The 119,072-nt window shown below is 36.6% G+C and overlaps 12 protein-coding genes and 1 pseudogene across 18 annotated transcripts; 10 read left to right on the top strand and 3 right to left on the bottom strand.

Annotated features, from left to right (window-relative positions):
• Positions 1-6,091: 6,091 nt before the first annotated feature.
• Positions 6,092-6,811, top strand: LOC125220694 (classical arabinogalactan protein 9-like). Its single transcript, XM_048122843.1, has one exon. It carries the CDS (start codon positions 6,092-6,094, stop codon positions 6,809-6,811), a length of 720 nt encoding a protein of 239 aa, XP_047978800.1.
• Positions 6,812-11,140: 4,329 nt separating this feature from the next.
• On the bottom strand, positions 11,141-12,580 carry LOC125220695 (putative late blight resistance protein homolog R1A-10). The gene is made up of 2 exons (XM_048122844.1): positions 11,661-12,580; positions 11,141-11,612 (listed from the first exon to the last, which is right to left on the bottom strand). Exons 1-2 carry the CDS (start codon positions 12,578-12,580, stop codon positions 11,141-11,143), a joined length of 1,392 nt encoding a protein of 463 aa, XP_047978801.1.
• Positions 12,581-31,569: 18,989 nt separating this feature from the next.
• On the top strand, positions 31,570-34,081 carry LOC125220696 (putative late blight resistance protein homolog R1B-16). The gene is made up of 2 exons (XM_048122847.1): positions 31,570-31,641; positions 32,432-34,081. The coding sequence occupies exons 1-2, from the start codon at positions 31,570-31,572 to the stop codon at positions 34,079-34,081; spliced, it is 1,722 nt and encodes a 573-aa protein (XP_047978804.1).
• Positions 33,703-38,049, top strand: LOC125220963. 2 transcript variants are annotated; one of them, XM_048123089.1, is made up of 8 exons: positions 33,703-34,647; positions 34,814-35,114; positions 36,211-36,514; positions 36,916-37,017; positions 37,100-37,139; positions 37,211-37,408; positions 37,512-37,624; positions 37,766-38,049. In XM_048123089.1, the coding sequence occupies exons 3-8, from the start codon at positions 36,511-36,513 to the stop codon at positions 37,909-37,911; spliced, it is 603 nt and encodes a 200-aa protein (XP_047979046.1). In that variant the 5' UTR covers positions 33,703-34,647; positions 34,814-35,114; positions 36,211-36,510; the 3' UTR covers positions 37,912-38,049. The 2 variants fall into 2 exon arrangements, with proteins under 2 accessions (XP_047979046.1, XP_047979047.1); XM_048123090.1 differs by lacking the exons at positions 33,703-34,647; positions 37,100-37,139 and having other exon boundaries at positions 34,805-35,114; positions 37,189-37,408.
• A 2,182-nt stretch (positions 38,050-40,231) lies between these two features.
• Positions 40,232-40,705, top strand: LOC125220697 (putative late blight resistance protein homolog R1A-3). The gene has a single exon (XM_048122848.1). It carries the CDS (start codon positions 40,232-40,234, stop codon positions 40,703-40,705), a length of 474 nt encoding a protein of 157 aa, XP_047978805.1.
• Positions 40,706-45,243: 4,538 nt separating this feature from the next.
• On the top strand, positions 45,244-48,836 carry LOC125220698 (annotated as a pseudogene).
• Positions 48,837-49,174: 338 nt separating this feature from the next.
• Positions 49,175-50,991, top strand: LOC125218057 (transmembrane protein 50 homolog). The gene is made up of 4 exons (XM_048119654.1): positions 49,175-49,512; positions 49,580-49,667; positions 50,459-50,611; positions 50,719-50,991. Exons 1-4 carry the CDS (start codon positions 49,380-49,382, stop codon positions 50,753-50,755), a joined length of 411 nt encoding a protein of 136 aa, XP_047975611.1. The 5' UTR covers positions 49,175-49,379; the 3' UTR covers positions 50,756-50,991.
• A 2,238-nt stretch (positions 50,992-53,229) lies between these two features.
• On the top strand, positions 53,230-57,384 carry LOC125222999 (mitogen-activated protein kinase kinase kinase 1-like). Of its 2 annotated transcripts, none has more exons than XR_007176645.1 (9): positions 53,230-54,480; positions 54,865-54,949; positions 55,076-55,138; positions 55,281-55,438; positions 55,768-55,840; positions 55,981-56,040; positions 56,337-56,441; positions 56,579-56,669; positions 56,737-56,877. XR_007176645.1 is itself a non-coding variant. In XM_048125940.1 (9 exons), exons 1-8 carry the CDS (start codon positions 53,513-53,515, stop codon positions 56,932-56,934), a joined length of 1,710 nt encoding a protein of 569 aa, XP_047981897.1. In that variant the 5' UTR covers positions 53,234-53,512; the 3' UTR covers positions 56,935-56,942; positions 57,149-57,384. The 2 variants fall into 2 exon arrangements, 1 of the variants encoding a protein (XP_047981897.1); XM_048125940.1 differs by lacking the exon at positions 56,579-56,669 and adding an exon at positions 57,149-57,384 and having other exon boundaries at positions 53,234-54,480; positions 56,737-56,942.
• Positions 57,385-59,019: 1,635 nt separating this feature from the next.
• LOC125185579 lies at positions 59,020-62,492 on the top strand. Of its 4 annotated transcripts, XM_048082135.1 has the most exons (3): positions 59,021-59,357; positions 60,710-60,777; positions 61,241-62,492. In XM_048082135.1, exon 3 carries the CDS (start codon positions 61,275-61,277, stop codon positions 62,244-62,246), a length of 972 nt encoding a protein of 323 aa, XP_047938092.1. In that variant the 5' UTR covers positions 59,021-59,357; positions 60,710-60,777; positions 61,241-61,274; the 3' UTR covers positions 62,247-62,492. The 4 variants fall into 4 exon arrangements, with proteins under 4 accessions (XP_047938094.1, XP_047938092.1, XP_047938091.1 ...); XM_048082137.1 differs by lacking the exon at positions 60,710-60,777 and having other exon boundaries at positions 59,020-59,357; positions 61,245-62,492; XM_048082134.1 differs by lacking the exon at positions 60,710-60,777 and having other exon boundaries at positions 59,023-59,357.
• Positions 62,493-64,125: 1,633 nt separating this feature from the next.
• Positions 64,126-68,466, top strand: LOC125223366 (mitogen-activated protein kinase homolog MMK1-like). The gene is made up of 6 exons (XM_048126488.1): positions 64,126-64,393; positions 64,472-64,601; positions 66,367-66,504; positions 67,321-67,653; positions 67,817-67,997; positions 68,079-68,466. Exons 1-6 carry the CDS (start codon positions 64,179-64,181, stop codon positions 68,252-68,254), a joined length of 1,173 nt encoding a protein of 390 aa, XP_047982445.1. The 5' UTR covers positions 64,126-64,178; the 3' UTR covers positions 68,255-68,466.
• Positions 68,467-69,553: 1,087 nt separating this feature from the next.
• On the top strand, positions 69,554-70,176 carry LOC125223534 (probable calcium-binding protein CML29). Its single transcript, XM_048126721.1, has one exon. The coding sequence runs from the start codon at positions 69,592-69,594 to the stop codon at positions 70,048-70,050; it is 459 nt and encodes a 152-aa protein (XP_047982678.1). The 5' UTR covers positions 69,554-69,591; the 3' UTR covers positions 70,051-70,176.
• Positions 70,177-78,687: 8,511 nt separating this feature from the next.
• Positions 78,688-82,809, bottom strand: LOC125222923 (phosphatidylinositol 4-phosphate 5-kinase 1-like). Its single transcript, XM_048125814.1, has 8 exons — positions 81,358-82,809; positions 81,101-81,265; positions 80,780-80,945; positions 80,510-80,620; positions 80,225-80,418; positions 80,007-80,137; positions 79,841-79,934; positions 78,688-79,413 (listed from the first exon to the last, which is right to left on the bottom strand). The coding sequence occupies exons 1-8, from the start codon at positions 82,539-82,541 to the stop codon at positions 79,104-79,106; spliced, it is 2,355 nt and encodes a 784-aa protein (XP_047981771.1). The 5' UTR covers positions 82,542-82,809; the 3' UTR covers positions 78,688-79,103.
• An 8,714-nt stretch (positions 82,810-91,523) lies between these two features.
• LOC125222921 (oxysterol-binding protein-related protein 1C-like) lies at positions 91,524-97,123 on the bottom strand. Of its 2 annotated transcripts, none has more exons than XM_048125812.1 (10): positions 96,310-97,123; positions 95,504-95,860; positions 94,611-94,707; positions 93,849-94,291; positions 93,424-93,579; positions 93,049-93,216; positions 92,830-92,970; positions 92,368-92,589; positions 91,953-92,066; positions 91,524-91,870 (listed from the first exon to the last, which is right to left on the bottom strand). In XM_048125812.1, exons 1-10 carry the CDS (start codon positions 96,817-96,819, stop codon positions 91,706-91,708), a joined length of 2,373 nt encoding a protein of 790 aa, XP_047981769.1. In that variant the 5' UTR covers positions 96,820-97,123; the 3' UTR covers positions 91,524-91,705. The 2 variants fall into 2 exon arrangements, with proteins under 2 accessions (XP_047981769.1, XP_047981770.1); XM_048125813.1 differs by having other exon boundaries at positions 95,504-95,846; positions 96,310-96,422.
• Positions 97,124-119,072: the final 21,949 nt, after the last annotated feature.

Raw genomic sequence — 119,072 nt, forward strand, 5'->3', positions numbered from 1 at the left:
CGTCTTCGATTCCGAGGAAGAGATCGTTGAAATCAATGCTATCGAGCAGAATGACGCCTAAGAAATCGGGGAACTCGGCAGCGTCGATCGAGAAGCCTTCCATTTCGCCTTCCATATCGGAAGGCGAAATGTCAACATCTTGTCAACAACTTGTATATAGATTTTATGGCTCTGCACATCATCATCGTCATCATCAATATTGAGAGTGCTGCTTTTCACTCTATTCCTTACAAGATCAAGATGTTTTCCTCTCTCTCTCTCACTCTTTCTCTCAAATAGATCAATATGTTTCTTTCAGGAACCAAGAAGCTATGGAAATCTTAGCTCAAGAGGCAAACAGAGAGAGAGATTAGATATGGTAAGATATCAAGACCAATAAAAAATCAGCAGAATTAAGTAAGACAGCAACTCCATCAAGAACAATTTCAGCTCAAGAATAAGAAAAACAATCCACCAAAAAAATCCCTCATTGAAAAGAAAGGAAACATTTGCTAGAAAAACAGAACACATTCAACCATCACTATAAACAAGAAAAAAGAACATTTTATTCTGGAAAAAAATCGAATCTTAATAATTAGATTAGAGAGACAATTCACTCTAAACTTTCACACGCATAAACGCACACACCTTCTGAATCAATTCATCAAACACCTGGAGAATCCGATCGAGCTCCACCACCTCTGCCGCCCCCTTGCGCTGCTGGTGGCTCCAAAACGGCACAAACGCTCTCTTCACCTACTGCAGCACGGAGAAGAGCTCCGGCGGCACGCCCTGCGGCGGCTGCTGCTGCTTCGTGATCCACCACGGCGACAACTCCTCCCTCGAAGCCTTCCTCCTCTCCAACGGCTTCACCGTCCCCCCTTAGCTCGATCCCCTCAAATTTGCCATGGAAATCCTCACCGACCTCCAACCACTGGAACAGCCGGAGCAGTAGCCGGAAAAATCAATCGAATCCATCTCTCCTCCTCCAATTGAACACAAAATCAGATCTGGAAGCTCGAGAATCCACGAAATCACACTCCTATCCTTCCGATTCTGGAAATTGATTTACAGAACGAAGCAATTGCTCGTCAGCAACACATTGCAAGCCATAGGAGTCGGAATCGTGCTCGGCACGATCTACATCAACATCGGATTAGACAAATCGGGGATCGAGAAGCGATTAGGTCTCTTCGTGTACACACTCACCTTCCTCCTCTCCTCCACCACCGAAACCCTCCCGATCTTCATCAACGAGCGACCAATCCTCCTCCGAGAAGCCTCCAGCGGCGTCTACCGCCTCTCTTCCTACCAATCCGTCTTTCAGATTTTCCTCTTCATTCGTCATTTAGATCAGCGAGATTTTGAATGTTTACGTTTTGAATTTTGAAGATCAGCGAGATTTTGCAGATGAAGATTTGAAGATTTTGGAAGAGAGATTTTAGAGAAATTTTAGAAATTGGTTTGAAATCAGTTTGGATGTTTCACGCTTTTTTTATTAAAGAAATTACAATTTTACCCCCTTGTTGACATAATGTTGTATTTGTTGACATTTTGTTTAGCTTGTGGATTAGTGGCCCATATTGCATCTCATTTCTCAATTTAGCTAAATAATCTCAACCTAACAAGACCCTATATATATATATATATAAGTCCATATTTCTACTATAATTCCATAAACTATCAAGATGTCTTCATCCCGAGAAGGTCGTATTGATAAGGGAAAAGGAAAGTCCAAGAGGCCAAGTCGAAAATCCGTTATTGATGAGATTTCTCAAAGGAACGTGGATATGTGGCAGGTTAATATTTATTATCTACTAATATTATTAATTATGAATTACATTACATTATTGTTCATAATGTTATTTGATATTTACACTACAAATATTATTTTGTAGAATCGAGAAGAGCAAGATATGGCCAATGCTATTGCTCTCTCCCGCTCTCAATCCCAAGGCGGACGTGGATATGGTGGCGATGCTTATGTTGGTAGTGGTAGTGGTGCTCCCGGTCCCGGTGCCTATTCTCAACAAATTCCAACCCCGGTGAATCTTGATGACGACGATGATGATGATGACAAGGAGGAGGAGGAGGCGGAAGAGGAACAACAACAAGAAATGCCACCCCCACCACCACCAAGGAGTCGTCGTGGTCGTGGTCGTGGTCGTGGACACCCTCCTCAACCTCCTAAACCAATTGAAAGGACTTTAACCTCAGATATCATGGTCAAACATTTCAAGAAGGTACGAGATAGTACCGATCCGAACACTTTTAATGTGTATTGCAACTATTGTGAAAACGTATACACATTACGAAAGAGTGGAGGATATGGTACATTTACCCGTCACATGGAGAAAGCGCATCCGGTCGAGTTTGGTATCGCTCCAACCCAAACTCAACTCAACTTTCAACATGGAGTCGGGACCGGGAGTGGGACGGGTTCATCCCAAACATCAGGTATGTGTAGCAATACTCTTTTAAAATATGATCACAAAAATGCTCTTAATGTGATATCTAGATTTGTTGTGATGAAACATTTTCCGTTCAATGCTTTTGATAACGATGCTTTTGAGTCGAGTATGCGACAAGTTTATAATGCCGCTGCAAGAAAATTGAGTCGAACTTCTATGACTCGAGCTGTTGTTAGACAATGCATGGAAAAGAAGGCGCAATTAGGTACGTTTATTATTAACTTGGGTCATAAAGTTTCGATTTGCTCTGATGTGTGGACTGATTGTTTTTGCAAAAATTCATATATGGGCATCAGTGTGCATTTCATTGATCACAGTTGGACTTTGAACAAACGTTTGATTGCATTTCGGGAATTTCCCGCACCACACACTGCACAAGCAATTGCTCAATTGATCATTCAAGTTTTGAATGAATTTCAATTGATCAATAAAATTTTTTCTGTTGGTTTTGATAATGCAAGTGCTAACACTGCTAGTATAGATGATCTCATCAGTGCATGTTCTCCTGTTATTGATGGCAAATATTTTCATGTGCGATGTATTGCTCATATTTTGAATTTGTGTGTTCAAGATGCGATCGATTTGTGGCAAAAGTATGTTGATCCTATTAGAACTGCTGTTAAATTGATTCATAACAAAGCTCCTATTGGTAGAGCTTGGAAGAAATATTTTCATAGCAAGCAGTGTAGGTACACCAATTTTCGTTTGGATGTTTCAACTCGTTGGAACTCGACGTACGATATGTTGGAGTCGACCTTGAACCACATTGAGTATTTATGTGATTTTTTTAGAACTTTCCCGCATGTTCCTTTTGATTTGCTTTTGATACCCTCTTGTTGGGACCACAACATGGATTTGTTTCGATTACTCCAAGCTTTCAAAAATGTCACTGTTGAGTTATCCGGTGTTTATTATCCTACTTTTGTGCGCGTTTTGGAGCATTGCATGTATGTGGCAATTGGTTTTAAGACATGTGTGAAAAATACTCAATTCATTGAGTTGAAGGCTATTTTGTTTTATATGGTTGAAAAATGGTTGAAATATTTTGCGCGTATTCCAAATGTGTTTTTGATTGCAAAATGCTTGGATCCAAAGTGGAAGTTGCATGGTGTGCATAAAATTTTAGACATGTACTATGGTTGTTTGCACGATTTGGATTTTTCTCAACTTCGCGAAATGGGCTTGACAAGAGGAGAAGGCTTCGAACTAAATCTTCCGAATGTTGAAGAAATCAAACTAAGGTTAGATAGTGCGCTTCGTGCTCTCTACGGGGAATATGAAATGCGATATAACACCATTCACCAGGTACGTGCTCCTCCTAGTCCTTCGACATTTGATTTTGGTGGTGGGAATTATAGCAATGTCATGATTGATCCCCACGTAGTATCACAATTGCAAGATCTATACGGTGCTACAACCAATAGGACTAGAGCTACTAGTGAGTTAGATATATATTTGGAATCACGCTCTATTTTTCAAGATGCAGGTCCTCCTACTCAACAAATTGACGTCCTTGATTGGTGGGGAACACATGACAAAGAGTTTCCGATATTCTCGATAATGGCTAAGGAGATTTTTGTCGTTCCCGCTTACACCGTCACCGTGGAGCAAGCTTTTAGTGTCGGCGGTTGTGTCCTAGACTACAAAAGGAGCAATCTCTCCGCCAAAAACATGGAAGCCACTATGTTACTTGATGATTGGGCAAAGGCGGACATGAGAGCACAAGAGCCGGATTTCGACTTCTAGAGAGTGATGGTGAAGAGGTTTCCACCGATGACGAGGTCGGAAGCGAGGGCGCTCAACAATATCAATGACCGGGGGCGGTGAACGGCAAGCACGGACGGCCAAAAAGGTAAGCAAGGTAAGAAAACTACGTGGGCTTTGATTCCTCAATAAAATTGTGGATACGTAGGCAACTCAACTTAAATTTGAAAAGTTTAACTTTGAAAGTTTAAGTTGAGCTCAAGCCCTTTTCAATTTTTTCCTTTTTCCCCTCATTTCATGGTTTTTTTTATTTATGTTCCGACGACACTTGTAAATTATATCACATTGTTGTAATATTGTATATGTATTGACAATTGTATTATTGTAATGTGTCCGTTACAACTCAAATTCAATAAAATTGATATGATTTTCACCTTATTCGTCTTATTTCAATTTAAATTATCCATTGTCTTGTTCCAATTTATTGTATAAATCCAAAATTCCAAATTACATAGCAAAAAAATAATAATAATAAGAAAACCGCCGGAACCGCCAAACCGAACCGGAACCACGAGGAACTGTACGAAAACCGGCGGTTCGGAACCGGAACCGAAACCGCCGGTTTTTGAACCGGAACCGGAACCGTCAAATAGCCTCATGGTTTGGTTCCGGTTCCACATTTCTCGAAACCGGAACCGGCGGTTCCGAACCGTGGGCATGTCTGTCCTTAAGTACACATGGCCAACCACTGTAATTAATCGGCATCTTATTATGCCTACAACAATAATTCCTCTAATTCTTCAACTCCAAGAAACTGTGCATATGATACGATCTCATATCATATCTTTAGAAATCACAATTATTTAGTTATATTTTGATTTACCGTATCTTTTCTATATTTGTTTAGATATTTGTTTATAGTATTCTAGTCTTATAAATAGGAGATATTGTATTCATTCATTCAACCAATTAATGAATTATTATTTCTCCCCAAAATAACGTATGTTTTCCAATCCTAATTTGGATTCCCTCAGCCGATCCTGATTGGACACCGGAGTATTCTATCAGTTGCCTAGTTATTGCGTTGCCCGACGGGAGGAACCCGCGCACAACTTGAAACTATTATTTCCACCGACCCGACGAAGGGCGCCGGAACACTTTTCGATCGCCGCAAACACGCTGCAGATCGCAGTTAAGGAGAAGGTCTTTAACATCTGGTGCTTTCATCCAGTACTCATGAAGCGTTACAACAACAATTTCAACAACAACGGTAAGTCGGTTTGGCGGTTTGGGGTTCATCCCGACCTGATACGTTTTCGAATGGTTCATCGCGCAGCTACCAACCGTCGTTCCGTCGCGATTGTAGAGGAGGCAGCCGGTCCTTTCGACGACATGGAATTGGAGAATCGTCCGCACGACGACTTACAACCTAGCGACTCGGTTAATCTTAAATTGGATCGTTTGATGGATAGGTTTGATAAGTTGGATTCTTGGTGTGAAGAGACAGACCGCAGGTTCGAAAATCTTGATCTGATGGTCACGCGAGGGAACGATGAATTTTACGACGACGATGAGCTAGAGGAATCGGAGTATAACGATCAGCGTCGTTGGCAAACTGGGGACAATCTCGTCACTAGACGGGCGGTTTTGATAATCCGCAATTTAACCGTTCCACCTCTTGTTGGGAACCACCGCCCTGCCGTGCATCGGGAGGTTATTCAACTTATGATCAACCACGACCCCCTACCTGCTGGGACTATCGTGTGCAGCAAGGATACCAAGCATATGATCGACAACACTCCACATCAGGTCCATTAAAATTTAATGATCGGATTTCTGAATTTGCAACTATTGGTGACGGAGAGAGTGAATCTATATATTATCCTGATGATTATTGGTTATCTAATGAATATGAAGAAGATGTTGATGTTAGCTATATGCGATGGTTTCTGGCCAATGAACTTGCCAACCCAAGGGACATTGTGAAGGGAAAAGGACAGGGGAAGGGGAGCGTTCCAGCCACTAAATCAAGACTTCGTCTTGGGCAGCAGGAGCATTGCACGTCGCCTCACTTTGATGATTCCCGCCAGCCCTTGCGTCTCAATCTCCCGAGCTCAATGAAACAGGATTGGGAAAGGAATCCTCGACGCCTCTCGCGCCCTTATCTCCATCGTGACCCATCTAGCAGCTCACCACCTACTGTCACTGTTGTCCCGCCAGCACCACCACAATACTCGTCATCATGCTTGAGCATGACGGACCACAGTCGTTCAGCCTCAACACTGCTTGCGGCAGCTGCTATCCCGTCTTTGAATTTGCCCCAACCAGCAACCGTTGTCGCAAAGCAGCCCCACCAAGACTACCAACCGCCACCAACGCTGCCCAGATCAGATCGCCAGCCACAGCAGCCGAGTCCTCCACTGCCCTTGGAGCTGCTGCCCTACTCCACTCCAGGACCTTCCCAGCCATTGCAACCGCTACCGGAGACAGCTCCATTGTTGGACTCTAATTGTCTTCCACAAGCTGATGTCCCGAGCTTAAGGACAAAGGAGAGGCAAACGGATCTGCAAAATGTTGATAAGTATGGTTCGATAAATAACGTTGTGCCTTGTTCTCATGATGTTGTGGGAGAGAAGAACATTGTTGAAGATAAATGAAAATAAAATAAGATGGGACCGAAGGGTTTAGTGGGGAATAAAGATGAGGAAGACAGTGATATATTTAGGATGATCAAAGTAATCATTTTGTGCGCATTCGATCCTGGTATATGTGTCAGTTTTAGCAAACGAAACTATGGATTTCTTGCTATGGAAAAATTGGATTTACGTGAGAGCGAGAAAGAACGGCGCCACTAGAAGGATTTATCAAGTGCTTGTTTGCCGCGGCAAAAACCTTTCGCATCGAGCTACACGTGCTTGCCAAACATATTGTCTTCACTAATGCTCGGAAATCTAATGGGGATGATGAAAGGAAACGCTCAGCCACTCGGTGTGTTTGATCCAGGAGGAGATAATTCGCCAAGCTTCTTCTTTCAACTCTTCGTGGCTTCGTGGTTTCCACCTCGAGGACAAGGTGGATTTTAACCGTGGGGGAGTTGATACGATCTCATATCATATCTTTAGAAATCACAATTATTTAGTTATATTTTGATTTACCGGATCTTTTCTATATTTGTTTAGATATTTGTTTCTAGTATTCTAGTCTTATAAATAGGAGATATTGTATTCATTCATTCATTCAACCAATTAATGAATTATTATTTCTCCCCAAAATAACTTTTTCCAATCCTAATTTGGATTCCCTCTGCCGATCCTGATTGGACGCCGGAGTATTCTATCAGCCGCCTAGTTATTGCGTTGCCCGACGGGAGGAACCCGCGCACAACTCGAAACTATTATTTCCGCCGACCCGACGAAGGGCGTCGGAACACTTTTCGATCGCCGCAAACACGCTGCAGTTAAGGAGAAGGTCCTTAACAGCATAGCATCGCCACATTCAACTCGAGACAAGTGCAACGATACGCAGCCTCATTCAATCAGTCTCAGCAAGACCATCACTGCCATCCCCTCTCTTTGAATATTTGAGAATAATTAAAATTTTGCATTCACTAGTCATTTTATTTTTTTTCATAATAGGAGCAATAAAGTTGGGTACTTAGCCTAAAACTACACATTTATACTATAAGAAAAAAGCCCAAACCCACTTACTAACAGGTACAATCTCTTTAATATAATGCACTTCAACAAATTTATGATCCACTGAAAAATAAGTACTAGAACATCATATAGTAAATTTCATATTTTTAAAATTTAGATTATACTACTATCTATTTATGATAAAAATTCAAAATTCTAAAATCCATTTATTAGGATAATCTGCCTGTAAATTTCAATATGCTTACTAAATTCAAATTTTACATATCGACTTTCAAATCTACTCTACATCTAAATATTGATCTATTGAATTTGTTCTAATTTTCCAACAAAACTATTAGTTTGTGTAATCAATCAAGATTTTGACAATAACATAGCTTGATAACTTATTTACGAGATATTAGGGCATCCACAATGGGGTGGACTATACGACGCCCTAAGCCCTGCCCTATGCACCGCCACATCAGCATTTTATCCTCCGCCCCTTCCACCTGCAATGGGGCGGACTATAGCTCGCCCTAAGCCCCGCCCTAAGCATTTTATTTATTATTTGAATATTTAAACACTACAAAAATTCATTAATCCTATTTTTATGTTTGCAAATATATCAATTAGCAAGAATAAAAATATAAAAACACCACAAATTAAAGGCATATCCTATTGTCAGTATTTATTTTTTATTTTTTATATTTTATGCTTGCAAATATGAAAATCGTTGGAATTCATTATTGAAATGAAGTAAAAAAAAATTGGTGATATATATAGAAGAAAATACAAAAAAAAAAATTTAAAAATGAAAAATGTGTGCATAGTCTGCGGACGATGCATAGTCCGCAGACTAAGGAGTGAGCTTAGAGCGGGGTGCTGCAATGGCGGACTATGCGACGGATGCAATAGTCCGCCCCATTATCGATGGCCTTATAGGCATCAACCAAGACGACATATAATAATGCTCCATATCTTACTGTTGAATATTGCAATATCTATCCCATGACAATAGAGAATTCAAGAACAACACAAGATCAGACCATTCGGAAGAATATAAAAACCTCCAAATTGGCTTAAGTTAAAAGTATGTTTTGAAGAAAAAAAATACTCCTATTAAAAAACATGTGTATTTTTTTTATTAATAATTATTAAAATCCTTATTTCAAACTTCACCATTCATTTTTATAGAATTAATCTTGATACGAATCCGAGTAGCGCTAAACCAAGGAAAGTGAAGAGAAGAGGTGACAAATAGTCAAGCCGCTGAGGTCAGATTCGAGCAAAGATTCGCCTATCCATATGATGTCCAAATGCTTTTTCAAAGACCATCATTGTCTTCTCCATCGAAAGAGCTTCGCGTGAGTACCTTGCACGCCTCAATCGGAGCTCGGATGAGAAAGTTATGGTCGTTTTACAAAAGCCGCGCAGTCGAACGAGCAAAACGCCCGACCACATAGAGTTTGCCCGGCCTGGAGAGGAAAAACGCCCGGGTCGGGCGTTTTTGTGCTACTTGCGATTTTTGCTCCTTTTTCCTCTTTTATTTTGTACTTTTAACCTCTACTATAAATACCCATGTCTAGGGTTTTTGTCATTAGACTTGGAACATGGTTGAAGAACAAAGACTCCATTTGTGAGCACCCATCTTCATTTGAAGATTTATCAAAATCCCTTGTGGTTGCATTCCAATCTATTGTCGGGCTTAGGTTGAATGTTAAGGTATGCAATTCTAGTTCTTGTGTTGCTAGTTTTGTGGAGCCATTAGATTTTTGCTTTGGTGAAAGTTGCCTTGGGTTGTCTTCATTGTTTTGTTTTGTAGAAGGTCCATAGGTTCCAAGCATCTATCTAAATCATAACACCTCCATCGTCTTCCTTTTCCACCATTTTTATTGTTTCATTTCTTGTTGGGTTGTTGAAATATTTACAAGAGCAAGTCTGGGGCAAACATATGTGTCTTGAATCGCTAAGATTCACATTAAATCTCCAATTTGAAAAGTGTATGCATGAATGTGCGATGAAAATCACACAATGCATACGACTTAGCATCCAAATCCTTCAAGTTAAAGAAATGGTTAAATACCTTTTGGAAGTGCGATCACTGATTGAGGGTATTTGAGATACTCATCTAGTTTGAGATCGTAGTTGTCATAGTCAGATTGCTGCTCTTCCACATTCCTCTCTGCTGAGGCCACTAACGATTCTCTGCAAAATGTAACTCAATTAATTGGAATGTTGGGATTTCTCCGATGCCGCTTGGTATTTCCTCCTGGTATATGCAGCCAGATACAGAGAGGTGGCAGAGTCTAGGGAAATTGGTCTCATCGGCTATCCACCGCACAAGATTCAAACTATTAAGATATAAAAAGTGCAGTGAGGGGAACTCATCTCCATCTGCTAACTCCCGCTCTTCATCACATGTCTCCTCCCCGCTTTTAAAACTGCAGGCAAGTAATCTGAGCACTTCCAGCTTATGTAGTGCACACAGAGTCCTCCACGCTCCCAAAATCATTGCACATCCACGGAGAACAAGATTTCTAATATTACTCGGACATATAACTCTGAAACAACAACAGAAATCATCTGGAGAGTATATAGCTCCAACATAAAAGCATATTAGTGTTTCGAGCTTGTGAAGATGGCAAAGATCAATTGTCGTGGATGTAATTCAGTTTCCATCATAAATTGTCAACGTTTTGATATTTGGAATGCTTTTGAAGAAACCATCCCAAGTTGTTCTCTCCTCTTCATGTAGATCCAATGAAATACTACTTTGCAACTTCTTTAGGACACTATAGTTCATTTCCTCATCTTTTAACAACTCCATTTTGCCCACCTTTAGATATCTTAACTCAGAGAGCTTCCATAGCTCAACTGGTTCATCAAACTCGCAATAACAAATCAAGGTTTGCAAATTCCACAATCTTGATATTCATCTAGGTATACAAGAACTGCACGTGACACCTAAGAAGCGTAGGTTGACAAGTTCAAATATTACCGTTGGGAAACTATCATAATTTACATTCATTAAGTCCAATACCCTTAGCAATCTTGCCGCAGAAATTGCACCAGATAGAAACTCAGCCTGAAAAAAGCAATGCATATAATAGATCGAGTTAGTGACATTGACTGTGTTGAATCTTTAAAATATTCCTTTACGTCTGATGTATGAAAATTCATGCGGCGAGAATTAGAGAATGTGAACTTGTTGGGAGCATTCAGAAACATGTCTTCAGCAGATTTCCTGATGCATATATCCCTCAACACATCATGCATGTAGTAACTCTTTGGTTTTCCATATTTGTTGTATTCTCTAACCATAAATAGATTTCTCTCTACTAGAGACTTTAGCTAATCCTCCGCCTCTTCCTCCAAACTTCTTTCCCCATTTGATTTTACAAATCCTTCTGCAATCCACATATATACAAGTCTGGAGCCTCTAATCTCAAAGTTTTCAGGGAAAGCTCCCATGTATAAGAAGCATGGTTTCAAGTGATTCGGCAAGTGGTTATAACTTAAAGACAATATACTATAGCATTGCTCATCTGATCCAGAAATTGCTGCTATTACAATTTCCCCAATTTTCCTCCAAACATCTTCAGATCTTTCCATCTTAGATAGCAGCCCCCCAATCACACTTATGGCTAGAGGAAGCCCACCGCAACCCTTGGCAATCTTTCGACCAATCTCTTGTAATACAAGAGGGAACTCCTTTTCTCCAAACACGAGTTGGTGAAGTAGATTCCAACTTTTAGAATCGCTAAGCAACCGCACCTGATGCTGCGGACTTGAAGAGCTAGCATAGTTCGCCACATCGGATTCCCTAGTGGTAATCAGATTCTACTTCCATTGTTGTTGTCTGGGAAAGTACATCTTTATCTCATCCCAGAATCTTGTACTCCATATATCATCTAATACAATCAAGTACTTACTACCGAACAAGCTCTTATACAACAAATCTTTTAACTCATCAGTAGGTTGATCACATTCTTTTCCAGTTATGCAACGAAGAAGGCTTTTGAGAACTTGTCGCATATTGTAATCTTGTGAGACCGTGGTCCAAGCACGATATGCATAGTGATCAACAATCAATGGATCTTCATAAAGCTTTCGAGAGAGAGTGGTTTTACCTACTCCACCCATACCAACGATGGGGACGATCTCCCGCTTCTTCTTCATACGGGTCAGCCGATCCTTGAGCTGCATCAGATCTTCATCAATTCCCACCACCACAGCATTCTTGGAACTGGATGAACTGCCAGACGGCATCTTCCTATCCTCCATCTCCAGTACGAGCTTCAGTTGCTCCATAGCAGAATGAAGCTCTTGCGGCATCTTCCTATCCTCCATCTCCACGAGCTTCAATTGTTCCATAGCAGAATCAAGTTCTCGAAGCATCTTCGTATCCTCCATCTCCACCAGCTTCTCCGCTTGCTTCATAACAGAATCAAGTTGTCGTGTTACTTTCTTCAGACGCGGTTTGGAAAGAGTGAATCTGACGCAATTAGATCCAGAGAGCATGTGACGAACCATGTGGGATTCAAGGATGTCTTCAGCTTGATGTGCTACTTCTCTTATTTGGCTGTCTAGTTTGGTGAATGAAGATTTACGATCAAGGAGCTTCTGAAGAGAAGTAGCTTTATGAAGGAGGGATTGGAGTTGTGGATTGTTTTCATCAACAATCCACCGTGATTGGTGAGGATCAAGGTGTTGGAAAGATGAATTGAGAATTCCTAAGTATGTGGGGAAGAGAAAATATGGAGTCCCAACTTGTTGGGAAGAGAACAACATTTATAATGTAGAGTTCCAATAGGTATAGTTCCTAGGTATATTTATATCTAGAGTCCTATAAATACTTATGTACTCCATGTATCAACAATAATTCAAACTAAATACAATGTAGTCGATAAAGATTTTAGTGTCTTTTATTTTCCGCATTTTACTTTTCAACATGGTATCAGAGCAGCTAACGATCCTTCGTTAGTTTGTTCAAAAAAAAAAAAAAAAAAAGGGTTGCACCAAGGCTATTCTGCTTGAAAGATTTTCACCCCATATTTTTCTTCAAGAAATCGAGAGAGAGAAGAAAACAATTCCAAGCTCCTATCAAGTTTTGGGAGAAACAGGACTGCCAAGACGAAGAACGTTGGGCAGCGGCTGCCCGAACTGATCCGGACAGCAGCAACGAGGTGACCTCAGAGAGCTCCAGCAGCGGCTGCTTAGCTCCGGCCGACGGCGAACAGGGATGGATGACAGCGCAGACCGCAAGCAACGGCGACGCCCGAACAGCAGCTACGTGATGATGGCCTCTCTTGTCAAAGCTGTGATGCAGCCAACGGAGAAATACTAGATTATGGTCGATTGGCTGCTGGTGGAGAGCGTCAATCAGGATATGAGATCTAAAAGAGAAAGGTAAGAAGACTCCGAAAGGGAAGATGCCGGACAACCATAACAGGTCATTCAGTTTCTCCACAGAGGAGATGATGGCTCCAAATATGGAGTTAATGAATTGTCCGGCCGAGGGGGAGAGGAAGTTTGCGACCGAACAACACCTCTCCAAAACAGTAAAACGGCGGTAGGAGAACAAATGAAGGAAAAAGAGATAGGAAAAAGCTACGGATGAAATACCATAGCAAGATCTTACAGAAACGGTGTCACGACGACAGCAGCAGAAACCACGTCTGGGGCTGGCGTTGGCGGCGCTATAAACAACGAGGCGCTTGGCTGAACCGAGATGACGACAGTGGGTTCTCGGTGGCTGAGTTTCAAACGGGAATCGATGGCGAAACCTGACCATGGTGAGGCAACAGCAAAATCCAGCGACAACAGAGACGGCGACAGGGTGTAGCAGCGGCGCTGATGGCGAGGATGCTAGGCGAAGGCAGTACGGCGCCGACTCTGTTCCTGCAGCCGCGGTGGCGAGGGCAGCTGCGGCGCCACTGGCGATCAAGGAGATCGTCGTCGATCCTCCTAAATCCGGCGAACTCCGCATCAAAATCATCTGCACTTCTCTATGCAAGCCATCAATAAAAAAAAAAAATTGTTCTACTCAACTACGGGAAGTTGAAAAGTGAGATTAAGTCCGTAGATTCTCAAGATTCATTTAGTGATGGAGTTGAAGTTCTTGTGACTGGCTATTTAATGATGGAGAAGATGCACCACCACCGCCGCCAGCCTCTGCGTGGTGAGGGGGAGAGAGTTAGTGTTGCCACACAGCCGCTGTAAAGGTCATGGTGCCGGAGAAGATCGATATGATGACCGCAGGAATGGCGGTGAATACTCTATAGCATCTAGTTGCTTCGACCGAAGAGAGTCTTAGAAGAAAGCTAATTATTGATGGAATCGAGAAGTAAGGCCATAATAGCTGCTAGAAGAATTCCGAGAAGAGGCTGAAAGGTAAGCAATGGCAGAGGAAAAACTGTTCGGCAGAACGGAAGAATTACACTGCCGGGCGATTCCAGCATTTGTAAGAAAGAGTAATTTGGGCTACTGTTATTGGGCCAAGAAGAAGAAAAAAAAAATGAAAAAAAGAGGGGCTCATGTATTGAGCTGGGAATGAAACTGGCTCATGGTTTGAGTTGGGAATGAAATTGGCTCATGGTTTGAGCTGAAATGGACCGAGAATGGTCTGGAATTAACTCCTCGACATGAGTCAAAACTGTCAGAATGGCTCCTAATGGCACGAGCTAAAACTGCCGAAGATGTCTCCTATGGCATGAGCTAAAACTGCCAAAGAAGGCTCCTTGATACGAGCTAAAACTGTCAACCAAAAAATGAAGAAACTCCTTGACAAGAGTCAAAACTGTTTGAAAAATCGAAGATGGCTCCTAATGGCACGAGCTAAAACTGCCGAAGATGGCTCCTATGGCATGAGCTAAAACTGCTGAAGAAGACTCCTTGACACGAGTTAAAACTGCCAACCAAAAATTGAAGAGCTCTATGACACGAGTTAAAATTGTCAACAAAAAATTGAAGGAGCTCCTTGATAAGAGTCTAAACTTTCAATGAAAAGTGAAGAACTCCTGAATACGAGTATAAACTATTTATCAAAATGAAGATCGTGCAAGTTAAGTGTCGAAAAACTCGATACTTAACTTGAGGGGGAGTGTTGGAAAGATGAATTGAGAATTCCTAAGTATGTGGAGAAGAGAAAATATGGAGTCCCAACTTGTTGGGAAGAGAACAACATTTATAATGTAGAGTTCCAATAGGTATAGTTCCTAGGTATATTTATATCTAGAGTCCTATAAATACTTATGTACTCCATGTATCAACAATAATTCAAACTAAATACAATGTAGTCGATAAAGATTTTAGTGTCTTTTATTTTCCGCATTTTACTTTTCAACACAAGGATTCCTTCAAGAATGGTGATGAGTGGTTGGAGATTGTAAGCCATTTTTTTCAGATCACTTCTCGCTCAGAAAACAAAGCTCGTTGCAAATTGCAATCTCACAAAAACAAGATGATTGAATCTAAAACAACTCAACTGCTCATTGTTGACTTGAGCAAATAATATAAAATTGTTTTATGATAAAAATAATGTGTAGTTGGCTATTATAATTTTATTAAGGTAATTGTAGTTTGCCGGGAATCTGTCTAAGATGACAACTCAGTTGTAGCTAACATGTTCATCAATTCAAACCTCTCATAGTTGACCTTGAGAGAATAATATTATCTCCATCAATTGAAACTGTTACTGAATTTGATAGTACTAATATAGTATTGTGTAGTTGGATAGTATAATTTTATTAAGATGGTTGTACTTAAACCTTGATTCTATCCAAGATTTGCATGATTTTAGTAGGGAAATCAATTATGATCTGTAAAACTAACATGCTAGTGTTCTGATTTATGTTGCTCATATCTCAAAAATATGAATTTGAATTGTAACATCAACGGCTCTTTCATCACCCTTTTTTTTGTTACTGCTATATCATTGAGGCATTACACAAATCAACATCATAAGTAAACGCAATCTGTCTCTTTAAAGCTATAGTCTTCAATCTTCTCATCCTTAACTCATAGATGGGCCCATCTGATTCTTCATCATAAGTCCTGGCCCTCTTCTTTGGTGCCTGATACAATACATTATAATTACAACATCACTGATTATTAGCATCAGCATTAATATTAGCATTAACAGGGCTAATTAATATCATTACTACTGACCATTATCATCAGTTTTTAACAGACCATTATCAAACTTTGACCTTAGTTTTGATATAAAATTTGGATACATTTTAATCCTACCCAATAGGCCAATACTAAGGGAAAGGCCCAAGCCCAATTACGAACATGTACAATTTCTTGAAAGTAGTGCACTTCAACAAATCTATGATCTACTCGAAATAAGTAGTAAATTTCATGTTTTTAAAATTTAAATTATACTAGACTTACTATCTATTTATAATAAAAAAATTCAAAATTCTAAAATCCACTTATTAGGATAACTTGTCTGTAAATTTCTATATGTTCACTAAATTCAAATTTTGGAAATCAACTTACAAATCCTCTACATGTAAATATTGATCTATTAATTTGTTCTAATTTTGCAACAAAATTATTGGCTTGATAATAATATTGCAATCAATCAATGTTTTGACAATCACATGGCCTGATAACATATTTTCTAAATAAATAAAATAATCAATAATTGGTTTTTAGTTAGTTATTAATTATTATTATTATAATAATAACAATTATAAATAATATAATAATAACATAATTAGTGCTATTATAATTATATTTTTTTGGTTTTTATTACATTGAAATTAAGTATAATTCATATTTATTATTATCAATTAAATAAAATTGAATAATAATAATAATAATAATAATAATAATAATAATACAGATGTATAAAATTATATTCCACTCCATTAAATACCTAAAATGAATACCTAAGAAAAGTTAAATCCTAGAAAGTTGTAGTACAATTTTTCTTGTTTTCAGGATTCTGATTAGTTTCTTAAAAATCAAAACAAACAAAGAAATTTAAAAATGAAGGAATAGAGTACCTTCTCAAATAAAATCCTAGCAATTCATTCTTATGGAATTAATGAAAAGTATATGCATGAATGTGTGATCAAAATGACAGTGCTGCATACAACTTAGCATTCAAAACCTTCAAGTTAAAGAAATGGTTAATTACCTTTTGGAAGTGCGATCGATCACGGCTCAGTCCCTTACTATGCGAAGTTTGAGATCGTCGTTTCCATTTTCAGATTGCTCCTCCTCAATCCTTTCTGTTGAGGCCGCTGCGGATTCTCTGCACCCTTCTAAATCGATTAATTGGAGTGTTGGGATTTCTCCAATGCCGCTAGGGATTTCCTCTAGATTAGAGAAGAAACGTATATGGAGGTGGCGGAGTCTAGGGAAGTTGGTCTCATCGGCTATCCAACGCATAATCCTCAAATCTTCAAGATGTAGAACCTGCAATGAGCGGAACACATCTCCATCTCCTAATTCCCAGTCCCACTCTTCATCATATGTCTCCTCCTCGCTTTCAAGCTCATCTCCATTTGTTGCCTCCCTCTCTTCATCACATGTCTCCTCCTTGCTTTTAAAACTGCAGCTACCTATCTTGAGCATTTCCAGCTTATGTAGTGCACACAGAGTCCTCCATGCTCCAGAATTAATACCACATTCATACAAAAGTAGTTTTCTAAGAATGCTAGGAAATATAATTCTGAAACGATGACTCAAACCGTGTTGAAACTGTATGCATGTTAAGTGTTCGATCTTGTGAAGGTGGCTAAGATCAATTAGCGCGGGTGTAGTTCGGAGGCAATCTAGAATGGACAACTTTTTTATATTTGGAATGCTTTTGAGAAAACCATCCCAAGTTCTTGCCTCCTCTTTACGTAGATTCACTGAAATCCTTTGCAGCTTCTTCAGAACTCTATAGTTCATTTTCTCATCTTTTAACAACTCAATTCTGTTCACATAGAGATGTCTTAACTCGGAGAGCTTCCATAGCTCAGCTGGCTCATCAAACCAGCTATAGCAAATCAAGGTTTGCAAATTCCACAATTTTGATATTCCTCTCGGTATTGTTAGTATGCCTTGAACTTGTATAGGATTAGGTTTCCTAATTGTGATAGGATTATGTTTCCTAGGCCCAGTCTGTCTAATGTGTGCCTATATATATGGGAGTAAAGCACGTAATTCTGTGAACTGAGATCCAATCTGTATCTGAAAACCACAGTCATAATACAATTTGTTCTCCGTTCTTGCCCGTGGACGTAGCCAACACAACGTTGGTGAACCACGTAAATTCTATGTCTATTTATGTTCTTTTGTTTCTCGATTCACAATTGCCCTATTTGTCATAACAAACTGGTATCTAGAGCCTTGGTTTTTGAACTAGGATTTTGAATTCCACTGCGAGGGATTTGTCTGGTAAATCGAGATGTCTGCTCTGAACGTGAAGGTTGACAAATTCACCGGGAGAAATAGTTTTGGTTTATGGCAGATCAAGATGCGATCTCTGCTTTTGTGGGAGCCGCTCAAAACAAAGAAGGCTACGGAGGATGATAAGGAGTGGACAACCTTAGATGAAAAGGCCCACTCGACCATCATGTTGAGCCTGTCTGACGATGTTATCATCGAAGTTGCGGATCAGGAGACGGCTGCTGCTCTTTGGGCGAAGTTGGAGAGTCTATACATGACGAAGTCTCTAACCAACAAGTTGCTTTTGAAGCACGTTTGTTTCGGTTACGCATGCGGGAAGGTACGCCCCTTCGGGATCATCTGGAAAATTTGAATAAAATTTTGCTAGATTTGCGTAATGTTGAAGTTAAAGTAGAAGACGAGGATGTTGCTTTAATTTTGCTTGTGTTTTTGCCTGAATCTTATGAAAATTTTGTTGAGTCTGTTATGACTGGCAAGGAAACTCTTTTGTTGGAGGATGTTCGATCTGCTCTCCACATCAGAGAGGATCGTCAACAGGGCAACGATTTCAGCCACAAAAGATCTGCCATCGGGATTATCTGTTACGGGTAAAGGGCAGAAGAAATTCGGACAGAAGAAGCAGAACTCAAAAGGTTCAAAAGGTCCTAAAGGCCCTAAGCCAGATGACATCTGCAGATATTGTAAAGAACCAGGGCATTGGAAGGCTGACTGTCCAAGGATAAAGAAGAAATTGGGGTATGGTTTTGAGGATATGATGGCATATGCATTGCAGGTTGCCAATGAGGTCGAAGATAAGCCTTCGGCAGATAAACCACTTACCTACAAGGAAACTGTTTCGAGCAGTGAGCGTGTCAGGTGGCTTGCTGCAATGGAAGAAGAGATAGAATCACTTTTGAAGAACCTAACTTGGGAATTGGTTCCACGGCCTAAGGGGGGAAAGATTGTCACTTGCAAATGGATTTTCAAGAAGAAGGAAGGCACTACACCAGATGAGGGCATTAGATACAAGGCTTGTCTAGTTGCAAGAGGGTTCACGCAGAAGGAGGGGGTTGATTTTCTCACCAGTGGTCAGACACACTTCCATCAGAGTGTTACTTGTGATAGTTGCACATTATGATTTGGAGCTTGAGCAACTAGATGTTAAGACGGCTTTTCTACACGGATTGCTTGAGGAGGATATCTACATGACTCAGCCAGAGGGATTTGTGGTTCCGGGCAAGGAGGATTATGTGTGCAAGTTGAAGAAGTCCTTGTATGGACTAAAGCAGTCTCCGAGGCAGTGGTATAAGAGGTTTGACAATTACATGATCAAGCTGGGATTCAGCAGGAGTCTGTATGATTGTTGTGTCTATCACAACAAAGCTGATGATGGTTCTTTGGTCTATCTTGTTCTATATGTGGATGATATGCTCATAGCTGTGAAGTCGAAGTCTGAAATACAGAAGTTGAAAGCTCATCTTAGTGTTGAGTTTGATTTGAAGGATTTGGGTGTTGCGAAGAAAATTCTGGGCATGGAGATTTCTAGAGATAGAGAAAAGAATAAGTTTTCTATGTCACAGAAGAGCTACATTGAGAAGATTTTGTCAAGATTTGGCATGTCTGCATCTAAGGCTATTGATACTCCAAGTGCCACAAACATTCATTTGTCATCTGATCTTGCACCGAAATTCAAAGTTGAGGAGGAGTACATGTTTCGAGTCCCGTACTCTAATGCAGTAGGGAGTTTGATGTACGCCATGGTCTGTACTAGGCCAGATATAGCGCATGTTGTCAGCATTGTTAGCAGGTTCATGGGAAATCCTGGAAAGGAGCACTGGCAGGCTGTGAAGAGGATCTTTCGTTACTTGAGAGGTACGTCTGATATTGGTCTCATTTATGGAGGTGATACTCACTGTTTAGTGACTGGTTATTCTGATTCTGACTACGCTGGAGATGTCGATAGTAGAAGATCTATGACCGGTTATGTTTTCACTCTTAGTGGTTTTGTTGTTAGTTGGAAAGCAACTTTGCAGGCTGCAGTTACTTTGTCTACTACTGAAGCAGAGTATATGGCGTTGACAGAAGCTGCTAAAGAGGGAATATGGTTGCAAGGGCTAGTTGGTGATCTTGGTTTACATCAAGATCAAGCTGTTGTGTTCTGTGACAGTCAGAGCGCTATTTGTTTAGCCAAGGATCAAGTCCATCATGAGAGGACTAAGCATATTGATGTGACGTATCATTTTCTAAGAGATGAGAAGAGAATTGAGGTGAAGAAAGTAGGTACTGCTGATAATCCTGCTGATATGTTCACCAAGTCGGTCCCGCAGAGCAAGTTCCAACATTGTTTGGACTTGCTTAATGGCATGAGCTGTTAGTTGCCCATGGAGGGAAAATCTGAGGCAAGAATGGAGAAGTTTGTTCGTCTGGTATTATGATGATGCGTCTGCAAGGGAGAATTCAAGTCAAGGTGGAGATTTGTTAGTATGCCTTGAATTTGTATAGGATTAGGTTTCCTAATTGGGATAGGATTATGTTTCCTAGGCCCAGTCTGTCTAATGTGTGCCTATATATATGGGATTAAAGCACATAATTATGTGATCTGAGATCCAATTTGTATCTGAAAACCGCAGTCATAATACAATTTGTTCTCTGTTCTTGCCCGTGGACGTAGCCAACACAACATTGGTGAACCACGTAAATTATGTGTCTATTTATGTTCTTTTGTTTCTCGATTCACAATTGTCCTATTTGTCATAACAGGTATATTGAAATTGCAGTGGATACATAAGAAGCATAGGTTGACAAGTTCAAATATTTCGGTTGGGAAACTAGAGAAACCCATATCCATTAAATTCAACACCTTTAGCAATCTTGCCGCCAAAAATGCACCTGATAGAAACTCAACACAATCAAGACCAATGCATATAATAGATCGAGATAGTGACATTGACTCTATTGAATCATTAACATCTTCCAATTCGTCTGATGTGTGAAAACTCATGCGACGTGGATTAGAGAATGTGAACTTGTTGTGACCATTTAGAAACTTGTCTTCGTCACATTTCCTAATGCATACATCCCTCAGCATATCATGCATGTTGTATCTCTTTGATTCCCCATACATATAGTATTCTCTAACCAAAAATAGATTTCTATCTACTAGAGACTTTAGCCAATCCCGTGCCTCTTCTTCCAAACTGCTTTCCCCGTTTGATTTTACAAATCCTTCTACAATCCACATCTGTACAAATATGTAGCCTTCAATCTCGTAGTCTTCAGGGTAAGCACCCATGTATAAGAAACATGGTTTTAAGTGATTCGGCAAGTGGTTATAACTTAAACACAATATACAATAGCATTGCTCGCCTGATTTGGAAACTGTTGTTATTACATTGTTCCCAATTTTGTCCCAAGCATCTTTGGACCTTTCGGTCATGGATAGTATCCCGCCAATTAGACCGATGGTTAGAGGAAGCCCACCATAGTCGCTAGCAATCTTTGTCCAATGCCTAGCAATTCAGGAGGACAATCTTCTACTCCAAAAACATGGTTTCAAGTGATTTGGCAAGTGGTTATAACTTAAAGACAATATACTATAGCATTGTTCACCTGATCTAGAAATTGCTGCTATTACATTGTCCCCAGTTTTCCTCCCAACATCTTCCGATCTTTCCATCTTAGATAGCAGTCCTGCAATCACACGGATGGCTAGAGGAAGCCCACCGCAATCCTCGGCGATCTTTCGACCAATCTCCTATAATACAAGAGGGCACTCCTCTTCTCCAAACACAAGTTGGCGGAGCAGATTCCAACTTTCAGACTCGCTAAGTAGTTGCACTTGATGTTGGGATCTCGAAGAGTCAGCATAGTTAGCCACATCAGATTCCATAGTGGTGATCACAAAGCGACTCCCATTGTTGTTATCTGGGAAATACAACCTCATCTCATCCCATAATTTCGTATTCCATATATCATCTAATACAATCAAGTACTTTCTACCATACAAGCTCTTATACAATATATCTTTTAACTCATCAAAAGGTTGTTTACATGTGATTAACTGTCGATTTAAAAGAGACATGTGATGAAGAGTGGGAATTGGCAGATGGAGATGAGTTCCCCTCACTGCAGGTTCAATATCTTGAACATTTAAAGATTGTGCGTTGGATAGCCGATGAGACTATTTAGACTAAACAGACTAAAAAATACTAATAAGAATAATATCAAACTGCTCTCATCCAGATGAGAGCAGTTGTGTACACTTACTAACAGTTTGATCTTATTCTTACATTTGAAGATTGAACATTTCCCTAGACTCCGCCACCTCCGTTTATTGTACTGCGGTGATCTAAAGGAAATCCCAAGCAACATTGGAGAAATCCCAACACTCCAATTAATCGAGGTACAATATTGCAGGGAATCTGTAGTGGCCTCAGCAGAAAGGATTGTGGAGAAGATATCTGAAAATGGAAACGACCATCTCAAACGTCGCATCGTAAAATATGACTGAGTCGTGATCGCACTTCCAAAAGGTGATTAACCATGTCTTTAACTTGGAGATTTTGAATGCTAAGTTGTACTACTTTGCAGCACTGTGATTTTCATTCGTACACTTTTCAAATCCGAGATTAATTCCATAAAAATGAATGCTGAAGTTTTAAATAAGGATTTTTCAGTTTGTAGAGTTATAATTAGGAGCGAGAAATTAATTATTAGTTTTATCGATTTTATTAATTTATGGAATATTTACTATATTAACAATAATGTACATGGCACAAACTCGGATAATTTGCGTCGAACGTCGCGGGAGTTGTTGCCCGACGATCAATCCGGCGTCAAATTTAGGGATAAAAGGTAGTCGTCGGAGCTTTGCCGATCGATCAAACCAGAAATGATACGATAAAAGCGTAAAGATAAAATAAAAGGATAATTGATATTTCTTGAATGCATTAGAAGAATACAATATCTCCTATTTATAAGACTACCCTAACTTAGAGAACAAGAAAATAAAGATCCTAATAATATATGGAAAATATATGCTAAATAAATACTAAACTAAATAATAGAGATATGAGATATTCATAGAGATATTATCGTATCAATTCCCCCACAGTTGAAATCCACCTTGTCCTCAAGGTGGAAACCACGACACAACAAAGAGCGCCGCGAACAAAAACTTTGGCAAGCTATTCCCTCCTGGATCAAACGCACACCGAATAGGGAAGCATCGCCCTTCATCATCCCCATCAAAAATCATCAAGGGAGGACCAATGTGATTTTCTAAATTTAGCACTAAAATGGATAGGTTGTCAACACGTCCAAGAACACTCAAACATGGCGTATCATTGCACGGCGGGATCAACCGTGAATCACCATCAAGCAATATTGGTTGATGATTCATTCTTGCAATATCAGCACCCTTGGAGATGACAAAATCGCTAGGAACATCTTCACAATTATTTGTCTTGTCCGTGACGAAGTTCGTATCGGCTGATGCAATATTCTCACTTACCTTGCTCTGGTTGCCAATAGTGTCAGCATATTTCCACATCTTATCAGAGCCATTTCTCGCAAATCCACTATCTACCTCCTTCACAATTAACTCCATGGATGCCTCAACATTACTCGGGGTAAAGGAACCCTCAACACTAGAATGAATAGCCTCATTCACTTGTGCAATCACATCCGGGAATTCTGAATCTAATTGCATATCATTGGCTACGTGCAAAACCTCCTCACCGTTCAACAATACATCTTCCTCCACATTTTCATCTCGATTAAGTAATGGCTCAAATACAATATCATCATAATGAATTTGACGAGATTGTACTGATTCATCAATATCATCGATGAATAACTCGACAGAGCCCTACCTGATATCGGAGTTGCACGGTGGAGAGATCGCAGCTGATGGCGTTGTCGCTGAGCGGGGGCTCGGTGGATGCAAAGGAAAGCACTGCGGTGGCGGCTGCTGGTCGAGCAAATGCTCATGGTAGTGATGGTGCTACTGCCAGTAAGCTTCCGCTGGTTGCACCGGCTGCTGGTATTGAAAGAGTTGATGGTACTCCTGCCCGTAGGTATGGTGCTGGTGCGGATCCATAGGTTGTTCGTAGCAATAGGAAGCCTGATGGTGGTGATTCGTCGGATTCCAATAGGAGGGAGGAGAGTGTTGCGGTGAGTATTCCGGTGGTGACGCAACATAAGACATGCCCGGATCGGGTGGGCGCAACCCCCACGATTGTTTGGTGGGAAACTGCTTCCACCCCAAGTAACCGTGCTGTCGCGGCTGCATCTCAGGCTCATGGGCAGTTGGTGGCGGTGGCCAGCCGGTGTTGGTAACTCCGGAATCAAACCTCGCATATGGCGGTTGTTCGTATGTTGTTGTCAGTGGCTGATGGTGGTTGTAAGGCAACTGGCGGCGTACCTCGATTGGAAGGTGTCGTGGTTCTCTATTGCAAACTGGTTATATAGTGGAGCAGGTTGGTTGTATGTAGGTGGCGGCTGGTAGCAGGAGATCTGGAATTGCGGCTGTGAGGCGGCGTACAGTAGAGGTGGGTCAGGTTCCGGGCGCAATGGAGGGAGCGTGGATGCTGCCCTACGCTCATGCTCAAGCAATCGGGACTCGATTTTGGACAACCTAGTGAGAATATTCTCCCACGTTGCTGCTGTTGAATTCAATTGCAAGCCTTCAGATGCTTGCATATCTCCGACCATGAAGGAAGATTGACTTCAGCCATGAGTTCGAAAATGAAAGCACCAATTGTTAAGGATGAAGTTCCTTAACTCGGATAATTCGCGTTGAATGTCGCGGGAGCTGTTGCCCGACGATCAATCCGGCGTCAAATTTAGGGATAAAATGTAGTAGTCGGAGCTTTGTCGGTCGATCAAACCAGAAATGATACGATAAAAGCGTAAAGATAAAATAAAAGGTAGTGCCCTCTATCTATGCCATACTGACCAAGCGATATCAACTATCATGCAATGCAATGTCATTCCACGCTTGAAACACATGTAGAAAGTGTTCTACTTTAAGGCTTTGAACCTTACCATTTATGGGCTTTTATGCAAGTGGTAGTGCTTCACATTTCCATCATACTCAACTTCATTCAATCAAAACCACAAGTTCTTGAAAAGATTTTTCAAAACAAAGCAAGTCGTTTTTTTTTTTTTTTGCTACGATTCAATAGGGGATCATTACCAAATCATGCATCAAGACTTGGAAAAAAGATAAAACACAAAACTTTACAAAAATGGCACAATACAACACGACCAAACAACAAAACAAACCCCCTCCTAACACTTAGACCATACTTGCCCTCAAGCAAGTTTGGTTAAAATATTGGAAAAGGAAACACATCACATAAAACTTAGAAAACCAAGTAGACCACCTCCTCACACTTGGGCATTGCTTGCTCGAGAGCAAGTAGACCAGATGTTTAGAAAATGATTACTAACAAAACATAACAATCACGAAGGCCGGCAAGGCCACAAAGCATGCATCAAGGCCGACAAGGCCACAATACAGAAAAAACAAGGCCGACAAGGCCACAATTACAAAAACTTCAAAATAAACACATACATCACACACACAACACATATATACAACAAATAAAAGAGAGAGTTGGATAGAAATCACCTCCCCCGCACAAGGCGAGGGGTACGGGCTGATGTGGCAGGTGGTAGCGGAGCTAGTGCAATTGCCTCCTTGTATTTCGATCCCAGGCTCATGTGCTGGCTTGGCGGCTCCTTCGGTTACTTTACCCACCGCAGCATCCAGACTGCCTTGTTCAACAAACTGGGCAGGATACATGTGTGCTTCCAAAAAGACATCATTAAATCTTGCTTCCCAATCCTTCCAAGAAGACGCATTCAACTTTCTTTTAGGATCCCTGTAGAGTTTGGAACCCTTCTCTGAACTCATGTAAAACATGCAAACATCGGGGCTTATACACAACATGTCGTTGGCCGAAGTCCAACCAGTCACCTCCTTATGCCTCTTCAAAGCTTTGATTAGCTTGTTTTCTTGACTGTTGTATAGGCTACTATTGATGATCATACGAATGGACTCATTTTTTTCAAAATATTTGAGCTTGGAAGGAAATGCATTTGTCTCCAATTTAGGTAGATGGATCTCCAATGGTAGCAACTCTTCCTCCACTCTTGGACTAGGCAGGTCATTCTGACTGTGCAGTTCTTTAGGATCGGGCAGTTTACACATCTCAGATGGGTTTGTGTGATTCCTCTTCTTGCACCAAGTCATTATTTCAGCCTCTATCTCCTCATCACTAAGCCCTTGAGTGTCAAAGAACATGCATTCACTAAGTCCTTCGAGCTCAACATGTTCTTCAATGGAGGGCAATGAATACATATCTTGCAAAAACTCGGCTTCAAGAAAGTCGGGGCCTTTCAACTCTTTGATCAACTTCTCACCTTGGACATTTTCCAACTCACTGTTGATGATAGCAGGGAGAGTGGTATCCAAACTTGAGGTTGTCGGGCGGCTTCAACAACAATTTTGGTGGCCGAACATCCAACGGCACCAATTCTTCCTCTGCCCTCAGACTGGGCAGTTCGCTTGGATTAGGCAGCTTGCTGGCAGACTTTGCATGCTCCAATTTGTTGCACTACTTCATGATAGCCTCGTCTGATCTCAAAGGTATGGGTGTAGGCCCATCGGGTTGAATGATAATATTTTCTTCAATCTCCTCATCGCAATCCTCTTCATCTTCAAACCAAGCAATCCCCTTACTTGGGCAGTGTGTTGCACTGGGTAATCTGGGCCCCTGTTCCAATGTTTCCCCCGGTCCGCTGTTTGAGTTGTTGTTGAATGAATCTTTCAACTCTTTCCCGCACCTAAAAGTAATCTTATTAAGGGTCTCCTTCCTTTGCGGTTGCACTTGAGCCGGAATTTCTCCACCATTCCCACGCATATCACTAATGGAAGACGCCAATTGTGTCATTTGGCGTTCAAGATGATCAACACTAATCATTTGCTCAAGTTGTATGTCTTGCATCTCATGCACCACATTGTAATTGTCCATCAAGTTTCTTTGCATGAGTTGTTGGGATGTGATTAGGTTCTCCATCATTTTTTCTAAGCACTTTGGTGGCATTGGTGGATGATTTGATTGATATTGGTCGAATTCTTGTGGCTGGAAATACGGAGGGAAACCACTTTGATCTGGAAGCCAATAAACATGATTTTCATCTGACCCTTGGAAAGCTTGGTGATATACTTGTGGTGGTGGACCTTGATATTGTTGGTTTGGATCGGTCCATACAAAATTAGAGTGATCATCCCATCCAAGATCGTATGGGTCTGTGAAATGATCCATGCTGCCCCCTTTAATGGCGCACCACTCTCGTCATTGCCTCTTGAATCGATTTCCTCGTCGGTTCACTCCGAACCTTTTGGCTCTTCAAACTGGGCATTCTGTTTAATTGGGCAACTAGATGAACTGCCCTCGCCAGAGAACCCAATACCCGCTTATTTTCTCAAACGGGCTTCCTCCCGCAGCCTCTTCGCCATCTTCTCAATTTCAATATTGAACAGAAAATTTGGAGAAGAGAACCTGCTCATAAACTAAAAATAAAAAGAAAGAAAAAAAACAGCAAACCAAAAAAAACAAGTAAAGAGCTATATACAATTAGTGTAGAAAAACATAACAAGACAACAACACCGTTCCCCGGCAACGGCGCCATTTGAAAGGAACGGATTTTGCACGTGTGTCGTTTGCACGTGTCCCTTCCTATTCAACAAGATTTATAAGTTCCCACTTTCCAAAATACTATTAGTTAGCATATGGCAAGTTAGGGTGTCGAACCCACGAGGAACGGTAGCATCCGTTATGTATTTTCACACTTAAGAAAGGTTTTGGCGATGCCGTCACGCTCTAAATTGGGGGTGGGAACTGAACTACGAAATATAAAATAACACTTATAAAGCTAAGATTGAGAACTAAACATGCAAATAAAATACAATAAGAAGAAAACAATTAAACTGGGACGCAGAGTTGGCAATCTAATAAACTGGGCAACTTGGCAGAGAAATTAACACTTGGCGAGAATAAGAACATTTCGAAAATGAAAACAAAGCAGCAACTTGCATGAGCATTCCTAAGATTAGAAAGAAAAAGGAACTAAGTTAAAAGGCTAAGGAAGATAAACTAAGTGTTGGCTCCTAAAAGAAAGCTAGAAAACTAATTGACTCCTAAAAGCTTAACTAAATAAGGTTAAGTGTATAGTGTTTAAGAAAGTTAAGTGGCTGCCAAAAGTGAAAAGAAAGCATGTACTTGTTGTCTCCTAAACCCTATTACCCATGGTGTAAAATCAACGGATAAAAGCCTACAACTAATGGTTCTTCCACTTGACTCCTAAAAGCTGATCATGGTTCCTATTACTACACTAGAGGCACGAAAATGGATAAAAGCCTACAAGTAATTTAAGAGAGATAATATTATAGATAAGACTCTTCTCTACATTATTTTCTCTCTTACTTTACTTTTTATCTACTTTAATTATTTATAATTATTTTTTTAAAACGAGTGTGCAAAATGAAATGCCTCTATTATTATGGAACGGAGGGAGTATAAAATAACACTTAAAAGCTAAGATTGAGAACTAAACATGCAAATAAAATACAATAAGAAGAAAACAATTAAACTGGGACGCAGAGTTGGCAATCTGATAAACTGGGCAACTTGGCAGAGAAATTAACACTCGGCGAAAATAAGAACATTTCGGAAATGAAAACAAAGCAGCAACTTGCATGAGCATTCCTAAGATTAGAAAGCAAAAGGAACTAAGTTAAAAGGCTAAGGAAGATAAACTAAGTGTTGGCTCCTAAAAGAAAGGTAGAAAACTAGGATAGTGACCCTTAAAAGGCGGTCTAAAAGTAAATTATGTTGGAACATTTTAATATGGTCCAACATAATAGTCTAAAGATTGTATAATATTTATGGCTATTTATTGATTGACACGATTACGTGATCTACTAAGGTTATATAATTTATAGGGTCAAACGATTATCTATAAAAGTATGAGGACTATTGTGCAGATACTACTTTGGATAACTTTAATTTTGTTATGGGTGAAATTATAGTTATAATAAAGTTAGGGACTTATTCCTAAATACATGGTTATGGTCCCCAAGTGCAACTCTATAAATAGGTCAATAGATTCTCATTCCTATTGATCAGACGTAATATCAAGACTCTACAGATTACAGAGAATCTGTGAGAGAGTGTTGTCACTTGGAAGACTAATTTCCATACTTCAGAATCATCAATAACATCATGAATCCGAATCCATGTACGCTTCCGCTTTATGTTTATCAATCGTATTCGACATGTGTGATTTATGTGATGATTTATGTGAATCATTAATTTGATTCCAACAAACTAAATTAATTTGATTCCAACAAACTAAACTAATTGACTCCTAAAAGCTTAACTAAATGAGGTTGAGTGCAGTGTTTAAGAAAGTTAAATGGCTGCCAAAAGTGAAAAGAAAGCATGTACTTGTTGTCTCCTAAACCCTATTACCCATGATGTAAAACCAATGGATAAAAGCCTACAACTAATGGTTCTTCCACTTGACTCCTAAAAGCTGATCATGGTTCATAATTCTACACTAGAGGCACGAAAATAAGAGTAAATTAAAAACTAAATGGCTGCTACACAACTAACCAAGCAAGAGAAACACCAAATCATCAATTAAACTACCTAAACGTGCATTGAAAACTCCAAATTAAAAACTGAAACTTAAAGACTTATTGAAGAAGATAAAGAAAACTTCATAGCACATAAACATGCTGAAAGAACACTCAAGAACCGAGCTCATCAAACTTATGCAAAATCATACAAAAATCACACCCGACGAGGTGCCGAAAACACACAACACATGGCTGGTTTTTTTGAGACTTTTCTAACTCCTTCTCCACGTTTTTTAACCATAAACTAACTAAGAAAATGCTTGAGAAACTGATTTTAAAAGCTTGAAAGAAGTTTTAACTAAACAAGAACATAGCAAATACTAGAACTAGTCCACAAGCTAAAAACCGAAAATAAACAAGAACTAAACTTTAAAACACACTGAATACACAAACACTTAGAGAAATTACTACTTGAAATAAGCTTTAAAAACAATTCCAACAACAACAACAACTAAGGCTAACAAATGTACAAAAGAACTCCACAAGTTAAGAACAAGCAACTAGAGAAAATAAACACTACTACTAAATTACTACTACTTCAACCCATGATGAACAATGATCTTGGCAACCTTGAATTTGAAATCTCTCTTCTTAAGGAAGAGAGAAAAGTTTTCTAGAGAGAGAAATAAACTAAAACTAAACTAAAGAAAGTGATAGAGTGACTAGTGGTTAGTTCAAGTCTTTTTAATACATATATCCAATAAAAGATATTCCCCTTCTTTTTTTACTCTCCAAGGGCAAATATGGGAGTGTGTAGCAAGTGGGATACATCCTGGATAAGTGTGTGGCAGTGGCTTTAGTCATTTTCCCGTCAGGTTCAAACTGGCCAGTCCAACAGCTTTGGCAGTTTGGGTCTTCTTTGCCTTCTTCCTTCACTTTTTTCCATTCCTTGTCATTTTTCCCTATTTCTTGGATGTTTTCCTCTTCGTGCCTTCATTAAGCAACTTCCGAACTTAATGATCGATTCCCTGTGAAAAAACATCTTTTTCATGCAAATATTCAACATATAGTGCAAATAGTGATCAATTCCGAGTGACGAAAACTAGCCTATCAAGCAACTAGACAATGTTAGTGCTAAAAATATTATTTCAAAGTTAGTATTAGTAATATGATACTATATACTAGCATCAACTCAATCCATAATAAGCCCCCTGGATGGGTGAGTATGATTCTTTATCCATGGGGTAGTTTTTGTGGATTAAAAGTTGGTACACCTGAAATTATACATCAATGTATAGGTCATAATCAAGCAATCTGATTTCTTAAGCCTTCTTAGTTGCATAATCCGAAAAGAAAAATGTGATCATCATAAGCATATCACACACTACAAAAAAAAGGGTGGTGAAAGAGCCGTTGATATTACAATTAAAAATCTATATTTTTGAGATATGAGCAATATGAAGAACATCAGATCAGTAGCATGTTTCTTATACATATCATAATTGATTCCCCTACTAAAATAATGCAAATCTACGATAGATTCAAAGCTTAGTACAACCATCTTAATAAAATTATATCCAACTACACAATACTACTATGTTACTATCAAATACAGAATAAGATTTATATTATTTGCTCAAACCTCAAGGTAATCAATCATCTTGTTTTTGTGCGATTGCATTTTGCAACAAGCTTTCCTTCCTCTGTTTTTCTAGCAAGAAGAGATCTGATAAAAATGGGTAGCCATTTCGACAGGGTTGTAGGCCTCAAAGGAGTACAGCCAAGAGCAGCAGATACCACTGCCACGGTACGTTGTTACCATTAATTATGAATTTTCCTTATACGAATTCGGATCAGGGACAATTCAAAAGAGCAGAACTATACTCTGCTCTTCTGTGCTCGGCATGTGCCTTCCTCTCATCTCCAAACTTCGAATTCCAGGGCCCTCCGATGCAGATGATATACAGTGGTTTGCCATGTATATTGAACACAATCAAATTATTCCAAATCTATTTATATGAGTTTGATTATTGTGAATTTTAGGGTGCGTAAGATTAATGTATCTTTGATTATTTGGATGAAAACAGAATTCCTTGCATATTATGAATGCAGTATAAGTCAAGTTGAAGTCAATAGCATTCATAAAAATGACAGGAGACAGAATTATTTGCCCAGGGTCCATAATGAGCTGGCTGTCACTAATGTCATTTGAAGATCAACTTATCTATCTGCATTTGCGATTTGCGACGATGAGCTTTACTTTCTTTGTTTTTTGACATCTGAAAAAAAAATGTCTTACAATCTTCAACCACTCATCACAATTTTTGAAGGAATCCTTGATCCTGACCAAACACGGTGGATTGTTGAGGAAAACAATCCACAACTCCAATCCCTCCTTGATAAAGCTACTTCTCTTCAGCAACTCCTTGATAATGTAGGAAAACATGGAACATGTGGGAAATTGGAAAAGGCTAGGCCTTTGGCCTTTCATTTGGTGTAACCTTCAAATACATTATGAGTTGTCTTAATGCCTAGACCTTTGAGGTGGCCTCCAATATACATTATGAGTTGTCTTAATGTCTTAGTGATGTCTTCAGCTCGATGGAGTTTTGGGAGGCGAGAACCGAGCAATGCAATGCTCCTATATGCGAACTAGAATGCTTGAGAGCTTAGAGAGAAGAGATGATAAATCTTCAATCACTAAAATAGACAGCCAAATCAGAGCAGTAGCACATCGAGCTGAAGACATCATTGAGTCCTACATGGTTGATCAAATGCTCACCGGATCTAATTGCGTCATATTCACTTTATCCCAACCAGATCTGCATCAAGTAATACAAGATCTTGATTCTCTTATAAAGCAAGCGGAGAAGCTCGTGGAGATGGAGGATGAGAAGATGCTTCGAGAACCTGATTCTTCTGTGGAACAACTGAAGTTCGTGGAGGATAAGAAGATGCTCGTGGTGGGAATTGATGGAGATCTGATGCAGCTCAAGGATCGGCTGACCCGTTTGGAGAAGAAGCTGGAGATCGTCCCCATCGTTGGTATGGGTGGAGTAGGTAAAACCACTCTCGCTCGAAAGCTTTATGAAGATCCTTTAATTGTTGATCACTTTGCATATCGTGCTTGGACAACTGTCTCACAAGATTACAATATGCGGCAAATTCTCTCAAGCCTTCTTCGTTGCATAACTGGAAACGAATGTGATCAACCTTCTGACAAGTTAAAAGATATGTTATATAAGAGCTTATTCGGTAGAAAATACTTGATTGTGTTAGATAATATATGGAGCACCAAATTCTGGGATGAGATGAGGATGTACTTCCCAAATACCAACAACGCTAGTCGCATTGTGATCACCACTAGGGAATCTGATGTGGCGAACTATGCTAACTCTTCGAGTCTGCAACATCAGGTGCGGTTGCTTAGCGAGTCTGAAAGTTGGAATCTGCTTCACCAACTTGTGTTTGGAGAAGAGGGGTGCCCTCTTGTTTTACAAGAGATTGGTCGAAATATCTCCATGGACTGCGGTGGGCTTCCTCTAGCTATAAGTGTGATTGGAGGGCTGCTATCTACGATCAAAAGGTCAGAAGATGCTTGGGGGAATAATGTAATAGTAGCAATTTCCGAATCAGATGAGCGATGCTATAGTATATTGCCTTTAAGTTATAACCACTTGTCAAATCACTTGAAACCATGCTTCTTATACATGGGAGCTTTCCCTGAAGACTACATGATTAAAGGCTCCAAACTTGTACGTTTGTGGGTGGCAGAAGGATTTGTAAAATCAAATAGGGGAAGAAGTTTGGAGGAAGATGCAAAGGACTGGCTAAGGTCTCTAGTCGAGAGAAATCTATTTTTGGTAAGTGAATACAAGATGAACTCAAAACCAAAGAGTTACAGCATGCATGATATGTTGAGGGATATATGCATCAGGAAATCTGCTCAAGACATGTTTCTAAACGGTCCCAACAAGTTCACAACCTCTAATCCACGCCGCCTAAGTTTACACAACTCAGACGAATTGGAAGATGTTAATGATTCAACAGAGTCAATGTCACTAACTCGATCAGTTATATTCTTTGGTTTTTGGAAGGCAGAGTTTCCATCTGGTGCATTTTCGGCGGCAAGATTGCTAAGGGTGTTGGACTTAATGAATATGCATTGCGATAGTTTCCCAACTGAAATATTTGAACTTGTCAACCTACGCTTTTTACGTGTCTGGTTCCTTTCAAGAATACCGTGAGGAATATCAAGATTGTGGAATTTGCAAACCTTGATTGCTCCTAATTCCAAGTTTGATGAGCCAGTTGAGCTATGGAAGCTCTCTGAGTTAAGAAATGTCGAGGTGTGAGGAATTGAGTTGTTAAAAGATGCGGAATGGAACTATAGTGTCATGAAGAAGCTGCAAAAGATTTCATTTGATTTTTCTGAAGTGGAGGCAACAACTTGGGATGGTTTCCTCAAAAGAATTCCAAATATTAAAGAGTTGTCAGTTATGGAATACCTCAAAACTCCATCAACGGCAATAGATCTTAGCCAACTTCACAAGCTCGAAAGTTTAAGATGCAGATTTATCAGAAGTATATCCTCTCCAGACGGGTCCGGTCGTCGTTGCAGAGTTATATTTCCTTGTAATATTAGAAAAGTAGTTATGGTTAGATGTGAAATGATTTTGGGAGCGTGGAGGACTCGTGTGTACTACATAAGATGGAAGTGCTCAGGATGATTAACTGCCGATTTAAAAGCGAGGAGGAGACATGTGATGAAGAGTGGGAGTTGGCAGATGGAGATGAGTTCCCCTCCCTGCAGGTTCTATATCTTGAACATTTGAAGATTGTGCGTTGGATAGCCGATGAGACTATTTAGACTAAACAGACTAAAAAATACTAATAAGAATAAGATCAAACTGCTCTCATCCAGATGAGAGCAGTTGTGTACACTTACTAACAGTTTGATCTTATTCTTACATTTGAAGATTGAACATTTCCCTAGACTCCGCCACCTCCGTTTATTGTACTGCGGTGATCTAAAGGAAATCCCAAGCAACATTGGAGAAATCCCAACACTCCAATTAATCGAGGTACAATATTGCAGGGAATCTGTAGTGGCCTCAGCAGAAAGGATTGTGGAGGAGCAATCTGAAAATGGAAACAACCATCTCAAACGACGCATCGCCTCAGCAGAAAGGATTGTGGAGGAGCACTCTGAAAATGGAAACAACCATCTCAAACGACGCATCGTAAAATATGACTGAGCTGTGATCGCACTTCCAAAAGGTGATTAACCATTTCTTTAACTTGGAGATTTTGAATGCTAAGTTGTACTACTTTGCAGCACTGTGATTTTCATGCGTACACTTTTCAAATCCGAGATTAATTCCATAAAAATGAATGCTGAAGTTTTAAATAAGGATTTTTCAGTTTGTAGAGTTATAATTAGGAGCGAGAAATTAATTATTAGTTTTATCGATTTTATTAATTTATGGAATATTTACTATATTAACAATAATGTAGTACATGGCACAAACTCTATTGGCAAATAAAAAAATACACATGTTTTTTGAGATTTTTTTCCTTCAAAACACACTCTTATTTGGAGGATTTTATATTCTTCCGAATGGTCTCTTGTTTTCTATCTAACCTTTTATAGCAATAGGAAAATATTACGCCATAATTATTGGTGCAATTGAGAGAGATTAAATGATCATAAAATTTGGTTTAGTTTTGGTTAATAATCCAATATTTAAAAAGAGCTATTGTATTGTAGCTGTTGCATTTTTCTTAATTTTTTCACGATGGAAAAAGATTTGAAAAGCCTGAAATGGTTCTCGGCCCTAACAATAATACATCTAATACAGACCCAATTTGATTTTTAGGGCCTGGTTATCCATTTATTCAGCCCGAAAACATTCGCTATCAGCCCGAGTAGGATTGTGAGAAATCAATTTTTTTTGTTTATATTCCAAATTATTTCATATTATTAGTTTGACATTAGATAATTAAAATAAAGGTGAGTCAATTAAGCCCAAATATTGTTGTTGATTTTTTGGCTTGTATCAAGAGCCTGAATAATCCGGTAAAATTAAAGGGTTGGGATTGTAGTTTTGCAACCGAATATAGAAACAAGTTATTAGTCTGATTTTCATACTTTGATTTTTTCTTTTTCAGTCCACTTGGTTTCAATTTTTAAGTAAATTGATTTGTCGATTTTAGTTAAGTTTGAGTCAAAAAACCGAACCAAATACCAAATGCTCACCCCTAGCGGTGATCAAGCAAATTTTGTAGGCATTAATTGATGGGAAGTAGGTGTCAATTACTACTGTATAATTAAACATTGTCAGCTTCTCCTGCTTATGTTCTACTCACCTTTCAGAGCTTGTTGGTTTCTTCCTTGATGCTCTCTCTCTACTCGGCATACTTGAAGGTGAACGCCATCAGTTTGTCTCTTATAAAGATTGATCTCTCCTGGCTTGTTTCGATTAAGTTTTGCATCTAAACGACGATCACTATATGTTATTGATGTTTGTTGTGAGTTTGTCGAGTTAGTCTGAGTCTCATCTGAGTTTACTTGCCCACGGACTGGTGTCTCCTTCATTGTATCTTCATATTGGATTGGTATTTCGAACTCTAGAGATTGGAAGCTCAATCAACTCATTCGAAATTTGCCCCCTGGATGGGTGAGTATGATTCTTTATCCATGGGATAGTTTTTGTCTGAATTACTGCCTACATGATCAATGTATCTTTGTGGATTCAACGTTGGAACAGCTGAAATTATGTGTCTAGCTGTCTCCTAATAAAAGTAGGTCCATTTAGGCATTCGCAAAAGCAATGGTGATTCTTTTATGGAGCATTGTTTTTCATGAGAGAAAATATAGGATCAACTTTCTGTTTCACCACTTGGAAGACACCCGTACGACTTCCAGCTTCTGAATCACACTCAGCCTCTGTTTAACATAACTAAGCTTGTACCTCTCATCCTATCATTCATCACTCATCAATATTTCTTGCATTCGTTGATAGATTGAAGTTAAGGTACCCTTAAAATGGTGTTGTGTTTTATCACCATGCGAGTTCAGGGAAAAGCCAGTGGGAAAAACCAATTGAAGAGGCTCCTGCTGCTGTCTTTGCAACCTCACCTCTTCTCGTTGATTGTATAGAGGCGTTTGACGAAACAACGGGTATGTTATTATCAAGAAATTTGATTTCTTCTTATATGTCCTTGAAATTGGATATTGTTATCTGGTATTCTCTGCTGCTTAGGAAGTTGCAAGTCAGTGATACCTCTGTTTCACTTAAGTCAGTAAGTATCACCAAAAGATCAATGTGTTGTCAATTATTTGCATTCTCAGGTCAAAAGTATTATTATAACAGGAAGACCAATGTGTCACAGTGGGAGCATCCAGGAGCACAGCAGCAGGTGATTCCACAGCGTTATGAGACGATGGTATCCCATAATGCAATGGGCGGAAATTTGGAAGATAAGGCATCCCCTTTTCCTAGGTGCTTGGGATGTGGTGGTTGGGGAGTGGGTCTGGTGCATTCTTGGGGTTATTGCAATCACTGCACTCGGTACTTTAATTTCTAAATTATTTTACGGTTGAATGTTAATGGTTGAATGTTGATTATGGTGATACTAAATTTCATATTGGGTGTTTAATATTGTTGCTTGCAGACTACACAATCTTCCACAAGGCCAATACATATCAACATCTGAGAGTCATAACCAACCAAATAGTGCTGGAAATCAAGTGAACTGGGAGAAGAAGCCACCCCACCCCAGCAAAGGTGATATTTCCCCTTCTATTTTGTTGTATGAATTTGATGTGATATTTTTGGACGTAGATCCAATTGCATGTTAGAGCGGTTATGAATTTGACGTGATATTATCTGCTGTCAAAATGCTATGATTTTGAGGGACTGATACAGGTCTGATACGAAACCCCTGCCCTGGAAAAGCTATAAGAAGTGTGCACACAATGACGAAGATGACCTGGACCCTATGGATCCAAGTTCGTATTCAGATGCTCCTTGCGGCTGTTGGTATGTTACGTTTCTTATATCAAGTAGTGTAAAATTACCATAATGTTTACTTTACCTTATCGTGATAAGATAAGTAGCCTGAAAATGGTTTCTCTATGAATATTCTTAACGAATTCATGGTCACCGTTTCTCAATGAAGAACATATCAGAGCACTAGCATATTACTTTTACAGATCGTTATTGATTCCCTTACTAAAATATTGCAAATCTTGGACAGATTCAAGGCTAAGTGCAGCCACCTTGATAATATTACTGGTAACTACACAACATAATACGCAAATAACAATTTAATATTGTTTGCTCAAGTCAAGCCTCAAGGTCATCAATGCGTTGTTGAGTTGTTTAGATTCAATCACATCTTGTTTTTGTGCGATTGCATTTTTCAACAAGATTTGCTTCCTTTGTTTTCCAAGCAAGAAGATATCTGAAAAATGGCTTACAATCTTCAACCACTTGATAGTCGATGGTTTTTACGGTGTCGGGTGTGTTAAATGCAAGGGAGTGCGTCCAACTGATCAGGATGAAAATCCCAAACTAGCTGAGTCGGTTGGCACGACAACCGGAACCTGGTATCAAATAAATTTCCTCAACCCACTTCTACTGGTTGGTATAGTTGAGGTAAGGGTCGAATCCCACGAGGATGGACACGTTCGGATAACTGTGGTGATGTTCCTGGGTGGTTTTGGTTAGGTACCACGCTTTTGGGGTTGAGATTCTACCTAGGCGGGAAATAAATATGGTACTCTACTGACTAGTGGGCGTGAAAATAACAGACATGTGGTTGTGTTCGTGAAAATAGGGGACAAGGTATCTCAAAGACATGTGAAAAGTAAACAGTTACTAAATGAGGAAACTTAGACAACAGGGTATATCTGGTGGATGGGTGGCTTTCTGACAGGTCTGAATGGTACAACTGAAAAGTTAAAACAAAAGTAAAAAGTAACCCAAAAGTAAAAGTGGTCCAAGCAAAAGTAGATTGCGATGTTTTTTTCTTCAACAAGTATTAACAGAAAACAATATGAACATAAACTCCATAACTAAACTCAGATTTAAATTCAAACTCAAGATCCATTAATTAAAATGCTCAACTTAAGATGAACAGTTGAAACTGCAGATTACTTCTACTGACTGACATGCAAGGTGGTAATATCTACGCGGAACAGGAAACTCATGCACGAAAACGTAAGCTGAAACATAACTACAACTTTCGATCAACAACTTCAGATCTAGCCTACTCAAATGAAAACACATGCAAACACTTAGAAATTAAAGGCGATAACTAGATCTGACTTTCCTAGGCAGAACGAAGCAAATTCAAACCAAAGAGACATACGAAATAGAAACTTCATAACTTAAACGTTTGGATCTTCACCAAGTACTTCAAAAGGCAACAAAAATAAATGTTTGCAACAGATCCAACGAAGAAAGCAAGTAAAGAATAAACTAGAAAGCGAGTAACGATTGTTTTTGCCACTCTGGGCGGTGAAACTGCTATACTACTACAACGAACTGGCTGGAACGGTGGTATGATGACTTCTCCAGTAGACTTCTGGATATCAAGTGACCATAGTTGTGGCGAGGAACGAGAAACTGGACAATGCTGAAAGACTGATCTCTAGAGAAAATTCTACTAAGTGTAGTGGTTGGACTTTTTTCGAACTTGGAACTCTCTTCTCTCTCTCCAAGTGGCTTCTTTTATAGGGAGGCTTGCCCTTGCTTTTAGGGTAGACTTCCTTCACAATTGGACTTTTCTACCCTTGTTTATGATCATCCCAGCTATCCTTCTTCTCCATCTCGAGCCTTTTTTCTGGCATGCATCCTGGTCAGTATTGCACCCTTCTAGCGCTCTTTTCGTCTGCGTAGGATCCCTTAATCCTGCACACTTAAGCAATTGTTTTGCAGATAATACATGCATTTCACGACATACTGACCAGTAACCAAGGCTTAGAATACGACTTATCACCACTCATCACCATTCTTCAAGGAATCCTTGATCCTCACCAATCACGATGGATTGTTCATGAAAACAACCCACAATACCAATCCATCCTTGATAAAGCTACTTCTCTTCAGCAGCTTCTTGATAAATCTTCACTCACCAAACTAGAGAGACCCAAATCAGAGAAGTAGCACATCAAGCTGAAGACATCATTGAATCCCGCATGGTTCATCAAATGAAATCTGGATATGATTCCGCCATATTCACTTTTGTCACACCAGATCTGCAGCAAGTAATACAAGATCTTGATTATGTTATGGAGCAAGCGGAGAAGCTCGTGGAGATGGAGGATGACAAGATGCTTCGAGAACTTGATTCTTCTGTGGAACAACTGAAGGGGTGTGAATAATAAGATGCCGTCTAGCAGTTCATCATCGAGTGTTGTGGTGGGAATCGATGAAGATCTGATGCAGCTCAAGGATAGGCTGATCGGGATGCAGACAAAGCTGGAGATCGTCCCCATCGTTGGTATGGGTGGAGTAGGTAAAACAACTCTCGCTCGAAAGCTTTATGAAGATTCAATGATTGCTTATCATTTTGATTATTGTGCTTGGACCATTGTCTCACAAGATTACAATATGCCGCAAATTCTCAAAAGCCTTCTTCGTTGCATAACTGGAAACGAATGTGATCAACTTACTAACGAGTTAAAAAATATGTTGCATAAGAGCTTGTTCAGTAGAAAATACTTGATTGTGTTAGATGATATATGGAGTACGAGATTCTGGGATCAGATAAGGATTTACTTCCCGGACAACAACAACAGGAATCGCATTGTGATCACCACCAGGGAATCTGATGTGGTGAACTATGCTAGCTCTTCGTGATACGAACTCACGTGGCGGACCCAAGATGAGAGACATGATGAGGCGGCTTCGGGATGGGCTTGCAACTTTCATTCAAAATTCCAAGCGGGAGGAGCCTAGGATGACGGAGGAACCAAAGTTGAGGATCGTGCTGAAAAACGAGGGCCGACCAAGGTTTCCAGAGAAAACGCCCAGGCCGGGAATTTCGCGCACCCGGGCCGGGAATCACCCGGGGACAGGGAAAACGCCCGGGTCGGGCGTTTCGCGTGTGGAAAAATGCCCGGTCGGGCGAAATATCCGATACTTAGATTTTGTGGGCCAACTTTCTAATTTTGGGCCCCTAGTATAAATACCTCTTGATGTCATTTCTTTTCCTTAGATTTTTGCTAAAATTATATGCTTGAGAGAATTGTTCCTCTTGAAGAGGGTTTCCTATCTAATTCCTAGATTTAGGTTGCTTGTTTCATCAATTCCCAGTGAAGTATGGATCAAGTATAGGTATGCTTCAAGGTTTGTGGTTTCCCTTGAAGATCTAGCCATGGATGCATTGTTAGCTATGTTGTAAGTGCTTAAGTTTGCTTCATCAATGACTATGTATCCCAATTTCCACATTATCCAATGTTATTTCCTTTTTTGTTTATCTTAGTTGCCTTATTTCTTGTTGGATTGCCTTTTAATGATTAATAGAAAATCTACTTCACAAAAATATTAGATCAATCACCTACAATTTGGGTTTTCCTTGGGAAATGGATCTTGTAATACTTGGATCCACATCATTTGGTATCTAAAGCCTAGTACCCACTAGGTGTTTGATCTATTGTTGCTTTGGGTTGGCTTATTTTTCCTTTTGTTCTTTGTTTTGCCCTGCTTTGTTAGGATTATCGGATTGATCAATTGTGCTTAGATTAAGCTGAAATTTTGTTAGTATGATCTATGTTATGTTTCCTAGCTACCTGCAAAATTTCATCGAAAAATTCCTTCGTTTGCCCAGTTAACTGTGGGGATTAACATCATTGCCCTGTTTTGGCATAGTTGGGGAAAACCATATAAAACATATCCAATTATCAAATCTGACTATATATGGCTATTTTTCCCTTGATCTTGACTTGTTTATGAATCTACCCACCAAAATCCATCCAAATTGGGCGTGGGGATCAATACCAAAAAAATTCATAAAGATCAGCCAAATTTCTTTCATCCCATGTCTTGTTTTCTTTTCTTTGATTTGTGTGTGTCTTGCTTAATGCCTTGAACCTACTTACAACATCTTGAACCTATTTGCTTGTTGCTACTATGTGTTTATGGATTTGTCTTCTTGATTTTTGTTTGCCAAGGAGTATACCTTGATTGATCCACCTCAAAAACCTAAATCTTGGAATTGGAGTTGTGAGTGTGAGTGAATCCACCTTCTCACAATATTCTCAGTCGTTGTCGAGAGTTATTGGGGAGTGAATTGAGGGGAGTTTGGGACATCAAGGTTGAATTCATCTTCTTAAATTCTCTTTTCTTTTATTACTAACCCCTAGGACTAGTTCCTAGTGTTTGTTTGATTTGTAGGTACTTGCTCTATGCCTCCTCGTACCCGGGCTAACAAGATGGGGGACATCCACGAGGAGGAGGAAGGGAAGAAGCGGGCTCAAGTAGTTCCAAACTCGTTCGTGATCTTGTGAGCATGATGGCTCAAATGATGAAGGAATTCAAGCAAGAGGTGATGACCCAAATGGAGGTTCGGGCAAGAGAATCCATTGCTCGGTCAAAAGAATCCGAAGCTCACATGCTTGCCGCCCAAAACACTCTATTTGAAGAGTTCAACACTTGGAAGGGAGAGCGGGGGACGAGGCCTCCCACTCCTATGGGCAACGTCATGCCTAATGAGGTTCCGGAGGAAAATGTTGAAGAGGAGGAGTATGAGGGGTGGCAAGGAGGGAATGTACGGGATAGGACTAACAATTTGGAGAATGGAAGGTTTGGGGGGGGGGGTAATGGAGTCAATAGGCGGTTTGGAGGAGGAAATGGGGGGTATGGTCGTTTTGGGGTAGGAAACCAATATGGAGGGATGGAGCCTTATGGGGATAGATTTAGGAGGGATAGGTACTATGAGGAGGAGCCCCGACCGAGGTTTGATGATCCGACCAAGACCTTGAAACACAACCTACCCGAATTCCATGGCAAGTTTGACCCCGAGACCTACTTGGAGTGGGAATCTCAAGTGGAGAAAATCTTCTCCCTCCACAACTATTTCGAGGGTGACAAGGTAAAGATTGCATTGGGGGGTAATTCTAATACTTGGTGGAATTATGTGTTGAGGAAAAGGAGAATAGCTAGAATGGGGGGTGTGCGTTCATGGGATGAGTTGTGCCGAATCATGAAGGAGTCCTTTGTACCTCGGTTCTATTATCACAAGCTTCGAGGGGAACTTCAAGACCTAAGGCAAGAAGATGGCTCACCTATTACTCAAGGCAAAGCACCGTACAAGGCATCTTCAAGCCCAAGTCCACAATCTACAACAATAATTCCTCTAATTCTTCAACTCCAAGAAACTGTGCATCGCATCGCCATATTCAACTCGACACAAGTGCAACGATACGCAGCCTCATTCAATCAGTCTCAGCAAGACCATCACTGCCATCCCCTCTCTTGAATATTTGAGTGAGATGCAAATTCAGCAGTTTTTTACGTTGAACTGCTCCTGGGGACGGATAAGGCCGCTGCTGGAAAAGAGGGTCCTGGAATTTGAAGGACACATTAATCTTTTTGTGATGTGAAACAGAGGTATCACTGACTTGCAACTTCCTAAGCAGCAGAGAATAGCAAATGACAATATCCAATTTCAAGGACATATAACAAGAAATCAGATTGCTTGATTATGACTATATTATATAAATCAAACAGGCTGAGAGGAATAAAGAATCTTAAGGCTTCTAATTTGTACCACCTTCCTAACTTAGTAAGGTGTTCAATACTTTGAAAAAAATAGCAATTCCAGTCAATGCCAAACTAGATTTACATTTACTAGCACATAATCAATTAAAGTTGACGGTCAGAAGTAGCTAAACATGGTAAAAAATCTGCATCTTATGGCGAAGCTTTTGACCTCTACAGCAATAATTCCTCTACTTCTTCAACTCCATTTTGAGGCTACTTTTCTTATCACAGTAAGGGTCTGCTCTTTTAACATGCAATTGGATCTATGTCCAAAAATATCACATCAAATTCACACAACAAAATAGAAGGGGAAATATCACCCTTGTTGGGGTGGCTTCTACTCCGAATGCCCTTGATTCCGACACTCTTTGGTTGGTTATGACTCTCAGTATTGGCTATGTGGAAGATTCTAAAGTCTGCAAGCAACAATATTAAACACCCCATATTAAATTTAATATCACCATGCATAATCAAAATTACTATTATTGTTCAATGCAAAATTTAATAAGATAAACCGTAAAATAAATTTAGAAATTAAAAGTCCATCAGAAACCTGGATTTACCAATATGCAATAAGCAAAGGCTTGTAAGAAAGTACCTGTTGTACACTTGGAGAAATCTAGCTGCTACTACATTTAAATATTGATCTATTGAATTTGTTCTAATTTTCCAACAAAACTATCAGTTTGTTACGATTTTGTATCAATTAAGATTTTGACAATGACATAGCTTGATTACTTATTTACGAGATATTATAGGCATCAACCAAAACGACATATTTTACTGTTTAATATTGCAATATCTATCCCATGACAACAGAGAATTCAAGGACAACACAAGATCAAACCATTCGGGGGCATCTGATTCTTCATCATAAGTCCTGGTCCTGGCCCTCCTCTTTGGTGCCTGATACAATACATTATTACAACATCACTTGAGATTATTAGCATCAGCATTAGCATTAACAGGGCATTAATATCATTACTACTGAGCATTTTCATCAGTTTTAACACAGCATTATCAAAATCACAGTGCTGCATACAACTTAGCATTCAAAACCTTAAGTTAAAGAAATGGTTAATTACCTTTTGGAAGTGCCATCACCAGTTGGATGTTTTTTTTATACTGAGTTTGAGATCTTCGTTTCCGTTTTCAGATTGCTCCTCCACAATCCTTTCTGCTGACGCCACTATGGATTTGCTGCATCGTTCTAACACGATTAATTGGAGTGTTGGGATTTCTCCAATGCCAATTGGGATTTCCTCTAGATCGTAGCAACTATACAGATGGAGGTGGCGAAGCCTAGGAAAATTGGTCTCATCGGCTATCCAACGCACAAGATCCAAACCTACGAAACATAGAACCTGCAGTGAGCGGAAAACATCTCCATCTGCTAACTCCCACTCTTCGTCACATGTCTCCTCCTCCCTTTTAAAACTGCAGAAATCTAGAGTGAGCACTTCCAGCTCATGTAGTGCACAGAGAGTCGTCCACGCTCCCAAAATCATTTCACATCTAATTAGAACTAGTTTTCTAATATTACAAGGAAATATAACTTTGAAACGACAAGGGAAGCCGTCTGGAGAGGATATAGTTCTGAAAAAACTGCATTTTAATATTTCGAGCTTGTGAACATGGCTAAGATCAATTTCCATAGATGTAGATTCGAGGTAATCACGAATTGACAACTTTTTGATATTTGGAATGCTTTTAAGGAAACCATCCCAACTTGTTGCCTCCTCTTCACGTAGATTCAATGCCATCATTTGCAGCTTCTTCAGGACACTGTAGGTCATTTCCCTATCTTTTAATAACTCAATTCCACGCACATTGAGATATCTTAAATCACAGAGCTGCCATACCTAAGACGGCACATCCAAATTGCAAAAACGAGCAATCAAGGTTTACAAATTCCACAATCTTGATATTCCTCTTGGTATAGTTAAATCACCATAGATACCTAAGAAACGTAGGTTGACAAATTCAAATATTTCAGTTGGGAAACTATATTTCCTGATGCATATATCCCTCAACATATCATGCATGCTGTAACTCTTTGGTTTTCCATTCTTTTTGTATTTTCTAACTAGAAATAGATTTCTCTCTATTAGAGACTTTAGCCAATCCTCAGCCTCTTCCTCCAAACTTTTTTCCCCATTTGATTTTACAAATCCTTCTGCAATCCACATATGTACGAGTCTGGAGCCTCTAATCTCGTAGTCTTCAGGGAAAGCTCCCATGTATAAGAAACATGGTTTCAAGTGATTCGGCAAGTGGTTATAACTTAAAGACAATATACTATAGCATTGCCCATCTGATTTTGCTGCTATTACATTGTCCCCAATTTTCTTCCAAACATCTTTTGATCTTTCCATCTTAGATAGCAGCCCTCCAATCACACTGATGGCTAGAGGAAGCCCACCGCAATCGTTGGCAATCTTTCGACCAATCTCTTGCAATACAAGAGGGCAATCCTCTTCTCCAAACACAAGTTGGCGAAGCAGATTCCAACTTTCAGACTTACTAAGCAGTTGCACTTGATGATGCGAACTCAAAGAGTCAGCATAGTTCGCCACATCAGATTCCCTAGTGGTGATCACAATGCGACTCCCGTTGTTGTTGTCCGGGAAGTACATCCTTATCTCATCCCAGAATTTGGTGCTCCATATATCATCTAACACAATCAAGTATTTTCTACCAAACAAGCTCTTATACAACATATCTTTTAACTCATCAGTATGTTGATCACATTCTTGTCCAATTATGCAACGAAGAAGGCTTTTGAGAATTTGTGGCATATTGTAATCTTGTGAGACAGTGGTCCAAGCACGATATGCAAAGTGATCAACAATCAATGGATCTTCATAAAGCTTTCGAGCAAGAGTGGTTTTACCTACTCCACCCATACCAACGATGGGGACGATCTCCAGCTTTGTCTGCATCCCGGCCAGCCGATCCTTGAGATGCATCAGATCTGCATCAATTCCCACCACAACACTCTTGGAACTCGATGAACTGCTAGACGGCATCTTCTTATCCACAAGCTTCACTTGTTCCATAGCAGAATGAAGCTCTCGCGGCATCTTAGTATCCTCCATCTCCACGAGCTTCTCCGCTTGCTCCATAACAGAATCAAGATCTCGTATTACTTGCTGCAGATCTGGTGTGGACAAAGTGAACCTCACACAATCCGATCCGGAGAGCATGTGATGAACCATGTGGGATTCAATGATGTCTTCAGCTTGGTGTGCTACTTCTCTTATTTGGGTGTCTAGTTTGGTGAATGAAGATTTACGATCAAGGAGGTGCTGAAGAGAGGTGGCTTTATCAAGGAGGGATTGGAGTTGTGGATTGTTTTCATCAACAATCCATCGTGATTGGTGAGGATCAAGGATTCCTTCAAGAATGGTGATGAGTGGTTGAAGATTGTAAGCCATTTTTGCAGATTTCTTCTTGCTTGAAAAACAAAAGAAGCAAAGCTTGTTGCAAATTGAAATTGCACAAAAACAAGATGATACAATGAGACCCAGTTCATTAGAAATAATTAAATAAAAACTTATTGAATAAACTAATTTTAGGAGAATCCAAAATGGTAAAGGTGGACTATTTTTTAAAAGGGTTACTACAAATATTTCCATGGCTGAAAATTACTACTAGTAGATTCTAATGTTTCATTAAAAAACTAATTCGTATTTAACGCAGTTTATATTTTTTAGGGAACATCTTTTTAGGTTCACGCCAAAGTATCATTTTAAATCAGTGAATTTTGAAAATATAATTTTAGGTCCGTGAACTACAAGTTAATATCATTTGAGGTATTTTGAACTTTTTTCCGGACGAAAATGTCCTTTAAGGCCTTCAAATGGCAATTTGGACAATTCTTTCGCTACTCATCTTGCGTCAAAGATCTAGAGTCCAACAAATTTTTTTATTACTATTTAATTCAGTTACCATCCAAATTGAATTTAAATATAATTAAATTTTGCCGTAAAAAATGTGTTAGTTTTTCAATTATTAGATGACTAACTATTTAATGATAGTGAATTGGGACTTGATACTTTATTTTATTTTTTCAATCTAAACTGCATTTTAATAACTTAGTATAGGTGATGTGTGAATTCTGTTTAGTTTTGAAAGTTTTGAGAAAATTCGGAAAAAATGAATAATTTCGCTGACCTTTCGAAATGAAGGATTAATTTCACTGACCTTTCAAAATATGGGTACGAAGCATGCGAATTTTTCGGAATAAGGGATTTTTAGTTTTTTATGCATTTTCTATTCTTTTTAATAATTATTTGGTTCCTAACATTTATTAATTAACCAAATTACCCTCCATAATTTTAACACAATTTATAAAAAATCATCCAACCCTGACAAGCTCCAGCCCTCGACTTCATCAGCCACCTATCCCAGCGCATCCACCTCAACCGCGGCGCCGCCGACTTCCTCCGCAGATACCCCCACATCTTCCACATTTTCAACATCCCCAACAAGCTCCAGCCCTTCTGCTCCCTTACTCCCGCCGCCCTCCAAATCTTCCGCCAAGAGTCGGAGTCCATCGAAAAATTCCTGCCGCTCGCCATTACCCGATTAGTCAAAATTTTGTCCATGTCCCTCACAAAAAAACTACCTCTTCGGGCGATCTTCAAGGTCTGGAAGGAACTGGGGCTGCCCGATGACTTCGAGGACTCCATAATTTCAAGAAATCCCAAGGTTTTCGCATTAGAAGACGGCAATGAGATCAATACCCATTATTTGGTTTTGAAAGACAACGGTGAATTTAGGGATTGTTTAGTTCCTGCAGTGGAGAATTGGAGAATGACGGAGTGTTGTAGAGAGGAATGCAGCGTGGATAGGACTAAGCTGTAGTATAGTCTCAAGCAGGGTTTCTGCCGGGAATGCGGCTAGGGAAGAATTTTAAGGCCAAAGTTAAGGAATGGCAGAGGTTTCCCTACATTGGTCCGTATGAGGAGATGACTGCCAAGGAGAATAGGAGGAGTAAGAATGGCGCGATGAGGATGGAGAAGCGGGCGGTTGGGGTGGTGCACGAGTTCTTGAGCTTGACTGTGGAGAAATAAGCCGCTTTAGGCAGTGGTTTGGGATTGAATTGAATGTGAGGGATTTGTTCCTTGACCATCCCGGGATGTTCTATTTGTCGACCAAAGGGAGGAAGGTGCACCCTGTGTTTTTTAGAGAGGCTTATACGAGGGGGTGCGAATTTTTATAAATTGTGTTAAAATTTATGGAGGGTAATTTAGTTAATTAAAAAATGTTAGGAACCAAATAATCATTAAAAAGAAAATAAAATGCATAAAAAATCTTATTCCAAAAAATTCGCATACCTCGGACCCATATTTTGAAAGGTCAGCAAAATTAATTCCTCATTTCGAAATGTCAGCGAAATTAATCCTTTTTTCGAATTTTCTCGTTTTGGAATTAGATAGTTATTAATTTGGATTGTCATTCGGAAATCAATTTCAAAATGGAGATCAATTAACATCTAAATTGAATTTAAATATAAAAAAATTTGTCGTTAAAAATTGTTGAATTCTATGTCTCGAGAGAGAGAGTTCAATCAAAAGAAAGGATTTTTCTATACGCCATTATTAGTTGAATCAAAGCCCTAACTCAAAACTCCTCCAATTCTAGAACCCCTCACTTCCAATTCATCATAATTTGCCCCAATTCGAGGTTGTTTCGATCCAATCCGACAATCGGCGGATCGAAAACGATCAAAATCACCCTACTCGGAATCAGTAGTTGCGTATAAATGGAGTTGTCTGAGCTTTTGGCAATATTCGGACCGGGAATCTCCGGCGCGGTGTTCGGCGCTGGGTGGTGGTTTTGGGTGGATGCCGTCGTGTGCAGCGCCGTACAAGTCCCTTTCCTCCACTACCTACCAGGTATTTGCGTGCGAATTATGCCTCAAATTCATTCTTTTTTGCTTAATTTAATTATTTGTTTTTATAGGAATTTTCGCTTCGTTGTCTGCTCTGATGTTCAATTGCGTGAGGAAAGAGGATATTGATTACTCGCCATACGATGAGGGTGAATGGAGGTTATTACCAGTTTTCTCATTTATTTTTGATAATTTTTTTCGTGAAAACTCTCTAATTAGGGTGTGGTGTGTTGTAAATTTTTTAAATTAAGGGGTGGAAGTTTGGATAAAAGATTGATAAAATTGTGATTTTGATGATCATATTTGCAATTTGCAACTTGATGGAGATGATTGGTTAGTTTTGGGTGGAGCTTTTACTTTATGATGTGATAAAAACTTCGATTTTAGTCATATGTTTTCTCGATTACAGTTTTATGCATTCTTGATGAGTTCAATCAGCAGGACTTAGCTAGAAGAATTGAGGACACCATGTTTTGATGGTATTAGTATAAATGTGTTTGGATGTCAGTAATGCTAGGGGAGAAGTTGAGGGAATAACGATGTTTGATGATGTCAAGATTCTTAATAAGTCGATGTTTTGGTATTGAATTTCATATGGCCAAGTAGCTTAGTTAGTACTATTGGTGGAGAAATCATTGTAGTGGCTTTTCATAGATGCCGTCTTGATTGCATCTTTCTCCTACTTTTATACTGTGAAACGAGGAAATAACAATGTTTGATGATATTAAAATTCTTAATAAGTGAACGTTTTGGTATTGGATTTCATATTGCCAAGTAGTTTAGTAGAGTATTGGAAAAATCATTGTAGTGGCTTTTCATATCTGAAGTCTATATTGCATCTTCCTCCTACATTTATGTCATGAAACGAGGAAGCACTGAGTTTACGAATAAAGGTTATGATGTTTCCCATCTTACCTCTGTGGTTACTTCTTCACTTCTGTTCTCAACAGGTTGAAACTCTGGCTTTTCATTGCATATGTTGTGTCATTTGTCTCGTTAGCTGCTTCAGTCGGACTCTTGATACAAGATGCACTGGTGGAGACTGGTCCTTCAGCGTGGACTGGAATCGCAGGTGTTCTTCAATGCGTCTTTGTGTTAATCAGGTGCGACTGTCTTGCCCCTATTTGCCCTTGCGCATGTGATATAAAGGCATAAATGAACTACTACGTTGATTATGATCATTCCTGATCTTGGAAAAATCTTAATGCAGTGGACTGATATATTGGATATCTCATTCCTCTGAATAACCTTCCTGTGCAAAGAGTATCCACCGTTATTTAATCTGTGCTGAAAGTACCCGAACGAGAGAGACTGGAGCTATTCATGTCGTCTGAGTCTTTAGCTGTTCGTTGGTTTGTGCCATTCAGCCATGTGCATAAACCTTGCTGAATTGTTATCGTGTGAAAAACCCGGGTTGATATGTCATCGAAGAATGTTGTTCATTTACTGTTTTGCTGGTGCAAAAAATTTCAACTATTATTCATATCTTGTCTATATATTATTATCTTGTTACCACAGAGTTTCAGTTCACCAGCCCTTTGAACTCATTGTGTTCTTTGTGTTTGGGAGTGTTGTGTGTGAGAGAGATGATCCAAATCAAATTGAATTTTTTTTTATAGGCAAATAAACATAAATTTAAGGGCTGTGTAACGATGGATGGATGAGTCGAATCTATTTTGCCTAGTTGGTATAGTGGTTCAGGTAGCTTGTTTAGATGGCATACATGAAATGATACTCCAAAATTACAAGTTACGAACCCTGTTTCATGTTCATGGATTACCGAGTCACGTTTATTCTTTTTCTTGACTGGCCAACTTAGCGGCCCTCGTTTCTGCATCGCTCTTCCTTTTATGGCACGAGATTTTATATAGCTTTATTTTATATGTTAGGTAAGAGCACGGAAGTGGACCTGGACACACTTTTACTCCTTGTCCTTAGCTAAGAGCACAACACCCACATTCATGCTCTTAGCTAAGGACAAGCTCAAGGGTCCCACCATTCTATTATTCAATTTAAATAAAAACATTTCCACAATATTAAAATGCATTAAAAATTTAAAATTACATAATTAAAATCTTAAAAAATAAAAATACATAATTAAAATCCTAGAAAATAAAACGGGCCCCTTCTTGGGGGTAATACCCCGGGAAATTTTTGATTTTTCCGGATCCCAAGAGGGAAATTTCGCCTATCTATCATTGCGATAAGGGTCCCGGCCCGGGGGTTTAGAAAGGGGTTCCCCCTCGTTACCCCGGGGGCCCGGCCCCCGACCCTTTGGGGCGTTTTCTCGCCATCATCTCACCCCGGGGTACGGGGGGGGGTGCCCGAAGATGGTAGGAGAGGAATGTGGAGAGAAGGAATAAAAGAAGAGGAGGGGCCGTTGCCCTCCCGATCCGGCCCCCGGGGCCCCTGAACCCGGGGGGCATTTGGTCGTTTTACCGGGGGGACGGAGCACCCGGAGCTGCCCTTGGGTTTGGGGGGGGGCCGTAAATTGCGTTTTGGGCAGGGGAAGAAAAGGGCCAACAAACGTGGTTCCAACCGGTGGAGGGGGGACGGGGAATTTAGATAAAAAAGAAAAAAATGAGAATGTAGATGATAGAATAGATGAGAATGTGATTTTTTTTGTGTTGAAGTGGGGATATTTATAGATGAAAATGTGAATTTTGGAGGAAAAAAATTGTGAAATAAATTAAAAGTGGGTAGAAAACAGATATATTTTTTTGGGAAGTGGGAATTATTTAAAAACATTTTTTTAAATAAATTTCGAATTTTTTTAAAAAAAATACAAAAAATTGAATATGTCAACGGCTATGCCGTTGGCCAATAAGAAGACGCCACGTAGGGCTGCTCAGCGGCACAGACGTGCTCTTAGCTAAGAGCAGCGTCGTGCCGCTGGCACGGACCGACAGCTCGCAGTGGCGGACGAGGTCGTCCTTGCCACTGACATGGACGGACGGACAGCGTTTTGAGCACCGCTGCGGATGTTCTAAAGTAGACATGTATTTTCAATTTTAATAGTGAGTCATCTCAGTTGAGAAAATTAAAAAGGAAATGATTTATTTTTTATTGGACGAAGAGAAAATACAATTGAATAATACTATATCCAATTATTTAGGATTCCCTTGAAATTATTTAGGAACAAAGATATATGTGAACACACGCAATAAACTAATGGAGACATTCAAATTAATTCAATTCATTGTCACTCAATATATACTGCATACGCAAAAAGTTTAAGTTGACCGTAACCAAAAGTCATAAATGTGAAAATGAATTTAAATTTATATTTTTATATTTTATTTGTATGTTTTTAGTCTGTCTCATACGAATATGTAATTTTTAAATTTGAAAAATCTTTTTTTCTCTAATCAGGTAGATATTGTTTTCCACTAATAATATACTTCATTGACTAGTTTTTTTTTTATTTTTCTATTTATTTATCAATTATGCATTAAAAACAATGTACAACTCAAAGTGTATATTATTATGGAATGTTATTATGGAACGGATAAAATAAGTATTTCTTAAATTAATACTATATGAGTAATGAGTTAAAAATATTTTTTTTAAACAAAAATGCTTACATAAATAAAAAGTGTATAAAACAAGCAGCCAAAAGTGTAATTTTGCTATTAATGAGAGAAATATAAGATGCCTTTTTTCCTCCGAATTAAATAACAAAACAAAAAGATAATTATTGACCAATTGAAGAGAATGAAAATTCAGATTGTACGTATACAAAAAAATCAGTTCTTTGATCCTTCGCTCTTCTCTCTGACACTCTGGCGCCGTTTTGCTTCTCTCTCTTCCCTCCCCTCGCCCTCTCCCTCTCCCTCTCACACACACACTGCTGATTTTGCTCGGAGCCCAAAAAGTAGCTGAATTCCACGAATTCCGCGCAATTATTGAAGATCACAGACGAGGAATTAAGTTCGAAATCGAATCCAATTCCTAGAAAAGAGCTGAGATTTCTGCTTCCCAATTGATGGATTTTGCTTCGGGTGATGAAAATGCATCGATTTCCGAAGCTCTTCTCCCATAGGCGCCCAGATTCCAGCTCCAGCCGCCGGCCGGCGAAGCCGAGGAGGCTTGAACGGAGCAACGCACTCAGGAATGTCACCTACGAGTTCTCTCCGTCTACTTCCGCTTCGTCGTCGCCGGAGGAGTCCCAGCGCGCGAGCTATTTGGATTCGTACGCCGCGAACACGACGAGCTTCCGCGTGGATGGGACCGAGGGCGGATTTGAGGTTATCTGCGAAGCCTTTGGGTTTTCTGGAATAGACGATTTCGCTATTTCGCCGGAGGAATATGAGGCCGTGAAGGTGGGGCCTTCTTCTTCTTCTTCCGGTAAGAAATTGGAGCCTTTGTATGGAGAAATTGAAGTTGATTGTGATGATGTTGTTCAATATTCTTATGGTGATGGTTATATTGGGGCTTTTGATGTGATTAATCGAAAGATGGAGGGTTTGTGTGTTGGAAATTTAGATAATAGTTATGGTAAGAAATTGGGGGAAAGTGGGGTATCGAAGAGGTTAGAGGATGGTGTAAATTATAGTGATAAGTTAAGAGTGAAATCGAAAGCAACTCGAATGAATGGTATTAAGGGGGCGCGGCCGACTATAGTGGTGCCCGATTGGGATACGAAGGCAGGTTTTATGCGGGAGAGTGATCCATGTATTCTAAAGTTTCAAAGCAGATTCTTTTCGAATAATGGAGAGACTGAGGGGGTTGGCCGGGATAGGACCGAGCAAGAGAAGGGTGCGAGGATAGGGGGGTTGACAATAGAAGAGAACCGGGCATTGTCGGAGTCATGCTCTTTCTCCTCAAATGAGGATGATTCCTCAAGTTCCATGACTGAGCCTTTGTCTAGCATTTCATCTCATGATAGATATGGGCACGTTATTCATGACTGGCAGAAGGGCGAGCTTTTGGGGCGTGGAACATTTGGATCTGTGTATGAAGGAATTGCGGAGTAAGTACATTATTTGAGTGTGCAGCTATTTGTTGCTTGTATTGTTGAATTTCTAGGATTTAGAGTGTATTGTCATGTTGTTAAATGTAGACTTTTGTATCTATTGACTGTAAAATTAGTTTGGGGCATAGTTTTGGGAGGATCTTGAAGTTGCTCTGAATTTACTTAGAAAGAAACCTAAATAATATTAGTGGTGAATTGTTAGTCTTTTGTTAGCAGAGAAGTAGTTGCAGAAGTGTTTTCTTGTAACAAGTCAGTATATTATCTCAACAATCTCTGCCCGTTTTATGACATAATAATAACTGCTGATAATTCGGAGCTTTGTAATATGTACTAAGACTGAATTTCGAGAAGAAAGTAATTTCATTATTTTATATGATGCAGTGGTGGATTCTTTTTTGCTGTAAAGGAAGTGTCTTTGCTTGATCACGGAGAGGACGGAAAGCAATGTGTCATCCAACTTGAACAGGTCTAGCAGTTTTGTAATGAAGCTTGTTTACTAACCATCTCTGTTTTTAAAACTAACCTATGAGGAAGTTACTTTTGTGTTCTGTTCCAACACTTCTAATCTTCTAATTCCTCTTAATCTGTTCAGGAAATTGCTCTTCTGAGTCAATTTGAACACGAGAACATTGTCCGGTATTATGGGACAGAGAAGGTACCACTTGTTGGAATATTTTTGTCCTTTCTTTCTCTTAATTTCATTTTAGATTCTCCACAGTATCATCATCTGCTTTCTTCTTTGCCCATCATTGTAAGTTATCCTAACTTCTAGTATTTTCCTGTTTTTGATAAAATAGAAGGGGTCGCATCTCTGTATTTTTCTTGAGCTGGTGACACAAGGCTCCCTTTTGAGACTTTACCAGAAATATGACCTTCGAGTTCCACAAGTGTCCAATTATACAAGGCAGATTCTACATGGTTTGAAGTATCTGCATGACAGAGATGTCATCCATAGGTGATGAACCTATACCTTTTGGGTGTTTAATCTTCAATTTCTTGTCATTACAGCATACACCTTTTTCCGCAACATTGTATTGCTTGCAGCATTAACCATATTCTTTGTGTAATTATCCTTAAATAACTTTTTCTTGTAAAATGCTGGAATCCAACCTAGTCCCATGACTTGCATCCGAGGAAGAAAGGCTTCACAATAATTATATTAAGACTACTTCCTATGTTAAGGGAGCTTAGCTTTATTAGATCGTAGGTTTTATTTATGGGTAACTTCTGTTAAACGGAGTTCTAATGTTCAATATTCTTATCTTTCTGTCTTGCATGTTGCAGAGATATAAAATGTGCAAATATATTGGTGCACACAAATGGTTTGGTTAAGCTTGCTGATTTTGGTCTTGCTAAGGTAATCTCTTATTTTCCCCTTATAAATATATATGCAGCGTATACGTTTATATGCACATTTTGCACAATGCTTCTCATGGCATGCAAATGGTTTGATAAATAATATCGTCATGTCTCTTTTGTGATTATTTAATTATGCAGGCTGCCAAGTTGAATGATGTGAAGTCTTGCAAGGGGACTGCATTTTGGATGGCTCCTGAGGTCTCTATTATACTCGTTTAGATATTGATTTGTTTGATATTTGGGTATTTACTTTGGGTGACGGCTTAAATAGATAATAAAAGTAACACAAAGTAAACACGCCGTTCAATATATCACCCAACGTAAACACTCCCTTATGAAATTTAGTGCAAGCATAATACTCATGGAGTGTCTAGTATTTCAAATTGATGAAATGTAAATCTGCTTAAGGATAGGAGGTTGTTGTGTCTTTCAGAACAGTAAATTGTATCGAAGGATATGCTACATCTACTTAATAGCATCTCGTGCTGCTGCAGGTTGTTCTGAGCAAGGGCTATGGGCTTGCAGCAGATATATGGAGTCTCGGATGTACAGTCTTGGAGATGTTGACCAGACGATTTCCTTATTTTGGTTTGGAATATGTAAGTGTTTTAGATTTTTTAAATGACTTGAAGGCTTCTTGCGTTGAGGTATTTTGTCAGTTGTGTGTGATTTACGATAGTTCTGAATGTATATCTCCGTCGAGTTTCTCATGATTGCCATCAACTGTCGAACTCAGTTTTATCACTCGTGAAGTTCATTTTTCCGTCTTCTTCTTGCTATCACGGAACACTATTGCGTTCGCATTTATATATGCACGGCGTTTCTTGGTATGGTTGTATTGATAATATCCCACTTACGAATTTAGATCTTGATAGTCATTCTCTCTGATGACAGATGACGGCTTTATTCCACATAGGACAGGGCGTGAGACCAGATGTCCCGAATACTCTTTCAAGTGATGCACGTGATTTCATACTTCAGTGCTTACAAGTCGACCCAACCTTACGCCCAACAGCTGCCCAGCTCCTAAACCACCCCTTTGTGAAGCAGCCACTTTCATCAACCTCTCACAGCGTTGGCTGGCAGTTTTGACAGTCGAGGTAAGCCTCACAACCGTTAGCTCATGCAATATACGAACGATGAATCCCTGTCTCCATCAATACCACAATACGAAATAATTGATGAATAACGATAAAACTACTACTAGAACACATGCTTCTCACTTCTAAACGAACTAAATGATCGTTTTTTATTTATTCCCGTCTTCTTTTTCTTCCTGTCACACGGTTCTTTCTTATTTCCGTAGGTTGATGGTGTTTACGTACCGAAAAACCCGAGGAATTCACATTATTTTGTGAATATAAGGCTCAAGAGTTTCCACTCTTTAATTATTTCAAGATTTTAAGATCTCTCCCTTCTCTTTCTCTGTATGTTGATTTCTGTGTAGTGTGGTAGTGTATGTGATTCTTGTAAGTAAGTGTAGATAATAGTAACTGTTAATGATGCTTCTTTTATTCTATAGATTTTCTTGGTTTTGTGAAATTTCTATTCATTTCAGTGACATTTGTTGATGCAGACAATTAGTCATATTATTTATTAATACATAGAAAGTGATTGAAAATTTCAATTCTTGAAATTTCTGACTACTTTCGTGGAAGTGTGGATGAAGAAGACCAGCATAATTGGTTGATTTTCATTCTGAATTTATTTGTAAATTCTTTGCCTCCATTTGACTTTGAAAGTTCAATCACTTACCTATTTGCTTAATATTACTCCTACATTGATTTTTATTAAGCATTATCTGCAGCGGTTGACCTTTTTTCAACATTAAAGACAATTTGAATCATCCAATCCATCATTTAAATCATTTTGCAAAATGGAAAAATGAATTAAATTGGTTGATTTGATTTTGGTTTACTGCTAATTTGAGTCATTGTAGTTCTCTCAATAACATGATTCTGATTTAAATTTGGGAAATTGGTCTCTAAAACCATAAACTTTGCCAAAAATTTGGTATTTCTCATGAACTTTGAAATTGGTATATAATATCATGAACTTTGCATTTTGTTTGGTATTTCCCAAACTCACTCACATAAGATATTTTCGTCAAAATCTTATTTAACTTAAGCAACCGTGATATGTTTTATAATATTTTAAACCACTTTTTAAGTTCATAACATATAAGATAAAAAGTCACGTTGAAAACCATGTAGATTTAATTGTGTCAAGTATGATTAAAAAGCCTCGTAAGTTAGTCAAATATAGTAATAAACATGCCGTGGGAAATACCAAACAAAATGTAAAGTTCGTGATATTATATACCAATTTCAAAGTTCATGGGAAATACCAAATTTTTGGCAAAGTTCATGGTTTTAGAGACCAATTTCCCTTTAAATTTCTACATAGATATATTATATATATATGTGTGTGTGGTAATTTTTTGTAGCACTATTATATCGAGTTTGTTAATATCGTTTTGAAAAATTTGGACATGTAAATAGTGGGTAAAATTATGTTACTTTGGGCTCAAGTTTGTTAAATTAATGCATGAAGAAACTAGAAAGGCTTTGGGCTCAAGAAATATTTTATACAGTACTAATGGAAAATATGGAAATGCTAATGTTTTTGTAAAAGATTCAAGATCCTTTCTTTAGTTGTTCCTTTTTCTCTTTTTTTTGAAACTTCGTAATTAAATATAATTGTTTCAATCAAAGGCATAAACTATCATATACTTGGACTAAACATTTCGAAATTTCACTATAAATATAATTAAGGGGATATTTGCTTTTAATTTCCCTTCTAACTTTTAAACTTGATTTCCAATTCCTTTTATAATACTCATATCTTTATTCTTTGTAATGATGTGTTGAGCTTTTGTGTACACGTTGAAGAATGATTTGATCTTATAAATTAGGCTAATTGCATTCTGAATATTTTATTGTGAGATTTACTTTATCTTTACGGCGCAACAAATACTTAATAGCTAATGTTGGCGATAATAAAAATTAAAATCTAGTTGGTGGAGAATAATAAAACAAACCCCCTCTTTTTTAATAACAATGAACCATTGGAAACAAAAAAATATCAAATTATAACGTACTTTTTATAAAAGAATTGATTTCAAATCACGGTTGGCCATCCTTCCGTCACTTCGTCTCCGTCGCAGAATCGGCGACATATCGCGGAATCGGCTTGTGCGCTCTTCATTGCAACGACATGCTAACTATAAGTATACCATGAATTCAAATTTACTTCACACCACAAAATCAGACCAATAATTAGTCACTAACATCTAAATCCAAATCAACCTATGCATATATAAATTTTATATTTATAATATTTAGATCTGCATTCCATTTTTATGAATTTTAATCAATTTGGTAAATCAATGCCATTTTAAATCTTCTTTGCTACATATTCGTGCTGAAATTCTATTCCCTCTCTCTTAGTGTAAAAAAAGCTTTGAAACTGTAACTTCTGCATCCATTTCTTCTACTGCGTCGGAGAAGATTCAGGTAAACTTCAATTTACGATTTACTTTTTCGTTTCCGATTTTTATACGAATTTATAAAATGGATAGTAGTTGAACTGAAAGAGGTGAAGCGGCGCTTATCCTGAATTTTTTTTCAATGGGCTGTTGTTGGTGGTGACTTTTTTCCCTCCTTGAAATTTATGAATATCTGCTCTACATATGCGTGCTGCTAAATCGGTGATGTGAGATTTGAGGGGATAACTTTTTTGTGGTCTTCTTCTTGCCGAATTCGTGAAAATGGAGTTACCTAGGGCTCGCTGATGAGTGATGAATAACGGCAGCTGAAAATAATTAGGTGTTTAAAATTAATCCAAAACGGTTTTTAGAGTGCGTAAATTAATGTTTTTTTGCCTATATTCGTCGATGAGCTTTGAGATTTAGGGTTTCTGGATGACAATGTTGCGATTCTGGTGACTTTTTTCATGAAGTGCACAGATGAACTTCAAATAAGTGAGCTACATTTATTAAATTTCAGTTTTTTCCGGAAGCTTTCTCGAAAATTAAGTTTTAGTAGTGGTAAATATATTAAATTGGTGCTGAAAACCCCAAATTCATGTGTGAAGGACTAGATTGCGTGTGTGTATTGGAACTTGGAAGTGTTTTTATGTTTATTTGGCATTTCCCCTGTACGAACCATAAAGATGTTTTCTTGCTGACATTCTTTTCTTGTTTTAATGATAACTATTTATGATTTGAACATGTTAGTTAAATGAGTGTTATTTTGGTCATATGTTGCGTGTGTGCATTGGAATCGTATGAAGAATTCATGAAGCTGTATATAGGCAATCATATGGCCGTTAATTGTGGTATTCTTTGTTCAGATTTCCAGTAAAATTTCAACAATCGAGTAACTTCATGACACTAGGGGTGTTACTTGATAACATGTTAGCAAAGACTGTAATCTTTTAAAGTCTTTTCATCTTTTGTTATATGTTTATATCAACTCTGGAAAATAGTCTTTGGAATGAAAGCTTGCAGATAGTGGATACAGAGGTTATGTACATATATACAGCTCTATTCTACTTGTAGGGTGCTGTTGCCTGCTTTAATATCTTATGCTTTGATTGGATACTATCTTGTTATGTTGCCTCTATATCGTTGTTGGGTCATATAATTGTATTACAGTTTACTGTGATCTTTATTATGGCACATTAATAGGACCAATGGCTTTTTCTTTAAAATCTCACAATTCAGAAGATGGAAAATTGATGATAGTTTGTGTTTTGCTAATATATGAGGAAATTTTCTCTTTCTATTGGTCTATATATTGTATCTTTTATTATTGCTGCTATGACTCACCAGGATAATTTTTTGAGTTGTGATTTATGAACAAAGATATCTTGGTATGATGATGCAAAGGCTAAAAGGAATCCAACAAATGGATCATCCCTATGTGTGCAGATGTAGGTCTTTTATGGATTTCGTTTTTTCTAGTCTGGCTGGAGTTGTATCTTGTTCAGTTCCGTTACTTAGGGGATAGATATATGAAAATCCACCCATTCCAGTGTTTAAAATCATTGTGGTCCCAATGACATTCTGTATGTTTTTCTGTGGTAGTTTTAGGTATTATTGTATGCCCAAATATGGTTGATATCTCTGAAACCATCATTGATTGATGAACTGGCATATATCATAGTCTTTTTGATTGATGAGTCGATGATTACTTAAATACGTTCATATTGTTGGAAAATCATGGGTCACCAAACAAGCTCTTTACAGTGACGTAGAAGATAATTGGAACTTTTTACTATTTCTTAATGAAAATAACAATAAAAGGGTGATGCTGATTGATATATGTGTTGCTCACAAAAGCTTTTTCCTTTCGGGTTTCTGTTTATTTATCATTGTATGTTTCTTGGTGGTCAGGCAGGGGTGTGATACGGGTGGTCTAATTGTTTAAATGGCAAAATCCAAGAAGATGCGGTCGGAAGTTGGCTCCCACGGCCATGGAGCTATCCTGCATAAGTTATCATCTCGGCGTAAGAAGGCTTGTGGAGACACGCACCATGAAAAGCTACAACCGAGTGCATCAGAAAAAAAAGAGTGGGACATCGCTGTATGTTCCATCTGCTTAGAGTCTCCTCACAATGCGGTCCTCCTACTTTGTTCCTCGTATGAAAAGGGTTGCCGTCCCTATATGTGCGCTACGAGCAACCGATACTCCAACTGTCTTGAGCAGTACAGTAAGGCCTCTGCCAAGGCAACCTCGAACCCCGAAACACAATCCTGGCAAGGGTCAATTGCTAGTTTAAATTTCTCAGAAGAATCCGGTTGTCCCGATATGAAGAGTAAATTATCCGAGCTTCTGTGCCCACTTTGTCGTTCGGAGGTGAAAGGTTGGACTGTTCTGGAGCCTGCTCGCCGGTACCTGAATTCCAAGAAACGAGCCTGCGCACAAGAGAAATGCTCGTTTGTTGGAACTTACAAGGAGATCAAGAAACATGTAAAGGTGGAGCACCCAAAGGCATGCCCCCGGGACGTAGATCCTTCGCTGGCGGAGAAGTGGAAAAAGCTCGAGAGGGAGCAAGATCTAAGCGACGTGTTCAGTACAATCAGAGCTAGTATGCCTGGAGCTGTCGTCTTCGGCGACTATGTGATAGAGGGGAACCACGGCTTCTCCGGTGGCGGCGACGATGATGACGGGCTCTTCGACGGCACATTCTTCAGGTTTCCAACTCGCGGTGGTGGTGGGTGGAACGACTCCCCATTCGCTCCCGAGGGCGATTACGACCCTCTCGGCGAGGGGTTCTTCCGCAGGCTACAGGCTAGACTTGCCTCAAGAACCACCGGCCGTAACATCTCCCGGATCGTGCGTCCACACGCCCGCCTCTTGTTCACGAGGCAGGCGAGGAGGTCGAGAGACCGCAGGTAAGCTCAGCTCGGCTCGGACATCAAACTCCGACCGTTTTGAGATTGTTTTAAAATTATAATCTGGGCACAGCTATGCCTTGGGGGATTTGCTTTATGTTGAGCAAAATTTGACAATTTAGATCCCGAAATAGTTAGCACAGGATTTGTCATAAAATAAGAAACACACGCACAACTTTTTTGATCAATGTTGGTGCTGTTGCTCCTCATTTGTACTGTACTACTTTCTACTCCATTTTTCTTGCCTTTACTCTCTTGCAGTTTGAGTTTTCTCTTGTGCTTCTTGTGTGTGTGTGTGTGTGTGTTTCAACAGTTTTTTTCATTATTTTTTACTGATTTTCCATGTTTTTTTTCAAGCTTAACCGCCCAATACGGTTCCAAAAGTTTTAAAATTGAAACCAGGCTACGGGATGTGATCAAATGCAAATCGTAAAAATTGTACAAACTCTAAACTATGATCTGGATCGTTAGAAAATGTCAATGATAAAATAATAGTAGAAGTAACAAAAAATGTCAACACAATGTCAACGGTTGATGTTGTATTGAAATTGTGTTGATATTTTTTGTTGTTGTTATTTTGTCATCTGTTGACATTTTTTAACGGTCTAGATCATAGTTTGGAGTTTGTATAATATTAACAATTTGCATTTTATCATTAACCACCGAACTAGTACAAATAAATGTAGAATTAAGATATGCTGGTTTAGGTTCATGTTCAGTTCGTGCGAGACCATTACAATGTTCCAATCATGCATGAAATGAGTAGGATACTTATAATTTTGTTTGTGCATTTAATTTTAATTATCAATAATTTTAGTTATACTTATTAAAATTTTAATGGTTTAGGATTTAAGTGTAATTTATCCAAAAAAATGAATGAGCTTAGGACTATTATTCAACTATTTGGGTACTTGCATTGGTTGAAATAAGTGGGAATCAACATCAAACACTTGATTATTTGGAGCTTCATAGGTCATAGACTTCCTTTAATTATAACCCTAACACACTTTAGCCTTAATTATGGATTAAAACCTCTAATAATTCGCTCTTTGATTCAAACAACTAATTATGAATTCAGATACCTGTAACATCGTCTTAAACTGAAATTCACATCTTATTTCATGTTAAAATTTGTCATATTTCACTAACACGTTGTGTAACATCATCTTAAATTTTGTACTATGTTATATGTGTATTTAAACAGATTAATAAATAAATAGATAATGTTGACATTGAAATAAAGAACATAGATATTAAAAAATAAACGAAACATATAGGGGTAATAACTATTTACTTCACAAAATTTGATCAAATTCTTCATAACGTTTGAATACAAAATATTAAATTATAAAGTTTCATTTTTTTTTCTCGATTATATAGAAAACGACGTTCTAGAAACAGCATTGTTCATTTAAACAAGTTTTTTTTTTATTACTTAGAGTTAAATAACTTTATATTGAATATCATTGAATATGTCATTTTGTGATGCTTGAAATTTCGTGATTGTTAGAGTAGAAAGAAAAAATAGTTGAATGAAAGAGCAATTTTCCCTGAATAAAATTAAATTAAATTTTATGAACAAATCAAAATGAAAAAAATAAAACTATAAATAGAAGAAAGAGACTATACAAAATAAAATAATGTTGACATAAAAAAATATACTCTCATCTGTTAAGATTATTTGAGTTTTCAAGTTGCTCGAATATTTTTTTATAATAAAAAATGTATTCCTTCTTATCCCACTTCATTGTATATTTGCATAATCATTAATTACAATTTTCCCAAATTTGATGACCTAAAAATCTAGGGATGAAAAAAATACTATACATACACATTTTATATTTCTACTTGAACAGCATACATACATTTTCTTGTTTCCCTTTTTCAGTAGCATCTTTTTTTTTTCCTCTTCAGCAACTGACAATACACTCACAAAATGGTGGACGGAAATCACCCGGCCGACGACGAGATGTCTGAGGCGGAGCCGCAGCAGCATCCTCCGCCGGCACCGACGCCAGATCAAATTCCCGCGGCGCTCAGCCACGGCGGCCGCTTCATCCAGTACAACATCTTCGGCAACGTCTTCGAGGTCACCTCCAGATACAAACCCCCAATCATGCCAATCGGAAAAGGCGCATACGGCATCGTTTGGTAACCTTGAATCCTCGATTCTTGTGACAAGCAGCTGAGATTAATTTTGTTTTGATTTTGATTTTGTGTTTTTGGTAGCTCGGCTGTGAATTCGGAGACGGGTGAGCATGTTGCTATTAAGAAGATAGCGAATGCTTTCGATAATAAAATCGATGCGAAGAGGACTCTCCGTGAGATCAAGCTTCTGCGTCACATGGATCATGAAAATGTTAGTGCTTTTTTTTCATTTTTTTATATTGTAATTGTTACTTTTCTATGAGTTTTATTTGATTTCTGATTGATATGAGCTGTGGAAGCTGGTTTACAAGGTACATTTTGTGTTTGATTTATGATTTGGGTGATTCTGCTACTGATTCGATTTATGAGTTTGATTCAGTGGCTGGTGATTATTTTTAGGTTTTCCTTTTTTTGAAAGGTTAAGAGTTGGTTTTGTTTCCAGAAAGGAACATGATTTCATTCTAATTTGTGTTCAGTAACTATGCATAGCTTTCCTAATTTGATGGCTATGGATCTGTGGTTAGCACAAGAAGACAAGTTTTTTTTTCTTTTAATGTGTGAAAAAATTGGAATATGAACCATAAATGTAAGTTTTATATCTCTATAGTAAGTTTTTGGCATTTTTTTTGATTCATGATGAGAGATACAGTTAAGTTTTAGTGTCCTTTTATGAAAGACTAGCCCTTTTTAGTAACTCTTTACCCCTTTGTTTTCTCTCTGTATAGATTTGTGCAATTATGATATGATGATCTTATTTCAAATGTGGGAATTCATTAGGCATGGTAGTTTATTTGTTACTGTTGTTGTTCACATGGAGGGAAAGGCGGTGGTACCGAAAGCGTTCGATCAGCGTGATAATAATGGTGGAGTGTGAGAAGACTATTTTTCTAAACTACCAACTGTTAGTAAATTTAGTGTATCTTGCAGTTGGAGTTATTCTTTTTACCAACATAATTTTCTTTTCCTATAGCAATTATTTCCACTTGTCCTGGTATTTATTGAACTTTTCCTTTTAAAAGTTATTCGAGGGTTTGACATAAGGCCATAAGGGAAGGATATGTGGCTTTTTACGTTCTTGTGCATGTTTACTGATGTGCTGCTTCGATTGAGCCATGTATTACTATTGTTTTCTTATAATAGTATTTACTGTTTAATAAGGAACTTAAGAGAGTTACATCAGAAATAACCAATCTTATTTGAAATTAGGGTATTCGGCTCAGTAAATTAATTCCAACAAAAGACCTTGTGCATTAAGTATTATCCTTATCCATATTTTCCACTTGTATACTCCTTAGAGCTTACTTTCTCTATGTCTTCTTGTTACCTCAAAATGACCCTTCGGGGAAAGGCTCGAGCTTTTACATTTACAGTCTGATTAGCCCTGAACTAAACCCTTAAAAAGCAAAATTTGCTAGCGAATAAAAAATCGCAGAAATAATTAACGTAATCTTGTTTGAGTATGCCATTAAATATGAGGTTTCTATTACCTCGGGCAAATTTGTCACACATATACTGTTAATGCTGCCGTATTAGTTGCCATGATGGCATGTTATCCAACAACATCATGCCTACTGATTCTTCTAAAATTTTTTGACTTCCTTGGATGGTATCTGCCTTCTAGAGAAATCCCAATTCTTTTCATTCATTGGGTTGTCATGTAACTACTTGTTCTACTTTAGCTTCTTCAAAAGGAAACTACAGTTATCTATTACCATTGCTGAACATCTCTTGGTGTTCGCAAAGTCCTTTTGATCCTCACTTTGTGCAACATGTCTTCCTATCACTTAACTGTTTTGTCTATCCACTTTTTGTCGTTTAGTGGCAGACTTTAAATCGCTAAGCTATTTGGCAACTTCTATCTATCATACTTTCACGTGCCTAATTTTATCTGTTAATACATTTAATAAAGGTATCGTGTATTTTGTTGCCACGATTTCATTCATTTAATGATAGAATGAAATTCTTGTATGGTGCAGATTATTTCAATCAGAGATGTAATTCCACCGCCACAAAGGGAAGTGTTTAACGATGTTTACATTGCATATGAGCTTATGGATACTGACCTCCATCAAATTATCCGGTCTAATCAACCTTTGTCGGAGGAGCATTGTCAGGTTCGATTTTAGCATTATTCATGCCATGATTGGCTGTTTTACTGGATCTTTATTTTCCTCATTTAGCCATACAATTTATTGACATGGCGCCAATTTTTGTCTTATTTATGATGCAATCGGTTAACAAGGCAGCACGAATTTAACTTTCTTTAGACTACTTTTATCTACTCGTTGGCTTGACCTTAGCTAGACTGATATGGAAGGGTACTTTTAATTTACTTAATCTAGACATCTAATTGGACCAAAAAGTGTGAATAATCTTGAGTTTGATTACAATTATAGAAGATTCTCATTTTCTTACTGATTTCGGAGCCTTTTCCAAAGTTTCTTCTTTAAGAGATCAACCTCAACTTGACACACTGTGACAAAAGATAAATAAGGTTCCTCCGTCTTGTTCTCTCTGGTAGTTAGGTGAGCATACATACCAAAATTGCTAGAAAATCTCTCTCCCTCTGATGTGTTTGTTTGTTTATGTTATTATAATCCTCCCTCAAATGGGTGGAAAATATTTCACATTCACCTACCACTTTCCAGTTCATGAATTTTCCTTTTTTCTATCAAATTATGGTTGGTCTTCTCATAATCATCTTGCAGTTCATAATTTTTTGCACTTAAAAAAAGACCGAAGATTTTAATGTGTGTGTGTGTGTGTGTAAATAATTTTGTGTATGAGCATTTTCTTATACTTAATCCAAGATGTAATCTTTGTTTACATTTTGTGTTTATCAATTTCGCACTTACTTTTCTTTAGAAAAAGTTTCTGCATTCATTGTTATAAATTTGATGGCAAAATTACTCATATTGTCATTTTTGCAGTATTTTTTGTATCAAATCCTCCGAGGCCTGAAATACATACATTCAGCAAATGTCCTACACCGGGATTTGAAGCCAAGCAATCTTCTTCTGAATGCAAATTGTGACCTAAAGATCTGTGATTTTGGACTGGCACGAGTCACATCTGAAACTGATTTTATGACTGAATATGTCGTCACAAGGTGGTATCGGCCGCCAGAACTTTTGTTAAATTCATCCGATTACACTGCAGCTATCGATATATGGTCAGTCGGGTGCATATTTATGGAATTGATGGACCGGAAACCACTGTTTCCTGGTAGAGATCACGTGCACCAGTTACGCCTGCTCATAGAGGTATCTCTCTGTGTATCTATCATCTAGTTTCAGATAAAGTCAAATTTACTTCAGTCGTTGTTTTCAACTACCGATGCTTGCTTATCGCTGTTTTCACAATGTATTCATAAATTCGTTTCAATCTAATTACTGATCTTTAGTGTGACTACTTGCTTGCTTGCAGCTGATTGGTACACCAACAGAGGCTGAGCTAGGTCTCTTGAATGAAAATGCAAAACGATACATCAGGCAACTCCCTCATTATCGTCGACAGTCATTCACCGAAAAGTTCCCTCAGGTGCACCCTCTTGCTGTTGATCTCGTCGAGAAGATGCTGACATTTGATCCCAGGCAACGGCTCACAGGTTAGAATCATCACTTTCCTATAATCTACGCGTCCATGGATCCTTCATCTGATCTGTTTCTTGTCTGTCGTGGCTTTCCAGTCGAAGGCGCATTGGCCCACCCATACCTGAACTCGCTCCACGACATCAGCGACGAGCCCACTTGCTCGGTCCCTTTCAGCTTCGACTTCGAGCAGCATGCTCTCACGGAGGATCAGATGAGGGAGCTGATCTACCAGGAGGCGCTCGCGTTCAATCCGGATTATCGGCGCATGTGAGGAATCTGCTGTCCTGAGATTCTCTGTTGAAGTAATGAATGTTGTATGTGTTTTTGCTATTTATTTAAGTATCTGTGGTGTAGTGTACATTATCGTCCATCCCAAACATGGATGGCTTCCATTTTTAGAAATATATAACGATGACATAAAACTACCATTTGATGTACTGCTTCAGACATTAATAAACTGATCGTGAGTTGCTTTTCTTTCTACCTTCCTTGCTAATATCAGTCTTTTTTCGACAGTTGTTATTTGACTTTTCAATAGATGTTAAACCGTAATTCTATTATTGAAATAGCACATTCATCGTAATTCAGTAATCATTGTATTATGTGTAATGTATTTTAATTTTTGAACTTTTGTAATTTTTTCAATCGATGCAGCATATATATAATGTGTAAATGTGTAATAATAACTCTCAAAATTTCATCATTCTTAGTTTCTAACACAAAAATGAAAACTTTTTATAAAATGGAAAGACGCATGCAAAATTTTCGGCTATAATAATCCACAGAAGAAATAATTCTTGTCGAATAAAATTTAAAGGTTGCAATGAAAATGAAATCGAAGATGACAAATTCAAACGGAAAACTACATGCCAATCTAATTATAAATTTATAAATTTGGTAAATACTAATGTAAAACAATTGCATCATTTATATCCTTGAATGAAACAAAAAAGAAAACTAAATTAACATGTCAATTAGCTCAAATTTGTTGTCAATACACTGATTTTTAAATTAGTACTTCCACCGTCCGCCATTAGACATTTTATTTTTTATCAGCTCTAGATTTAAGAAATTGTTTCACTTTGTAAAAGAAAATAGTAAAAAAAATTAGTAGAACATCGGTCATATTTAGATTATTATATATTACTTTTATAATAAAATATTAGTAAGGTGAAGCAGTGGAATATATGATCATGAAATGGGATAATTAGTGATGAAGGGATGAAAAAAGAAAAATAAGGTATTTAACAAGAGATGGAGTAATAGAATAAATGAGAATGGTTGTGATGGTAGCAGAGATAGAGTTGACATGGATAGTCGAACTAATGAATGCGGAATTTTACAACACTCGGTGTACCCAGATAATCCAACCCCACCTCCAGGCTCCATCCGTCACTCACTCTAAAGCTCATAGTACAATCTATAGTGGGCCCACCAGAATCCTATACCCTCTCCACTAAATTAGGAATAGAGATATCCAAAGCATAAGCATCTATGCTACAACTACCTCAATTAAAGTTGCCCCATATATTCATTTATTCCCCTCTCTCTCCCTCCTATAAATAAACCCTAAACCCTGAACCAAAATCCCCATCCCAAAACCACACCATGTCTCATGAGCCAACTCCCACCCCGGTCGACGTCGACGCTCTCAACCACATCCTCGGCGTCATCGAGGCCTTCCGCGCCTTCGACTCCGACAACGACGGCTCGATCAACGCGCAGGAGCTCGGCGGGATCATGGCCTCGCTCGGGTACAACGTCACCGAGCGCGAGGTACAATCCCTCATGCACGGCGACGGGCAGCTGAGCCTGGCCGAGTTCGTCGAGATGAACACGCACAGCCTCCAATTGAGCGGCCTCGGACCGCTCAAGGCGGCCATCCGAGGCCTCAACCTGCAGGAGAACGACGTCGTGACGGCGGAGGAGCTCCACCGAGGCGTTTGTGAGTTGGGGGTGGAGCTGTCGCTGGATGATTGTAGGGAGATTGTGGGAGCGATGGATGGGGATGGAGATGGTGCTGTGAGTGTGGAGGACCTTAATCTTATTGTTCATTCTCTTGTTTAGGTTTTTCATTTTTGGTTGTTGTGATCAAGGAAATTTATAACTAGTGTGAGAGGCATAGCTTTATTTATGTGTGTCACGTTCATCATATATGTGTTTATTAAATTTGGTTCCATTTTTTTTTCGGTTTCTCGATTCGGTTTTGTTTTTGTTTTATTATCTTTGGGTTTTTTGGTTCGGTTCGATTTTTGTTATGTATATTAAAAAGTATATTGTTATTTTGAAATTGAGGTAATCAATAAAAATAAGTGTGGTAATTTTTAATTTAACTGTCAAATACTCCCTCCGTCCCAAGGTATTAGACCAACTTTCCTTTTTGGGATGTCCCAACATATTAGACTCGTTTCCTTTTTTAGCAAAAAGTATCTATCTTATTTTATTCTCCACCAATGATTTTTTCCTCTTTGAATCATAATTCAACTAAAAATGCTCGAGTTATTTTAATCTGTAACTTCCGCGAAATCGGAATAGTTCGCTTCATTGGTATACTACTACATTAGGATGAAATCGAAGCGGGTTCGACTATTTCTTATTGATTCCTGTCAAAAAGGAACAATTGGAATGGAATAGAAAGCCCATCATTTTTTTTGCAAATCAATCTATTTTTATGTTATTTTGTACTGTACAATTCTTTTCTTTGTGGGATCATTTTCCTACGAGAGGGAATCAGAAGAATTAGAAAATGGATACTTATAGAAAATAGTACTCCCTCCGTGCCAAGATAAGCGAGGCATATTCCTTTTTGAAATGTTCCACTGGAGGAATATTAATTCTCATTCTGGATGGATTTTTGGTTTTTTTTTTCAATTTTTGTGCAAGTTTAAGTTTTCAGACTTCAAGTTTAAGTTTTTTTGTTTTTGGTAAAAAAAGCAAGCTAAACATGAGTTGATAATAAACTAACGACAATATGAAATGGCTAATCTATCATGAAGGAGCCTAATGGTGTAATAAGAAATGCAAGCATCCCCGAGAAAAGCTGTAGGCATAGTGTAATAAGAAGTCCGTCGCAAAATTCCTCTCACAATGCACATGATGTACTATTGCTAAGTCAAACTCTGAGATTAATTTACAAATCATTCCCACTACAGCCTTGCAACAAGTTTTAAGTTTTCTTATAATTCAATTCGGATCAATTTGGGGGAAAAATCGACTCGAAAACCGAATAGCCATCCATGATGATGATTGTATCTTAAGATACCCACTAGGCCCACTAGGCAGCTGCGTTTCTATCAACATGGGCCGTGCTATTTATATAACGAGCAGGCCCAAATTTAGCTTTGGTGGATTACTCGGCCCATCATTTGTAAGTTCAACTATGTAAATGATAAATAAATATATAAATCCAAGGACACAAATGATGATTCGTGCTACATATATATGTGTGCGATATTGACTCAACGTAACAACATTCTAAACCTTCACTAATTACACATTAACATTTTGATATCCACCGTTTAGATAATTGTACAAAAATATCTTTAAAAAGGGGGAAATTTGATTTCTCGAGAAAAAGAAGTGACTGAAGACGTTTTTGTGACAATCTAATTAAGTTCTAAACGTCAAAATTATACAATTAAAACATTTTAGACATTTTGAAATATGTCTTCAAATTGGATCAATATCCTATAATTTTTAATTAAATTGATAAATAAATATGGAATGTGCTCAAAACAAAAAAAAATGAGAATGTGAGTTGGTCAAAAGCATGTATATTCAAGATCTAACAACACACAAAGTTTGTATTGGATAAATTTCATAAAGAATCAATTTTGAATTTTAGAACCATATATGTATGCATGTCTAGCAACAAGAAGTCCCACTTTAGATCTAGAAACATTACCATGTTACTTTTTCATGTGTAAATTTCCTATGGTGGTTGTAAAGTTGAATGTGTTGTACCTACTCCTAACATGACATGTCTTAAATTTTTAACTCATTTAAGACATAAGCTTATGACATTGTTGCATTGTCAATGACATTAATCAAGTGATGGCGCAACTATTCTTGCACACACTTTTCATAATAAAACAAATAACTAGTTAAGAATTGTCGAACAAACATGAAATTTGGTCAAATTTTAGTCTGTCCCACAACTCAAAAGGTCAGTCGAAAAAGTCATAAAGTGTGAATTTGTTCACAGCCTATCCCACGACTAACAATTCCAGTAGGCTACGATTAATATATTGTTGAAAGATTATATGTCCGTAATCATAATTTCTTTTATGAAAAGTATCAACGAAAATGTAAGCAAAACATGAATAGTATTATGCCACAAGAATAGGTTACCCAATTCAATAATAACATAACTATCCAACATATGAAATTAAGATGCAAGAAGCTAGACAACAACTAACTATCTATAGGTGTGAACATAACTCCGTTCACCACACCTAATTCCTAGTTCTTGGTGAGATATTTCATGCCAATGATATCTCCTTAAATAAAGGTATCAAATAAACAAATATTTATGTTTAATCAACTTTTAATATGGAGGTCCCAAAGAATTATGGTTATAGCTTTAGTGGTTGACATACAATGGGCAATTCCAAGAGTGCACATCCACATACAAAAGACATGGTACACCATTTTATAATCCTCAAACATTTATTTTATACTATCATTCATGAATTATTGTTATGGTGTGTGTATGGTATACCTTGTTGTAAATTTAAATTGAAAGTTAAAAGACTATTGGCCCAGAGTCACCATAAATTAAAGGTTATTGGTCCAAAGATATTCATTGTGTTTGTCAAAATCCATTACTTATCAAACAGGATCAAAATCTGCACCATCCCTAATCCCATCATGTTGGACCCATAACAATAATTTTTTGAAGTAAATCAACAAAAATAATTATTCAAATACAACAAATTGCCTTATTATATTGTAAACACATATTAGACATGTATCTTATATAATAAGCGAGCATCATTTAAAAAATAGTACCACAATTTTCTATAAATAGCTCAAAAGATAAACACAAAAATAAAATAAAAATTGTCTAAAAATATACTAATAAAAACAATAAAATCGAAGCATCTATAAATACTCGTCTCAACGCAGCTTTAAACAAAATCAAAATATCTTGTAATAAACTCAAAACAATTATTGGGTACCTCAACTTTAAGCAAAACTAGAAGATCCATAATTAAACTCAAACTAATTATCTTTTGGTAACTATATTTCGCTAAGATAATGATATTTATCCTAATTTTATTTTTGTTTGGAATATGAGTTAATTATCTATTGGCTTGTGTTATTTTTTCGGTCCCTCTTGTTTTCCAAGTTTTGATGTAGAATTATATAATCCACCAAATAGTCGAGTTCATTACTCTATATTTAAATTCCAATCATGATACCTAATTCAAATTGCCGTATTGTTTTGTTTATCTAACATACTTCACTCATGTAAATTTATTCATACAAAAATAAATGGCTCACCTTAATTATTTAAGTATTTACTTGCATGACAAATCCCAACTCGACTATCAAACGGAAGTGGGCATTGCAACTTTAAACAAAATCAATTCTCTATTATTATTTATTAAGATCATTATACAAAACCAATAGGGCCAAAATTAGGTACATGGGCACAAACTTGTTTTGTTTTTTGTTTTTATAAGTTATAGCATTTTATAAAATCTTAAGATGAAATTAAAAATTATTGAAATTGTCATCAAGTATTGAAAGTGCCCTTGTCGGCCTTTGGACAAGCCTTATGTTGGAAATACTCAGTATTTTAATTTCTACCCCAACATATTGTCTCACCTAATTTAATGATATACAATACCACTTTACTAAGTCCGTGGAAATAAATTGATAGATGATGGGAAATTTATTGAATTTGTTGAGACCATAAATTTGTGACACGAATGGAATTTCAATGAATTTTCTTATTTGTATCAAAATGAATATATTTGGTATGGTTTCATCATGAATGGGTGTGCATGTTTTTTGGGCTGAACTTTTTTTATTGTTTTGTGAGTCTGACAATTATATAATTATTGAACTTTTAATTACTCATCTACATTATTCTCTCTCTTACTTAGTTTCACTCTATTTTAACTATTTGTTATGATTTACTCAAAATACATCTTACTTAGTTTCACTCTATTTTAACTATTTGTTATGATTTACTCAAAATACATGCAGAAAAAAAAATGTGTCACATTAAATGGGACATATGAAGCATTTTTTTAGTTGAAAAGTTTTTCTTCTGCATATATATCCAATGTTTTTTGCCCATTGTTTTGTGACTATTATTGTAGAAAACCATGTTTAATTAGCAATTTGTTTCCTTCACCACTTTATTAGAAAATGACTTCTACCTTTTATGGGTTATAAAACGCTCAAGCCACAAATAAATATAACATATGCTACGTCTTTAATTTTCATCCTAGAATTTTTTACGCCGAAAGTTTAAAACCAATATAGATATTCTTTTTTAATAGTAGTATATTTTCCATTTTGAGTGTCGAAACGACGTTAAAACGAACTTGTTTTTATATCAGAAGAGCATCATAATAATATTGAAAAATATAATCGCAACATCAAAATGACGTCATTCTATCACTCAAATGAAAAGTATATATATCTTCATGTAGCTTACAAAATAAAGTAAATGAAACAAACTGATTTCATGATGTAATTTCTAGCTCGAACATATATGTTATGAAGATCAACTCTATTATATAATCAAATTTTACGATATAATATGGTAAAGTAAATGGATTTAGTATTTTATTGACAATAATGGCACCAGAGATTCAGCATCTTGTCACGCTCGAAGGATGATGAGAAATAATTGGCTAAGTACATGTTTAAAATAATAGACAAGATTTTTCGACAAATGTGTGGATTTATTAAAATAAACTAAAATTTCAGGCAAAGATTAATAAAATATTGAATGTCAAATGTTGTTGACCTAAGCAAGGAAGTGCATGGCACGTTACTAAGTACTCAGACCTAATACTATGTTATCATAATTCAACAATTTATGTATGTAAAATATTGACTTTGCCTAAATAAATCAATTTACTGAAAAGCTAAAGGTAGCAGTAGTATAATTATAAAACCTTACTAAGAGATGACAACTTTGATGTCTCGATAAACGAATACGAACTAGAAGTTGGTGTTCGAATTTTCCTTTATTAATGAAGAAGAAGGCAGATGCTTTGAGTGAGGCTGGGACTGAATTGGTAGTACAAAATCATAAGCGATGTCGACATTGGCGGACACACCCCCTTCCCAAACTAACTTTTCTAAATTATATAACACTATGATATTATTAGTATTTTATGTAAATTAATGTGCAAAGGCCTTTATTAAAATAATAAAATATAAAAAAATTATTAAGTACTCCCTCCGTCCCGGAGTATTAGACTCACTTCTTTTGGGCACATGATTTAAGGAATTGATATTTAAATAGTTAAAGTGGAGAGAGTAAAGTATGAGAGAGGGAAAAAGTAGGGGAGAGAAGAGAGAAAAAAGTAGGTGGAGAATAAAATAAGATAGATGCTTTTTGCTAAAAAAGGAAATGAGTCTAATATGTTGGGACATCCCAAAAAGGAAAGTTGGTCTAATATCTTGGAACGGAGGGAGTATATAGTATCTCATACAAAATTCAGAATATATAGCCCTTATTATAACAATTTTATGTATCAGCCCCAACTAAATACTCCATATTTGTTATCGCTCAAAGCATCCAATTATCACCACAATAATATTTTTTTCTAATTCTTAATCAAACACAAAATTTTGAAAGATCATTTTATTTTAAATATCTCAAATTGATCACGGAACAATATAGAATAAATTGTCCAGAGTTTCTTTATCGGACTTACCGAATGGGCCACCCGAGACCCGACCACGAGACAGGGCACACAAACGGAGCTCACTGCCACAATATATTCAAATTGCTGTCAATAAAAATTTAAAGCCAAACAAACAAACCGATATTTATTTTCTTGATTTTAAAAATAAAATAAATTATAACATAATTCTATTTCCTTTTATTTTCCAATGAACCATCATTTTCAGGTGATATTACCTTACCGTATATGTCCGAAAACCATATAATATTTCACATGGGATTATCAAATATATAAAGCTCAAAACAAAGAGACAGTAACGTAACGCCACTATACGTGGTCACTAACTTATATATTCACACTTTTTCGATTTTGGCCGGTGATATTTATATTTACATATAAAACAATTTTTTACTTTTATTGTGGTTCATAAATTATAATAGTCTCACTATTTTCACATTTGTTGATATTATGGTTAAATAAAAGAACTATTTTCGCATATTAGGATATTTTCCAAATGATTGATTGCCTAGTTGCTACGATTTTCTTGAAAAAGAATTCAATCTAAAGTAGACCACAAGTTGATGTATTTTCAGCTATGAGGTCATAGATATTGTATATGGATATTTTGTTTTTACTATATATCTATTTGATGATTTATATAGGATAGTTTATTTTGTTTCAATATATTAAAACCATATGGCAAAAAAAAAATTCTAGCTAGTCTCAAGATGTATAATTATTTTTTTATGAAAATAAGATGAGTTATAGGATAACGCCAAATCTAACAATCTATTCTTTTTCGGTTGTAATTTGTGGGGTTCATGTGCGTTATCGATTATATAAGTCAGGTTCACAAGTAAAAAGGGTTCATTTTCTTTATAAGATAAACTAGTAATATAAGTAGTATGTATTTGTATATATAAATTTTATATTGTATTTGATACAATTCATATAAGTTTCTTTTTGCGTTTAAATTTTTTCAAAATTGTTACAAAAATCGTAGTGTCGTACAATCTCATTATCATGTAAAATTGCAATCTATTTTGCGACAAAAGTTCACCTCTTAGGAAAAGAGGATAACATTTAACCTTATCTATCATCATACACATTAACATTGCAAAAATTATTGCAAAAAACTAGCTTCTTTAGGTGTGTTGGGTCAGGAAGTGTTAAAAAGAGAGAAAAATAAAAAAAAATGGTGAGAGAAATTATTTTTAAAATGGGAAGATCCTATGGAAAAAGAGAACAAGGTCAAAAAGAGGAGACAAACTCTAGTCCCCACTCTCAAAATCTTTGACCCACTTATAATAAAGGTATGAAACCCTATCATTATTCAGTTCTATTGTATATATCATTGCATCAAATTGACCAAAATGCCTACCACATTCCCAAGACACAACCCACAAAGTTTGAGTTATGCCATGTGTTATGGACACTCCAATAATGTTCCACATAGGTTTTGTCAAGAAATATGGATGAAATTTAATAACCAATCGAGCTCTCTCTCCTATTTTAAATAAGTTCTCATATTTTCTGTAATACCTTGAGTTTTATTGAGAGGCTCAACTACTCAAAGTGGTGGCCCACCTAATATTGGCTTGGGAAATGAACGAGTTTCAACCGACGATGATGTTAGTACTTTGGAATTAGTTCTATTTTATCTAATAACATCATGTTTCTTGAATCAAGTTTGATCGAGTTCTGGTCCTCCCGTAATTTTAAAAATCAGCCAAAAAGGTCATGAAGTTTAAATTTATTCGCAATTATATCACGATGACGTGTATTATATTATTGATGTTTTTCAACCAAACTACTATGACGCGCACATATAGTTTCCCAACTCTTATACTCCCTCCGTCTCATGTTACTTGCACTTTTACTTTTCGGCACGTCACAAACTCCTTATACTATTTATATTTTAAGTTAGAATTAATGCATTTAATTAATATGTTAGATTAAGTTAAGAGGTCATTTATTAAGTGATGTCCCATTACACTTAAAATTCTAATTTAATTACACTAAAAAATAAATCTCAATTTTACGGCCTAAAATGAAAAGTGCGAATAGCATGGGACGGAGGGAGTATTAGATACAATTCCATCAAAGTAGATGATTTTCCGACTGACTTTTCATATTGCAAAACGGCCTGAAATTTAACCAAAATTCATACTCCCTCCGTTCCTGAATATTTGACACGGTTTGACCCGGCACGGATTTTAAGATATGTAATGGAAAGTGTGTTGAAAAAGTTGGTGGGATGTGGGTCATACTTTTAAAGTATTAGTTTTATAATAAATGTGAGTAGGAATGAGTTAGTGGAATATGGGGTCCACTACCAAAAATGGAAAAAGTGAACTGTGTCAAGCATTCGGGGACGGACCGAAATGACAAACTGTGTTAAGTATTCGGGGACGGAGGGAGTATTTTTGTCAGCAACCTTTTATTAAATTATTATATATTTCACTCAATGCAGTAAATATAATTAAGGTGCCATGTTAGTTTGTTCCTTCATTGTTTTTTACTACTATTCCTTTTCTTGATAGAGGGGGGACCAGATTGTGAGTCAAAATGTTGTGGCAATTTCTTGTTGAAGAGATCGAAATTTAAATTTTCCTGTTTTAAACAATATAGGGATTAGAAAGGAAATGAGTGATAAACAAAAGTGCTACAAACACATCTTTTTCTCCCTTTGCTTTCTCTCCTTTTCATGTTATTATTATATCTACTTCATCTGTCCCAAAGGCCCCTCCCCTCTCTCTTTCACTGCAGCAATCAAAAGAAAAAGCAAATGCCCTCTCTCTCACACACACATATGAAAGAGAGAAGCTTTGAAATCTCAACAAAATTTTCTTCAATAATTTAATAACTCCTTTTCCTGTATATGCTGTACAATGCCATTATTCAAAATCCCATCTCCCATATTTGAATCTTTTTCTTGGGGAAACACTAATTTCCCCTTTTTCCTATTCCCCAAATCTTACATTCACTAACAAAAAATTAACCCAAAAAAGCCCACATTTGAATGTACAAACAAACTTACAAGTCACCAACTCGGCTCGTGCGCGCGATCCGCCATTCCCTTGGCTTGGTTGGACCCTCGTTGGATGCCCTGGCCGTGCTTATAATATACTTCTTGTAGCCGTGATTCAAGGTGTGGCGCTTTGGCATATCCTACGTGGCAATGCTCGTCCCGTAGAATTCAAGACTCGCCTAAGAACACAACACTCGACAATTGGCATCAGTTCACCTGTCCTCCATAAATATTCGCCCGACAAAATCCCGGAATCTTTTGGAATACAGTTTCGGATCAACGGCTGAGATTGAGGTCGAATCCACCTGCAACGATTTGTACGCGTGTTCGAGCTTCTTGCTGATGTCATAATCTTGCAAAATGTCGATGATCCCGAAGTAGAGAACTACTTCGTAAACTTCACCACTGCGCGAGGGTCTCAAATTGCTAAGTCCTCCGCTGGAATACTTGTCAAAGTCGCTCCTCCGACCCACGCGCTCGGCTCGTGCCGGCATGTTGGCACCTAGCCTGATCAGTGGTTTCCTGATGATGAACAAAAGAATCAAATATTGCTATAAGAAGGTGTACACCTGTATGTATCTAGAGAAATGCAATTCTATTTCATAAAAACCCACAGATTTTATTTTGCTAAGAGAGGAAACAAAACCAGCATGTCAACTTTGTCATTAAATGATATGGATTGGCAAATTATGTTAAGAACACAGCATTGCAAGAAAGGTACAATAAAAGCTAGCTATACCCCACGAACAACTGTCTTCTAATAAACTGCCTAAACTACATAGCCACCCCCATCCAAAAGGCTCTTTGAATTATTCAACTACCACATTCAAATTCTATATAAATACTAAAAAAGTAATTAATCAAAACCTAACCAGAAATTAAAGATCACATGCTGAAATTTATGGAAGTGTCCGAAAAAGAGAAAATCTGTGCGGTTGGAAAAATTTACCTGCCAGCTAGAACTCGATCCATGTCTTGCAGTTCTGCTTCGAGGAAACGACAGCCACGCATGAACTTCTCATTTTGAAATGAATCACTCTTTCCTGAGAAGCAAGAGTTTAATGTAAGCGATCACAAATTAATTACCAATCACTTGATGCGATATTGATAATTACCTGTGCGCAATAGAAAAGGCGACAATCCCATTTTGTCTCGAGTACTATCATCGCGGAAATGAAGACCTACTAAGAGACTGTAATCCATGATTCTCTCTGCCTCCAAGAACTCACAGTCGCGATCAATTTGCCTATAATGATGCTTAAGCGGATTAGAACAAAGCTATCATCAAAAATTGAAAAATCTAAAGGTAAACAGGAGGGATCCAGGCACTAACTTGATAAGTTCTTGATACCAATTGGTCTGCAAACGAAATACAAAGTTCAAGTCGAGGTCCTTGAGAGTTGTGGTTTCATCAATCTCTCCCTCGGGCTTATCAGTTCTGCGGCCATGGGATGATCCTTTCAGATCAAACCTTCGATGAATTCGGTAGTCTGAGCAGAACATGTTTCCCATCACAATGAAACGCGTCTATTGTTCAAGAAAATGTTTCTAAAATTAGCTACCTCATAGACGCTCATAACATCATCAGGGAGCCGAAATAATAGTAATAATTATTTACCTTGACGCCCCCGACTGGTTTGACACAATGGACACCAAAGAATTTAGTCACAAGGGTATTTTCATAACGGCAAACATGCTGGTAATAGCTTGGAAGCATTTTAGTAAGCACCTGAACAAAATAATTCACCAAACTTCAATATTAATGACAATTATCAAGAGGAAGGTGGTCCAAGCCAAGTTGAATCAGTCCACCAATACAGAAAGATGTTAATCTTATCTTCTTTTTTTCTTTTCCAACATAAACAAGTCAAAGTATTAGACAACAAACCTTGACTTCTGATTTCTTCACTGTCTTGATCATGAACCTATCATCCTGTGTCAAGTAAAAGAAACTTCCACTCTTCCCAGGAGACGAAAGCTCTCTCAGAGCATCGCTCCCGCAAATGGCTAGCATATAATCCGCAGGATCAACATGAAATAGCTCCCTTAAATGTCTGAACACGGAGATAAATAAATCAACATCTAAGCAAAATCCATCAGTAATTATGTTCAAAAAGTTCTATAATCTTTCTCATATGCCATAATAGTAATCAATGGTAAAGTAACAGCTGCACATATTAAAATTAACTCATCAAACAAGCCCAATTACCTAAAAACCACAGGGCAATAGTCCTTCCAACGAAAGTCAATGGATTGATGAGGGGGCGTAAGCTTCGATCCCTCAGGTGGAAACCTTGTCCAAAACTTTTCTTTAGGATCAAAATCACTGAGCTTAAGAGTAGGCGACACGGAAGCATGCTTCCCTATTGAATACCTAATCAACAAGCACAAGAAACAGAAACATCTCAATACACAAAGATTAACACCAAAACATCTCAGAATCAAAACTAGGATCGCCATTATTACCTAATTCCCAGCTGGAGATTGAGCATCAGCTCGTAGTTCTTATGCCCTTTGGAAATCGTCTCCCCGGGCTTCTTCGCCTCCCCACTGAGGAAGCAAGGATTCTTCCTGAACTGCTTAATAGCATCCCTATCAATCACAAAACCATCTCTATACAACATAGACGCCTCCACATTATCAATAATGTCACACGTTATATCCCCTTCCTCGCCATCCGACTCCCAAATGCACAGCCTCGGAAACGTCCTGTCCACCCCAACAGACGACCTCTTCTTCCCCGCACCTCCCGCCACCATCATATCCACACTCTCCTCCCCCACAACCAGCAAGGGCGCAGACAATTTACACCCGAAATTGGCGTTAAAACCCCCATTCCTCACTTCCCCATTGGAAACAACCCCATTCTTCCCATTGTGAGCTGGGTAAAAAGTCCCATTCAATGTCTGATTCAGATTCCGATTCCCATTCTTGGAAGAATCACTTGACCAACATCCCATGTAACAACTTCCATCTGGCCAAGTGAAAACCCCTTGCCCTTTAGGGCTCCCATTCTCCCAATTCCCATCATACCTATTCCCATTGCTCCACACCAAAACCCCCCTCCCGTGAATCACCCCACTCTTCCACTCCCCAATATACTCATTCCCGTTCCTCCACAGATACCTCCCCTGCCCGTCCTGCAAATTCCTCTTCCACTGCCCCTCGTAGTAATCCCCATTGCTGTAATGCTTAACCCCGTAGCCGTGCTTCCGATCCCCGGACCACGAGCCGCGGTACATGTCCCCATCCGACCCGATGAAAGTGCCGGTTCCCTCCATCCGACCCGACTTGAATTCGCCCTCAAACGTAGCCCCCGACGGCCAGGAGAATTTCCCCCTGCCGCTGGCCTTCCCCTTCTTCCAATCCCCTTCATACATGCACCCATCCTTCCACAGATACTTCCCCGATCCGTGAGGCGTGTTGCTCGAGAACGTCCCGATGTACAGATCGCCGTTGGGGAGGCGCTTCTCCACGACATCCGGAATCGCCGCCGGCGTCACTCTCCTGCACGTCGCCTGAGATTTACTCCGCGGCACGATTATCACCGACCTCGGCGTAGTCGTGGTGGTGGTGGTGGTGGTGGAGCTATCCAGCGATTTCTCGTCGCAATTCTCAGCTGGCTTCACGCGTAGGAGCGTCTCAGGCATTTTACCCCTCTTTTTTCAGATGAAATTGGAAGAATTTCTCACTCAATCGAAGGAAGCTTTCACTAGGTTTGCTGGATTCGGCTACTGCCGCGGAAATTGGCGCGGTGCAGGTGGGGAATCCAGCATTTTCCGGCGGCTGATTGGGAGTAGTTAAGAGAGAACGCGTAGAGAGAGAGAGAGAGAGAGAAGGGATGAAGTGAGAAAAGAAGAGAAGTGAAAAAGCAGAGATGGAAAAAGAAGAGAAGAGAAAAGAAGAGAGATGGGTTTGAGAGAGAGAGAGGGGTTTGGATTGGAGTAATAAAGCTATACATACAAAAACACTGGATCGTCTCTGTACGTATGTGTGTTTGTCGACAGGTAATATGACAAAACTACCCCTCTCTCTTAGCTGCATCAAATACCTGGAAATGGAACTCATGCAAATTTATCTCATTTATTTATGGTTTTCTTGTGAATGGATATTCCTTCCATATAAATTAGATAAATTGCCAAAAAAAAAAATCATGAATTTTGGTCAAACTCTTCATCATCCGACTATTTTAAACATTGGTTGTGAAATAAAATCATGAGTTTTCAACTTGTTAAATTTGGATGAAATTTATCTAATCTGGAATTCTCATAATTCAATGAAAATGACATTGCCCATGAATTTTTACGGATATTTGAAGTTCGGGAAGAATTAATTACTTACAGTTGTGAGTTTGGTACTTTAGAATGAAATATTACAATAGCTCGTGTATTAATTTTGTAATCACTTTACTAATTATAATGGAGATATTTGCTCTATTGGAGAAAGAGGTGTAAAATAGAATAGTAATAGTACTGACAAGTGCAAAAAAAAAACACAGTTAAAAAATGAAGTATTTTCCAAATACCTCTCGTCATATTTATTTTAGGATACTGTAAATATGCAACATACATAATTGATAATACATTCATCCGTGACTAATTTTTGTAGTTCGTTCTTATTAAAATAAATTAATTTGTATATCATATGACTATTGAATTTTCTTAATTTCAGATGTATGGCAATTAAGATCCAAACTTATATTAAATTTTGATCTATTCTATTAAAATATTCATAAAAAATCTTGTATTTTAACCCCTAACAACTTTCTTTATAGAGTGAACTACAAAAATAGTCCTTGGACTATGCGTTTATCTCGCCAATGAACCGTGAACTTTAAAAATATCCCCAGACAACCATGGACTAAGCGTTTATCTCGAAAATGATCATTTTTTACTGTTTCGTGACGAAAATACTTTTTAGGGGGTTTTGGAGAGTTTGGACAATTTGGTATTTTTACATTTTAAATCTGATATTATTTCAGTTATGTACTAAATCGATATTATTTCAAAATTATCATTCTTCTTCCCTTTTGCCATCCTTTACTTTGTTTCTTTATTTCAATATTAGATTTAATTTTATAAAATTACATTTTAAATTTTGATTTTTAAATATCAATAATTTTTTTAATTATTATAACACGATTAAAACTATTAAATATTGATTAAATCTAAGGTGTCGTCGTACCTTATTGATTAAATATTAGACACTATCAAATATTGATTAAAACTATTAATTTGTTGACAAAATTTTGAAATAATATCGGATTTAGTACATAACTGAAATAATATCAGATTTAAAATGTAAAAAGACCAAATTGCCCAAACTCTCCAAAACCCCCTAAAAGGGTATTTTCGTCATGAAACAAATGAAAAATGACCATTTTCGAAATAAACGCTTAATCCAGGATTGTCTGAGGATATTTTTAAAGTCCAGGGTTCATTGGCGAGATAAACACATAGCCTATGAACTACTTTTGTAGTTCACTCTTCTTTATAATCTCATGTTCTTCAAAAAACTGACCCTTTTAAAAAATTGGAAGTTTGGTAACTTTGCCAAATAAATAATAACAAAGCTAGAAAAAAATGAAATTGAAATTATTTGTGTACAATAATATGTTCAGAACGAATGGGAAAATTGACATTAACAAAGCAAAAAGGGCAGACTGTCATGTTAATATACAATAATACCCTCTTTATATGCCTTAAATTACCATATTTCCATCAACGTAAATCGCGGGAATTTTTTATACGGTGGTTCACGTGTAGGTGAACCATCCAAGGATTCTAACAGCTTCGATTTTAAATACTCCTTTTTTTAATTATGGGAAGATTATGTGACCCTAATTATGGTAATTAGCAATAATTATGTCTTATTATACTTTTTATTTTATTTGTATCATATCTCAGTCTATCTAACATTCTAACTATACCACATTAAAAATTAGCCTTTCATTATGGGCATAAGTAGAAAAATTATTGGTCAAAACTCTCATTTTTATAGTGACAGTAGGTTAGATATACATCACTGATCACACAATTAATCCAATTTTACTTAAGTCGTTTTTAGCCTAGAATTTAAGAAGCTAATGATTAATGAATTATGCAGAGAGAAATAAAGAGAAACAATCAACAATTATATTTAGAAAGTGGAGAAATGATAAATAAAACAGAGAATATTGGGAAAATGGTAAGTATAGATAAAATGCGTTAGATAAAAACTTTTTAAGTGATAATAATTAGTTAAAGTGAAGAATTGATAAAATAAAACAAAGAATATTGTAAATAATTGGAGATAGAGTATATTATGAGATAATAAATAGTAGAAATTAAATATGTTGATTTCATAAAAATGACAGAAATAACAGAGTTGAAGACTTTTTTATTTTTGAGATAAGAATAAATAGAGATTAAATGATATAGCAGAGGACTTTTTAACATTGGCAATAAATAGAGATTAAATAGTATGTTGATTTATGACATAAAAATAACTGAAATAGTGTGGGACTGAAGACTTATTTTATTTTTGAGATAATAAATAGAGATTAAATGCGATAGCTGAAGATTTTTTAACATTTTTTCTTTTCTCAAACCTATATTTTCATGCCAAGTTTATTTATCTTATCTTTATGCAACTTGTGTCCTTAATCCTTTTATTATAGTAGTAATTTGGGTTCAATAGCAACAATTAAGTATGACTAAATATAAACCATACAATTAATTTTTGGACGATTTTAACGTTAACTTAGATCTTAACATAACCATAGAATTAATTTTTGGACGATTTTAATGTTAACTTAAATCATAATATATAACCATACAATTATTGTTTTATTTGTATATTTTTTGTTGGTCAAAATTTTAATTGGTTGGTGGGCTATGAGATATTGCAATCAAATCCCTATTATAAAAAACAGAGGGATTAATTAGCAATCTGCCATCTGTGATCAAATTTTGTCAACTTAGGAACAATTTATTAACTAACACAAATATATGATATTAAAATAAAGCTCTTAAATGCTGTCAAAATGATTTAATTTGTTGAGACATGGTTGCAACGTCTTCCAAGTTCATAATCATCAGTCGTTCAATGTATTATTTTATTTTGTTTGTTATTAATTGGTATGAATAATTTTTGAAACTCTTCGCTTATTGTTGATTTAAATAATTGAAGTAGATACATATATTTGTTAGAAGGGATAGGTGCATTTAGAATTTTTTAATAGGGTTATCAATTGACGATTGTTGACTTGACATAAAAATGACATAGGCATAACATATTTGTCTTTAGGTTTAATTATTAGTACCATATTGGTATAGCATTTTTCATGTGATTTGCTTAAAATTGTTAACTATGTTGAAAACTAACAAACTAGATAATGATAACATTATTACAAATTAAAGGCACGTGTTTGATAATGATAATGGGGAGTATAATTTTCAAATTTGTATTCTAAAATATATTTTTTAAATTATTTAAATTATTAATATAACAGTTTAAAATGTGGATATATTTAAATAATCTCTACTCCGTTGATAAAAGTGTGTTTGGTATTGAGGCTTGAGCCCATTGGACCCTCCTTTATAAGACTAACTAAAATTTAATTAAATTTTATGATTTAAATGATTAGTATTTAAAATATTAATATTAAATATTATCATTTTTGGTGAAGATTAAAATATCATTGGTAAAATCAAAATTGAATGCAACAATTAAGTTAATACGATATACTGTATATTATCCCATTATTTGTACGGTCGCTTGATAGAAAAGTTTTGTATTCATACGATTAATTAAATATTGATGCATTTTAACTCTTTTCATCTAATAATGACAATCGATTTATTTTCAGGTGCTACGTATTATCAAATTTGATGTGACCTATATCTACGTATTCTTAAATTATTACTTTGCCTTGTTTAGTTGTTTACTTTGCCAGTTTATTTTAAAATTGAAGGTTCATGATTGAATTATATAGATTATGTATAATATTTTACAGATATGATATGTTATACAAGTCTTAATCATATTTTATTAGCAGATTGAATTATCATAATACATTCACTTATTATACATTTGTTGATTAATTAATAAGTATTTTTTTTATTTAACCATGTTTTAGCAATAATTAAGTGCATATAACCAAACATAATATTGATATAAAACATGGCACAATTTGGGGATATTTGATGGGGGAAAAAGTTCATGACATTTTCTGAACTATTAACTCTATAATATATTTATTTGTAATATTGATAAAATATAGGAGTAATATAAATACAACATGGCAATGTATTTTATGAAAATATTCCAACAAATTACAGGCTGTTAGTCATCATAATCTACCACTTTATATGGGTTAGGAGCAAACTTAACTTCCAAATCAAGTCAATCAAATATAGTTCCTTCTCAACCCCATTTTCTTTCTTGATTTACAATAAATACAAAAATAATTTCATCATTCCATTAAAAAAATATTCAAACCTTGGAAATGGTGGTGGATAATGAATTGTAAAGTCAATAAAACCTAGGTAAAAACCTGTTTGTGGGCCTCCTTTCTTGCCCATACCCATAGTGGTTTGCCTAGTTAGAATCCCACCAATTAAATTACAATTATCTGATATCTCACAAGAGTATTTGTCTTGTCATTATCATAATTTTAATTTCCCATTTAAAGATTGATAATTAAACATCTTAATCCTAGGTGTTTTCTTGGAATAGTAGTCATTGTTCATCCACAAATGTCCTAACTTAATAAATAATTGAGGGTTAAGAGAAACTAAATTTATGAAAATGGCAATGACAATTTATCATTCTAAACTATGGTGTTTGGCTAAATTAGAATATATTAGACATTACTTGTATTAAAGTTTAAATAAAATTATATTAAATGACTATTTCAAAAATAATGGCTGGTTACAATAGATTATTTGACCGGTCAATATATATTAGACGTTACTTGTATTAAAGTTTAAATAAAATTATATTAAATGACTATTTCAAAAATAATGGCTGGTTACAATAGATTACGTATTTCATATTCTCGTTAGTTTATTTGTTACCGGCTTTTGCCGCTTTTATTAACAAAAAAGAAGAAGAAGCTATATAGTCATATCTAATGATGTCCAAATGTGTTGTTTAAATGTGGACAAAAGAGTAGAGTATGCAAAATGCATTATGCAATTAGGGGAAATAAAACTCTTATACAAGGTTGTATGAGTTGGCAAAGAGAAAATATACACATGACCATATGGTAGATAAGGTGCAATGGAAGTGATTGATATGATTTGGATAATACGAAGATATATGTCTTGATTAGGAAAAAAAATAATAAAAAATACTATTAATTATACAATTATGCATAACTATTTATGCTTGAAATAAGAATATCATGAAAAAGATCAAATACAACCAGGTAAGACTGGCTTAGCATTATGATTTGTGAACATCTCTCTTGTTTAGTTCATATTTTGCGTTAATTATTTGTTTTTTTGATATTTTACCAATTAGAAAGCAACTGCAATGCTAGGAATGATCACATCAGACACAAATAAGGGCGATAACAAAGAACGAATCAAAAGGGATATGTTTATTTTTGGTGCTCATCTTTGATCTACGTTAAATTTTATACTTTATAAAATTAATTACAAATAAAAAGAGTAATTTTCGCATTTTCATGTGGATTATATGGGTTTTTTTATTCAAAAGAGAACATTGTCAAACCTATATAAGCTACATGTTGTATCATTAAATGTTTGCTTAAAAAATTTAAGCATCTCAATAAATTATAATCCAAATTCATAAGAGTCATTTAATATAGGTGGAGTTATTAAATGACCACGGGCGGCGCTAGACAGAATTTATTTTCCTAGCTAGTTGTGTTCTTATTCAATTACACATTTATAACGTGGGTCGATAGGATTAAAGCACATATTTAATCTTTTTTCATGAAATTTCATGTAGTATAATTTTTATTGGTGTAATTAGAAGTTAATGGATATATGTCATAAATGCCACAAAGTGAAAATGCTCAATTACAATTTAATTATGTTTCCGATTTTTGGATCGATTTTTAAAAATGACATATTGGCCTTTAAAATGTTAAAATTAAAGGTTGGTTTTTGAGGGCCATTGTCATTTAAATCATACTGTAATTTTTTTTTACAGTTGTTGGTCTGTTTCATCATTTTTTAAAATTAGTTTATAAGACAATACTTTTTTTAAGGGTCAATTCCAATAAATTGAAAATTTGTGATTATTTCACTTTTAAAAGTTATGAGACAGACAAGAGGTCAATAAAAAAATGAATCAAAATTTCATCTTCTTGCCATATTTTCATATTTATGTACTTGATCTAAATATTCAAAATATTTGACAGACTAAAAAAACAATTTGTAAGGTTGATAACAAATAAAAAGACTGAATTTAAGTAGAATTTTTCAATATTCATAGACCATCGATGGAGTCAACTGATCCCGCCTGACCTTTGTCCACATCATAAGTTCATAAACACCAGTAAGTTGAGTAACAATACTTTGTAAACCAAATGTCTAGATAATTGGATCAAATTAAATTTGAAATTTAATTCTAATGAAACGTGTTTGTCATTATTATTCGCGATAAGTAAGTAGCATTATTTAAATGCTAATGATGGTGATAACGCCTAATTCATGACGTGCCTACCTCTCATATTCTCTTTGCCAAACTAATTACTTGCCATTATTCTAGTTAATTAATGTCAACCAACTGAAAATTATAGTAAATACTAAAGAAGTGAATTTGCCCCATAGTTTAGCAGAATTAGAAAATTGTACATTTTGGTCAGTCACCTTTATCTTTGCAAAAAAATATGAAAGGCTCAAATCACTCATGAAATATAGAAAATAAAGTCAAATACTATATATATAAAATATAGTTGATCAAACAAATTCAAAAGAGACATGCATCCTCCAAACAAAAAAAAAAAAAAAAAAAAAAAAAAACAAATTTAAGCAGAACAATTGTCACCAACAAATCTGTAGAACTACAAGTCTACAACGGAGATAGAATTGGAATATCACATTTGCGTCACACAATGAGATTTCTAATACGAAATATTATTTTTACTAAAATCCAGCAAAAATTTTATACTTTTTGAAATACTCCCTTCGTTACATGAAAATATACGTATTTTTTTTTTCGTTCGTCCTATAAAAATATGAATTTTTAATTTGTGAAAAGTTATCCCAATTTATTATCTCTATACATCAAATTATTTACAATTTATAACACTATCAAAGCACTAATAATAATGTGGGTCATACCAACCACTAACACTATTTTAATTATTATTCTTATTTTACAAATTTTACGTAAATCGTGTTATATGTTCATAAAAAATTTTTTATAGGACGTAGTAATATGAATTTAATTTAAATCTCCACCTATCTAAAGGCACGACACCTACACAAGACTCCATTATTAATTAGGTGAGGTATAGCCAAACCATTGTTTTTAACAGTTAATCGTTAGAGTTTAAGACATGGGTGGGCCCACCGGCCTATTAATATTGTGGCACCGTCTAATTCCTCAGTCCACGTGGCGCATTGAAAAAAAATTCTCCCTATTATTTTCCTCTTATTCTTTTTGCTTTTCTTATTATAATTAGATAAAGTGTATGGTTACTAAAAAATAACGTAAATACGAAAAATGAAAAAAAAAAGAAATTTAATAATTTAATATTATAGTTTTATTATTATAAAAATTGATTAGAATTTGATCAGACTTTAATTTAATCCACTACGACCTATATAATCTCTGAATTCTGATTTTGGTCTAGTACTTTTAGCATTGCTGATAATATAATTTAATAATATAATTCATTGTTTTTCCATTTGTCGCTTTGCTTTTTAGCTAATGCTGTTGGCGGTAGAAATTATGACAGGCTTTCACATTCAATTTTCAGCTGTTTAATTGCATTATTAAAATTTGTTGATAATACAGCCGACTAAATTAATTTCAACTTATATATTCTTTTAGAGTCTACTCAGGGTCTACATTGACATATTTCCTCATTTAATACAGATTGTAATTTCTTATATACTAACCTAGCTAGTTTTCTTATTATTATTTGAGATTTGATTACATTCCTAGTCTAATGTATGCTACTATTTGATTACAAAACAAGAAAATAGTATTTTTAAATAACAAAGAATAAATATCAATTAAGGTGTTTACCGTGACTACCCATCCAAATCGACAGCAGCACATAAGATATGATGATTCATTTTATTATAATGCACAAATATAAAATACTATGATGGTTTATCATGTGGTTGTAACTGATCGAATTCAACCACAAGTTTGCGTCAACTCTATCATATTATCGTACTAGTTATATTAAAAATGTTATCTTCATGTTAGAAAACATTAAATATCTCATACACTACAGATTATTTGATCCTTAACATATAATAATACCACATCACTAGGATAATAACCGCAAACCAAATTAACCAATTCAAACATGGGTTGATGTTGTAACAATAGAGGCTTCTGCACAACGATTTATATAAAATGCCGAATTCATACATTATAGTAGTAACATTTTCTAAGAAGCGACCGTCAATGAAGAACGATGATTGTGAAACACGGGATGAAATTAATTATGTACCTTATATTTGAAAGGAATGGTTTGTCTACAAAGGAAATCTCAGAGTTTCAAGAATGTATATCTTCAAATTTCGAAAAAACTATACACATCTACCATGAATCATCAGCTGTTTTTTCAATGTTTACCTACAGACTATCATGAAAATTGAAAAAAAAATGAGGTGCCTCACTCGTTCGGAATCTGATCCGGAGGCACTTGACCAAAAATATCCGGGCATCCTTCCCAGTTGCTTTGTTCCCTAGCTTCCCAATACCCGCCAATGTAGCGATAAGAATTGGATTCTTTGGCGAACCAACGAGGTTTCCAGCCTTGTTCTTGCATCTTCCTCGCCTGGAATTAACTCAGTGTTAAGAGGCTGACCAGCAATGCTAGGCAATTCAAAGCATTGAAGGGAACAGGTATGATATGTTACCTGCCGTTGCCTCTGCTCAAGCCTCAGTTTTTCAGCATTTGCCTTCTCGTATTCCCCATTTTCCAAGCACCTTTGATCAGGTCTCAGTCTTGAATCTGTTGGAGGCAGTTTTTCCTGCAAAAAAAGTGTGATAGCTTATAATAACCCACACAACTAGAAAAAGGCCAGATTCAAAAATAATATTTAGCGCGTGTTATTCTTGGCTCCAACAGATGGCTTTCAGTGGAATCACTATAATGGTCATGGAATCTTAACAAAACTAAGACAGTAACTTATAGAACACGACTCATCTAGACCACGATATGACATTAACTCATCACTCATCAGTGGGACTAGTGTTGAAGCAGAGGCAGATTTGCTTCTAAACTTACTTAGATGAAAGGCACATTAAAACTTCGTGTGCTAAAAAATTTACCTCCAGTCCTGGAACTAGCTCATTGAGTGTAATGGCAAAACGTGTCAAATTGTAACGTGTAGGGAACTCCGGAGGCTTGCTACGTCTCCAGAGCAAGTGAGCTTCTGATGAATTATGCCCTTTTCCTTTGAATTCACCATTGACATAATGCATGCTTGTGTCCCACTTCCCAATCAAAGTTGCTGCAGTCTTACCACTCTTGTCTTGGACTAGCCCCTGAACCTGAAATTTTAAATTTGGTTTAATGCAGTGCCTTTAGACTGATAGATTAAAGAGCTTATATCTTTATATAAGTTTGATGGATATGTTTTCTACACAAGGGTATGAGCCTATATCCTAGTTCTTTTTGTTGTTATCCTAGTTTTGGTTACAGCTATATGTTACCAACCAATAAAAACATAAGAAACACCAAATGATCATTTGTCAAAATGCAAAATCGTCAAGGTTAGATACACAATTTACCTGGTGGGGATTTCTATCCATTAAAGACTGCTCCTTAAATTTCAGTTTGCACGAGTAACCACGGTTACCTTGTATCCGCATTGTACCGTAGTGGTCACAATATAGTTTTCCCAGAATAAGGTTGTATATAGATGTTGTTACCTGCGAAACACCAAGGAACCAGGTTACTAACTAAAACCGGCGGGGGGGGGTGTTTGCTGCAGGTTCTCTGACTGATACCTTGCTCCATTGGAAAACTTCACCATCATCAAATTCGAGAGTTAAGGTACCCTCTGGATCAAGCTGAATGGAGCGACCCCAAAATTTGCTTCTCAGATTGCTGTCACCATAGAATCTCCAGCCAGTGCCCTCGCAATGGCAAGCGACAACCATTGGGTGGTGACTAACCTAATGAAAAAGAAAATGATGTTAGCTATTTGTTTGGTTGCAACAAACGCAAACACAAAAGATTTTTTCAAGGGCCGTGACTATTCTATCTCCTTTCCCATTTCCTACCTATTTGTACATTTCATTATTTCTCTTAGCAACAATGCAAGATAGAGCAAAAAATCATAAGCAAACAGAAATAATTTGATCCAGGTATTAAGCAGTGACCTTCTCTGAGAAAAACCGGAGGCCTTTTTCTGGATAATCTGCTTCATAAGTCTCCCCCAGCAATGGGTTAAATGGTTTGCAGATTCTTCCCTCTGTGGAGGCATACCCAGACACGGCAAATGCAGCTACATTTAGAATCCTCATAAGGCTGTTGCCCTACACAGAATTAAAAGGCCTAGATTAGATGCTAAGGGTGCAAACCTTTGGATCACATATGAATAAAACTGACAACTGCTAATCATGCAAAGAAAATTTCTTTTACAAAATATCAGAAAATCTTGTGAATATGCACTGGCATTTTATATAAAAAACTGTTTTCCAGATATGGTAGGATGCATTAGGAACAAGTAACTTAAAATGAGTCAAATCAGTCAATGCAAGAACATAGGAAGCTGAATCATCTAATTTTCTTAGAACCAACTTACCTTTTCCCCCCATTCATTGGCCCGATCTAGTAGATATGAATATTCCATGTCTTCAAAACATTTCTGCAAAGAAGAGAGAGGCTCATTGAAGTAGACTGGGAGACATACTTTTGTAAGGTCCTTCCCAATGTTATCCTTGATCATTGACCACAGGCTCACTCCTTTCTCTTTCTCAACAGGGTCTGGCAATTTCTTCCGACGTTTAACATGAGCAATGTTTGTTCCAGCAGACTTGATGCCAGGTTCAGTATTATCCTCGGCTTCATTGAACTCGTCATCATCATCAGATGAAAAAGACGATGACCTCAAGTCAGACCCATTGCTTTTAAAAGAGCTGGAAGATAGAAAATCCCTGGTGTCAAAGAAAGTATTCTCTTCTTCATCAGTGTCCTCATCAACCACATCCACTCTTTCATTTTCATCTTCAGATTCAGTAGCACTTCCTAGTAGAAATGAAAAAAAATGTAGTAGATATGTAAAAGCTCATCCAACTGGAAAATACACATAAAAGAAACAAAATGTTCATACTACTTATACTATTACAATAGCACCAACTATTAATGAATAATATCCCAATTCCCAAGACATAAGTTCACATATTAAGGGCTGACACAGCATATCAGTCTACTCTTTTATCATCTCGTAGATCACACAGGAAAGTAGCAGAAGCTTCTTACTTGGAGGCACTAACTTGTATCCAACATCTCAAATTCATATTCAAATTTGTGCAAAAACATTTATCATATGCCGAAGAAACCTTACCACTATACTTATCTTTTGCTCTGGCAGATGCTTCTACATCCTTAAACTGTCTTTGGCTTTCGTCGACAACCGTATTCTCCAGATCTACCTTTTCTGTCTACACAAAAGTACCAGCCGATTTTAGCCAAACAATTTGACAGCACAAGAAGTTGTGTATGCAGATACTTTCAGTTCAACGAATTACTTCACTGATCAATTCTCAAGAACGTATATCAGAATTTGATCACCAAAAATCACAATCACCCATCACAACCAACCAATGCAAAGGAGAAAGTGTGAGAACATTTTCCATTCGGATAACATGAAGAAATTGCAAACAAGAAACTAACAAAAGGAAAACACACACCAAGTAATAGAGGATCCTCTTTGTGAAACATGACTGTATAAGGAAATATACTTTACATAATGCAGAATGCAATTAACCGTTGTTCCATGAGAATAGATAACATCACTTCTTACATTTTTTGCTTTCCTTGAATCAAGATTTTATCTACAGGAATAAACCACTCTCAACTTCAGCCCCAGCATAATGTTGAATCACTAATCTTAAAAGAATTCTAATTGGATCAACAAAATAAAGTTTCAATCACTGGACGTCACACTATATATATGGAGTATATAATAGTAGTAATACACAAAGGTATCCTAATTCCTAACCATTTTAAGAAAAACATTCTCATAACTCCAGAGAATGGAAAGCTAAAACCCCAATGTTTGCAGCCACTCAAATAACGCATAAGGTAAGAGAAAAATGGATCACAAGCCCAGGCTCTTAAAATGGATCATAGGGACACTAAAGTCATTTTCCAAATTCCCATGCACAATACATCAAAGAAACTGAAGAAGATTCTGAAATTGGGTTATCAGAGTTTGCATCCATAACCAACACATACCTCTAGCTGTCGGAGTGTATCAGTAAGGAGCCAATACTTCTGGCTCAAGAGTCTGAACTGATTTTGCAGCGATGCAAATTCACTCCTCATTATCTGCTCACTCTCCTCGATCGCAGACTCACTCAAACCTTCTTCCAACAATTTCTGCCTCAACCCTTCAGTTGAGACGGTTAAAGTCTCAATAGGAGCCATTACCTCACTAGTTGACATCCTTGGGAACATGTCCTTCACAGCTTCCAAAGCTTCAAGCCATGCTACGCGGTCTTCTGCACTATCAGCCCTCAGATGGAGCCTCTTTGTACCAGTAAAAATTGAGAATCTCCGATCATCTGATCGGCTCGCTCTGATAGTTGATACCTACAAAAAGTTACTCAATTGAAAAAGACAACGAAACCACATTTTTCAATTTTAATACACACACACACACATCCAGCATATGAGTCATACAAACGGGAGAGGAAAAAGCTTCATGCGCTTACTTCTGTTGATTAACACTAACGTGGAAGATGAGGCAAAACCTCTCACCAGTAAAATAACAGTATTATTTAATCGATAATCATCAAAGTAAAATCATAGATTCGATCATCCACACCAACACGATGCCACAAATTCGAAAGACTAATCTGCAAATGAGCATAACGCAACAGATGCATTTCTTCAAAGATAGAAACTATTCAAACGATCCCAACATAAGCAGCAAATAATAGCAAATAGTGATCTTATATGGAAGAATGGCACATTTTCCAAATGATTTAACTAGCTAGTAGTAATAACATCTCATGCAAATGAATTAGAAGAAACGGAACCTTCAAATGAACTTCTCCAACAGGTTTCCTGCCTTTCATGGAGCCCCAGCTCCCAGTCCTGCGATGCCCGGTAAACTTCCGCGACAACCGCTTCATCGATTCCTCCCCAATCACTCTCGATCCTTTCTCCGTCTGCGGGTTGATCCTATCCGGCCCATTGATCTTATAATAACTCAACACGCCATCCTGTAAAACGAACCACCTAGGCCTCCACCCCTTCCCGTAGTTCACCCACTTATGCAAAATCCCCGAAATTCCATTCCCAACAATGTCATTTATCTTCAGGTCACGGCTGGTGTGATTCTGACTCAGGCTACGGCTGAATACATTGCTATTGAACGAGAAGCCATGATCCAGAAGCGAATCGCGCGACGAGAGAGCCCTAGACACCACCGCGCTCAGGCTCCTTCCGATGACCGGATCGCCCGACGGCGGGAGAGGGGGAGGAGGAGGCGGCAAGTCGGAGTTGGTGTGGATGCTCATCGATGTGATGCAGCAGAAATGATGCATAGCACACGGATTGACTTTAGCATAATTTGGATCGATGCGTCATGGAAATTGCACCGATCGTTCCCCGGAATTCGCGGCGAGCGGCAAATCGGTGGTGGCGGAGAAGCGAATTGAAATGCGCGAAATTAGGCGGTGGAATTTGGAGGAAGGATTCAAGTTATTCAAGTGGATTAGAGATTTTGCGGTTTTTGTGTGTATGGAATTTATTGGATTGGATTTGGAGAGGGGAGGATTTTCCGGCGGCGTTGATGACTTGGCAGTTGTGACGGTGGCGGTGGCGTTTAAATTTAGGTCACGGCCGGCGGTTTTGGGGGTGGGGGTGACAGTGACGGGTGGGAAAACGAAATGGAGCAACGTGGCAGCTAAATTATGTTGCATTTACTTTTTAGGATTTATTTTTAATTGAAGTTAATAAATTAGGACTACTAGTAAATAATTGAAGGTGAATAAATTTAATTATTGAATATATTAATGTTAAAATATTTTTATAGTATTATCTTATTTAACTTGGATATTTTTCAGCTTTATATTTAGAGAGATTTTTGTATTACATTTATTTTACGAAAATTAATATAAGCCAAATAAAAATATTTAAAAATTAGTAACTTTCGAAATTTCTATTTTCCCCCACTATTATCACCTATAATTTAAAAAGGGAAAAAATAAAAACACAACCACGTCATTACCAACCCAGCTGTGTTGAAAGAATTTGTATTTTGGGCACCCACCTATAATAATAAATACTAAAATAATACTATACACATTTTATCGGGAACAAATGATGGCCGCATTAGCTGCGATTTGTCTCTAGATTTGTGGGGACTCGATTCACTTTCAACTTAGTTGGATGCTTCTTCTCTTTTAAACTTTTTCTGCACATATATACTACTCCATATAGCTTAAATTATAAAATACTTTACATATTTCTGAATAATTGTCATATTTTATATCATTACTCATTTAATTGTATACAATTTTGATAAGTCTTTTTTTTTTATCTAAGGTCTTCCGTAATGGACTTTTAAAATAAAAAAAGGGCAATGGGAAGTCTCTAAAGTTAGGTACGTTTTTATCAATGTTTTAAAAACGGGAGCGTTCCGGCGAGGCTACTTGTTCATGGTTCAACTGGTCCAACCGGTCGAACCGTTTTACTGTAGCATTTATATATATATATATATATATATAGGGATGTACTAATATGCTAACTAATTTTAAAGTGCTAACGTACATCCAATCACGTGCTGCCACGTGGCACGAAAAATGCAATATTATATACGAGAAAAATGCAATATGCATTTGTAAAAGTTATAATTGAATTTCGACAGATTGCATTTTTGTTATATGCAGATTGCATTTTTTATTGTTGAGTTTTGCATTTTCGATATTGACTGTTTAATTTGCATTTTATATCTATACGGATTGCATTTATATATGTGAAAATGCAAAACTTAACAAAATAAAATGCAATTTATGTGAAAATGCAAAACTTAACCATAAAAAATGCAATTTTCCTATAACTAAAATGCAATCTGCGGAAATGCATGAACAACTTCACAAATGTGTATGGCATTTTTATATATATAATATTGCATTTTTCGTGCCACATGGCAGCACGTGGTTGGATGTACGTTAGCACTCTAATTAAGGATGCGCTAGTGCTTCCCCTATATATATATATATATATATATATATATATATATATATATATATATAGGGATGTGATCAGGTCCATAACTGATTTTTTGTCAAATATCCAAGCAGATCTCATCCATTCAATTTATCAATCTAATGTCCTGTATTTTCCCATGTGGAATTGCTGGAAATTATTAAAAAAATAAAAAAGGGCATATATGGGAGATTACATATTGGACGGTTATTTGCAATCCCTTGAATCTCTCATTCTTTAAACCATGACGTGATTTTATTTTAGTTAACTTCTAGATTAGTTACCTTAATTAATTTATTCACATCATTTTATCTATTTCAAATACAGATTGCAAAACATAGGCATTCTTTCATTTAATATTTCTTATCGTATTAATGAATTCTACATAATGATATTTTATACTGGTATCTTGTTATTCCATCATTGTTTAACCAAGTATATAATTCCACATGATTAAGTTGTAACTACTTACATTATTGATGAAGTAGGTTTACATTATTTAAGATAATAAACTTTTATACATGATGAATAACATACTGAAACATAATTTGTTAAATAATGTAATATATTCCACGAATATTGTCAACATAGAAAATAATATGTAGTACTACATTACATTTGCAATACTAAATGGAGTACAAAATTCTGATACACTGTTCATGTTCTCCTAAAATAGAGTACATCATCCCTTTTTCGACGACCTCCGTCCCGTACATCCTCTACATCCATCTCCTTAAAGTAATCATCAAAGTCATTTTTATAATCTACTCTTGTCCTCTTCGACCCTGTTTAAAAGTTCATAATAAAAGTGAGATTATAATCGTATGTTGGACAATATACGTCATATATGTGTTAAAATAAAGACATGCTGAAAATGAATAATGTTACATCACCAAATGAATAATGTATCAACATACCAACATGAGACTTGTGTCGTTTACATTATTGCCGTAGAGAGCATACATTACTACATAATGAATATGTTTTAATGTACCAAACTGGGGTAAATAATGTAAACTATAGCACAAATAATGTACACAACAATCCACAATAATGTAGTACAAACATGGCCACTGATGTATGCTGACTATGAAATAATGTATACAACAACCTTGAATAATGTAACGACAACTAGTACAAAAAATGAACATCAATAATGTACATAACCTTGCACATTTGTTTACATTATTGCTTTTATTATCATATATTACTGTCTAAGCACTGATTTAATGTACTGATTGGACTTAATAATGTAACGTATAGCACAAACACCTTGCATTCCAGACCTTGTGCGGATGACAACAATGTTAACAAATATGCTATACGTTATTCTGGATTGTGTATTGCATAATGTATTTCTGTCAATACTTGGTGTGTATTGCATAATGTATCAGTCTCTTATGAACAATGAAACAGAGCACATAAAAAAAAATATCACCACAATCCTTAATCTGTTACATTATTCAGAGTTCAAGATCACAATCCTTAACAGATAGACAAAGCTTACCATCTTTGGTGTTCGAATTGGTCTTGAATGGTCGCCCTCTTTTGACCATGTTCTTCCCTTTTTTCATTGATTAGAACTGAATGAACAAATCATTATGTTGGTATTAAAACATCACAATACTACAATTAATCTCAATAATGTAAAACAAAAATCCAATCTTGGTATTAACTCAGTCGAATCAATGGACTACAAAGCTATATAAAAAAAAAAAACTCAATCCCCGCCGCCGTTTCAATTGTAAAGGCTAGGGTCGATTCTACCGCCGCCGCCGTGTCCCACCATCGTCGTGGTCGTGCAAAGTGGAGAAGGATTCGCCTAGGGTCAGTGATGCTAAATTGAGAGTGAGGGAATGTAGTGACAAAGAAGAATAGGGTTGAATGTGTAGAGATTTTTAGAGAACTAGGTTTTGTAGTCAATTGGGCTGCTTTTGGAGTGAGAAATCGAGAGTGAGGAGAATGTGGGAGGTTGGTTGGAATGAATTGTAGCAAATTTCGGAACTTCCATTTTGAAAACGTGTGATTTAGGTGATGTTCCAAATATACCCCTATAATGTAATTCGGAATTGCCAATAATGTAACACGGAGAAGGATGTATATTATGAATCTCAACCATCCATCAAGTTAATCCTAAGGCTAAAAATACATTTGAACTTAACACTTAAGGTCCACTTGGACCATAATGCTCCCCTATATATATATATATATATATTGGGTGCCTCCTTATTTAGAGTCACAACGTACATCCAATCTGGTGCTGCCATGTGACACGAAAAATGCAATATTTTAAACACAAAAATGCAATCTAGTTGTACATGCATTTTCGCAGATTGCATTTTTGTTGTATGTAAATTGCATTTTATAGTGTTGGGTTTTGCATTTTCACATAAATTGCATTTTTTATTGTTGAGTTTTGCATTTTCACATATAAAAATGCAATCCGTCTATATATAAAATGCAATTTAAACAGTCAATATCTAAAATGCAAAACTTGACAATAAATAATGCAATCTGCATATAACAAAAATGCAATCCGCCAAAATTCATTTATAGCTTCTACAAATGCGTATTGCATTTTTCTGTATACAATATTGCATTTTTCGTAATGCCATGTGGCAGCATGTGGTTGGATGTACGTTGTAACTTTAAAATTAGTTGTTATACTAGTACACCCTAGCTATAAATGAATTTTGGCGGATTGCATTTTTGTTATATGCAGATTGCATTTTTTATTGTTAAGTTTTGCATTTTAGATATTGACTGTTTAAATTGCATTTTATATATAGACGGATTGCATTTTTATATGTGAAAATGCAAAACTTAACAATAAAAAATGCAATTTATGTGAAAATGCAAAACTCAACACTATAAAATGCAATTTACATACAACAAAAATGCAATCTGCGAAAATGCATATACAACTAGATTGCATTTTTGTGTATAAAATATTGCATGTTTTGTGCCACATGGCAGCACCAGATTGGATGTACGTTGTGACTCTAAATAAGGGGGCACCCTAGTGCTCCCCTATATATATATATATATATATATATATAGGGGTGTACTAGTATAACAACTAATTTTAAAGTTACAACGTACATCCAACCACGTGCTGCCACATGGCACGAAAAATGCAATATTGTATACAGAAAAATGCAATACGCATTTGTAGAAGCTATAAATGAATTTCGGCAGATTGCATTTTTGTTATATGCAGATTGCATTTTTTATTGTTAAGTTTTGCATTTTAGATATTGACTGTTTAAATTGCATTTTATATATAGACGGATTGCATTTTTATATGTGAAAATGCAAAACTTAACAATAAAAAATGCAATTTATGTGAAAATGCAAAACTCAACACTATAAAATGCAATTTACATACAACAAAAATGCAATCTGCGAAAATGCATGTACAACTAGATTGCATTTTTGTGTTTAAAATATTGCATGTTTTGTGCCATATGGCAACACCAGATTGGATGTACGTTGTGACTCTAAATAAGGGGGCACCCAAGTGCTCCCATATATATATATATATATATATTAGTCCCATTATCCACAAATCCACTCTTAAAGACCGAACCACCAAACCCTACTAAATTAGGGCTTTTAGATCTAGTTTTTTATGGATAAGATACAAAAATTTATAAATTATTTTCGCCTTCATCACGAGCCTATTTTAATTCATCCGAAGGTAAATAAGTCATACTAACATGTTACGAAGATTTAACTTCGTTCCAGAATATATTACTTCATTCTAGTAGGTTTTTACTTCATTCTAGTAGGTTTTTACTTCATTCCAGTAGGTTTTTACTTCATTCAAGTACGTAAATGTGGTTTCGCCGTTGCGTGCCGTTCTTTCTCTCTACAATATCCATCACCACCGCCATGGCGCTAATATTGGTTTAATAAACACATGGAACAATGTAATAAATTATTGGAATAAAGTATGTGTAGAAGCATTTGAAGTCCTACTGGAATGAAGTAAAAATCTTATCCAATGAAGTAATAACGTTTCTGAATGAAGTAATAAACCCACTTGAATAAATTGCATTTTTAAATGTTAATCAAGCAAAAACCCACGTCAATGAATTTGAATGAAACATATGTTGAATCATTTCAAAACCTACTGGAAGCAAGTAAAAACATGTTGTAGTTTCAAGGTATTAGGTACAGAATGAAGTAATAAACCTATACAATGAAGTAAAATGGGCTAGTAATGAAGCAGAAAAAATTTTCACAGCAGCACATCTCATCAAAAGAACTAGATCTAATGGCCCAGATTTGGTCTCTAGTTCGGTCTTTAAAATTGGTTCGACATTGATCACAACTCTCTCTCTATATATATATATATATAGGGTAGGGGAGTATTAGGGTCCTATTGCCCCCTTACCCCTTAGACTCTATTTCCTTCTTAATATCAACCATTAGATTAGTATGATGGACGGATTAGATGAAGCCTCACAAAATCATCCCGTGTTGCATTATTAGATTGTTTCTGTGCATTATATGGGTAAAATTGTAAAACAACCATGAATTAAAACGGAAGGAGCGAGATTTCAGTGGGATTTTCATAGACCTTCCATCTACTCACTCTCTCTCTCTCTCTCTCTCATTCCAACCGTCTCACTCCTCAAACCCACGACTCAATCTCGTCTCCCCCAATTCCCACCCATTTCCAAACCCTAGCCGCCACTTCCTCCCACCAAAATCAATCCAGAAGACGATTTTCACCATTTATTCAACCCTCCGACGCCGTTTCACTGTCGAAAATGCACTCACCGTCGATTTTCGTTGTGAAGAGCACCGTGGATCGACGATTCACAACTACAAAGTTTCGGTTTTGTTTTGAGCGTGCCGCCGATCGTCGATTAAAGAGGAACTAACGAAAACGGTGTGCTTCAAAAATCCCTTTCTTGAGTTAGAAACACTCCTAATCGTCGATTGTCTACTTTTAGGAGACAATGTAGTAGGCGATTCACAGTTTTTAGCGTCCATTGAACTTCGATTTCGAATAATGCACAAAAGTTGTGGTTGTTTTCTTTTGGAAAATATGAGATTGTGAGCATTTGATTTAGGGTTCTTCTCATTATTGAAGTGTGTAGTTGATTTCTGAGTTATTTTTTTGCTTCGTCGATTTTAGGGTTCAAACCTTTACTGATTTGGTCGTTTTTGTTTTCGATTCTGTAAAATTGCGTCGTTTTCGGTAGCTTTCTGGGTTTGTAGTGGATTTGGATTCAAGAATGAAACTGATGTCGATTTTGTGTCTTACAGAGAACAAATGACGAAGAGAGACAGAACATACACAAGCCAACCAACAGATGATGAAGGTTACATACTTGGTGCCCCTGTTTTGATGCATTATTTGTTGGTTTTGTGAATTACACATTGGACATTACTGCATTAGTAGTCTGATTTATTGCATTATAAAATGAGAAGCATGACTTACTGTTAGTTACATTATATGTCTGATTCATTGCATTATATTAGCATCGGCTGTGCATCGTGTGATCTGTAGAGTCTATGGGTTGGTTTGCATAACTGGAGAAGCTCAATGCTCCTGAGTTCATTCTTTGATTAATTTTGAGAATCAATAAGCAATCGGTATTTGGTTCAGTGAATGTTATATGATTGCATGAATTATTTGAAGGTTACATACTTGGTGCCCCTGTTTTGATGCATTATTTGTTGGTTTTGTGAATTATGTAGGCTAATCTGTGCATTATGATTGGTATTAATTTCAATTAGGCATTATTAGTTGAGGGAACATCTTTTTTGGTCCACGAACTTTGCCAAAGTATCATTTTAGGTCCGTGAACTTTGAAAATATCATTTCAGGTCCATCAACTATGGGTTAATATCATTTGAAGTACTTTTTAACTATTTCCAAGTTTTTTTGGACAAAAATACCCTTGATACCTTAATGGGTATATATTTTTAATAAACTTATCCTATACTCATATTTTTTATAAATATCTTTACTATATATTTTTGATGAATTTTTAAAATATAATTTGACCTTCAATATTATCACTTAATTTTGTAATTAAGTGACATGCAAGAAAAGATCCTTATTAAATTTTTTATTATTAAAGAAAAGTTCTTTATTCAATTTTAAAATTCTTTAATATAAAAATTGAAGAAGCAATTTTACTTGTCAAATAATTAAGTGATAATATTGAAGGTCAAATTATATTTAGAAAATTCGTCAAAAATATATTGTAAAGATATTTATAAAAAATATGAGTATATGATAAGTTTATTAAACATATATATCCTTTAAGGTATCGAGGGTATTTTCGTCTAGAAAAACTTAGAAATAGTAAAAAAGTACTTCATATGATATTAACCCATAGTTGATGGACCTGAAATGATATTTTCAAAGTTCACGGACCTAAAATGATACTTTGGCAAAGTTCGTGGACTAAAAAAGATGTTCCCTCTTATTAGTTTGGTATGTTGCATTTCACATTGGACATTACTTACTGCATTAGTAGTCTGATTTATTGCATTATAAAATGAAAAGCATGACTTACTGTTAGTTACATTATATGTCTAATTCATTGCATTATATTAGCATCGACTGTGCATCGTGTGATTTGTAGATTCTATGGGTTGGTTTGCATAACTGGTGTTTGGTGTAGTGAATGTCATTTAATTTCGTGCATTATGTGCTGGAATGTGAGCATTACTCTATTAGGTTTTTGGCATTATGTTTTCACTGACTATTGGTTTATGCATTACACAAAACACAAACTTATACATCTCTGTTTGCTATTCTGTACTACAACATCTAAGCAATGACGAACTGCTTTTGACCAAGCGATTGACGATTTGATTCCAATCGCCTTAGCCCAGAAGGTGCTAAGGCGACTTGGAAATGTTCAGAATTAAGGTTGCTACTGCGCTGCTGACTTCCGCACATAACTCCAAAGGTGCAAACAACCATAGATATGCCACCGAGTTTTGGAAGGAGAGGCCGCCTAAGTTCGTCTTCGAGAAGTGGATCGAAGAGTACAGGCTGAATTGATTGGAGTAGCAGTCATTGAAACGCTATTTACATTTTTTTGAACAATGTAGTTTTTTTTGGATAATGCATTTTAGAAGGTAGAAAAGACGACTTATTTGTTGGCCAGTTTTGAACAATACATAACTCTTGATAACTAAAGCATATATAATGTATGTAATGATCCAAGTAATGCCAATGTACTGATTAATAATGTGAAAAAGGCTAACAAGTTAACTGGATTTTGATGAACACTTGCTAGGCTTGTTAAGGATTAATTGGAGAAATAAATCGAATAATGGACATAATGTGCTTATTGATGACCTGATCCAGAAATGGAATCTACAACAAGTTTATTCGTTGCTTGCAATAATGTACATATTCATGAATGATAATGTACGGTAAAAGGTTAATAATGCAAGGCTAATACAATTTTTTGTAATATAAAGTTAAACGCTACAACTAAATAATGAAAACATCTGTAATTGTAATGCACATTAACGGTCTTAAAATGCAAATTTACTATGCATAAAACGTTTAAAGTGATAAGTTAATAGCTAGAAAAAAATAATGAACAATTTCTTCACTTATAATGCACATTAACGTCCAAAAAATGCAGATTTATTATGCATAAACTGTTGGTTTTAATAAGACTAGACCGAAAATGAAAACTAACAATGTTAGTAGGTACAAAAAACATCAAGATTTCCTCTTTCCCTTGCAAAGCTCTTTCTCCTTCGCCATCTCTTTAAGCATTGGACAGTTTCTAGAGTCGTGATGGCCCATCTCATAGCATGCCTTACACTGTCTAAGAGGTCTTTTCGCCTTCTTTATAGCCTTTTCTCTCTTTGAAATCAGGCGGCTCGCAGAGCTGCTAGCATGACCCTCGCTCGACTTCTTGCTGCCCTCCCTATTGCATACAACAGAGTACCAAGTAGTAACACCGTCTGTCTTCCTCATGCCTTGTTTGCGCGTATCAAAACCAACAGCGCGGGCATATACATCGTAGAACGCGAAACCAAAATCAAGCGATTGGAACTTCTGACCAACCACATGCTTCAAATCTGGAGAACATTTAGGTACAACCAACACTGTATAAAACGAGAGAAAAAACGACTCAACAAACATATGCATTTCGTATCATAAATCGTTCATTACAGAGTCTAATATACGCATTATATAATGCTACATGTCCAGTATGTGTATATGTTAAAAGAACTCCCTAACCCAACCGAATTGAAAACCCTAGAGGATCCACTGAAACTCATTCACTTTGAAGATAAGACGGGGTACTTACTACATACTACACCCTAGCCCCCAAGGATTGCTAAACCCTTGGGGAATAAATGAAACTTGCGCCAAACATACAACACTATATAAAACGAGAGAAAAAACGCCTCAGCAAACATATGCATTACATATCATAAATCGTTCATTACAGAGTCTATTATAGGCATTATATGTAACAGCCCGCCCTCCTAGGGTACAATAAATGCGGCGGCTGCTACCCAAAACCGACTCCAAAGAAGTAAACATAGGCTAGGGTTTCATTTAAAGAGTATTGACCAAAAGAATTGAAAGAGATATCAGAGTATTAAATGCAACAACTTAACCTAGAAGATTAAAGGAAGAAAAATATCATAAATGACGATCAAAATATCTAGTGAGCACGGCTCATTATCCCAGACGAAATCACAAGAAAAGACTAAGGCTTCAAACCGAAGGCAAGATGCAAATATTCCAAAAAGAAATTCTAAAGTATATCAGAAATTCAGCGGAAAACGACCAAGAGAAAGTATAGCTATGTATGAAGACACAACTACGCTTGAAGTTCAACATATCCTTTTTAATTCATTAATCTGCTCAATACCCGCCACCACTCATCGTCATTCAACCTGCACATAAGGAAAACACATGCAGGGCTGAGTATTTTGAAATACTCAGTGAGCTCGTTGCCAAAACATTTTATAAGTTATGCCACCCTTACCAAGTGAACTCGAGTTTTAAGCAGTTATAAAAGGAATATCACGAGTATCACAAAATATATTTTCATAGACTGGCCAGTCAAAATAACCTCCCATTTTCTCATCAATTAACAATCATTCCATGGTGCGACGAAAGTGTGGCCACACTTTTCGCCCACGAGACCGGCCGACTAGCAAGGATGGCTCTCGATCCCATTGTGTACACAGCCTGGTAGGGCTTGCGGCCCATACTCAGACCCGAATTCGTATAAGCATATCCAACAATCACATTAAAACAAACATAGGCATGACATAACAGTTAAACCACCCTTATAACACCGAATAACATTTTGACAAAATAAAAGAGAGTTTTAAGAGTAAAGCCCACCTCGATTGCTTAGTTTTCAAGTAGTTTCGCTTTTCCGTTATCCGGCTTCGCAACCAAAGTTTCACCTTTTAATCACATAGGCACATATCACAAATTAGGTTCAATACTACTCTTACTCATGCATGTCTCATTACTTTTCCCTCTTCCCAACGATTCATCCTATCATTACTAATTAATCAAGATCATGTTCATCGCACAAGATTATTTAACCATCAAACACACACTACACAACACGACAACACACACACACACGCCACACACACATACACATGTCCCCACATCCCTTTTTATCCCTCTTTCACTCAACTAAGATGCATGAGGGTTCAAGAAGACCGATTAATCGGTTGGAAGAAGAAAAAGAAGAGGTAGAAGAAGAACAAACATAACTCTTAAACAAAAATACCTCTTTAGCGAAAAACAATCGGTAGAAAACAAGTATTAGCCTTGATTCTTCAAAGTTCTTGGATTAAACTTCAATTTCTTCTCAAAGGATGAAAGATTAATGGAGTAATGTAGGAGAAAAATTGAGAGAGTGTGTGTGAGGGAGAGGGCCGAAAATATGGGGGCTAGGGTTGGGGTTTTGGTTCTTATTTATAGAGTTCCACAAGATCTTTAGGTAATTAGAATAGAATATTTGGTAAGATCTCATTCTCCCAATTAAATAAATAAATAAAATAATATTGTGAAGTAGGGAAGAAGAATTAACAAAAATAGGCTAGGCATCTAGCATGGTATTTTCGAAAATTAGGCCTTCCAAAAAGCCAAGATTTTGTTTTGGTATTTTTCCATATAGAATAAAATATCATGGAGCAAAATAAAAATAAGGAAAATCCTCCATGAAGCAAGGTAAGGGGCGATTTCTATGCCTTTTAAATAAGGCATGGATTTCTTGAATATTGACTAAAATAAAGTAAGGCAAGATCTCTTGAAGTATGGAAAGATTTGGTAGAATAATTAAATTCTAGGTATGGAAGGAAATCAAGTAAGGAATCAAATAAAATAAAACAATTCCTTCCTTCCCAATTATAGTGATTTTCGAAAATCACTAGAAGAATAAGGAGGCTCGATTTTTCCATCTCTAAACAAGGAAATAATTGGCTCTTAGAATTTAATTTGGATAAATATCCCAAGGATTAAATAAATTCCGGAAAAATAGAAATTCTTTCTCCAAGGGGTCTAGGGTTCGAAAATTACAAGAATTAGGGTGATAAGTATTTATGGAAATTTTCTCTAATATTCTCACTCACCCATAAACAATTAAATTGCCACATAGTCTCATAACTTAATATATCACATGCCACATCATTAAATTAAATAGGTTTGACTTTTCAAACTTTCAATACAAACCCTAACTCAAATCGACCATATCAACTCATGAAATAAAAGCATTCACGACTCCACGTCATCAAATAATTAATTCTAGGGCTTTAATTTAGGGTTCTAAATTCCGGGATGTTACATTATATAATGCTACATGTCCATTACGTGTATAGGTAAAAAGAACTACCTAACCCAGCGGAGTTGTAAACCCTAGAGGATTAACTGAAACTCGTTCACTTTGAAGAGAAGACGTGGTAATTACTACGTACTACACCCTAGCCCCCAAGCATTGCTAAACCCTTGGGGAATAAATGAAACTTGCGCCAAATATACAAACACGTACAGACTACGGAAACGATCATAAAAACTTATTGTATCGATCACAAAAAATTATTTACAATAAACCATTACTCCAACTAATCGGTATTCAAGTGAGCCAATCGGTTTTATAATCGTACAATGGAGAAATTTAATTACCTTTTTCCATTTTGTAGAAAACGAAATCAATCAACGATTGCTCCCAAAAACGGTTTTCGACGACAAACCAAAAATAATAGTTTACGGATAATGTTTCAACAACGCTTGTCTTCAACGTTGGAATGTCTTCAATAGAGAAAAAGGGAGAAAGATTCGAGAAAGAAAAAGAGTGTATCGATTATTTCTGTAAAAAAAACCGCTGGGATCATGATATGGAGAAAATCAAGGAGTTACCATAACCAACTCCATTATGTATTACTAATCAGCCCTTGTCGTGAATTTTAAGGATTAAAAGTAAATAAATCAGCCTTTATTTTGGGCCATTAGATCTCTAAAATGGAAGACCAAGATTAAAAAGAACAATAGAACATAATATTAGAAAAGTATTTGAATACATCCCTATATATATATATATATATAGGGATGTATTCATATACTTTTTCCATCTTTTGTTCTTTTTCCTTCTTAATCTTGGCCATTCAATTTAAAGATCTAATGGCTGAAAATAGACCCTGATTAATATTATTTTATTCCTTAATAAAATCGATAAGGGCCTTTATGGTATAGGATTATGATTCTGTTATGGTAGTTTCCATGATTTCCTGCCTCAATCTTCAACGAAAATACGTTTTAAAATTACAGAAATCTTTCTGGTCTTTCACCGTTTATTCTCCCATCATTCTCCATTGCAGACTTTCGTTGTCATACAATTCCTGGCGAATTTTTTTTTGGTTTTTTCTTCTCGTTCCCTCGATTTCTCTTTTATTATCGATTGTGGCTTCTTCAACAATGGAAGAAGGTAATCTAATTTGCTTTTATGTTGATGACTAAATTGTTTAGAGAGCTTGAAAACCGTTTGGGTGGACTTGTCATTCATTGCTAAAAGGTTTTCTTTGTTGATTATTATCCTTTTTTTCTTATTTTTGATATTAGGGTTTTATTTACGTTTTGTCTTGTTTGATTATTTTGCCCACGTTTTCATTTTTTCCCAAAGGGTTTAGCAATCATTCGGGCTAGGGTGTAGTACGTAGTTAGTGCCACAACCGATTCCAAATTGAACAATTGTAGCTAAGGTCTCAGTGGGTTTAGATATCGACGCGACTAGGGAGTATTTTTTTAACAGATTAATCGTAATGTACATATAATACTGTGTAATGGTAATTATTGACTAATTAATGCACGATTTCTTATGTGTAATGTATCTGTTTGCTGAAATCCGTTTGTGGGGAGTTTTAGGTTATTGCACTAAGGTTTTCTTAGACTATTTGTTTATTTTTTTTATACAATATCAGGGTTTAGTTGACGAGTTGTCCTGTTTGCTTGTTTGGCTCACGTTTCAGTTATTTCCCAAGGGTTTAACAATCCTTGGGGCTAGGGTGTACTACGTATTTAGTACCACAACCGTCTCCAAAGTGAGTGAGTTTAGATATGGTCTCAGCTAGGGTTTAGATATCGATGCGGCTAGGGAGTAGTTTTAACAGATAAACGTAATGTACATATATTACTATGTAATGGTAATTATTGACTGATTAATGCGCGATTTTTTGTTTGTGCTTTTATACAGTGGTGGTTGTACCTGAATGTTCTCCAGAATTGAAGCCCGTAGTTGGTCAGAAGTTCCAATCACTAGATTTTGCTTTCGTGTTTCACGATGTATATGTCCGTGATGAGATGGGCCATCACAAATCTAGAAATTGCCCACTGCTTAAAGAGATGGCGAACGAGAAAGAGCTTCGTAAGGGCAAGAGGAAATGTTGATGTATTTTGTACCTAAAAAACATTATTAGTTTTGGTTTTCGGTTTAGTCTTAGTATTCATTTCATTGTCTTAGTGTTATTAATCCTACCATTGTCAACAGTTTATGCATAATAATGTTACATTTTTAGTATGTTAATGTAAATTATTAGTAACGAAGTTGTACATTATTGTTTACAAGCAATTAACTTTCTGTACGTAATTATTCGAGTACAGTTCATTATTAGACACATTTTGTACAGTACACATAATAACATTGCATTATTAAACTGTTGACGTACATTATTGTACGCAATGACTTAACTTGGTGTACATTATAATTCTGGGACAGTTCATTAATGAGCACATTCAGTACATTATCCATTTAATTTCATCCATTATACAATTTCTTATTCTTTTTGTTTTACATTAATAGTAATATTCAGTTAAGGTCTTCTACATTATTTTCTTCATTTTTTCACATTATTAAGCAGTACATTGACATTACTCGGTTCATTACATGCATTATATGTTTTGTGTCTATGACATCATACACTAGTACCAAAATATGCTTCTATTAGCAAGAAGTTCCGCATACTATGTATGGTTCAAAACAGACCAAGCAACAAGTCGTCTTTTTTCCCTACCAACATGAGTTATCAAAAAAAAAAAAAAAACCATAAATGTTTAAAGTAATATAAATAGCGTATCCAATGATTATCCATACGATCACTCCAGCGCCGAAACCCAGTTCATGCACGGCTTCCTTCTGCCGTGGAGTTAGGTTTTTTAAACAGGTAAGGAACTTGGTTGTGGTCCGTCGACAGTAAAGGTGGTCGACTTTCTTTCCCCTTGGCTTCCTAACCTCTGCGTCTTCACGAGAGGTACTAGTCTCGGCCCTTTGTTGCTCAGCCAACCTCTCCCTGAACATTCTAGTATCGCAAGTGGAAGAACATCATCCATCGTTTCGTCAATGTCTAACCTAGGCTGCTTAGCTGCTGCCCAAAAATCAATAATGTATTGCATTAATGCACGATACAAACTGTATAATGTACAAAAGAAAGCACATAATGCTCCAATGAATATTACATTTTATCAACCATTGACCTTTTATAAAACCGATGCATTTAAAGTAAAACAATAAACATAATGTAGACCACTCCCTACAATAATGTACAAATGCAGCAAATAATGTACAAACTGAATAATGCATAGTATTATCCAAATAATGTAAATAGTAGATGTTGTCTATTTCCTGCTACTAATCCATATATAGAATGAAGAAATAATGCATCAATTCAATTGAAATCATCCATTTAGATTACACACAACCAACAAATAATGCTTCCTCTCATTGTGCACCAATCGTTTCATATGCACACCAATTCATGAAACACACAATAGTGACAATAATACATCCTTTATCCATGGATACAGAGTTACAATGCACGATTTCTCATCAATAATGTAGCAAACACAACGAAAAATGCATCAGAACATGAGAAGCAATTATTAAACCTTCTGATTATGTTGGTTGACTTTTGAATGGTCTTTCTCGCTTCGTCATTGTTGTTTTGCAGTACACAGCAACGAAATCAGTTCAATTCCTACATCCAGTTAGACCAAAATAAGAGATATTACACAATAATCAACCAAATCGTCAATAATGGAAAGAATCGACCACACACTGAACACAAATTCGAAAATTGCCAGAAACCAAACAAATCCGAACAAACTCGACAATATCCAGAAACCAAAACAAACATAATCGGACATTTACCACATACAACTCAACAATAAACTATAAAATTAACTAATTGACCGAACCCTAGTTCACACGCATACGATTTCATTTTTTTACCAGAAAAATTGATCAGAAAAATTGATCCAAAAAATTCGTGCATTATTCGAAGAACGAAGTCAATCGATGACTATGCGGTCCAGAAATTGTCAAAAATCGACGCTTACAAGTGTTTTTACCCAAAAATCGGAACATCAAAAATCGAAACTTTAGAAACACGCCTGGTTGTCGAATGCGACAATTACCTTACTTTGGCGGAAGAAACCCTCTTTTTGGAGATGACCGGTGATTTTTAATGGACGATTGCATTACTTCAGCGGATGGAGCCCTCGATTTGGAGATGACCGATGATTTTACCACGTTGTTACGGCGACAGACGATGGCGGAAGTTTCTTCTCGACATCAATTTGGGGCGGCTAGGGTTTTTTGTGGAGAGAAGAATTGAGGGAACGTGGTTGATGAGAGAGAGTAGAATGATGGAATGAGAATGGTATGTCAATTAGTTTTCCCAATAAATCCCATAATTATTGTAATCCAGTGCCTTTTTACTCTTATACCCTCATAATGCACAAAATATGACCAATAATGCAACATGGGTTCAGGTTCTTAATCTTGAGCTTGACCGTCCAAATCTCTAATCTAATGGTTGATATTATGAAGGAAATAGTATCTAAAGGGGTAAAAGGAGTTTAATGCTCCCCTATATATATATATATATATATATATATATGTGTGTGTGTGTGTGTGTGTGCGCGTTAGGCTCCTTTGCACCCTAAGTGTCCTATTTCCTTCTTAATCTCAGCCCTTGGATCCTTGAATTGGATGGTTGTGATCAATGCATTATTAGTCTATAATGTTGCATTATTAGCCGTTGTGCATTATTAGAATGAAAATGTGCATTATTAAATGACACGTGGCATTAATCTAACCGTCAGATGACAAAATCGTGGGGCTAGGATTAAGAAGGAAAAAGGACAAAAGATATGAAAAGGATTTGAATACATCCATATAGGGGCGCAGTATGGTCCATAAAGCAAATTCTGTCAAAAATCAAAGCAAATCTCAGCCCTTGGATCCTCAGATTAGATGGTTGTGATCATAATACCCGAGATACATTATTACACTAAAAGCGTTACATTATTAACTAGGCTACATTATTAGACTGCACAATCTACATTATTAGACTACAGCGTGTTACATTATTAGCCGAGCTACATTATTAGACTACACAATCTACATTATTAGGTGACACGTGGCATTAATCTAACGGTTACATTACAGGATCCAATGGCTGAGATTTGCTTTGATTTTTGACAGAATTTCACTTATGGACCTGATCACATCCCTATATATATATATATATATAGGGGCGCACTATGGTCCATAAGGCAAATTCTGTCAAATATCAAAGCAAATCTCAGCCCTTGGATCCTCAGATTAGATGGTTGTGATCATAATACCCGAGATACATTATTGCACTAAAAGCGTTACATTATTAACTAGGCTACATTATTAGACTGCACAATCTACATTGTTAGACTACAGCTGTTACATTATTAGCCAAGCTACATTATTAGACTACACAATCTACATTATTAGGTGCCACGTGGCATTAATCTAACGAGGATTGTGATCAATTGAGATTATTTAGGTTAATTGAGAAATGAGATGCAATATCAGCCACTCATTTTTATTAAATGAGTGGTCCAGATTTTGCCACACAAAAAATATTTTTAGATTAATTTATTATGAAAGGGTAGATTGGTAATTTCATCAATTGAATTCAACGAGAGAAAGCACTACAACAGCTGCTCCAAATCCTTCTTCTCTAACATCTGCTTCTCCACGATCATATCCACCATTGACCGCCTGAAATTCCCCAGCGGATCCTCCGATTTCTTCACGATCGCGAAGCTCTCCTTCACCTTCCCCTCCACTGTGCACGAAATCAGCTTCTTCAGCATCGACAGCCTCGTCGGCGCCGGCGAAGGCTAATTCCCCTCCGCCGCCGCTCGATTCGACGATCGAGATGATCTCCTGCTCCGGCGGCGGGGATTTCTAGGGTTTGCGGCGTGCGATTTCTCTCCGATCGGATGCAGATCGAAGGAGGATCGCGAAGATGAGGAGGCGAATTCCCCTCCGCCGCCGTCGATGCTCCGGAGAAAGTCGTCGAGCTCGGCGACCAGATCTCAAACCTCACCCTCACCGACGCTCAAAAGCTCGTCGAGTACCTCAAGGACAAGCTCGGCGTCTCCGATGCCTCCTTCGTCTCCGCTCAAATCGCTGCTGGAGATCGTCTTCGGCGAGATCTGCAGTAAGACGAGCTCGTGCACGCTGAAGCTGCTGGTGCAGATGCTTTCATTTGCTTCGTTTCTGTTTCAGATCAACTCCAATATGTAAGTTTTGCTTTCATTTGCTTCGTTTCTGATCCAATTTGCTAGATCTGTTTGTGAAATCAGTGCCTTTGCTTCGTTTTGCTTGATTTCGAATCAAAATCATGTAATTTAATTCTTAACTAAACTTGATTTTGTCTACGGCTTAAGTGAACATTTAGTTTTCAAGTTGATTTGTGTATTTTAATTCGATTGTGTTGCTGGAATTTTTTAGTTGTGTAGATAAGATGTTTGTGATATTGCCGACATAAATTATATAAGTAGTTGACATGAAAATGTTTATTTTTTACATGAATTATATAGCTCGTTGTTGACATGAATTATATAGCTCGTTGGCATAAATTTTATGAAAAATGTTGTTGACATAAATTATATATGTAAAACATTGTTGTTGACATGAATTATATGTAAAACGTTGTTGTTGACATAAATAATATACGTCGTTGACATGAAAATATTTATTGTTGACATTAATTATTTGTAAAATGTTATTGTTGACATCGTAGTTGATACATATTAATGACTGATGATTAAAGCTATCATAATCACTAGTACTGAACTAATTTGTAATTCCAATATTAGTTTATTGAATGTATTGAAATTTGAGATATGTTTGTTGGAATAATTTAGCAATGTGTAAATATATAAAATGGGGGTTGAGTCCAATCCGTGGTTTCGAAATTGAGGAAAAAGTTGAATCTGAGGCGGTGGAGTTGGTCGCTTCTGATGGGGCGGAAATTGAGATGCATATATCTCAATTTTTTAGCTCCGGTGAACAGGGGAAAGAGGGGGAAAGAAGAAATTGGTGAAGAGAGGGAGGAAGATTGGCGCTGCGGTGGTGACATTTTAATAAAGTTGTTGACATTTGATATTTTGGCTATTGATATGTGAAATAATAAGTGTTATATTTTAGTTGTTCACATTTTAATATGAGTTGTTGACGTTTGATATTCTGGCTATTGATATGTGAATTATAAAAGTTATTTTTTAGTTGTTGACATTTTAATACGAGTTGTTGACATTCGATAATCTGGCTATTGATATGTGAATTATAAGTGTTATTTTTTTTTGGTGAGTATAAGTGTTATTTTTTATTTGTTGACATTTTAATACGATTTTGTTGACATAAATAATATACGTCATTGACATGAAAATATTTGTTGTTGACATTAATTATTTGTAAAATGTTATTGTTGACATAATAGTTGACATAAATAAAGTTTGTTGTTGACATCGTAGTTGACATAAATAAAGTTTGCTTTTGACATCGTAGTTGACATGAATAATGTTTGTTGTTGACATCGTAGTTGACATGAATAATATTTGTTGTTGACATCGCAGTTGATATGTGAATTATAAGTGTTATTTGTTAGTTGTTGTCATTTTAATATGAGTTGTTGACATTCGATATTCTCAGTATTGATATGTGAATTGTAAGTGTTATTTTTTAGTTGTTGACATTTTAATACGAGTTGTTGACATTCGATATTCTCGGTATTGATATGTGAATTGTAAGTGTTATTTGTTAGTTGTTGACATTTTAATATGAGTTGTTGACATTCGATATTCTCGGTTTGATATGTGAATTATAAGCGTTATTTGTTAGTTGTTGACATTTTAATACGAGTTGTTGACATTCGATATTCTCGATATTGATATGTGAATTATAAGTATTATTTGTTGGTGTTGACATTCGATATTCTCGGTATTGATATGTGAATTGTAAATGTTATTTGTTAGTTGTTGACATTTTAATACGAGTTGTTGACATTCGATATTCTCGGTATTGATATGTGAATAGTAAGTGTTATTTGTTAGTTGTTGACATTTTCATACGAGTTGTTGACATTCGATATTCTCGGTATTGATATGTGAATTATAAGTGTTATTTTTTAGTTGTTGACATTTTAATAAGTGTTATTTTATTGAATGTTGAAGATTTGAAGATTTGAATGTTGAAGAGATTTGAATATTTGAATGTTGAAGATTTGAAGATTTGAAGATTCGAAGATTTGAAGATTTGAATGTTGAAGATTTGAAGATTTGAAGATATGAATGTTGAAGATTTGAAGATTTGAATGTTGAAGATTTGAAGATATGAATGTTGAAGATTTGAAAATTTGAAGATATGAATGTTGAAGATTTGAAGATTTGAAGATTTGAATGTTGAAGATTTGAAGACTTTGCGGCTAGAGTTTTAGAGATCATTTTAGAAAATGATTTCAAACACAATTTAATGAAAAGACAATTATACCCCCTTGTTGACATAATGTGGTATTTGTTGACATTTTGTTAATCTTGTGGATTAGTGGCCCATATTGCATCTCATTTCTCAATTTAGCTAAATAATCTCAACCTAACAAGACCCTAAATACATATTTATTATAAATATTTGATTTCAAAACATGTAAATAAACAAGCATTAATGCAATATACCCCCTCTATCCCATTAGAAATGAAACGTTTTCCTTTTTGGTCTGTCCCGTTAAAAATGAAATGTTTCTAAAAATGGAAACAATATTCTCTCTACTTTTTCTTCTCTATTACTTTACTCTCTCTAGACTAACTCACAAAATAATACTACATAAAATCTCGTGCCGAAAAGCAAATGTTGCATATTTAATGGGACGGAGGGAGTATAATTTAATTTCAAATAATATATATATATATATATATATATAAGTATAGATAAAGCATATATATATACCAATACCAATTATTAACAAGTAATACCAATCATGTAAAAACACGTATTCATATGTTTATTATACTATGTATTAATTTTCATGTTATGAACACTTCTCCCATTATATATACTTGTTATTTTATTTTCAATCTAAGCATTAGTAATTAAAACTTTATTTGAAAGTTAATTAAGATTTATTAATTTTAGTTATGATATAAAATATGTATATAGCTTTTAATTATATATACAAGTAGTATATAGTTGATAGTTGATATAATATGAAGTAGTACATATTAACAAAACAAACTATCCCACATTGAAAAAGTAAAGGCAAAAGATTGTAAAAGATGACTATAAAACAAACTTTTCATCCCACATTGGAAAATGAAAGAACAATTTTGTGGAATACTTCTATAAAGAAAGACACAAATGTTTTTTTAAGCTAGTTTTTATAAATTTATAGGCCCAATATAAGTATGAGTTAATATGAAATAAAAGTTTAGTGTAATTTTTTTTTAAATTAAATAAATTGGTAACCGTTTCAATCGGTTCCTGGTTTTCGGTCCAACCGGGCGGTTCACCCTGTCCAAAACGACTCAAATCTCTGCCGGTTTTATATATTGAATCGGACCGGAAAAGTCAGCGGTTCGCGGCCGAACCGGTCCGACCGGCCAGTCCAAACCAGTTTTTAAAACACTGGTTCTTACACTATGTCACCATTTTCCATACCCAATTTCCTCTCTCTCTCTCTTATGACTTGTACGGACGTATTGTAGTAGTTTTTTTTTACCATGAGAAGATAAGAGCACTCC

Source organism: Salvia hispanica, chromosome 4 (assembly GCF_023119035.1).
Source record: "Salvia hispanica cultivar TCC Black 2014 chromosome 4, UniMelb_Shisp_WGS_1.0, whole genome shotgun sequence".
NCBI classification, from domain to species: Eukaryota; Viridiplantae; Streptophyta; class Magnoliopsida; order Lamiales; family Lamiaceae; genus Salvia; species Salvia hispanica.

Bases quoted from the DNA above. Each gene is read 5' to 3' on its own strand.
- LOC125220694 (XM_048122843.1), top strand. From the start codon at position 6,092: ATGCGATGGTTTCTGGCCAATGAACTTGCCAACCCAAGGGACATTGTG.
- LOC125220695 (XM_048122844.1), bottom strand. From the start codon at position 12,580: ATGTTGTTCTCTTCCCAACAAGTTGGGACTCCATATTTTCTCTTCCCC. The intron at 11,613-11,660 runs GTACTTTCCCAG...GATTACCACTAG, and splicing joins TTCTGGGATGAGATAAAGAT to GGAATCCGATGTGGCGAACT.
- LOC125220696 (XM_048122847.1), top strand. From the start codon at position 31,570: ATGGGTAGCCATTTCGACAGGGTTGTAGGCCTCAAAGGAGTACAGCCA. The intron at 31,642-32,431 runs GTACGTTGTTAC...TGATGTCTTCAG, and splicing joins CAGCAGATACCACTGCCACG to CTCGATGGAGTTTTGGGAGG.
- LOC125220963 (XM_048123089.1), top strand. The intron at 37,140-37,210 runs GTAAGTATCACC...TTATTATAACAG, and splicing joins CCTCTGTTTCACTTAAGTCA to GAAGACCAATGTGTCACAGT. The intron at 37,625-37,765 runs GTGATATTTCCC...GGACTGATACAG, and splicing joins GCCACCCCACCCCAGCAAAG to GTCTGATACGAAACCCCTGC.
- LOC125220697 (XM_048122848.1), top strand. From the start codon at position 40,232: ATGCCGTCTAGCAGTTCATCATCGAGTGTTGTGGTGGGAATCGATGAA.
- LOC125218057 (XM_048119654.1), top strand. From the start codon at position 49,380: ATGGAGTTGTCTGAGCTTTTGGCAATATTCGGACCGGGAATCTCCGGC. The intron at 49,513-49,579 runs GTATTTGCGTGC...TTGTTTTTATAG, and splicing joins TTTCCTCCACTACCTACCAG to GAATTTTCGCTTCGTTGTCT. The intron at 50,612-50,718 runs GTGCGACTGTCT...ATCTTAATGCAG, and splicing joins TGCGTCTTTGTGTTAATCAG to TGGACTGATATATTGGATAT.
- LOC125222999 (XM_048125940.1), top strand. From the start codon at position 53,513: ATGAAAATGCATCGATTTCCGAAGCTCTTCTCCCATAGGCGCCCAGAT. The intron at 54,481-54,864 runs GTAAGTACATTA...TATATGATGCAG, and splicing joins GTGTATGAAGGAATTGCGGA to TGGTGGATTCTTTTTTGCTG. The intron at 56,041-56,336 runs GTCTCTATTATA...GTGCTGCTGCAG, and splicing joins CATTTTGGATGGCTCCTGAG to GTTGTTCTGAGCAAGGGCTA.
- LOC125185579 (XM_048082137.1), top strand. From the start codon at position 61,275: ATGGCAAAATCCAAGAAGATGCGGTCGGAAGTTGGCTCCCACGGCCAT.
- LOC125223366 (XM_048126488.1), top strand. From the start codon at position 64,179: ATGGTGGACGGAAATCACCCGGCCGACGACGAGATGTCTGAGGCGGAG. The intron at 64,394-64,471 runs GTAACCTTGAAT...TGTTTTTGGTAG, and splicing joins GGCGCATACGGCATCGTTTG to CTCGGCTGTGAATTCGGAGA. The intron at 64,602-66,366 runs GTTAGTGCTTTT...TGTATGGTGCAG, and splicing joins GTCACATGGATCATGAAAAT to ATTATTTCAATCAGAGATGT.
- LOC125223534 (XM_048126721.1), top strand. From the start codon at position 69,592: ATGTCTCATGAGCCAACTCCCACCCCGGTCGACGTCGACGCTCTCAAC.
- LOC125222923 (XM_048125814.1), bottom strand. From the start codon at position 82,541: ATGCCTGAGACGCTCCTACGCGTGAAGCCAGCTGAGAATTGCGACGAG. The intron at 81,266-81,357 runs GTAATAATGGCG...CTTGTTGATTAG, and splicing joins AATCTCCAGCTGGGAATTAG to GTATTCAATAGGGAAGCATG. The intron at 79,414-79,840 runs GTAAATTTTTCC...GTTCATCATCAG, and splicing joins GATCGAGTTCTAGCTGGCAG to GAAACCACTGATCAGGCTAG.
- LOC125222921 (XM_048125812.1), bottom strand. From the start codon at position 96,819: ATGCATCATTTCTGCTGCATCACATCGATGAGCATCCACACCAACTCC. The intron at 95,861-96,309 runs GTTCCGTTTCTT...AACTTTTTGTAG, and splicing joins TTGGAGAAGTTCATTTGAAG to GTATCAACTATCAGAGCGAG. The intron at 92,971-93,048 runs GTATCAGTCAGA...GGTGTTTCGCAG, and splicing joins AAGTTTTCCAATGGAGCAAG to GTAACAACATCTATATACAA.